At 36.5% G+C, this 144,179-nt stretch overlaps 9 protein-coding genes and 2 pseudogenes across 10 annotated transcripts; all 11 read left to right on the top strand.

Annotated features, from left to right (window-relative positions):
- Positions 1–7,634: 7,634 nt before the first annotated feature.
- On the top strand, positions 7,635–12,744 carry LOC142847185 (olfactory receptor 8C8-like). 2 transcript variants are annotated; one of them, XM_075967911.1, is made up of 2 exons: positions 7,635–7,670; positions 11,923–12,744. In XM_075967911.1, the coding sequence occupies exons 1-2, from the start codon at positions 7,635–7,637 to the stop codon at positions 12,742–12,744; spliced, it is 858 nt and encodes a 285-aa protein (XP_075824026.1). The 2 variants fall into 2 exon arrangements, with proteins under 2 accessions (XP_075824026.1, XP_075824027.1); XM_075967912.1 differs by lacking the exon at positions 7,635–7,670 and having other exon boundaries at positions 11,905–12,744.
- A 10,301-nt stretch (positions 12,745–23,045) lies between these two features.
- Positions 23,046–24,002, top strand: LOC142847184 (olfactory receptor 8C8-like). The gene has a single exon (XM_075967910.1). The coding sequence runs from the start codon at positions 23,052–23,054 to the stop codon at positions 24,000–24,002; it is 951 nt and encodes a 316-aa protein (XP_075824025.1). The 5' UTR covers positions 23,046–23,051.
- A 13,618-nt stretch (positions 24,003–37,620) lies between these two features.
- On the top strand, positions 37,621–38,550 carry LOC142847183 (olfactory receptor 8C8-like). The gene has a single exon (XM_075967909.1). It carries the CDS (start codon positions 37,624–37,626, stop codon positions 38,548–38,550), a length of 927 nt encoding a protein of 308 aa, XP_075824024.1. The 5' UTR covers positions 37,621–37,623.
- Positions 38,551–52,925: 14,375 nt separating this feature from the next.
- LOC142847182 (olfactory receptor 8C8-like) lies at positions 52,926–53,882 on the top strand. The gene has a single exon (XM_075967908.1). It carries the CDS (start codon positions 52,932–52,934, stop codon positions 53,880–53,882), a length of 951 nt encoding a protein of 316 aa, XP_075824023.1. The 5' UTR covers positions 52,926–52,931.
- Positions 53,883–68,510: 14,628 nt separating this feature from the next.
- Positions 68,511–69,445, top strand: LOC142847181 (olfactory receptor 8C8-like; annotated as a pseudogene).
- A 9,159-nt stretch (positions 69,446–78,604) lies between these two features.
- Positions 78,605–79,555, top strand: LOC142847180 (olfactory receptor 8C8-like). Its single transcript, XM_075967906.1, has one exon. The coding sequence runs from the start codon at positions 78,605–78,607 to the stop codon at positions 79,553–79,555; it is 951 nt and encodes a 316-aa protein (XP_075824021.1).
- Positions 79,556–87,861: 8,306 nt separating this feature from the next.
- On the top strand, positions 87,862–88,812 carry LOC142847179 (olfactory receptor 8B3). The gene has a single exon (XM_075967905.1). It carries the CDS (start codon positions 87,862–87,864, stop codon positions 88,810–88,812), a length of 951 nt encoding a protein of 316 aa, XP_075824020.1.
- Positions 88,813–101,804: 12,992 nt separating this feature from the next.
- Positions 101,805–102,755, top strand: LOC142847178 (olfactory receptor 8B8-like; annotated as a pseudogene).
- Positions 102,756–115,626: 12,871 nt separating this feature from the next.
- Positions 115,627–116,553, top strand: LOC142847177 (olfactory receptor 8B3-like). The gene has a single exon (XM_075967904.1). It carries the CDS (start codon positions 115,627–115,629, stop codon positions 116,551–116,553), a length of 927 nt encoding a protein of 308 aa, XP_075824019.1.
- Positions 116,554–123,211: 6,658 nt separating this feature from the next.
- On the top strand, positions 123,212–125,734 carry LOC142846206 (olfactory receptor 8B3-like). Its single transcript, XM_075966331.1, has 2 exons — positions 123,212–123,220; positions 124,796–125,734. The coding sequence occupies exon 2, from the start codon at positions 124,802–124,804 to the stop codon at positions 125,732–125,734; it is 933 nt and encodes a 310-aa protein (XP_075822446.1). The 5' UTR covers positions 123,212–123,220; positions 124,796–124,801.
- A 6,300-nt stretch (positions 125,735–132,034) lies between these two features.
- Positions 132,035–132,967, top strand: LOC142846205 (olfactory receptor 8B8-like). Its single transcript, XM_075966330.1, has one exon. The coding sequence runs from the start codon at positions 132,035–132,037 to the stop codon at positions 132,965–132,967; it is 933 nt and encodes a 310-aa protein (XP_075822445.1).
- The last annotated feature ends 11,212 nt before the right edge of the window (positions 132,968–144,179 follow it).

Below are 144,179 nucleotides of genomic sequence, written 5' to 3'. Positions count from 1 at the left end.
ATAGTAAAACCATTTTAAATTAAAATATTAATTACATTGCTTATTATATCTCAGGTGTCATAAATATATCAGGCAACATCTTCAGGCTTAACAGTCAAGGAAAATGTGAAATTTGAAACCTCATGATTATCCCCTTCTCAACAACCACTGATTGCTTGTAGCTCTTCATCTAGAAGTGAAGCCTTGTGTTTTAACATGTTGGCATGTTGAAAAGATGCTGTCATTACACTCATGTTTAGGAAATTGCCTCTGAGATTTTATGGGTGCAGTTTTCCAGTCATATCTAGAAGATATCATCTACCTACAGGTATCCCGATCTTCTAGCTCTTTCTCTCCAACCGCTCCACCATGACTGTCTCTGAGACATAGGTGTAGAGGTTGCATTGCAGATATACCAGTTGGGTTTGATATAATTTTCTCTGGTTTTGACCAGTTTCAGATCTTTGTAATAGTTACCATCTCCTGCAACAGAAATTTCTTTGATAAAGAATGAGAACTAAAGAAATAATACTTCTAATTGCAGAAGCTAGAGGGATTGATGATATCACACGAGAACACAATCTGCAAAATTAATTAATCAGGTTTCATAAGCACTCACAGAGACTAAAGTGACAAGCATGGAGCCTGCAGGTGTTTATGCTAATTCCTATGCATATATGTTATGGTTGTGTAACTTAGTGTGAGACCCTTAAGAATGCTATTTCTCCTTTAGCTTGCATAGCATTCTGTTACTATTATGGCTAGTACCTCTGGGACACACTAACACAGCTTAAGAGCAAAATTTAGAGCTACATTTGACTTTATTAAAAAAATAAGAAAGCAAATAAATGACTCAATGATGCAACTCAGGAATTTCATAAACTTAAACATATCAAACCAAAAACCAGCCTGTGGGAAAAGATTAAAAAAATGGACCAGCAATTAATAAAATAGGAACAAATGAGGCAATATGAAGAATCAATGTATCGAAGAGCTGGTTCATCAAGAAGATAAACCACATTGACAAATCGTTTGTCTGATTAATGAAATGAAAAAATCAGAAAACTCAAATTAACATAATCTCAAATGCATAGGGGAACATTATGGTGGACATAAAAGAAATTCAGATTATAAGAATAATTTCAAAAGTTATATTTCGTTAACATAGAAACCCTAAATAAAAATGGATAATTTCTATCTTCACCCAAATTACCAAGATTAAATCAATAAGAGCCAAACATATTAAGAGAACAGACACCTCACAAACACACACACACACACACATATACAAACACACACAGAGAGACAAATAGATACAAAAAAAACTTCATGTAATTGGAAAGGTTAATATTCAAGCAAAGACCATTAAGTAAAAACATTGCCCAATTTGAAACACAAGAAATCTACAAAAGCACTTAGTGAGTTTGTTTCATTTTGAACATATACTATTGGACATCGAGCCTACCCATGTAGTTTATATACCCAGGGAAACTCAATTAGAAGAAACTAATAAGTCTAAAATTATTAATTGAAATAAAAACTAAAAGAATACTTCTAAGCTTTCTTTATGAATCCAGTAACACTCTTACATTAAAACCAGTTAAAGATATAACAAAAAAGAACACTATATCCCTAACAAGCATAAAATCAAAATATCTCAATAATACACTTGCAAATCAAACACTGGCACATACTTCTCAGTGTGCATTTGTTTGTCATATTCCTCTAGTTTTTCCTAAAGTCCTGCTTGTGTTTCGGTGTCTCAGTCCGATACTGCCTTGGTATTACAATGACCTCAGGTTCTGTTCTTAGTGATTGTTACCAACTTCTATTTCAGACATTTTGGAGGACTATGACAACTGCAAGTGGCATTATGCATTTTGTAGGACATCCCTAAATTGAGATTTGTTGGCCTCATAATTAGAATGGGTATATGTGATTTTAAACTTTGAGTGTTTTTATTTCAGACATTATACTCATGATATCTATAAGATCAAAAGGAAATGCTTCACATTTAAATAGTCTGTCCTCAATTAAAATTTTCTTTTTTTCTTAAACATAAAATCCACTGAAAATAGTTCTTTTCTGGAATATTAGTTTGAGATGGGTTACATTAATTTATGCTGTGGAATATTTGTTTAATGATGCAAAGATGTGTTGTATTCTTCTATATTTTGTTAAACTCTGTAGAGCTTTGTTTCTTACCATGACTAAAACACCTGATTAGTAAAATAAAGAACTAAATGGCCAAGAGCAAGGGATTATAAAGGATAGTCAGGGGTGGCAAACAGAGAGAATACATATGAGGAAGATAAGAGAAGAGTAGAAAAGGAGAAGGAGACAGGGACCCCAGGGTCCATTCAAACAGCCAGGAATCCAGGTACAGAATAAGAACAATGAGGACTGCTGAGAAGTCAAGAACAAGGACACTAGGTTTTGATCCTACTGTCCTACTGTATGTACTGGCTTTGTAGGAGCCTAGGCAGTTTGGATGCTCACCTTACTAGACATGGAGGGAGGTGGGAGGTCCTTGGATTCCCACAAGACAGGGAACCCTGACTGCTCTTCGGGCTGATGAGGGAGGGGGACTTTATTGGAGGAGGGGGAGGGATATGGGAGGCGGTGGAAGGGAGGAGGCAGAAATCTTAAATAAATGAATTAATTAAAAAATAAAAAAAGAAAAGAAAAAAAGAATAAGAAGGACAGGTAGATAGCATAGAGAAAGGTAAAAGCCCAGAGGTAAAAAGAAGATAGGATAATTCAAGTTATGAAAAGCTCGCTAGAATGAAGCCAAGTTAAGAAAGAATAAGTCTCCATATGATTATTTGGGAACTGGCTTGCAAATAACCAAAGAGATAAAAAATAACTGTACTCTCTTTTAGATTTTGTCTCTTTCTTGTAAATATAAGTATGATCCCCCAATTTATTTTTGCCTAGTTATTATTTAAACTTTCTTATTTATTTGCATATTAGTTTAAACAACTAACGAATTAAATTTAAGTTCATTTTAAATAAGTTTTGACCTGCTATTAAACTGAAACTATTCACATCACACAGAGCATTTCAAGGAACAGAAATTGAAGGCTGGCTTCATGACTGATAATAGAAATGTATATACAATACAATGTTTGCAAAAGAGAGGCACAAAGATAGGATGAGACTGTATGAATATCCCTTTATGTACCTGATTTTACTTTAGCTGTGTTTTATAAATGTCAAATAATGTCCTTGAAATTTTAGAAAGGTATCTACTATAAGCCAGAATATTATTTTTAGGCATGTGTGTTCTATTCCAGTCTTATGTCTCTGAATGAACAAGAATGTGGATGACTGGGTATTTTAAAATCAATAACAGAGATCAAATTTATGCTATTAAAGTACACTCCAGTTTTTCATGAAAATGTTATTATATGATTAATATATGACTGTGTAGTACATTGCTTCAAATGTTGAACTATACTAATTTTCATAGATAGCTATAAATAAATATACTTATAACCTATTACAAATTTTAATTTATAGCAATATACTCAGTGATTAGTTCAAAAATTATTCAGCTTTTTTTGCACTTTTACAAGTATGAATATATGATTATCCATCCCACATAAAGTTCTCTCATGTTCTTTCCAATCAATCACCACCTTCATCAGTGTCCAGAAGTACATATTGACTTTGTTCCCATTAGCATAATCTTGACTATTTTTTAAAATCCTTTTAGTAAAATTGCATCTTACATAAGGTTTTATGTTTGATTTTGTTTACTCGTTTGAATTTTATTCATGGGAATAGGAAAGTAAATGCTATCTTATGTTGGTCGGGAAATGAATGAGATATTTAAGAGTAAGGTTTGGAAGAGATTCCACATAACTTCCAACCAAACTACTAAAGGGTGATAGGGAAGGGCACCAGATACTCATCAAATGAAAGATCTATCCAGACGATATGGCAATTATGGACATTTATATACCAAACACAAGGGCACCCAATTTCATAAAAGTAATGCTGCTACAGCTAAGTCACACATTGGTCCTTTCACAGAAATCATAGACAATATGATGTTCAATAGACAACCTCATCCCAACAAAAACTTCAATAGGGAATTACTGTCACTAAGCGAAATAAAAAAACAACCTCTAATTTCAAGGAAGTTAATGCAGGAACTTGAGCAGTAAGTCACATCATAAATAACGCATCGTAGCTTCCTTGTTTATTCTCATGTTGCTTTCTTCTTTATTTCACACTGATCAGGATATGTTGCCTATGGTATAGTTCTTTTCAGTATGACCTGGGTCTTCCTACATCAAATGAGAACCAAGGCAATCCATCATAGACAAGTCCACTGACCAACCTGACGTAGCATCTTCTTCTTAAGATTTTTCTCCTTTCATATCCCTAAGTTGTGTCAGTTGCAATTAAATCTAACCAACACAAAAGTGGATATGAACAAGATACATTATTTTGAGTGTGAAGTTTTGAAGACTAGAGACAATCGTGTTAAAAATATTTATACTGTATTTAAAAGGATTGAATGTAATTAACTTTCATAATTGTCATTGTGGTAGTTTTTGATTCATATCTTATATTTCACAGCTAAAATGTGAAAATTAGCATTGTATATGTTATGTTGATTATTAAAATGCCAAAATTTATCATAAATAATCCAGAAATGAAGGAGGATATCAATCTCCTATCTTGGGTACCATACATATTTAAAAACATAGATAACTAAAGCTTAATATTTTTTTCAATTTCAATTTCGTTTTCAATTCATTAATAAGACAGAAAACCTCTTGGAATTACTCCTTCCTGAATGTCAATTAAATATAAGTGAATCCAATAATTATAAAGCTCTATTACAGCTGAAGTTGTTAAGAATGTATGAAGACATATATTCAGAATATTAGCAATATCATCCAACCAATATGAATTTTAAGCCATCTGAGTGGTGAGCTATTGTAAACTGTGATGGTATCACTCTAATCAGAGTTTGAATTTGCTTTCTCCAAAGATGTAGAGTTGAATTTTAATTTTTCAAACCAGGACAATTAAATTACATTGGGAAAACATACTCATTAAAATATTAGAAAATACAAAATTTTCAGGAGTCAAGATTGCATTGTGAATCTCCATAGAGGAAATGTCATAGATTGTTAGAAATTTCAAACTATGGTGACTGAGCAAACTGATTAAGATTTCACCACATTTATAGAATGAGTGAACACATTTTCAAGTGCACATGTGAGGACGGATGTGCACATTTGTCTTTCTGCATCTATCGAAGTCACAGAATTGAATGTAGATTCATAATTACCAGAGGAATGGAGGAAGGTAGGCAGAACAGGGACAATGTAGAACATTGGGTAATATTCTAATTAGGATACACATTGCAGTTATATAGTCTATGATCATGATCATAATGTTCCACTTTGGGTAAAAAAAGATTATTTATAAGCCTATAAATTATTATAACTATGTAAGTTAATACATACATAAAGTCCCATGGTTTAGACACTATTCTACCTCAATAAAATATTTTCTGTTTATGTATTTCCTCTCTCTGCTCCTCCTAGTTCCTCCCTACCTCTCTTCCCATTTGAACCCACTCACTTTATAATGTATATCTGTGTAATGTATAGCATAAACATACACATTTTTTTCAATTGAAATTAATTGTAAGCTAAGCATAATTTTCATCCATTATAATTTTTATACTGATTATAAAGAAATTTATGCATTTAATTATTGAAATCTTGACCAAGAATAACCAAGTAGTAGCTGCTTCTATTACAATGCATTATGAAGCAAATTATGTTCAGAAATAAACATCAGAGTTTTAACAATGGATATGTTATTTTGAATATAATCTAGTACAAAAGAAAATAGTTTATCAAAGAGGAATGTATTTCAAATAATTGTACACAAAGAATATAACATTTATAAGTATTCAACTATAAGAAAGAATAAACATTACCAAGGATATAGTAATGGCTCATAAGCTTAGGAGACAAGGCTATAAAATGTTGCAGTTATGTCTCTTCAACTGCCTGTTTTCAGACGTATGTAACATTATACAAATGTTCTGGACCTAAAATTGTGTTTCTAAGTTATCACACAGTGTGACTTCATCAATCGTGATGTGTATATGTCTCATGAGCTGTGAGCATGGTTTTCATCTACTGGGAAACTGTGGTACTGTGAAGAAGTTAGTGTAAATCATTGAATCCCAATGCTTCTGACTTCTACAGTAATCCTGCTGTTGATGTTACTGGTTCTTCTTGGAACTTCTGTATTGAAACCATCTGGTCCTGGGATTTTTTTTTTGGTAGGGAGGGTATTGATGACAGCTTATAATTCCTTGCGACTTACAGGTCTATTTAAATTGTTCACCTGGTCTTGATTTAATTTTGGTATATGGTACTTATCTAAAAAATGACAATTTCTTTCACATTTTCCAATTTTGTGATATACAGCCTTTTGTATTAAGATCTAATGATTCTCTGAATTTCCTTTGTGTCTGTGGTTATGTCCTCCTTTTCATTTCTGATCCGGTTAATTTTCATGTTCTCTATCTGCCTTTTGATTACTTTGGATAGGGGTTTGCCAATGTTGTTTATTTTCTCCAGGAACAAACTTTTTGTTTCATTGATTCTTTGGATTGTTTTCTGGGTTTCTATTTTATTGATTTCAGCCCTCAGTTTGATTATTTCCAGTCTTCTACTCCTCCTGGGTGAATCTGCTTCTTTTTTTTCTAGAGCTTTCAGGTGTGCTGTTAAGTCTCTAATGTGTGCTTTCTCTGTTTTCTTTATGTGGGCACTTAGAGTGACCCCCAAAAAACTACCAAATAACTCCAACAGCTGACAAACACCTTTAGTAATGTGGCAGGATACAAGATTAACTCAAAAAATTCAGTTGCCCTCCAATACACAAAGAACAAAGAAGCTGAGAGGGAAATCAGAGAAACATCACCTTTCACGATAGCCACAAATAGCATAAAGCTTCTTGGGGTAACTCTGACCAAGGAAGTGAAAGATCTATTTGACAAGAACTTTAAGTCTTAGAATAAAGAAATTGAAAAGGATACTAGAAAATGGAAGGATCTCCCATGCTCTTGGATTGGGAAGATCAACATAGGAAAAATGGAAATTCTACCAAAAGCAATCTATAGATTCAATGCAATCACCATCAAGGTCCCATCAAAATTCTTCACAGACATTGAGAGAACAATAATCAACTTTATATGGAAAAACAAAAAACCCAGGATAGCCAAAACAATCCTATACAATAAAGGAACTTCCGGAGGCATTACCATACCTGACTTCAAACTCTATTATAGAGATACAGTAATGAAAACAGCTTGGTATTGGTACAAAAACAGAGATGTTGACCAATGGAATTGAATCAAAGACCCAGATATTAATCTACAAATCTATGAACACATGATTTTCAACAAAGAAGCTAAAATTATACAATGGAAGAAAGAAAGTATCTTTAACAAATGGTGCAGGCATAACTAGATGTCAACCTGTAGAAGAATGAAAATAGATCCTTATCTATCGCCATGCACAAAACTCAAGCCCAAATGGATTAAAGATATCAATATCAATCTGAACACAATGAACATGATAGAAGAGAAAGTGGGAAGTACTCTACAACATATGGGCACAGGAGACCACTTCCAACATATAACCCCAGTAGCACAGTCAATAAGAGCAACAATGAGTAAATGGGACTTCCTGAGACTGAGATTCTTCTGTAATGCAAAGGACACTGTCATTAAGACAAAAAGGCAACCTACTGAATGGTAGAATATCTTTACCAACTCTGCATCAGAAAAAGGTCTGATCTCCAAAATATATAAAGAACTCAAGAAACTCGACATTAAAACTCTAATTAACCCATTTAAAAAAATGGGGTACTGAACTGAACAGAGAATTCTCAACAGAAGAAGTTCAAATGGCCAAAAGACAATTAAGGTCATGCTCAACGTCCTTAGTGATCAGGGAAATGCAAACCAAGACAACTTTGAGATACCATCTTACACCTGTCAGAATGGCTAAAATCAGAAACACCAGTGATAGCCTTTGCTGGAGAGGCTGTGGAGGAAGGGGTACCCTCATCCATTGCTGGGGGGAATGCAAACTTGTGCAATCACTTTGGAAATCAGTGTGGCGATTTCTCAGGATATTCGGGGTCAACCTACCCCTGGACCCAGCAATACCACTCTTAGGAATATACCCAAAAGATGCCCTATCATACAACAAAAGGATTTGTTCAACTATCTTCACAGCAGCACTATTTGTAATAGCCAGAACCTGGAAACAACCTAGGTGTTCCTCAATAGAAAAATGGATAAAGAAGGTGTGGCACATATACACTTTAGAGTTTTACTCAGAGGTAAAATCAATGACATCTTGAATATTGCATGCAAATGGATGGAAATAGAAAACACTTCACTGAGTGAGATAACCCAGACCCAAAAAGATGAATATGGTATGTACTCACTCATAAGTGGATTCTAGCCATAAATAAAGGATATTGAGCTTATAATTTGTGATCCTAGAGAAGCTAAGTAAGAAGGTGAACCCAAAGAAAAACATATAGTTATCCTCCTGGAAATTGGAAGTAGACAAGATTGCCAGGCAAAAGTTGGGAGCACAGAGGTGGGGGTGGGGTGGGGGAAGGAGAGATGGGGAGAGAGAAGGGAGAACAGGAGGATTGGGAAGAGCTTGGGGGAATAGGATGGTTGAGATGGAGGAAGGGTGGATATGGGAGCAGGGAAGTAGATAATTAAGGAAGCCATTTTAGCATTGGCAAGAGACTTGACTCTAGAGGGGTTCCCAGGTTTCCAACGAGATGATCCCAGCTTGTTTCTTGGGCAGCAGAGGAGAGGGTACCTGAACTGGCCTTATCCCATAGCAACACTGATGAATATCTTGCATATCACCTTAGAAACTTCATCTGGTGATGGATGGAGATATAGTCAGAGACCCACATTGGAGCACTGGACTGAGCTTCCAAGGCCCAAGTTAAGAGCAGAAACAAGGAGACCATGAGCAAGGAAGTCAAGACTTTGAGGGGTGTGTCCACCCATGGCGACTGTGGGTCTGATCTAATGGAAGCTCACCAAGGCCAGCTGGACTGGGACTGAACAAGCATGTGATCAGACCGGACTCTCTGAATGTGGCTGACAATGAGGGCTGACTGAGAAGCCAAGGATAATGGTACTGGGTTTTGATTCTACTGCATGGACTGTCTTTGTGGGAGCCTAGTCTGTTTGGATGCTCACCTTCCTAGACCTGGATGGAGGGGGGACTTCCCACAAAGCATGGCACCTTGACTGCTGTTAGGACTGGAGAGGGAGGGGTAGTGGGGGGGTAGTGGGGGGAAATGGGAGTAGGGGAGGAGGTGGAAATTTTTAATAAAAAAATAAATAATAAAATTTTAAAAATGCTGGTTATGATGTATTAATAAAATTTGTCTTAAAATAATTTTGTTATTAGTCTCACGGTTTTTTTCTACAATGAATAAAATTTCAATGATCATTTTCATGTCAGTGTTTGTTTGGGATAGGAAAAAATAATGTGATTTCTGTTTGATTATTTCAGGGATGAACAGCCAGGAACAAACAAGGGTCCTCCTACTACAGAAAATTGGCTTTGAGATCACACTCCTATCTGAGGAGTTGATGGCTGCTGAAGAAGGAAGTATATTATCATTTGAGAAATGGCTAAGGATCGGTTACTAGTGCCCTAGTGAATAGCCACATACTGATGTCCTTACAAACCGGGCTAACTGTAATCAGAGTTTATTAATAACAATAAAAAAGATGATGTAGAGCTGAAAAAAAGATGAGGTGGATTCCTTAAGAATATTTAGAGGGAAGTAGTAGTGGATTGATATTATAATTTCATGTTGTATAAGTGATTGAAAATTTCAGGGGATAGGATATTATTTGACAAATGAATTTTAATATAAACAAGACAAAGAAAAGAAAGGAAATATTTTCACATAACTTATTTGGAATTACATATCATGATGCTTAAAATTACTATTAAATATTCAAAGACTATTTAAAAAGATACATACTTGAAAAATAAAACAAGAAGATATTAATAATCATCTATTAAATTGTTTAAAAATTAACTATGACCATACTGAATATTTCAAAGGAGAGAATACTAAAATTATTAGAAATTCTAATTCATTTTTGCAGGAAGTATAAGTGATACAATAATGGGTATAGAATTTGCTGGTTTCATTTTTGACTAATTTGAAAACATACAGAATATTGGTGACATTTCTTTCTTCACTCTTCCAGTGTTCTTTATTCAATGTAGTTACAATGTCTGAGTCTCTCTTTCTGATCTCCTTGTTATTCACAGAATATTTGACAACATCTAAAGATATGTTATTGGATACAGATGACACATGTGTTTGATGTAGAAGATAGACATAGAATATGAAGAGGCCATGTATTTCTTTTTCTACACAGGAGAATAACAATACACTAAAAATGTATTTCATTCAAATATGAACAGATTATAAACTTCATATATCTGAACAAGAATGTGAAAAAGGATCAAACAACTAACACTTCACAGGGGCTTTTATTCAGTCTAATGCAGTTTTCATATATTGTGTGCATCACTTTTATATCAAAGCCACATTGAGATACCTCTTAATTTTATTTAATACATTTTTACTTCTTTCTTCAGAATGAACCCCAACAGACTTCTATAAGCAAGAATGTTATCATTGGTCTACAACGTAAGCCATATTTTCCTGAATCTATTTTATCGGAATACAGAAGAATAAGTAGATCCAATTATATACAATCAATCACCAGGGAAGTCTATATTTTTATAGTCAGAGAGTGGAAAAGAATGAGGATAAACTTCAGCTATTTTGGGAGAGTGTTTCTCTCCTTTCAGTATCTTTGTTGAAATTTTGCATAATGTTAAACATTGGTCTAATGTGTATTTCTGTAATAAGAGATGCCCATAAGAAAGCTACCCATGTCAGGTTAGCAAGTCCCTAGACACTGTTCTTTAGAGTTATATAAAGCACAGAGGATAAGGACAAAGAGGAATGCTCACAATTCTGCCAAGGGGACTAAGTATTCCATGCTTGAGACCATAAATTATGTAGAATTTTGAATCTCAAAAGATCTAATGGTAGTTTTGTGGCATTGAATACAAGCACAAGGTCACTAATTAAGACTCTCAAGACACTGATACAGCAGGTAGAAAATCATAAAGAAGAGAATAATTTCATGTGTTCTTAATGAATTTATTTATTTGAGTGAGGCAAGCTTTGGTGTTTTACATAAGATAACATTTTATTTTGTGTACATGAAAACAAATTTGTCAAGAAATTCTCAAACAAAAATTTCCTATGTGACTCTTCTAGGAGTTCATAAACACACTTGTGCTGATGTCTGTATCTTTATTATTGGGTACTTGGCCCTCTCTTTACTGAAAGAAGGAAAGGTCTAAGAGCCCCAAAGAGAAGCAAGCTCCAGGTGAATGAAGGTAAGCACAAAATAATCTTTGTGTTGAGTGTGTATCTTAAATTGCAAAGGTATACAAATTATGAATACTGTATGAAAGTTCTATGTATTGATTTTTTGCAGTTTTAGTTGTTATTAAAGACTAAAGAAAGAAATGGAATTTGATTAGAAGTTGGAGATTTGGCTGTATGCTTTCCAGAAGGATACACTTACTCTGATATAATAAAGAAGAAATAGGTGCTTTTCAGAAATCAACATGAGTAGTTAGGGATATTTGTATGGCTTGTTATATGTTCCCTCAACCCAACCTTATAAACCAATAATTTCTGGTTATCCCTCTGAAGTCAATTATAATACTTGATAGTGTCATCTTCTTTTCTTGCAGATGCCACCCATGAAAGAAATGGCTACAGAAAATGACTCCTCAGTCTGAGTTTATTCTTATGGGGCTAACAAACCAACCTGAGCTCCAGTTGCCCCTGTTTTTCCTGTTCTTGGTGAACTATACAGCCATAGTGGTGGGTAATTTGAGTTTGATGAGTCTTATTTCACTGAATTCACATCTTCACACTCCCATGTACTTCTTCCTTTTCAATCTGTCATTCATTGATTTTTGTTATTCGTTTGTTTTTACTCCCAAGATGCTAGTGAGTTTTGTTTCAGAGAAAAATATCATCCCTTTCACTGGATGCATGACTCAGTTATTTTTCTTCTGCTCTTTTGCTCATTCTGAGAGCTACGTGCTGACAGTCATGGCCTATGATCATTATGTGGCCATCTGTAAGCCTTTATTGTACAAAGCTATCATGTTACCTAGAATCTGTTGTCTGCTGATGTTTGGTTCATATTTGGTAGGGTGTTCTAGTGCCATGGTCCTCACAGGCTTAATGCTTAGGCTCAGCTTTTATAATAACAACATCATTGATCACTACATGTGTGACATCTTCCCTGTCCTTCGGATATCCTTCAGTAACACCTATGTCAATGAGCTTGTAAGTACTGCTGTGGTGGGCACAGCTATAATTTTGTGTAGCCTCATTATTTTAGTGTCATATGCTATGATCCTTTTCAATATCATTAATATGTCATCAGGCAAGGGTTGGTCAAAAGCCTTGGGCACTTGTGGGTCTCACATCATAACTGTTAGCTTCTTTTATGGATCTGGGCTGCTTGCTTATGTCAAGCCATCATCTCTTGAGACTGTTGGCCAAGGAAAATTTTTCTCTGTATTTTACACTTTTTGGTGCCCATGTTAAATCCCCTTCTTTACAGTCTCAGAAACAAGGATGTCAAACTTGGATGGAAAACCTGGAAGAGACTCACAAGCTAATTTATCAATTGATATGTCCTTTAGTCTTATCCATTCCAGTTTGATTTGTCTTTCTCCTTTTTATTTTTTTTACAATATATATATATATATATATATATATATATATATATATATTCTATTATTTTCTTTTCATTGTCCTGCCATAGCACTGATAGAATTTATACTGCAATAGCATTTTTTCCTTCATGCAAACTGCTCTGTATGTACTATGTTGATATGAGATATCCTTATATTCAATGTGTTTTACATGATGGCATGTCCCTTGCATATATCAGATTAAGTGCCTCGTCTGATTTTTTACATTTTACATCATCTAAGAAAAGGAATCCTTAGTACTTTTTTGATAATGAAAATCTTTAAATTATGGGGAGAATATTTTACCTTTGCACAATTTGTTATTTCCTTTGTGTTACACTTTATTATTGTCTGTGGTGGGTAGGAGATATGTTAGTCATGTTCACTGAAAATTCATAGACGTGTGCATGCTGAGTATCTAAGCTCCCTCAGTGAAGTTTCTCGTCCAGCTTCCAATCAGCTTTAGTGTTTTCCTCCCGGCTTTGTATACTGTTGATGTGTTCTCAGGCAGTGCCTTGTGAAGACAATGAGCTTTGTGAACTTCCTGAGCATTATAGCATCTGTCTTCCCTCCAGGAAGGAGAATGTTGATTTTTAAGAAAATCTCTACATGATAGAGGATGTATCATGATTAAAGTTTAATGAATTACGAAATATAATTTTTTGAGAAACAGTTCTTTTCTTTTATTTTATGTGCATTGCTATTTTTCCTGCATGTATGACTGTGTGAGCATATCAGATCTCGGAGTTACAGACAATTGTAGGCTGCTAATGAGGGTGCTGGGAATTGAACCCAGGTTGTCTTTGCGAACAGGCAGTACTCTTAACTGCCAAATCATTATCCAGCACAGAAAGTATATATTTTATATTAATAATGATTTAAAAATTTCTAAAAGATTTAACTTAGTACTGTAAAAGTAGAAAATGGCACATTTAAAAAATTAAATTTATCTGTGAAAAATTAGTAGTGCTAAAGTGTGAAGCATTTCTATTTATTATAATAGTGATAATATTATTAGATGTTTTTAATTTCTTAAAGGTAACCTTAATGTCTAGGGTCTTTTCAGTTTTCATTGATTAATTTATTAAAATGTGTGATTAGGTGGAGAAAGTGAATGTGAGGCACAAGCACAGAACAAAAAGTGTGGTCTAAGTGTTCTATTGCAGTCATCATCATAACGTGAAACAGTTAAAACAGCAAGTCATCTCTGCAATAACTATAAAACTCTGAAAAAATAACTTACTTGTCTTAGGCTGATACAGCACTAGTCTATGGATAGGAGGATAAACAATTAGAAGACAACTTGATCACGTATTTATTTAGAGAAGCAGTGGTATTTTGTTGACCTTCAAGCTATGTCTTCCCTCAAAATAATCATTTGAAAAGGCATGTTGTACCAGATGTATGATATTCCTCATGAAGCATGCACCAAATCAAATCACAGTGTTTGATTAGTATGTTCAATGTCCTTGCCACCATTGCATCCATGGGAATATCCAGCCTGGAAGGAAATTATTGTAGAAGGCATGGTCCGTGCTTGAGTTAGGCTTTCAATGAATTTTCTAGCCAACATCATGCAAATCACACATTTTGAAACCATGAAAACTAGTCAGCTGAAAAGAAGTTTGTATCTCAGTACCAACTTGATTTCTCTGTGTCATGTATTTAAAAGTACAGTGTCTTCAGATTTAGTATCTGACCATCTAGTTATGGTAGGCCACCAAGAGTAACAATGGTACTAATCTATTTTTCTTTTGGAGCCTCTTGGATTTCTCTAGCCAACAACCATAGTAAACATTTTGTACCTGGCACTTGGATCCTTATTTAAAAGGCCATGACCTCTGGGAGCAACATAATACCCCATTTTGCTTTACTATGTTAACTTGATATATGGTTATATTTAAACTTGTTCTTTTTCCTTGTGTATTAGAAATTATTGTACATTTATACATAGTTTAATCAAGTTTTGAATTACATTTTATGTCATACCAATTAAACTTCTCTTTACTTATAAATTGAAATTGCATATTAATGTAATGAGGATATGGTGCAGACATAAACTAATCATTGGGAGCCTAGTCGTAATAGGTATATCTGTAACACAACTCTTGCACCAAAGAATCAAGGAACATCACAGAACCCTGACTTAAAAACTTTAAAGAGCAGGTACTGTGCATATTCTCATTCCAGAGCCAGCATCATCTTCTTATATAGTTCCAAACTAGTCCCTGATACCTGATGGTGAAGGGGCCAGGGTTGCATTTATCTCTGGCCAACTGGATATTTTTGCTATCACTGCACATTTATTGACCTCAACTACAAGTTCTACATGTTCCTGAATGACTCTACCCATGTCACGTTATACACATCATAGTCAAGTCTGATAATGGAAAACTTGTCTTTAACCAGAGGCTTGTAAGATCACACCAACATCAAATGGGGTGAACCTCATGCCAAATATGTTGTAGAACCTCATGTGTCTTCATTACCATGGAGAAAACCAGGCCCACTTGAAACCCAAAGGATCTTCATCTCTGATGTTTATGTTGAAGCATCTATGTTTTTGATGGTGTGAACAAGATTAATAAGCAGCCACTCAAGACAGTCAGCAATGCTTCCTGTACCACCTTCTACTAGAATCTCTGGACAAGGTCATCCATGAGAGCTTTGATATTGTAGAAGTAGTCATTACACAGTCTGTGCCATTACTGCCACTCAGAATACTGTGCATGGCCTCTCTGGGAAGTTGTAGCATGATGACTGTACAGCTCCCAGAACATCATCTCTGCTCCTACCTAGTGGTGTTGCCAAGGCTGTGACATGGTCGTCACAGTGCTGTACCAGAAGTTCAATACCATGACCTTCTGGTGTTCCTACCCCTATGCATCCCTCATGGATCTGGCATAGACAAAGCTGCCAAGTATGATGACATCAAAAGGTGATGAAATAGGCTTTAAATTGCCCACTCAAGGGCATCTTATACTACACTGAAGACCAGGTTTCCTTCTGCAACTTTAATAGTGATGCCCACTAATTTTTGTCTTTAAAGCAACCAGTTTGAAAAATTAATTTGTAGTATTTTCTTTAATATGACACACTGTCTCATAAGTACTACATATATCTGCATTTTTCTAATATATATATATATATATATGTATATATATATGAACAAAAATGAGGTTATCATCTTGATAATAAGAAAGGTTTGAAGAATATCTGGGAGGGAATGGAAAGAAGATAGGGAGTTTGAAATGTATATAATTCTATTTTCTTTCTTTTTATTTTTACTTTTCTTTTTATTTATTTTTTTCCACTTTTTTGGAATTATGTTCTTTTCTCATACAATATATTCTAATTACAATTTCTCCTTTCTATTTCTCCCAGTTCCTTCTAATATTCCCTAATAACTGGCTTTGTTTCTTTTCACTTTCTCATTAGGAAGAATAGGCTTCTAAGAGATAACATAAGAAATAAAATATGACAAGAAAAAGTCGCTGGGCTATGGTGGCGCACGCCTTTAATCCCAGCATTCAGGAGGCAGAGGCAGGCGGATCTCTGTGAGTTCGAGACCAGCCTGGTCTACAAGAGCTAGTTCCAGGACAGGCTCCAAAACCACAGAGAAACCCTGTCTTGAAAAACCAAAAAAAATATATATATATTAAATATTTTAGGGAATTGTTGTCTTACAAGTAAGAGGGCCTGATCTACATACAGCTGGCATATTGTTGGGCTATTGGCCATTCCCTGTGGGAGCATTTTCCATTGATAACGAGTATCGGGTTGCTCATGGTTAACCGATGGCAAAGTGAATGTGAATCGTTACCTATCATCCGGATGCAAAGGAATGGAAAAAAAGCAATCCTTGATGTCCAAGGCCATGACCGGCCAGCTACGTGGTAAGGCAGAGAGTAAGGGCAGTCCCCTCTGGACTGCACCCATAACCTGCATCTGAGCATTAACTGCACGCAAGTCATGCACTAATCTCCATTTTCCTGAGCTCTTCTTAATAACAAATATAGGGGTGTTCCATGGTGAAACAGAAGGCTTCACATGCCCAAGCCGTAATTGTTCTAAAACCAGGTTTTTTGCAGCTTCCAATTTTTCTTGAGAAAGGGGCCACTGAGGAACCCACACCGGCTTATTGGACCCCCAGGGTATGGGTACAAGACTGTCATTGGAAGCCAATTCTTCAGTGGCCCCTAGGAAAAACCCAGGCCCCTTCTGTCCTGTTTTTTCACAGACTCTATAGGCCTTTGACAACCCTGAAGATTCTTCCCCAGGCCCTTAGACGGAACAAAACCTTGTCTTTTCATCATACTTTTACTAGCCTCTGAATAATCATTAGTTAGCTTAAGTTTCAATTGATGTTGAATGTCACGGCCCCACAAATTAATGGGGACTTCAACCACAAAAGGTTGAACCGTGCCTTGTTGGTCCTCCATTTTCCAGACCAGCTCTTTGGCACTCATGTATGGCGTGCGAGTGTAGCCCAGCCCTTGTAAGGATTGAGATGACTGTTGCAATGGCCAGCACTTAGGCCAGACTTACAGCTGGATGATACTCCGGTCTGCCCCAGTATCCACCAATCCGGACAATATCTTTCCCTCTATCATTAAATCCAACATGGGCCTCTGATCCAGTTCCATACATAGACAGGCAAGGTCCACTCCAGTGGAGCCTAACCCCCTGTCATTTCTTTCCTTAATGTGCGCAGGAAAGGTCTCATGCTTAGATGGTAATATAAGCAGTTGGGCAACCCTGTCCCCTGGCGCAATAGAAATCACACCACAGGAAGAATGACACAGGACCTTAATCCCTCCAGTATATCGGAATCAATGACTCCTGGAAAGACAATCAAGCCTTTCATAGTGGATGAGGATCTCCCTAAGACTATCCCCACTGTTCCTTTTTCTAATGGGCCATTCATATCAGAATCAACCACCTGAATTCCCATCTCCTGGGTTAATACCAGTCCAGTGGAGGCACGGAGATCCAACCCTGCTGAGCCTGAGGTTGCTCAGTGGATACAGTCGGGGTGGGAGTGGTGGTCTGCTGCAGTGCCCCATAAATTTTCGGGCCCTGGGGACGGAGGCCCCTCATCCCATTTTTTGACTCCTGGCCACCGAGCTGTACAATGGGCTGCCCATTGATGTCCTTAACAGACCAGCATTCATTAGCCCAGTGTTTCCCTTTCTTACATCTTGGGCAAAGGCCAGGTTGCCTTACATTAGGAGTCTGAGCCTGAGAAGACAGCCCTTTCAGTGATGGGCATTGTTTCTTAAAATGCCCTTGTTGTCCACATTTGAAACATCCTCCTCCTTTTCCGGTCTTTGCAGCCTGAGTAGTAGATAAAACAGCAGCCACTAGGCCTGCATTGGTAAGGGGCCCTCCAATCTCTCGGCAGGCTTTCAGCCAGGCCTCAATTCCCTTATCTTTAACAGGAGTAATTCCCCCCTGACATTCCTTAGTACTCTGTTCAAAAACAATCTGCTGTACCAACGGCATCACCTGATCCACATCCCCAACAATCTTTCTAGCCATATCAAGCACTCTAGCCACAAAATCAGAGAAGGGTTCATTTGGCCCCTGAATAATCTTTGTTAGGTGGCCTTTGACTTCTCCTTTATTATTCAAAGACTTCTACGCCCTATAGCAGATATCATTAATATGTTGGCACACCTCCTGAAGATATCCTAGCTGGTTGGCAGCCCATTGCCCCTGTCCCAAAAGCATATCCGTTGTCCATTGGGGACGATTATTCTGGGCATTCACTCTAGCTTGGACATACTTAGGCAAGCCTTAGCAACCTCAAACCCATCTGTAGGAGTCATGGCTGTGGTGGCGATTCTACACAGCAAGGCTATGGTATAACTAGCTGTAACTCTGTAGGTTCGAACTGCTTCCACTAAATCCTTTAACTGTTTATAAGATACAGGCTCATAATATCTCTCATTAGTCTGTAGGTCCTCAAAAACTGGAAACGCGGACGCTAGACCCGCCCATGTATCTCTTTTAATAAAATGGCATCCCCCTCCCACTTGTGAATAGGATGGAGGCACAGGGGGTGGGTGTGGCTCTGGAGGCGCCAATGGGTCCACACATACCCCTGCTGACACATTATGTGCGGGGGCTGCCTCCACCCATATCTTTTCTCCTCATAGCCAGCAGCGGCTTCCTCCAGTTCTTCCTCCTCCTGAGGGTCTAACTCCTCCTCAGACAGATCCAGGCCCGCAAATTCCTCAAGCACCGGATAGAGGGGACCTCCCCTCTTTTCATTAGCCTCTCCTTTAGGGAGGACTGCATCAGGATTCTTTTCTTTTACCTTTTCCTTTTCTTTTGTTTTTCCCTTTTTCTTTTAGGCCTATCCAAGTCTTCTCCCTTTGAATCTGATTCTAAAAGACTGTCCTGGTGTTTAATTAGGGCTCTCCACCTCTTTCTCAGAATGTCCACATTGTTTCCCTCCTTGAGGCTGCGGCCGGGCTGATGGCAGCACAACCAGAAACAGCAGGCTAGGACAAACACCACAAATGCCAAGAACACAAGACCAAACACCCAAGGATCAACTCCCGCAAGCAGCATACTTGGAGAAACTGCAATCAGCATACTTGGAGAAACTTACCGAGGTCGCCACTCCGCGTGTTGAATTCTGAATCCTCTTCAGCCCCTTGCCTGGCACCAGCTGTGGCGAACTTCTCGACCAGGGAGGAAGAATGACCACCACACGAGGATTCTTCTCAGATCACGCTTTATTGGAGTGCCTCTTGGTTGAGGGGGAGCAGGAAGCAAGAGGGGCTGAGAGCACTAAAGCAGCTGCTTATATAGGGAGTAGGCACACGGGTCGCCCTGTGATTGGTTGCCACCATCAGCTGTCACCAGACTGCATCGGGATAGGCCCAAGGGCCCTTATCCACCATGCATGCGGGAAGCAGGGGACACGCAGCTCCCAAAGGCATAGCCATATATGGAGTTGCATATTTCCAACGGAACAGGATGTCAGCGCCATCTTGTAATGGCAATTCTGTCCGGCTCCCTGCAGGGACATACATGGTAACGGCTCAGAAGCTTAGAAGACAGAATGATAAGTATGCTGCAGTCATGATCTTTCAAATGCCAGTTTTCAGACACATGCTACATTATACAAATTCTCTGTACCTAAATTTGGGTTTCTAAATTATTACACAGTGTGATCTCTGTAATGGTGATGTGCATATGTCTCATGAGCTGTGGACACAATCTGCATCTACTGGGAAAGTGTGTTCTACTGTGGTTGGTGTAAATCATTGAATCCCAGTGCCTGTTACTTCCAACAGGATTCCTGCTGTTGATGTTTCTGGCTCCTCACTTTGGACTCTCTGATATTTACCCACATTTTTTAGATAACTTTGATTTATGATCTTAGTAATTAATCCGTTAGTGTAATGGACTCTACAAGAAATATTTTAAAGAAATATTACTGAACAAAATACTTTATATGCAACTATGCTAGAGTTAAAATATTCTGTTGTATACATGTGTACACATTTGCATTTGCATATGTGTGGGTACACTCATATGTGTGAGCACATGCATTTATAACCAGAGGTTGATATAGATTATTTTCCTCAGATTTCTCTCTACTTTTTTGTTTGATGAACTTAAAGTTCTCTATGACCCAAATCATTCTCAGTTAGATAATTAAAACAATTATCTGATTTCTAATGACATTGTAAGAACTGAGTTGTTAACGGGAAATATAAAGCACTTGTCTTTTATTTATAAAACATTAAAAGATTATTTCTTTAAAATTCATGAGATTTTGTGTACAGTCATAAAAAAGAATTTCTAAAGTAGCTTAAAACTGTTCATTCAAGGAACTATAATTATAAACGTAGTACTTTATTTTTATATATGCCTTTAGTTTTTTAGTATGATGGAACATCATTTTTTCTTTTAAAAGCTTTTCTTAAATTGTTTTAAATTGAAATGTTTCGTTCTTGACTGATTTGAAAACACACCGATCATTGTTGACACTTCATTCTTCCTCTTCCAGTGTTCTTTATTCAATGTAGCTGCCATGTCAGAGTCTCTCTGATCTTTACTCTTATTCACAGAACATTTGACATTGTCTAAAGAAATTTCATCGTGGTCCTGAGTTCTTTGCTCATGCGCTCTCTCCTTCTGCTTTTGATTTGGACCTTGGGGTTTCAGTCCTGTGCTCCAATGTGGGACTTTGTCTCTGTCTCCTTTCATTGCCTGATGAAGATTAATATCCAGGAGGATGACTATGATGACTGTATGTTTTTCTTTGGGTTCACCTTCGTATTTAGCTTCTCTAGGATCAGCAAGGGGTACAACCACACACTGAGACAATGGGGACGTTCTATCGGGAACTCACCAAGGCCGGCTGTACTGGGTCTGAAAAAGCATGAGATAAAACCAGACTCGCTGAATATAGCGGACAATGAGGACTGCTGAGAAGTCAAGAACAATGGCACTGGGTTTTGATCCTACTGCACTGCACGTACTGGCTTTGTGGGAGCCTAGGCTGTTTGAATGCTCACCTTACTAGACCTGGAAGGAGGTGGATGGTCCTTGGACTTCCCACAGGGCAGGGAACCCTGACTGCTCTTTGGGCTGATGAGGGATGAGGAGGGAAATGGGAGGCGGTGGTGGGGAGGAGACAGAAATCTTTAATAAATAAATAATAAGAAAAGAAATTTCATCGTGTATGTTGACATATGGGTGATAGAAAGAACAGGTAGATATAGAATACAAAAGGGCCTTGCATTCTGTTTGTTCTTTTCTACACAGGATAACAGCACTGAAAATTTATTTCCTTTAAATGTGACAAGTTTAGAAATTTAATTTTCTGAACAATAATGAGATAAAGAATATAGAAGTTAACACTTAACCAACTTTCCAAGAGTTCTAATACATCCCATGCATCATCTATATAACAAAACCACAGTGATATATCGCTTTAATTTTATTTAATATTTTTTATTTTTTTCAGAAGTAACCCCAACAGACTTTTATAAGAATATTGCCCCACAATTCAAGCCCTCTTTTCCTGAGTCAATTTTATAGGCATATAAAAGAATATGCAGAATAATTATATATAATCAAGTCTCTGGGAAGTTGAAAGTTTCATAGTTAGGTTATGGAAAAGAAAGAGTGTAAACTCTGGCTGGTTTGGGAGATGAATTCTCTCCTTTCAACATCTTCATGGAACTTTTTTTGCACAGTGTTAAACATTGGCCTAATGTGTATTATGCAGAAATAATTTCCCTTGAGAAAGCTATAAATGGCAGGTTAGCACATCCCTGGACTCTCCTCTTATAGACCTGTACAAAGCATACAGGAGAAGGACTAAGAGGCATGCTCAAACCTTTGCTAAGGGTATCAGCTACTCCTGGTGGGAGATCATAAATTGAATAACTTTGAATCTCAAAAGATTCAAAGTTAGTTCTGTGACACTGAATGTAAACACTAGTTTACTAATTAAGACTCTCAAGGCACAGATCCAGCAGGGCGGACATCATAAAGAAGAGGATAACTTTCCTTTATCCTAATGAATTTTCTCACTTGAATGAGGCAATGCTTTGAAGACATATATAAGATTGTATGTGTAAATAAATTTGTCAAGAAATTCTCAACCAGTAATTTCCTATGTGACTGTTGTAGGAGTTCATAAACACATTTATTCTGATGTCCATAACATTATTTATTTTGGGGTACTTGGCCCTGTAATTACAGAAGGAAGGAAAGCTTTGAGAGCTCCAAAAGCAAAGAGGGCTCCAGGTGAATGACGGTAAGCACAGAATCATATTTGTTTTGATTATGTTCCTTGAATTCCAAAGGTATATAAATATGAATACTGCATAAAAGTTTTTACATATTTCTCCTTTTCAGTTTTATTAGTTATTAAAGAATAAAGAAAGAGATAGAATTGCATTAAACATTGGGATGTTTATCTGTATGTTTTCTGGACAGATACATATATAGCGTATTATGTTAAAAAGGAAATAGGTACTCTTCAGAAATCAATTTGAGTAGTTGGGAAGCTTTGTGTGGTTTGTCATGTATTCCCTCAACCCAAGCTTATAAACCAATAATATTAGTTTATCCCTCTGCAGCCAAAGATGACTTGCTTGATAGTGTCATCTTCTATTCTTACAGATGCCACCCATGAAGCAAATGGCTACAGAAAATTACTCCTCAGTATCTGAATTTATTCTTATGGGACTAACAGATGAACCTGAACTCCAGTTGCCTCTGTTTTTCCTGTTCTTGGTGAACTATACAGCCATAGTGGTGGGTAATTTGAGCTTAATGAGTCTTATCTTCCTGAATTCACATCTTCACACTCCCATGTACTTTTTCCTTTTCAATCTATCCTTCATTGAGTTTTGTTATTCATGTGTTTTTACACCCAAAATGCTAGTTAGTTTTGTTTCAGAGAAGAATATCATCCCTTTTACAGGATGCATGACTCAGCTGTTTTTCTTCTGCTTTTTTGTCAACTCTGAAAGTTATGTGCTGACAGTCATGGCCTATGATCGTTATGTGGCCATCTGTAAGCCTTTACTGTACCAGGCTATCATGTTGCCAAGGATCTGTTGTCTGCTGATGTTTGGTTCATATTTGATAGGGTTTTTTACTGCCATGGTACTCACAGGCTTAATGATTAGGCTTAACTTTTGTAAAAACAACATCATTAATCATTACATGTGTGACATCTTCCCTGTCCTTCTTATTTCCTGCAGTAACACTTATGTTAATGAACTTGTGAGTACAGCTGTGGTGGGCACAGCTATCATTTTATGTTGCCTCATTATCTTTATGTCATATGCTATGATCCTTTTCAATATCATTCATATGTCATCAGGTAAGGGCTGGTCCAAGGCCTTGGGCACTTGTGGCTCTCACATCATAACTGTTAGTCTCTTCTATGGATCTGGGCTGCTTGCTTATGTCAAGCCATCATCTGCTGAGACTGTGGGCCAGGGAAAATTTTTCTCAGTATTTTATACATTTTTGGTGCCCATGCTGAATCCTCTCATTTACAGTCTCCGGAACAAAGATGTTCAAGTTGCTGTGAAGAAAACCTTCAAGAGAATCACAAGTTAATTAAATCCATGACACTTCCCATAGCCCTGTCCCCACTTTGTGTTTGTGTGTGTGTGTGTTACTTTGCCTGCCTTCCATTATTTTTCCTTCTCCTCTTATAACTATACCATCAACAATATTTCTACTATCCTACTTTTCTCTTCAACATGAATTGTAAAACTGTGTATGTTTGCTTTGAGGCTTGAAACCCTTAGAATCAAACTTGTGTTAATTACCTATAACTGACTAAGGCCCTGCTGTGCTACACAAACTCATCTATATATTTTTATTTTATTTATTTATTTATTTATTTATTTGGTTTTTTGAGACAGGGTTGCTCTGTTTTGTTCTGGAGTGAGTCTTTGATATAGCTCTTCTAGACCAAAATGGCCTCGAACTCACAGAGAACTGCCTGTCTCTGAATCCCTACTGCTGGGATTAAAGGCATTTGCAACCACAGCCTTTGCATTTTTTGTATATTATTTTTTTCTCTCATGTTTTCAAACCATTTTTGAACTGTTCCCCTGATTTAATATTCTGACTATCTACACATTTGTTTAAAAAAATAAAGATGACAAAAATTGTGGGTGTGGTAGAACTGCAAAAATATCAGGAAATTCTTCTGTCTTTTTGAGACTGCTTTTTATCTTAGTCTTATATTTTCAAACCTGTGATATGGAAGTGCATAATTTATTAGAGTGAGGTCTTATTTATTAGTTACTTGAGTATGAATTTGACCTACTTCTCCACCCAATGTGTCAGATTTTGTCATGAATTTAATTGAAATTGTTGGTTTTTTTTTTCTGAACCATGAATAATATCTATGATTCTTCTAAAAAACAAAACTACACATTTTCTTTGTTATAGAACAAAAACAAAGGGTCATTGTAATGTCTAGGTTATTTTCTCTATTGCCTTAAATGGTACTATGATGTGAAACAATAAAAATAAAAAAGGAGGCAACTTATTCCTTAAAAACAAAATCTGGTTGGCTTAATGTTTATGGATAAGGTTGATGCATGTTTTTGTTTGTGATCTCAACTCCAAAGAACAAAAATATTTCTGCTTCTAATTTCTGTCTTTCTGTGTCTCTCTATGCATCTATCGTATAGATGAAAAAAAAAACCGACTGTATGACTTGTGTACAACCATACAATGAATGAAGCAGAGTAAAATTTGAAGGCACTATATATCTATAAATAGATGTGTGACGGTGGGGAAATAATAGATATCTTAGTGGATAAAGGTACACGCAGTTCTTGAAGAAGACCTAAATTTGGTTTCCAGCACCCAAAAGGTAGCTCAGAACTGTCTGTAACTACCATTCAAGGGAACCCAATGTATTCTTTGGGCTTTCATGCACACCAGGCATGTACATAGTTCACATATATACATGCAAGCAAAAACATGTATACACATAAAAAAACTTGAAAGAAATCCATAGAAATGAAACTAAATTCTGAAAACACAGTGAACATCAGAAGAATTATTCCGAATGATTGTATAAGAATATGAACTAACACAGAGATTGGTGGTTGTTTTGACACTCACTATGCCTGTAACACTTTAATCTGTGGCCCTTACAGGAACATATACAGGTTTTCATTTCAAATACCTATAGATAATCTCTCTGTAATAGTCGTCTATATATTCATACAACCACCAATCTCATTGTTGTTCTTTACCATTTGTGATTGAATTTTCTGGTATGATGGAACTGAGGAATTTGTTTAAACCTTTCTGGTGAGGCATGTCACTTTCCCAAATGTTATATATGTACTTTAAGAAGTCTGTTACATGTTATATATTTAATAGGCCAAGAAATATTTATTTATATTTGTATTATATTTCACTTTTTCTTTTTATATTGTGTCTGCACTAAGGTGTTAAGGGCGGGTGCTTTTCAGTGGATGTTGTTACTTTTCCTAGGAAAACAATATTAAGGTCTATTTACTTCAGGTGGAGAACCAAAAGTGGACCAAAGAAATACTAGTCTGGTTTGGTGAAACATGAGCATTTGGGTGTTTTTTTTATGCATGCAGGAGTATGGGGTATTCACAGGCAGCTACCTCACTGAAGAAGCTGCAGATGCTGCCTCATTGAGACTCTGCTTCTAACTTGTAGTCAGCTTTCTACATTCTTTCTTGCAGAAACTGCTGAGTGCTAAAGATTCCTCTGGACACTGCCTTGTCGATAAGGAGTGTTTTGTGAGCTTCCAGAGTATTGCGAAGTTCTCTCAGGAGTGAATGCTTCAATATTGTGTAGATAGCTACAAAATATTGAATATATTTCCATTCATGGTACTGTTAATATTTAAACTGTTATTTTTATATTGTTATTTGAAAAGTTCCAAGAGGTTTTATTGCAAATATAAACTTTGACAAAAAATGTTAAAAACTATAATCAACCTAATTTAAAATAGTGGTACCAAAATATAGGCATTTATTTATTTTAATATTGATTAGATTCCTACAATGTTTAATTTCTCAAGTGTCAATTACTGTTCTTTCATTTTACTCATTACTGTACATGATTAAATGGAGCTGTGAAAATGACTTTAAAATTTTTTATAGGTCAACATTTATTAAAGACATAGAATAGAATGTATAAAACTCATATCTCTAAGACTTTGATACATGACCAGAAAGTGAATGAGAATTACAAACATAAAGTATAATCTGAGATGTATATTGAATCAGCATCATATCCTTGTGTAGAATAAGTCAGCAAATAACTTGACTCAGTTCTTTGGAGAAGACAGACTTATTTTGCATTTCTAATTAATTATATTATCCTTAGAAAATGAAATGATTTACAATTTAATGAAATATATTTAAAAATATTTATTCTTAAAGTATTGGCCAATAACTTTTTTTTTATTGAAAAAAAAATTTCCGCCTCCTCCCAGCCTCCCATTTCCCTTCCCTTCTCCCACTCCTCTCCCCCTTCCCCCACTCCTCTCCCCTTCCCGCTCCAGTCTGAAGAGCAGTCAGGGTTCCCTGCCCTGTGGAAAGTCCAAAGTCCTCCCCCCTCCATCCTGGTCTAGGAAGGTGAACATCCTCCAGACTGGCTAGGCTCCCAAAAGCCAGAACATGAAGTAGGATCAAAATCCAGTGCCATTGTCCTCGGCTTCTCAGCATCCCTCATTGTCTGCCATACTCAAAGAGTCTGGTTTTATCCCATGCTTTTTCAGTCACAGTCCAGCTGGCCTTGGTGAGCTCCCAATAGATCAGCCCCACTGTCTCCGTGGGTGGGTGTACCCCTTGTGGTCCTGACTTCTTTGCCCATGTTCTCCCTCCTTCTGCTCCTCATTGGGACATTGGGAGCTCAGTCCAGTGCTCCAGTGTGGGTCTCTGTCTCTATCTCCATCCATCGCCAGATGAAGGTTCTATGATGATATGCAAGATATTCGTCAGTATTGCTATAGGATAGGGTCATTTCAGGTTCCCTATCCTCAGCTGCCCCATGAAAATAGACCCATATCTATCACCATGCACAAAACTCAAGTCCAAATGGATCAAAGACCTCAATATCAATCTGAACACACTGAACCTGATAGAAGAGAAAGTGGGAAGTACCCTATAACATATGGGCACAGGCGATCGCTTCCTAGGTATAACCCCAGCAGCACAGACATTAAGGGCAACATTGAATAAATGGGACCTACTGAAACTGAGAAGCTTCTGTAAAGCAACGGACACTGTCACTAAGACAAAAAGGCAACCTACTGACTGGGAGAAGATCTTCACCAACCCCGCAACAGACAAAGGTCTGATCTCCAAAATATATAAAGAACTCAAGAAACTAGACTTTAAAATGCTAATTAACCCAATTAAAAAATGGGGCACTGATCTGAACAGAGAATTCTCAACAGAAGAAGTTCAAATGTCCAAAAGACACTTAAGGTCATGCTCAACCTCCTTAGCGATCAGGGAAATGCAAATCAAAACAACTTTGAGATATCATCTTACACCTGTCAGAATGGCTAAAATCAAAAACACCAATGATAGCCTTTGCTGGAGAGGTTGTGGCCAATAACTTTAAAGGATCAAAAGTATAATGCTAGCTAATGCAAGCTTATTTGATAATTATTGAAGGTTTAGTTGTGTTATATATGTATTTTAAAATTATTTATGTAAGCTGCATACATTACTTATATTATTCTGACATCATAGGTTCTTCAAATATATTACTATAATTAGGAAAGTTTATGGCATAAATTATATTAACCTATATAAGATTCATATTTAATCTCTTCCACACAAATGCATAATTACGTAGATTTGTGAAAATTTAGTATCATCAACATAAAGGCAATATCCATATGTTGAACTATCAAAGAAAATATAAAATTAAAGTCTTAGAAGCAATACTTTAATGGCCAGGAAAAGACCTGTTTGTATAACAGCTAGTTCATTCACTCTCTCTATGTTATGAAGATGTTTATGTTTATGCTTCATTCATCAATTTTTTTCAAATATTTCTCTCTACATTTCTCACCCTTTCTAGTTCATAAATGAGCATTAAAGAGAGCTTTGTAACAATAGCATGCACTTAGGTAAGAGATATTGGGCCACGACCAGTGAAATGTTACCTGGAACATTTGACATTTCATCATTTATGCTCTAGTAGATAATTACCTAGAAAGGAGTATCATGGAGTCAAGAGTCAGAATTTATCTTTGAAAGCTTGAAAATATACCCTACTTGCAAGTTCACAATTGAACTGTCCTTGTTTATTGATGTTATAGAAATCACAAAACATGTGGGTCTGTTACAAACAACTTTATCACTCACAATAGAGAGCGTGAACTTAAAGTTTGCATCTCTTTACTTCTCTAAAATCTCATAAAGCCAGTGTAAAAGGGAGTTGCAAAACTGTACACATGGATGGATGTATCATAGCCCTAACCACAGGAATATTCAATGTATGGAACTATTTTAGATCCACCCCAAATTTTCAAACTTTAGACAAATTTACCAAAAGAGTTAATTCTTTTTCTGAAAGGAAATTCTATCTCCATTTTCTTAATGTTATTTATTTCACATTCTTGAAAAGTTAACTCAGAACACAGTTATTAATTCTTCATCATGAGTTATGTACAATTGAATAATTACTTCCATATAATAACCAGATCAGATAAAATAAGGCAGGCTTCTAATTCAGAATTATTCTTTCTAAATAGCCATCACTCTCACACACATTGGAACACAGTCAGAGAATGGAGTAATGCAATAAGAATTCTGAGTCAATGTGAGAAAATTCCAAGAAAACAAGACAAGGATTATGACCACAATGTCTTCAAAGTGTTCTTGAAATGTGCTTTGTGCTTGCTCCAGGAATAGTGAATATGAGTGGGTTGATGTCAGTTGTTGTTATTCATATTCCTCTATGGAAATATTATGTTTTTGTCAAGTGTAGCTTGTCCTTGTTGAACATCTTAAAAATATTATTATTATTATTCTTAACCCTCAGAATATAAATTGTCTGATTTCTTAATAAAGTAGGCTATTGCATGAGACTTTTGTCTGTATCATTTTTAGACTCTGCTTGCTGAGGTTCACACTGCCAACAAGAACCATAAACTCACACACACAGTGACCTATGGTAGCACAAACATAATATATAAGAATAGTAAATTCCATGCCAGGCTGGATTATACAGAGATACCTTATCTCAGAAGCAAAAAAAAAAAAATGTGACCAGGAACAAATTAAGAAAAACAAAGCAGCAACAATAGAGAGAAAATATCAAGAACATTGCTAATAAACCTGAAAGGAAAAGTAGTTCATAACGGCAGCACTATAGAGGGAGGGGTATAAGAATCTTGAATTTTCAGACTACCTGGGCTACATGGTAAAATCATTTTTGAGATAATAAATAAATAAATAAGTTTCAATCAACTGTCTTAACACAAAGCATAATACAGTTATAATAAAGAAATAGGTATACATTTTCACTAGTAATTATGAATCTAATTTACTTGGTACATTATATAATCCAAGGAAAGTGAATGCCCAAGTAGTTGTGGAATTACTGTATCAGTGGTTGTCTCTTTCCTGGAATGTCAGTATTATAGCACACATAAACTATAGCTAAGTTAAACTTAATAAATTTTCTCATGCAAAAGCCTGTTTTGCTTTTTCTGGTACTATGAATAACAGCCAGCAAGGAGGCAGCCCTCAGCCCAGTCATCTTGATTTCTTGGTCATGTGTCAGAGTATGTTATGCAATTAGCAAAGGGATTCTAGTATCTTGCCCTGGTTGGTAGGCAAAAATAATGGCAATATCCTCTATTATTTGTGAGGCCTGTGTATATAACTCATATAGAGACATTTTATATTAGGAACTTGAACTCTTGTTTAAATGCTATGACTTTCGTGTACAGCATAACTCCATTTTGTTTTTTTTCTTTTCCTTTAAAATATGGATATATTCAACTTTATCAATTATCTTTGTTATGAATTAAATTTGTTTACTTTTATGCATTATGGTTTAAACAAATTAAGAATTAAAATTCATGTACTTTGAGGTAAAATTTGCCATATGTATAAGTTGAAATTACTCATTAAAACATTAAATTGTCAAGAACACAAGTGAAGATTCTGGCTTGGTCAGCTTGATTGGTAATGGAAGTGATAAATACAAATTGCTTGCAATATTTGACAGAGGTCAAGGGTCAGAAGTTTCCATAGTAAGAGATAATGTATTAAATATTATCTGATTCTATAAATCTGTTTTCTTTTTCTATTTTCACATCAATAAACAAATATAGAACATTGGGACCTGATTGTGCATGCCTTCAATCCCAGTACTTGGAGGATAGAGGCAGGAAAACCTCTGTGAACTTGAGGCAGGTCTACAGATCAAGGACCAGAGCAGGCAAGGCTATTTTCCAGATAAACTCTGCCTCAAAATAAAAGCAAACAAACAAACAACAAAAAATAAGAAATGTAACACAAAACACAAAGTAACAAAAAGTCATTTTAAAATGCAGTTCTGATGAGAAATTTAGATCTACAAAAAGTAAATAACACTAAAAACTCAGCTACAAAAAAATAAAACAGTAAGACATTAGCAAAATTCCAATTAGCCATGCCAGCAAAGAAAATATGGGGATGGAATATCAGCATTTGGAAAAATAGTAAACTGTATTGAAATTAAGAAATTACAAAAATAAAACAATTCTATATATTATATCTATCAGATGACTAATATGAAAAAAATAATCCTAATACAAAAATTTCATAAAATTTAAAAAGATGGCAATTGCCATCTGTAGTAGTATGAGCAGCGGGGCTGCGTCCCCGGCACCCGGCCGCCCACATGGCTAGCTTTACCCGAAATAATTACACGGAAACTGTATTCTTTTAAACACCGCTTGGCCCATTATATCTAGCCTTTTCTAGGATAACTCTCTCACCTGGACTAGCCCATTTCTTATATCCGTGTAGCTCACAAGCTGGCTTACCTGGAATGATCTTAACCTGCGTCTGCCTGGCATAGGAGAATCATGGCGACTCACTGACTCAGCTTCTTTCTCCCAGCCTTCTGTTCTGTTTTCTCCGCCCACCTATGTTTTAACCTATGAGGGCCAAGCAGCTTCTTTATTGCTCAACCAATGAAATCAACAGATTGATATATGACACTCCCACATCAGCCATCTGCTTTTAATGAGAATTTATAATGAGATACATTTTGGAAGACAATATGATGTTAACTGAAAAAATTATCTTTAGACAGTAGGATGTGACCATGTTTATCCTCTCCTGAAATTCTGTCCAGATTCTTCCCTGCAGGGGCCTGTGGAAGTGTGCAGCATATGTCAATTGAAAACTCAGGTATTGATCCACAAGAAGAATAATTTCCTGAGATAATCCTGCCTATCAATGTTTATAGGACCACTGACTGAAAAATGGTTGCCTGTTTATGTAATTTCTCTCATGAGCCATTTCATTTCTTCTCTAAGAACAGATTGGGGTATATTCCCCATGCCCTTATGTTTATCTCATATAAATAGTCTATCTATTGGGCATAAATACAGCAGTGACTGGTCAGGAAGATAATTTCTGCTTAATATGTATAATTTTGATGACTTGAAATAATACTAGGATATTTTCCATTACTCAGACTGACACAGGATTTTTAGTCACCTAGACAGCCTTTTACACAGACAGCTAACTTTAGATTACAGAATAAATTAAACAAGGCTGGTTACCCCTGGAGATGAATATCTGGCCCAAGAGACAAATACACAAGGAAAAATACCTAGGTGTTATTTGTTGTTGATTCAAGGTCAGGATAGCAGCAACTTTATTAGATATAACTTTCTCATTATTTGACCTTTTGCACATAGTCTTAATCTCAGAGACAAGGTTCAGGTAATTGTTTACTCTCTGGGAATCCTCACCAATTTAGTGCTAGTGCTTGGCCAAGCATTGCTCACTGGTCAGTCAATGTGAAATTTCTAATATAAGAAAAACTATGGCATTTACCTTGTGTTATGAGAATGTGTTGGTCTCTTGAAAATGCAACTTATAATTGTCCAGAGTTTTTCTGTGAGATGATGAGCAGAAACAGCAGTGTTAAGTAAATAGAGCCGTGGAGAGAGAGAGAAGTGTGTGAGATGAAAAAACACGAGAGAAGTGTGAGAAAGTTAATTAGTGAGAGTGAGTGAGTAAGTGGGTGAGTTAGTGGATGAATAATGTAGAAGAAAGATGTGTGTGAATGAGAGGGGGGAGAGAGAGAGAGAGCGCTGTGTGAAAGTGCTGTTGCTACATGAAGAAGCTATGCCTAGAAACTATAAAATGCTTTATGGTTAGAGAGCTATGTAAGAAATAAAGGTCTGAGTGAGTGGAGATTTATAACTGTGTGGAGGCAAGGAAGAAAGAGTCATTTAGAAAAGATGTAGGAGAAAAAAAGTGTCTAAAAGGAAGGTCTGTAGCCATGTGAAAAGAGATGTGACTAAAAACAGAAATATGTATATAGTGGTATACTATTTGTGTTTTAATAAATAAAACTTGCCTGAAGATCAGTGCAAAGCAGTCACACCAATCGGCCAGGAAGTGGTTGCACACACCTTTAATTCCAGCAGCCACACTAGTTAGTCATAGAGGCCAGATGGTGATGATGCATGCCTTGAAATCCAGCACTAGAAAGAGATTATTTAAGTTGAAGTAAAAGAGAAGGTTATCATCAGCAAAGCATGCACTTGTTCTTTCTTTTCTTCGATAATCACAGAAAGTGTGTGTTTTCTTATTTTGACTCTCAGATAGTAAAGTTTATCCCTCTCCAGCTCCATGGGTTTTCTTATATACCCTGGCTCTGTCTGAGGAATGCCCCCCAACTCAGCAATGCTTTCCATCTCCCATCCACTCAAGTTTATTTCCCCTTCTCCAAAAATTCCAAACCAAATCAAACAAAATCAAACACAAATACCCACACAAACAAACAGCACCACCAACAAAACAAATGTTCTTCCTATCTCACATCGTTTTTCTCCTAGATACAGGTCTTGCTTGAGTAGTTTGCAGATAAATGTTGGGACAGAAAACATGCATGTGACTCTAACATGCAATATGCAACTTTGCTAACAACATCAAGATGTTCCTCAAAATGTTGGTGGAAAAGCAAACTGTAGCACATTCCTGTAGTTTTTGTGGTCTTGTTGCTGATGCCTGTTATGTGATCCCTATTTCTTAGGAGACAGAGGGTAAAAGGACATGGATGCAGCAACACAGACTCCAAGAGACTCCAATAAAGAATCTCTTTATTGTGAAAAGGTGAGGGGTTTTATGGGGTTAGGGAAATTAGGCAGCCACAGGAATGTTTCTGGTTAGTCCTTTTGAAACTGGTGGTCATTGCTGGTGTGTTGTTATTGGTTAGGAGCATGTATCATTAGTTATCTTTCTTTTGGTCAGCTGAGAGTTGTCTTGGTCAGTTTGCTTACTCATTGTGAGTTTGCATGAGTTTGTCTGTGCTTGTGCCATTGCCCTGCCTTTCACCTTTTTATTTTATTCTTATTGAGACCTAGTTGTGTTATGGATTTTTATAACTCAGGGAACCCCCAGCATTTCGGACTGTGCCTGTCTTAGGTTGGTTGTTTAAAAAGGATATCCTTGGTAGGATCAGACAGGGTGCATATTTCAACAGCTTTGGTGACATGGGTTAAAAATTCAGGAAATGGTTCTGTAGCCTGCTGAAGCAGATTGCAGAAATAGCCTACACTCTCCTAAGGCTTACAAACTTTGAGGGCCTTGAAGGCTAGGTCAGACACTTGTTGGTAATAGGCATGCAAGCCAATCATGAATTGTGATACATGAGCAGTATATTGTCCATGGCCAGTCAGTATGTTGTTGGTGACATTAAGTCTAAATTGCAAATTTTATGGGCCTGGGTTTTTGCTGTATCATCATAGGCCAAGAGCCACTGGAGGAAAACTGAGGGAATCAAGATTGGCCTTTAACACAGTGTACTAAATGTAATGGGCTTGAAGCTGCATGGCCCATGGTTCTGTCTGAGAACCTGCTCAAAATAAGGGGAATCAGGGGTGGACTCATTAGCTGCATTTTTAATAAGGGTCAAATCTGCAAATGGAGTAGGCACTCAAGGTTGAGCAGCTGCATTGCGGCCCACTTTGACAGAAAAGAAAAGGATTGGTAAGGGGTAGCTGTTGGTGGGAGACAATTGCAAGTCACTCTGAGGGGGAGATTTAGGGAGCAGTGACATTGACATGGACCTAGTTCTAGCCTCCATAGGGGCAGAAGGCTGAATATCATCCCCAAAATAGAACGCAGTGGGATGAGATACCTTGGGGAACAAGGGGCGAGAAAGCTCATGTGGCAGCTCCATCACGTCACGTGTTGAGAATTCAGGATACGGCAGAGAGACCTCCAGTGAGAGGGAAGACATCTTTTGCACAAGGTTGCCCATGACGGGATATAGAGGACAGGGTCTAGTAGCCACTATCTGAGGAGTGTGTTCCAATCCCAGAAGGGAAAAGGGATTCAAATGCAGTCAAATGACCAAAGACTTTCCGTGAATTAAGAGACCAGCCACCACGCTGATTGGTCTTCTATTCTGAATGCTGTCTCATTAGCCCATTAATTATTATTTTCATGTGCTGTAGTGGGAGCTGTGGGGCTGCATTCCTGCCACCCAGGTCCCGGCCACCTGGCTAGCTTATGCCCCAAAATAATGACACACAAACTGTATTCATATAAACACTACTTGGTCCATTTCTATTAATGTGTGTAGCACCACGAGATGCGCTTACCAGGACGATTCTAGCCTACGTACATCCTGGGTTGGAGCTTCATCGCATCTGCCATGGAGAGGAGCAGCCTGGCATCTGAGCTCACTTCCTCTTCCTCCCAGCATTCTGTTCTGTTTACTTTACCCACCTATGTTCTAATCTAACAGGCCAAGAAGTTTCTTTATTAATTAACCTATGACCTTCCTCCATCAATGTGCAGAACTTTTTGGTTTTATGTAATTTCATTCATTAACTGAATTGTTTTCTGTGCTATTTGGAGTCTTATTCATAATATGATTGGCTGTGTCCAGATCTTGAAGCATTTTTCTCTAGTGATTTAAAAATTTCAGGTCTTATTTTAGGGACATTGGTACATTTTATATTAAATTGATTTTTTTTACAGAGTAAGAGATCGGAATCTAGTTCTATTTTCTATATGGTGGATATCCAGTTTTCCCAACAGCATTTTTTGCAGAGGCTGTCTTCATTACCATAAATTAGATCCATTTTGCTGAAACTTAGAGGGCCACTAATATGTATGCCAATCTGTCTTTTCCTTTTTAATGTTATTTAAATAAGATTTTTTCATTTATTTTACATTCCGCCCATTTTTCCTCCCTCCTTACTCATATACCCTTCTCTTTTCCCTCTATCCTACCATCCCCTCCTCCTCCATCTCCAGGAACAGGCAGAACTCCCATTGACTTGTACAAAGTTTGACACATCAAGATATTGTCCAGCATCAATAACAGGTTATACAAAACCAACAAAGAGCCAAGGAGAGTTCCTGTTCTTACCATTGGAAGGCCTTACTGAGAGACCAGACTACACAATTGTCACACACCTGCAGAGGGCGTAGGTCTGTCTTATATCAAGACTCTAACTGTAATTAGGTAGGTGTGTCTGTGGTTTCCTCCATCCTGAGCCCCATAGTTTATACAATCCTTCTTCTCCTTCTTCTTCAAAACCTCAGAGCTCAGTGCAGTGTTTGTCTGTGAATCTGTCCCTGTTTCCATCAGTTTCTGGATAGATTATTTCTATTGACAAATAGGGAAGTCACCAATCAGCTTACAGTAGATGACCAGTTCATGTACACTTTCCACTATTGTTAGAAGTCTTAGTTGGGGGTTATCCTTGTGTGTTCCTGGGGTTTTCTCTGATACCAGGTTTCTCCCTAACCCAGAAATGTCCCTTGGTCATGAAGTCTCTTTTGTTCTTTCCCCCTCCATCCTGCCTCTAACCCTCCAATCTATCATTTATGAACCATGTTTCACAGCTACATAGAAGAATATGGAGTTATAAATATAAATAATGATCAGTACAGTTATGTAATATTTGGGTAGCTTCATAATAAGAAAGCTCACAACATGGTTTTCATCTCAGATGGACTTAAAGTGTCTTCTCTATTCCTTAGAAAATTTCCTGTTGATTAGTAAAGCATTGCATATTTGTTAATGAAATCTCAATGGATTGTAGGAAACTCTTATTAATGACAAAGTATTACATCTTAGGTTTCCTTATAATAGATTAGTTCTTACACAGTGGAAAATTCTCAAATGACAATACGCAACTCTGCCCAGGGAACTAGGTACTCCTGGAGGGAAATTACAAATTGAGAAAATCTTTAAATCCCCAAAGATTCAAAATTACATTTATGGTTTCTATTGTAAATCAGCTCAGAAATTTCTACCATCATGGGACTCATGAAACACCAAAGGATACCATAAAAGTGAAAATAATTTTTTGTGCTGGTCCATTAAATAGACTGTAATTTAAGTGAGGTGCTACTTGAATCTTCACACATTTCATTTCTGTCATGTAGGTAAGAAAAAAAAAACTAGATAAACTCTCAAGTAAACATCATGCTATTTTCCCCAGTGTACTGGTTGTAGAAGTTCAGAATGGACCTGCTCTGATAATGAAGAGTGTTACTTCATTTATAACCAGAAACTCAGACTCTTTAGAAAACTGGGAAAGAAGGCCTCTGAGCTTCAACAGCAGTGAAGCATCCAGAATGAAGGTAAGTCCCGAATCATCCATGTGTTTATAATTTCCCTTGAAGTACAAAGCAATATTAATTATGAGATCCAGAGAAACTCACAGGATTACTCCTTTAATCCCAAATCATTAGTGGAGATTAAAGAACGGGGAAATGCTCAGCAACATTCCTATTAGAATTTTCTCAGGACAGAGTCACTCATTGTGGGTGGGGAGGGGTGAATTGAGAAAAAGAGGTAGTCAGGTTCTTTGGATGTCTCAGAAACGCTGAAGTAAGGAACAATGAGCTCCATCTCTCTCTCTCTCTGACGTCAAGATCCATGGTTTCTTGTTAAGGTCATCTGATTCTGACTGATGTTCCACCAGATGTCTCCTGCAAAGTTAATAGATATGGAGAATGACTCTTCAGTGACTGAATTTATTCTCATGGGATTAACAGACCAGCCTGTGCTCCAGCTGCCCCTGTTTCTCCTGTTCTTTGTGAACTACACAGCCACTGTGTTGGGAAACTTGAGTTTAATGAGTCTTATCTGTCTGAATTCTCATCTTCACACACCAATGTACTTTTTTATCTTCAATTTGTCCTTCATTGACTTCTGTTATTCATTTGTTTTTACCCCCAAAACACTGATGAGCTTTGTCTCAGAAATCAACACCATCTCCTTCAGAGGATGCATGACTCAACTTTTTTTCTTCTGCCTCTTTGTTAATTCAGAGTGCTTCGTGCTGACAGCCATGGCCTACGATAGGTATGTGGCCATCTGTAGGCCCCTGATGTACACAGTAGTCATGTCTCCCGGGGCTTGTTCCCTGCTAATGCTTGCTTCACACTTGCTGGGGCTCTCTAGTGCCATTGTGCACACAGGATGTATTATCAGACTCAGGTTTTGTGATTCAAAATTCATCAACCACTACATGTGTGATACATTCCCACTGCTGGAGCTCTCCTGTGGGAGCAGTCATGCCAGTGAGCTTGTGAGTTCTGTTTCCGTGGCTGTAGTTGTTGTTGTTTCTAGCATCATCATTGTGTCCTCCTATGCTTTAATTCTTGTTAATATTATTCATTTGTCATCATCTAAGGGTTGGTCCAAAGCCGTGAGCACATGTAGTTCTCACATAATAACTGTTGCCCTGTTCTACGGATTTGGTCTGCTTGCTCATATCAAACCATCATCTGCAGAGTCTGTGGTTCAGAGGAAATTTTTTTCAGTAGTTTACACGTTTGTTCTGCCTTTGCTGAACCCACTCATTTATAGCCTCAGGAACAAGGATGTCAAACTTGCTATGAAGAAAACATTGAAGAGAATTACAATCTAAGTGGACTGGTTAGGATGCTGATATCCTCCATGAACCCAATGTGGTCTTTCACTTAATTTTTCTTCCCTATCAACTTCCTTCTGTGATGCCCTTTCCTTCTCTTTATTTTTCTTTCTATAATAGTTTTAGAGTATAAAGAAATATTTCTAGTGTAGTATCTTTTCTTTATTCTCCATGAAATGTAGTTGCATTTTTTCATATCTTTGCATAGAATGGAGTTTTAATTGTATGGGCTTATTCATGGTCTCGAGACTTTTATTGTAAGAATATGGCTCCAACTTACTCCCATACCCGTATTAGACAGAATGTGATATATGATTATAAAATATTCATTTATATGTCACTGACTTTACTTCCTCAAATTCCTTTCATGTTTCCCCATTCCTGTCTCAAATGTTTCACTTCTATTTTAATTTAATATATATGCACATATAACAGCACATTTCCACGTATGCTTAGATTATTTACTGTTACTTATATTTATATACTTTTATAACAACAGTTCATTATCTCATAACCTATCAGAGTGCTCTTCCCTGGAGAAGACTGAGTTCTTCTTTTCCCAACATCTATTTATCACCTGTAGCACTTCTTCTGGGGATGGAGTCTTCTGAAGTTTCCCTTATCTACACTGGCATGTCAACTATTTCTACTGTTTTTGTTGTACAGGTCTTATTCTTGGAGCTGTACTTTTGAGATTGTATGGATACAATTTCCTGAGGTAAATAAAAGACACTATCTCACAGCAGACATCCTTGTTGTCTAGTTCTTATTATCTTTTTAAACCTCATCTTTGATATGCTCTCAGCCTGTGGTGTAGTAGTTATAGTGAATTATGTATTCATTGGGGATGGGCATCCCATGGCCAATTGTCCTCTTAATTTTGGTCAACTGTGGGTTTGTAATGGTCAACATCTGCTACAAAACAAAGTGTCTTTAATGATTATTGGAGTTATACTTATCTGTCGGTATAAGTATTTTTTTTATGCAGTGACTTGGGAAAGCCACAGTAGCAAGTTCTCCACAGTTTCTCCAACATTGTTAGTGGGCCAGGTTTACAGTAACAACAATCAATTCCCTTCTATTATGCAAGCTTTAAAATACTTAGACAACTATTGGTTGCCTCCAAGGCTGCTAAATGTCATCGTAGCACCTTGGGACATAGTCATTGTTCATAGGCTGTAAAGCTGGGTAGCACTATTGACTGCGTTTGTCCATGTCTGCTTGTGTCACAACATTAGATACTCTGAGAACTAGTCACCACAAATCTTCAGTGCCAGGCATGGGAACCTTCTGTTGAGCTGTTCTGCAAAGGAGTTGAGAAGACTCTCCCAAATAATTCATTCTATTCTGTGGGCCTTGATTGGCCCCCATAATTTGAAGGCAAGACTCTGTTGCTGAAGACACCATGCTCTTCAAACACTGGAGCTTGAAATGATATTTTATTATTTTAAACTAACACTACCAACTGTTTTTTTCTGATACATTTATCCATCCAAAGAATATTGGGCAGTTGATTGTTTTATGTATAAATTAATCCCCACTTTCTTTTTCTGGAAGAATTCTGAATATCTATTTCTTTTTTCAGGGTATTAATCACTGTATTTGCCTTAAAAAATGGATGACATAAATTGTGCACTATAACTTAGTCAGTACTTTGAGAATTTGTCAGAGAATTTTAAAGATATTTCTTAGTCTGAACTTTTAGATATGTGCCTTTAATGTTACTATATATTTTCTTGGATTAATGTTCAATTATTTACAGATATTTGAACCTATATAAGATTGCATTAGTGTCCATGGATTTCTTCAAACCCAACTGATACTGTTGTGGTGAACTGATAATTTATCCTGAAAATAAATAGAATTATCATTAGTTTTTTTTTTTATTTGTGGATTATGTCTGTGATTGTTTTTAAAAAATTCTGGTCAAATCTGCTTTTATCCTTATTATATGACAAGGATTCTCTTTCAACAAAAGGTCTATTACCAGAAATAAACCACAGCTTTTTCCATAATTTTGTGTTTGCTAATCAACATCAATATACATATATAAGCATATATGTAAATATATTATGATTTTGTTAAGCTATATGTATTTATAACTTAAATATGGCATTCAAAACTGCTTATTTTAATATGTAAGCTTTATATCTCCTAATTTTATCTTAGAAAAAAGTGACTGAGTTCTCTATATATTTTGGAGATCAGACCTTTGTCTGTTGTGGGGTTGGTGAAGATCTTCTCCCAGTCAGTAGGTTGCCTTTTTGTCTTGGTGACAGTGTCCTTTGCTTTACAGAAGCTTCTCAGTTTTAGTAGGTCCCATTTATTCAATGTTGCCCTTAATGTCTGAGCTGTTGGGGTTACACATAGGAAGCGATCTCCTGTGCCCATCTGATGTAGGGTACTTCCCACTTTCTCTTCTATCAGGTTCAATGTGTTCTGACTGAAGGGCAGCTGGACTGTGACTGAAAAAGCATGGGATAAAACTAGACTCTCTGAACATTGCGAACAATGAGAGCTGATGAGACGCCAAGGACAATGGCAAGGGGTTTTGATCCTACGTAATGTGCTGGCTTTGTGGGAGCCTAGCCAGTTTGGATGTTCACCTTCCTAGATATGGATGGAGGGGGGAGGACCTAGGACTTACCACAGGGCAGGGAACCCTGACTGCTCTTTGGACTGGAGAGGGAGGGGGAAAGGAGTGGGGGGAGGGGGAGAAGGGTGGGAGGAGGGGGAGAAGGGTGGGAGGAGGGGGAGAAGGGTGGGAGGAGGGGGAGGGAAATGGGAGGCTGGGAGGAGATGGAAACTTGTTTTTTTTCTCATTTTCTCAATAAAAAAAAGATTAAAAAAAAGAAAAAAGTGACTGAAATATCATAACACATGTAGCATTTTATAATAGGCTGTTTAATACACTTCTTTTTCTGTACTGTGTGTGAATAAGAAAATGGTTATAAGATGTGTTTAAGGATACAAAATTGATGGCAGTGGAGAATACAGATATTTCTATATTATATTACTATATTATATATTCTTATATTATATAGCCTATAAATATTAAAATTCCAGATATTTTAAATACTGTGAATTTTATGAAGTTATGAAAGTACAGAAAGAAAAGTATAATAGGATATGGAGAATTTCAAAGTTGTTTTATAATGAGTCCAAAAGTAGGCTTTTGATGAGCAAGGAAGCACGAACAAAGATGTCTCAAGAAACAAGACAATCTACAAGGCTTAGAGGCAATATTTTTTTAAAAAAATAATCATTTCCCCATGCAAGACTGGTTTCAAAGTGAATCCAGCAGGGTAAGCTGTACAGTACATTTCATTATTTTTTTTTTAGATTAGTGGTGCTTTTTCTGAGTTTTGTTAAGGACCTGTTTTCCAAGGCATACTGCTCTTTCTTTAACAAGTAGATGCTTTAAGAAGCCCATTAGACATTATACATTTATTTAGATCTAAAATTGATTTATTCATAATAAAACAATAGAAAACTATAATATACATTTTTCTTATAATTTACAGGTGACATTATCTCATGTTCATTATTATCTTGGTTTTATTGTTGTGGATATTGCATATGTAGTACTATATTTATTTCATTTTCCTCATCCATCTGCTGTATTCAACCAGAATCTTCTAAATATGACAGGGAAGCAGCACCATAAAATATCAAAAATAAAGTTGCCTAAACAAGACCTAAAAACTGTCAAAGAAGATCTTCTGAACAAAACACAGATAACACAGCCATTAAAAACCAACAATTAATCAATGGGACATCATGAAATTGAAAAGCTTCTGTAAAGAAAAGAACACAGTCAAGTCATTTAGACATTAGACATTTCTACATAATGGGAAAAGACTTTTACCAACTCCATGTCAGATAAGGACTACTGTCCAAAATATATAAAGAACTCAAGAAACTGGATTTCAAAAACTGAATAATTCAATTAAAATTAGAGTACAAATTTAAATAAAATTCCCCAGTGGAGGAAACTGTAATGGCTGAGAAACACTTTTTAAAAGGTTTAATATCCTTAGCCATCAGGAAAATGCAAATCAAAACTACTTTGAGATTCCATTTTATACCTTTCAGAATGGTTAAGCTCAGTATTATAAGTGACAACACATGCTGGTAAGAATGTGGAATAAGGGAAATGCTCCTTCAATGCTGGTGGGAGGTCAAACATGTAAAGTAACTGCAGAAACCGGTATGATGGTTCTTCACAAAGTTCACAAAAAACTATATGCATCAAGATCCGACTCTATCACCCAGTATCATATATACAAGGGATACTTCATCCTACAGGGATATTTGCCTAACCATGTTCATTGCAGCCTTATTCATAGTAGTCAGAAACTGCAGAATCTACATGTCTCTAAAGAGAAAAATGGATGAACAAAATATAGTACATTTACACAATGGAATATTACTTATAAAGAATGACACCATGAAATTTGCTGGCAAATGGTTATACCTATAAAAAAATAATCTCTACTGAGATTACCCTAGACCCAGAAAGACAAATATGGTATGCATTTTCCTTTTCTCTGGATTGTAGGTATGAAAGTAATTATAGCAAACCACAATTCATAGATCACAGAGGATAGGTATAGAGGAAATAAAGAGGTGCCATGTAGATCTCCTTGGGAGGGGGAAATAGTATGGGTTTATTAGGAGAATATTATCAGGAACTAGAGGATGAGGCTTAGGGGAAGGGAAGATGGGCTTGAGGGAGCAAATGTGAAGAAATACAGCTAGAACTGAGGGCCATTTGAGGAGTAGTATGAAATTCTAGTACAACAGAAAATTCATAAAATTAATGGAAACGATGGCAGTAAAGTCTCGAAAGAAAGAGAGAGATAGAATTCCAATTGGCCATCTCTTGGTAAGAAACAAAGCTTTCTGTAGTGGACCTGAATCACATCCAACTTCATTGCTGGCCAAAGAAGATCCATGTAAATCCTCAAACAACCAAAGCTGTTACCACCACAATAGGCTGCCCTCTACAAAGTGACAGCAAGACCACCAGTACAAATCACTGAATATGGGGAAGAATTTGCTCTCACATAAAACCTTCACCCATAGTTTCTAATGTGTTTGCTATGGAAAGGTACTCTGCTGACTACCAAAATATAAATCTAGACACCAACCCAGGAACAAAGCATTTCATTTACAATCGGTCCTGCTTGTAAAATATGCCAGGGCAATGGTAGCTCAAAGCTTGTAGGTGTAACCAATTAATGTTTGATTTGATTTAAGATCCACTTTATTAGTTGGAACCCATACCTAGTACTGCTTATTTGACCAAGAACTGGGAATTAGATATCTCAGAGTGAAAGACCCCTACTTAGCAGCATTAAGTTAGCAGCAGCAATAACGCTATTTTACAAGGCTTAAAGTTTGAGTAGTATAACTAAAAGCTAAGACAGGGGAGTTTAATTTAGAGATAAGGGCTGTGGTCAGCTTAGGGGCAGGGGCGCTGAGCAAGGCAAGATCTCTCTGGTCAACCATCTGGACTGCCAGCAGGGGACTTGGGGTCCAAAGGAAGAATGGCACCCTAGATAGGCCAGGGCAGCATGTATATCTGATTTCTTGGAAACCACGAAATTGTACTCAGTTTGAACCCGAGCCTTGTTTGAATTGCCCAATCAGAACCCTGTAACTATGCCTCTCGCTTCTGTTCCCACGCTTCTGCTTCCCTACCCTATAAAAAACCCACTGTTCCAACCTGAAGGTGCGCAAGTCCTCCGAAAGACTTGTTGCCCGCAGGTACCTGTGTTAACTCAATAAACCTCTTGCTGTTGCAGCCGTATGAGTGGCCTCGCTGTTCTTTGGGAGGGTCTCCTCAGACTGAAAGGCAGCCCACCTTGGGGGTCTTTCATTTTGGTGCGTTGGCCGGGAAGTGGAGACCCCTGCCCAGGGATCACCGACCCACCACATCGGGAGGTAAGCTGGCCAGCGATCGTTCTCTGTGAATATCTGTGCTTCTGTGTTTCTGTGTATGCGCATGCGACCGTATCTGTATCTGTATCTGTACTAGTTAGCTAGCTAGAATCAGTATCTGGCAGATTCGCGGAGAAGCTGACGAGCTTGTACTCCCGGCTGCAACTCTGGGAGACGTCCCAGAAGTGTCTGGGGCCAAATTTGTGGCCCGTCTGTATTCTGTGAATCCTACCAAAATAGGACTGTTCGGGGCACCCCCGCTGGCTGTCTGAAGGGTATGTGATTCTTCTGGGAGACGAGAGATCCGGACTCTCGCTGTCTCCATCTGAAATTTTGCTTTCGGCATCACGCCAAAACCGCGCCAGCGCATCTGTATTGTCTGTGTATTTTTGTGCTTAATATGTTCTTTGTTTTGTATATCTGTTTGTACTCGAGTCTAAATCTGGTACCATGGGGCAGTAAGTAACCATCTCTTTGACCCTAACTCTATGAAAATCCAAAAGGAACGCTGACAGCCTGCCCCTCCTTCACTTCCCTAGGCTGTGCTGCTGAACTGCCCTGCTTGCTGTTGCGAGGGGGGAGGGAGCAGGGCTGTTATCTCCTGCAGCACAGCCTGGAGCCAGGCCTAGGCGGGGCAACCAGCTCCAGCTCCGAGCAAACTTCCCAGCAGGATGCAGGGCGGGGCATGGCAGCAACCCTGGCCCGAGTCAGGGAAGGGGGCAGCTATGGCCCCCACATCTGCAGGTGAGTCCCCTTCCCGGCCCAGCAGCAGCCACCTTAGCTGTTACCAAGGGCGCCAATACAGAGACGCTTGAACTGAGTTGAGGCTTCCAGGTGGCCCACCAAACCTGACCTGAGGGAATGCCTCCTGGGGCCTCTGGAATCCCATTCAGAGAAAAGCTGTTAGATTGCTGTGAGTACTGAGGTGGGGTATGGGAAGCTTGTGCTATACAACTAGGAGCTCACTGTGGACGGAGCTGAGGCTGAAGCCAGGTCCTGGGAGGATCCCCAGTGGGGTTCCCTATGGAGAAGGCTTGTTTTTCCTGGAAAATAAGGTGCTAGAGACTAAATGACAGCCCTCATCTGCAAATGCCATGTAAAACCTTGTGCCAAAGATCTGTGGCCCTTGCTCAGGGGAAATAGCTGGTGCTAACGCCAGGGTCACGGAACTAAGGCCTCCTGTGGAGACACATGCCAGCCAGTTGGGTCCAAGCTGGTGCTAATTCCTCCCCACAGGACCCAGTAAGCCTGGGAACCTGCAGTAGGCTATTTCTCTGGGATTGGATACCCTATTAAAAAGCAAAAGGTCCCCTAAAGAACCTGGACCTTTCCGTTTTGGCAGTGGGGCAAGAGATTGCAAGTAAATATCCCTGTGGCTGTTGGTAAATGATGAATGTGGATTTAGGAGTGGCAGGTAATGGAGTAAGCTGACATTAAAAGGGCCTACCAGCTCTGATAACATCTGTCTTCTGGGGATACTCTATACCAGTCATCATGTGTTGCATCCAGGTAAAAGCCTCTGGTTTAAAAATTGGAAAAATTAAATTAAGTCACTTTAAAATAATATGCTTATAAAAAACTACAGATTGTTGGTTTTTATATTTCTTACTATGCAGTGTGTCCAGATGAAAATAAATTCAGGCCTGGCACAGGGCCAGGGCCATATGAACAGCCCAGCTGAGCTTCTAAGCCAGCCCATGTTTAGATCTAAATTTAACACTTGTCTGCTCACAATGCTTGTGATAAGGAGGGGACCCCGCCCACATGGCCACGTGGCAAAGATCTGCTAAAGCCTCTCACCCCACCACAATTGCAAGGGGGTGTTACTGAATGATGAAATAGAGATAAAATGGCCCTTTTGACTCTTTATAATGTTTATGGATATTTAAAAAAAACATGACAAAGATTCTCATTTATTATTAATATAAAAAGGTGCATTTTAGGTTGTTTTCAGATTCTGTCTATAATAATAAAAAGGATGTCGCTAAGTTTTTAAGGTAATATGTTATCTGATTCTGAAAATCCACCATGCTAATGTTCAAAGTAGCTGTAAGCATAAATTGTCAAATGATATTTTTAATCCTGGTCAGTTTTACAGGAATAAGATAAAATCTCAGAATTGTTTAATTTACATTTCCCTGATGATTAAGGATGTTATATTTAAGCAAATTTTAAATATCTTTCAGTCATTTCAAGTTCATTTTTTGAGAATTTACAGTTTTGGTCTGTGACGTAATTGTACTGAAATATTTATTTTTATGAGGATTAAGCTTCTAAATTCCTTATATGGTTTTAACATAATTGATAAAGACACCTTTCCTATTCTACAGGCTGATATTATGTTCTGTTAATTATATCCTTTGTTATACAAAAAGCTTCTCAGTTCTGGAGATTTCAATTACTGATTGTTTCCTTTAATGTCTACGCTACTGAGGCTATGTTCAAAATTCTATTTATATTGTTGCCCTTATGTTAAGGTCTTTAATTTGTTTGGATTTCAGTTTTGTGCATAGAGATAAATATGGATCTATTTTCATTCTTCTACATGATAATGTCTAATTAATTCTTAAAGGGAGAAACTGACAGTCAAAATGTTGGGCTCATGGCAAATCTCAGGGGGGGGCTGCAAGGCACCCCACTAATTCGGCCAAGATAAGAGAGGTTCTCCAGGGGCCAGTTAAAATCTATGTTCCTTTAATGATTAATAGAAGTTTACAAGCATTTTTACCCAACCTCTGAAGGTCAGCAGACAGCAGTAGTCATGGCCTACATAGGACAGGCAACATCAGATATAAAAAAGATACAGCAAATAGATGGGTTAAAAGATTATACTTAATAAAAATTTGGAAAAAAATGTTAAACAAGGGACAGAGAAAGAAAAAAAAGAGAGAGACAGGACTCAGACAGATAAGGAGCGAGCCTGGGCAACAGAAGATCAAAGACAAATGAAGAGGGACACTGGAACTGAGTAAAGAATATGAACTGGACACCTTACGAACTATAAATTTGGGAAAAAGACAAATAAATGACTCGTTCCTCCCTGGTCACTTCTGAATGTATGACCAACGCCTTTTGTTGACCAAACGAGGGACTTTTGCTTTTGATGCTGTTTTCAGTTCTGCAGGAGATACAGGCTGCTTGTCTACCTCTGCCTCTACCACGCCCTCCTCACCGGGATGACCACCTCTCCCTGCCGTCACCGCTGAAGAAATCCTCACCTCCTAGCAACTGCCTTGATGCTGTGCTTGCTCTAAAGCCTGCATGAGCCCTAACTGCTCACTTTACAGTCTTGCTCCCCTCACCCATGTCAGACCGCGATACAGCAGTCACAATGCTACCACAGATGCCCTCCTGTGACAGACTACTGCTCCTGTGCTGGGCTGACGTCGATGGACTATGGATCCTGCCAGCATCTGCATAAAGGACAGGTGAATGGCAAAATGGCAGACTAAGCTGTGCCAGGCAGAGCCGAAAATGAGGGCGAAGCTTGCCTGGGGCACAAGGCTGGCGGTCCAAGCTGAGCAGACACACAAGACTGAAGGTAAGCGGAAGGCGGGGGCAGCATTGGTGGACAGGAAGCAAATGATCTAGGCCAGTAGCCTCCCTTCAGAGATGGCGGCCCGACCAGAAAGCTGAACTTATGGCTTTGATACAAGCTCTACAGATGGCAGAGGGAACGTCTATACTAACAGCAGGTATGCTTTTACCCTCACCTGTATACACAAAGCAATATACATTTGCAGAAATTTTGAGCCTCCAGGAGGCCACACATTTGCCAAAGAAGATAGCCATCATACATTGACCAAGATTGAGACACCCAATATGATGGCTAAGAAGATCATAAAAAAAGATCATCCTAAGGTTGGGGATGCCCAAGATAATCATGTCCCATAATAGACCTGCCTTTGTTGCCCAGGTAAGTTAGGGTGTGGCCAAGATATTGGGGATCAATTGGAAATTAAGCTTACCAACCCCAAAGCTCAGGTCAGATAGATAAGATAAATAAAATTCTAAAAAACCAAATTGACATAATTGGCCCTGGAGACCAACAAAAATGACTGGACAGACCTCCCTCCCTCCTGTCCTGTTCTGGGTTCAAAACACCCCGGCATCGTCGCCACTAGTTCTGCTGCCTGGCTAGTTAGCTGCCGCTCATGTATTTGCTGAGAATGGCTGACCTTGATGATGGAATCCTGAGCTCAAGGCTTGCACAGGGCAGGCACATCTGCTATAAGATGGGCTTACATCACCTTTAAGGCTCTTCTTTCCTAAAGTCAGAAACTCACAGGGCTCTGCTCATTTTTTAATGTCTTTTAAAGCACAATATCACACAGCAGAAGCAAAAGGCAATTCTGTTCTCTTCCTCCTCTGCGTGTCTGGGACAGATTGACAGGAATTATTTTGTACTGTTTAAGACTTTTCCAGATCAGACCGTTTTGTGCAGATAACTGCAGAGATAAGCAAACACACCTAAAGCCTCCTTACCTCTTGACAGGTTTTGTTTTTCTAAAGCCTGGGTATTTATGTCCTCATTGGCTGTCCTCTGGCTTTAGGGCTTTTTGTTTTGTTTTAAACATTTGTCATCCTGTATTGCATTTTCTCTCATTGTTTGTTAAAGTTCTCACAATGGACACAACCCTGTACATTTGGATAAAGCTGATGCTACAGGATGCAATGGAAACCCGTAAATGCCATGTGGTGCCAGCTGGACCAAAACTGACCTCTCCGGCACATTCTCTGGAGTTGAGGATCAACACTCCCGGTGTCTACAGTAAAAGAGATTTGTCTTCGTAATATTGAACTTGTCTCTTATGAGAAGGCATGTGTTTCTTAGGGCTGAGTTAAGCTCTTTGTAGTCAATAGACTATTATTGCCACAGTGTTGGGTGCTATTCTCGGGTCTACAATGGTTCACAATGTCTACCATATAGTTACTTTCAAGCCTCATTCAGACAATTTTGCCAAGAGCTATTCTGCACACCCTAGAGGTGTTCTACTATCTTCTCAACAAAGATAGTTTAAAGGATGGTTTATAAACCGCCTGGTACAATTTATAAAAGACAGACTTTCAGCTATCCAAACCTTGATCCTCACTCATCAATATCATCAGCTTAAACAATATGATCCAGAACATGTTAAGAATGCCCGCTAGTTGAATAAATGATTTTATTCAAATTCACAAAAAGAAACGGGGGGATGAAAGACCCCTACTTAGCAGCATTAAGTTAGCAGCAGCAATAACGCTATTTTACAAGGCTTAAAGTTTGAGTAGTATAACTAAAAGCTAAGACAGGGGAGTTTAATTTAGAGATAAGGGCTGTGGTCAGCTTAGGGGCAGGGGCGCTGAGCAAGGCAAGATCTCTCTGGTCAACCATCTGGACTGCCAGCAGGGGACTTGGGGTCCAAAGGAAGAATGGCACCCTAGATAGGCCAGGGCAGCATGTATATCTGATTTCTTGGAAACCACGAAATTGTACTCAGTTTGAACCCGAGCCTTGTTTGAATTGCCCAATCAGAACCCTGTAACTATGCCTCTCGCTTCTGTTCCCACGCTTCTGCTTCCCTACCCTATAAAAAACCCACTGTTCCAACCTGAAGGTGCGCAAGTCCTCCGAAAGACTTGTTGCCCGCAGGTACCTGTGTTAACTCAATAAACCTCTTGCTGTTGCAGCCGTATGAGTGGCCTCGCTGTTCTTTGGGAGGGTCTCCTCAGACTGAAAGGCAGCCCACCTTGGGGGTCTTTCAAGAGTACTAGAGGTAAAGACGTTAAAAAAATAAAATTAAAATAAAGTAAAATTAAAAGTAAAACAAAATGAGAACGATATTCTACCATCAGAAAGGCTTCTTGCTACAACAGGTAGGAACAAAAAAGAGTCCAACAGTCAGTCATTACACAGAGAGTGAGACCTTGAGACAAACATTTCTAAGAGTGTAAAGGTGACATCTCCATCAAATTTCTTCACTTGGAGCTCAAGCAATTCTACAGAAGCAGCGCTAGAGTGTAAGAGCCAGAGTGGGTATTGGAAAGCAGAACAAGGTACACTAAATCTATTGAGCAAAGTACATAGGAACTCACAAAGACTGAAACAGCAAGCACAGGGCCAACAAAAGTCTGCACCAGGTCTTCTACATACATGTTCTAGGTGTCATTTAGCATTTCTTTGGAACTCCTGCATGTATGAAAAAATGGGTCTCTGATTCTCATGACTATATTTGAAGATCTTTTTCTCTTGTTGTTTTGCATTCTCCAATTTCAATGTGAGGTTTATCTTGTTATGTCTTCTTTTGTTATCTTTGGTTGTTATCTCTTAGAAGTCTGCTCTTTTCTAATGAGAGACAGAAAGGAAGTATATTTGGAAGGCAGGGCAGGTGAGGAGGAACTAGGAATGAGTTGAGGGAAGAGAAACTATAATCTGGAAATACATTTAAAAAGAAAAAAAAACTTATTCTATCATTATTAAACTAATAAGTGAATAAGTTCAGTGGGTAAGAACAGTTTCTGCGTAAGTGTGAGGTTCAGAGATTTAATCCAAAATACCAAAATTAAAAGATAGGATGTAATATTTATTAAAAAACAAGTTAGATAAAAAATTTATGTACTAATACATTTATAGCAAGGAAAAATATCATCTCTTGGGCGAAAATTAAAGTTTAGTAGATAATTTATTCTTTCAACAGCAAAAATAGAAAAGGATTAATTGATCAATTGACAGAAATATAGATAGCCCAGGAATCATTCAAATTATCTATACATAATGGGTTAGACTTTTCATTTTTAATGTTTACAGTTTTAAATTGACATTTTAAGTTTATCCAGGACAAAATGCTTGAAAATTTTTTTACAAAATTTAGTTTTATATATCATCTTAATCTCAAAAAAAAAATGCACCTAGTGGTGCACGATGCTTTGGTGCACAATTTTCTTATTCTTAGTAATACCCATGGAATGCCTTAAAATAGAAACAAAAATACTTTTTTGATAACTGTTGCTTGTGATCATGGAAGTAGATATTAGTAGGAAGGGGAAAGGGTCCAAGGACATATATTATTTTCTGTTCCACTCTGTAGACAGTACCGCAGGGTAATATCTACTTGAAATTTAAATAGTGCTGAAATTGAAGAAGTTAATTTATTTGAACAAGAATCTGGAATAAAGGGTAGCTAAGAGTTATCAGCCACTTTTCAGATAACCAATAGAGTTCTAATACCCTTTACAAATCATTTTATTGAATCACAAGTGAGATATCTCTTTTATTTAACATTATGACTGTATATTTTTGCAGGACTAAAATTGAAACACAGATTTGCATGTTCTAGGAAAGAATTCAACACTGATACAAAATCAAATAATTTTTTGAGTCTATTTTAAAATTATATGTGAACAAGTGTCAGAGAAATCTGCATTTCTGTAGTTACAAATTACAAAATATGGATTTAAACTTATATTGACCTAAAATCCTTCCTTATACTAAATTTTTCTACGGTGTTTCTCATTGGTCTAATGTTTATTACTCTAATCATAAGAAAGTTACAAATGGCAAGTGGCCATGTCCCTGGATACTTCTCTTTCGAGTTGTACAAAGTACAATGAGCATAATGAGAAAAGGGACCAATAAGAACTCTGCCCTGATAACCAGGTACTCCTGCTGGGAAATGATATTATCTCTGAACCCCCATCACTAGTTATGACACTGGATACAAACATAAGCTAAGCTATGTCTACCCTCAAGAGTTCATCCAATGTGGGAAGAAGTCCTGCAGCAAAGAGAACAATTTCCTGGCTTTCTAATGAATTTTCTAAATATCTTGTTTTTAAGATGCATATTCCTATTTAAGTCAAGGAATATGAGATTTGTAGAAAATATTGATTTTCTTTTTATATATTAAAATAAATTTCTGATAAACTTCTCAAATACAGATGATGTTAGTTCACCCATAGTACTCCTAGAGTAGAAGAGGCCTGTCTTATTGATGACTATAACCTAAATCATTATTGTTAACTGTAGCCCTCTCAAAACAGTTAATAGCAAGACATCATGAGTTCTGAGAGAAGATAGGGATGGAAAAAATCAAGGTGAGCAGTAAATAATTTTGCCTTGCCCAAATCCCTACAGATTACTTACATGTTACTGTTTTCTGTGGCAATTCCCTGTAATGTGTAGGAAAACAGAGGAAATAATGTTCAGAGACATTGGAGTACTATATGGATCTCCTGTGGATACATGCAAATAAAATGGGTGTGAGGAAAGAGGAAATGATGCTTTCTCATGAACAAAGAAAAACAGTTGTGTCATTTGTGTATCCTGCTGTGTTGTTTGTATGTCTTACTGTATGTTCACTAAACCCCAGGTTAGGAAGCAGTAACTCCAGTTCATCCTCTGGAATCAAAGATAGGTTATTGGTTAATGTCCTTTTCTACTCCTTTTATTCCAGATGCAACCTGTGAAGCAAATGGCCATAAAAAGTAACTCTTCGGTGACTGAGTTCATTCTTATGGGATTAACAGATCAACCAGGTCTCCAGTTGCCCCTGTTCATCTTCTTCTTGTTAAACTACATAGCCACTGTGGTGGGAAACCTGAGCTTAATGAATCTCATTTGTCTGAATTCACATCTTCACACTCCCATGTACTTTTTCATCTTCAATCTCTCCTGCATTGATTTCTGTTATTCATTTGTTTGTACTCCAAAACTGCTGATGAGTTTTGTTTCAGAGAAGAACACCATCTCTTTTAAAGGATGCATGAGTCAGCTGTTTTTCTTCTGTTTTTTTGTGAACTCTGAGTGTTATGTGTTGACAGCCATGGCTTATGATCGTTATGTGGCCATCTGCCAGCCCCTCCAGTATACAACTATCATGTCCCCTAAGATATGTTGTCTGCTGATGTTTGGCTCTTACATGATGGGTTTTGCTGGGGCCGTAGTTCACACAGGGTTTATGATCAGGCTCAGCTTTTGTGATTCTAACATCATCAACCACTACATGTGTGACATCTTTCCTCTCCTTCAGCTCTCCTGCAGTAGCACCTATGTCAATGAGCTTGTGAGTTCTGCTGTAGTTGGAACAATTATCATTTTATCTAGTATCATTATTTTAGTCTCATATGCTATGATCCTTTTCAATATCATTCATATGTCATCAGGTAAGGGCTGGTCCAAGGCCTTGGGCACCTGTGGGTCTCACATTATAACTGTTAGCCTCTTTTATGGATCTGGGCTGCTTGCTTATGTCAAGCCAGCATCTGCTGAGTCTGTGGGCCAGGGAAAAATTTTCTCAGTGTTTTATACTCTTATGATCCCCATGATGAATCCTCTCATTTACAGCCTCAGAAACAAAGATGTCAAAGATGCTGTGAAGAAAACTATGAATAGAATCACAAGCTGAGTAACAGTGATGGTTCCTTAACCTTATGCAATGCTTTACCATATCCTGTCTTCTTTGTCTTTCTCAATTCATTTCTTCTGCTTTCTTCTCTTCTCCCTAGAGTCTGGAGAAGATTTCTAGTGGAATTCCTCAACCTGTCATTATTAGATATAACTCTGGTGTCTATTATTTTTCCAATTTGAACTGTTTTTAGTTTTATTATGACTCCAAAATATTGGACATTGCCTATATCAGATCAAGATCCTGTTCCTCAATTTTTCCATTCCTAAAGATAACAATACATAGGGATTTTTGTTGTGTGACTCCTTTTGATGTAAATTCATGGACTGTGTTCTTTATGTCCTACCTTTTTCTGTTCTTATTTCTAATAAAATTTTGGATTTCTTTGCTTGCTTCCTAGATAACAGAGATTTTTATTAACTAAATTAAATGAGATAAGAGAGAACAAAAATATAAATACAGTGTAGTATCTATATTTTCAAGATTATTTGATGTCCTTCAGAAAAAATTTCTTATTTTAGACTTGTAGTCTTTCATCTATAATGAAATTCTAAACTGTAGTTTAATTACATGTGATTATTAGTTCTCCAAGGTTGTAATCAACCTAGTCTTTTTAATCAACCCCCACAATATACAGAAAATCTGATATTTGGTTTTGAATAGAACTAAAATTGTTACTATCTTCTGATATATTGGTTGGTCTGTGATGGTTTTAAAAATGACATAATCATGTTTCTGCTTACAGATTAAGAATAGGATCATTATTGCCTCTGTGGTATATAAACTTAATCATGTAGTTTTGCATAAAAAAATCTATTTTCTTCCTCTAAAATCAAAACCACAGTTGAGTTTAAGGTTTTACAAATTACATAAATCTATGCTTTTGTTTGAATAAATTCTCAGAGACAAAAATAATATGTATATTTATATTACAATTTTTACATGTATCTGTTATCTGAATAAGGAAATATTTAGGAATTTTTAAGGCCACACAGATTATGGATCAGACTAGATTCACACCCATTGTACATTTAATGAAGAAATGCAAGGGCTTCTAATTGTGAGAAAAAGAGGCAAACTCTCTAAAATGTTGCTTCATAGTGACATCAGATGTTGGGATTCTGTCAGAAAGTAGTCACAGCCTTGATGCCAAGTATAGAGAAATAATGCAAAAATTTCAGATCCAATTTGAAAAATATACACATTTCTACAGAAACCTATCATTAAAAAGGTGCAGGCATGGGATAAAAGTAACAAACATTTCCATCCTTTTCATGATTAGGTTTAGTTTTCTAGGTTGTAATGAGTAGGTTGAGTAAATTTTTCTGATGAGTCGTATTCCCTTAGTTAAATATATATTTAAGGAACCTGCTATATGTCACACATGTTTTGTAGAGAAAAATGACTTGCTAGAACACAGAAACAATGATTGATTGTAGTATATAGCATTCAGGACCTGAATCAGTTCAGAACACATGGTCCTCCTTGTATATGAAAAGATTTTTTCTTGGTTCACAAGAATAAACTTCCAGTTAGCAAACCACCTACAGACTTAAGAAATGATTAAGCACAAGTCAAACCTAGTGAAACAATGAGTTTGTTGTGGTTGGTTACAGGGTCTAACAAGAATATGAGACCCTTAGTTATAACTGGATCACTGATTAGCCCTAGCTATCATGGCAATGTCTCACTATGTCCCAGCAGTGATAAGCTGTAGCCATCATGCTCAATGACTCACTAAGGTCCCATCACTTATAAGCCCTAGTCATCATGATCAATAACTAACTAAAGTCCCATCATTGATAATCTCTCAGTTCTACACAGAGTCTGCTTTTCTTCAGGGACCATTTACTGGTAATGCATTCTTGAGGCAGAGCTTTGCGAATATTGTGAGCTAACTGAATTTTAGCAGCCTTACCCTTCCCATCAGCGGAGACTGATTCAGTTCCAAGGCAATAGCATAAAAACAGCGGTTATTTCTTGCTTGGAGTAAGACAGATTTTTAAACTGAGATTCTTTAATTTATGTAGATCAAAATACTTGAAAAGTTCTAAAATATTTGTTTGAATATATAGGCTGAGAAATCATTATACTAGTTAATCTTTCAATTAATATGAATAAAACTGTTGGTACTAGAGTTATGCAATTTTTATTTATTATAACATTTATATGATTATCAAATGTGTTTAACATTGACTTCTCATGGATAGGCTATGCTTTTCTGGTTTTTTTTTTTTTTGCTTCATTCTTTGTGGCATGTGAATAATAGGATTTGTCCAGATGGTTTGAAATCTACTCATATAGAAATATAATAGTAGACATACAATGTTTCTTAAGGACACAGGGTCAGTTGTGTAAAACAGACCTAAAATTTACTTAACTACAAAATAAATATAGTTCAAACATAAACATAAGTTCAAGAAACAAAGGATTGTTTGACTATTCTTTTCTAGTCAGTAGCTTAACCTGGTGGAGAACAAATCAGAATACAGCCTGGCTCAGTTTGTAATGAAAATTGAGTTTATGGTTTTATGTGTATATATATATTCTATCTACACGTGTGTGGTGTTTATGAGAATGTGTGTACATATGCATGTGGATGCCTGAGTCTTTCTCCATCACTCCCACTGATTCACTGAGCTATGATCCTTCATTGATTGCAAAGCTTATAAATATAACTAGTCTAGATAGCCAGCTTGCTCCAAGAATTCTTTGTCTCTATGTTCTGAGTGCTGCAATTACAGGCAGAACAAGGTACCTACTTATGGATATTGTTATATAGATATTCAAGTTGATCTCCTGTCTTCAATCTTAGATATCAAGTGCTTTATTAATTGAGTTATCACCTTAGAATAGTAGGCATACTTTAGAAACTTATTGCTTTCATAAGTTTGATGTAAAAAATTAAATAATTTAGCATTTAAAATAAAATCATATTATATATATATATATATATATATATATATATATATATATATATATATATATATATTTGGTTTTTCGAGACAGGGTTTCTCTGTGGTTTTGGAGCCTGTCCTGAAACTAGCTCTTGTAGACCAGGCTGGTCTCGAACTCACAGAGATCCGCCTGCCTCTGCCTCCCGAGTGCTGGGATTAAAGGCGTGCGCCACCACCGCCCGAATAGTGTTTATTACTAAAATTGATACATACTACATATTATTTTTAAGTGTTTTATTAACTATATATTTTTCTCCACTCCCCTTCCATCTCGTCTACTCCCCTCCTGCTCTCTCCTATCATCTCCATGCTCCAAATTTACTCAAGAGATTTTGTTTTATCCTATATCCCAACTGCATATTATTTTTTAAAAATTAACATAGTAAGTCAATTATTGATAAAATAATAAAATGCTTATTTGGCAATTGCTGACTGCTTGTGGTGTGAAAGAGTTACAAATTTGTATAAAGTCCACACATATTTCTTATCCATTCTTGTATTACTGTTTCTTCACACATATATCTGTAATTTCTACATATATACTTTGGAAAACTATTTTTAAAACCTGGCATTAATTTATCAAAATTATATTAAATCATTTTGGGACAAAAGCTTAATTATTTTGAAGAGCAAAAATAGGTACTGTCAACATGCACAACAATATCTCTGCATTAAACTGTCAAAGAAAACATGAAGTTAGAAATTTCAGAAGTTTAACATATTGGTGCTCATGAAATGGTGTCCGTTTAACCACCTGGTTCACTGTATCACTCAAATGAATTTAAATGTTTATAGATTCTTCACTTGATGTGATCACAGCTTTGATTCATCTGTGAAACATTTGGGGTACAGTGGTCAAATTCTTTTTTTGTCATGAATAGACATCAGCAGAGAATTTCAAAACTCTCACATGTATCTCAGTTGATCCCAGGCCAGTTGGATATGATGGTTTAGGTGGAATTTCAAGCTAATTATCCTGGCTGATGGCAGCCTAGAAAGGGATCTGAGGGGGTCAAAACTAAGTGAGTCTGACTTACAAGAAAAGCATAACTCTGTTGGGAAGAAGAATGAAATAACATAACACTCCTTGCTTCAGTATAAAAGTTGAAGCAGAGTCCTTCCATAGCATGACAGCTATCTCTCTCTCTCTCTCTCTCTCTCTCTCTCTCTCTCTCTCTCTCTCTCTCTCTCTCTACACACACACACACACACACACACACACACACACACACACACACACTGTGTGCATGTACATGTAGGTATCTATCCTGCTTCTCTGTTTATTGTTACTTTTAAATATATTAGGATAAACAACCTGGTATTTAATAACAAGTTAGGTACTTTATCTCTGGTGAAGTCTCATTCTTTCACTGCCAAGATTTGTCAGGGTGTGGGGCATTGTGAGATAGCTCCCTTCCACATTAGCATGTCTATTTATGTGGTGTTTTCTTTGTTCAGTTCTTGTTTAGGCATACATGTTGTTGGACTATATAGGTGTCTTATTTCTAGAAGACATAATCTTCCAACAGATTTCTTGGTTTTCTTACTGCCTGTTCTTTCCTGATGTTCCCTGAGCCTTAGGTGCAGGAGTTGTTTTGTAGATTTATGAATTGTTTTCTGTAATCAATGGTTGTCTGCTTTTTGATCACTTTCAGTTTTTTGTAATGGTCTTAATTTGTTGCAAAGAAAACCTTCCTTGATGAGTTATAAAAGCTATTACTATTTATGGGTACAAGGATAAGTGACTATTGTTTGTTTCACTTCCTTGGCATGGCAATTCAAATAGAACTTTGTGTCACTCTGAAAGCTAATCCTTAGAGGTAGGTTTTTATATCAAATCCTGATCTATCATTCCATGAATTGTGTCTATAGTGTATGGGGTCTTCAGCAATATTTAATCTCAACTTCTTGTTAGAAACAAAGGGCTACAGCAATATCCTATGTAGATTTTTGAGTCTATTGGATACACTTGACCAACAATTCAAAATGGGTTTTCGCATGCCTTATACTGGCATTTTTGTTAGATAGTCTCTGGCTCTTAAGGGGAGCATTGTCAGCACAAATGGGATATCATATATGTATGTGCATACATACACTTAGGCTTAAATGTATTATGTGTAAGATATTTTTAATTGGAGGTTCCCTATGCCTAAAAAGACATATATTCCAATTTTCCAAAATTATTTTTATATCAATTCCCTGATTATATAAAATTTGAATATAACTAATAATTTTTAACAAATGATGAATATGAGACATTTTGAGCTTTCTTGTGTTTAATAGATTAAAAGGCTAGAAAATGAGTATATTCCATTTCCATAATTTCCTTCTTTATTGGAAATATTATTTCATTAGCTATAAAGCAAAGGATAACAAGCCTATAGTCCAAAACCCCAGGGAAGCTAAGTAACAGGGAGAACCCTAAGAGAAACATATATAGATCCCCCTGGGAAGGGGAAATAGACAAGATCTCCTGAGAAAATTGAGAGAATGGGGGTAGAGGGCAGAAGGGGAGGGGAAACAGAAAAGGGGGGCAGGGAGCAGAACTTGAAGAAATAGGATGAGCAAGATGAGGGAAGGACAGAGCCAGAGAGCAAGGAAAGTGATATCTTCATGGAGGGAGCCATTATGGTGATATTAAGAAACCTGGCACTAGAGAAATTCCCAAAATAAATAAGGATGACTCCAGCTAAGATCCTATGCAATAGTGCAGAGGGTGCCTAAACTGACCTTGGTCTGTAGTTAGATTGTTGACTATCCTAAATGTTATCATAGAACCTTCATTGAGCAACTGATGGAAGGAGGTATAGAGGTCCTTAGTGGAGCATGAGATTGAGCTTCTAAAGGCCAGTCAAAGAGTGGGAGGAGTGAGAATACGAGCAAAGTGGTCAAGACTATGTTGGGGATACTCACTGAAACAACTTAAGTGAGCTAATAGGAGCTTACATTGGCTTTACCCCACTCCAGCCTTACAGGAAGGGAACCAGCATAGGACCAAACTAGGTCCTCTGAATGTGGATGACAGTTGTATTGCTGGGGAAGATTGTGGGACCACTGGCAGTGAGACCAGGGTTTATCTGCACTGCTTGTACTGGATATTTGGATCCTATTCTCTTTGGAGGGATACCTTGATCAGTCTAGGTATAGTGGGGAGGGTGTTGGTCCTGCCTGGAAGCAATGTGCTAGACTTCGTTGTCTCCCCATGGAAAGGCTTACCCTCTCTGAGAATTGAATGGGAGGTGGAATGGGTGAAAATAGAGGCAGTGAGGGGAGGGAAGGGAGTGGGAACTGGGATTGGTATGTATAATTAACTCAAGAACAATGGCAATGGGTTTCTGATCCTACTGCACGCACTGGCTTTGTGGGAGCCTAGGCAGTTTGGATGCTCAACTTACTAGACCTGGATGGAGGTGGGGGTTCCTTGGACTTCCCACAGGACAGGGAACCCTGATTGCTTTTCGGGCTGGGGGGAGACTTAATTGGGGAAGGGGGAGAGAAATGGGAGGCGGTGGCGGGGAAGAGACAGAAATCTTTAATAAATAAATAAATTAAAAAAAAGAAAAAAGAAAAAAAATAAATAAAAAATAAAAAAATATATAAAAAAGAAAGAAAATGTTTTGAATGTCACCACAGCCTCACTAGGGCAAGCATCCTACAAGTGTCTGTCTACTTGAGGCTGATTTGTAGAATGCAGGGCTATAGAATTTGTTCCAAAGAAAAATCACATACAGATATCTTGCTGCCCTAAAGAACTTACAGAAGAACCTTTCGTTGGAGATGGAAAAAATGATTTTTTTTGTTTGCTGATAACTCTTGTTGGCAAATAATAAAATTACACAATTTTTCATGAATGTCACAAAAATACAAACTAAAAAACCTCCTTAAAATATTTTCTCATACAATATATATTTATTACAGGATCCTCTACCTCTACTCCTCCAAGTTTCTTTCCACCTACCCTTCTGTCTGGATCCACTCCCTTTCTGTCTCCCATTAGAGAAGAACAGTTTTTTAAACAATTACAACAAAACATAAAAAAATAAAATATAATAAGAAAAAACAAAAACCGTCACATCAAATTTGGATACAACTAACAAATGGAAAAGAACCCAAGAGAAGACACAAGACTCAGAAACCTCCCTCTTTCCCACACTCAGGTTTCCCATAAAAATGCTAAGTTTGCAGTCACATAACATTGTACAGAGTAGCTGGTGCAGTCCTGTGAAGGTCATATGCTAGTTGCCTCAGTCTCTTCAGATTTGCTTGGCTTATTGAGAGGGCCTTGTTCTCCTGGTATCCTCCATCCCCTCTGGAATTTATACCTTTCTCTGCTTCCTCTTCCATTAGATTCCCTAAACTCTGAAAAGAGGCATTTGATGATGATATCCCATTTAGAATTGAGTGTTCCAATGTTTCTTCCTTTCTTTGTTTAATGACTGACTGTGGGCATATTTGTTCCTGTCTGCTGAAGGAAAGAGTCTCTCTGACAGTAAACATGTTTTCTCTGGTTTCTTCGTGCCATCTCTCTTCTATCTTTACATGCTTCTCAGCACAAGATGGGTAGTGAAGAAAGTTTACTTAAGTAACCCTCAAACATATTCTCCTGATGATGGCCCTTAATTGTTTACATTATTTTTCTGTCTTTTTATTTCATCTTTAAAATGTCACTGAGGTCTGAGAAACGGCTTAGTAGTTAATATCATTTGCCATAAAAGTTAACAATCTGAGTTTGATCCCTGTGACCTGACCTACTTGGTAGAAAAAGACATCTCACTTCTTTTTGTTTATTTAGAGAATACTTTATTAGTTTTTGTAATCAAACCCACATAAATAAGACCTGGCATATTTAATACAGTGCATTATCTCTGTACAAATGGAAAAAAGTTCAACATTTTTAGAACAATATGGCTGTTAATTCCTGTACAATACCAACTCAACATGGTAAATTTGAATACCTTTTTTCCAAAGTTAACAGCACAGCTGAAGTTTCCAAAAAATAATAGCAATATGCCAATAATAGCAGTATGTTATGCATTAATAGCAGCAACAGCTTTTTAAGGCTCTGAATTCATTTGAACAAAATTGTAGAGACATCCAGCACACTCCATTAAAAAATAGTAGAAAACAAAATCCCTGGAAACAATACAGTTCTGTTACTATTATGGTACCTGGGACCATTTTTCTTTTAAATTAACTTTTCAATCATCATCTGGAAAGTAAACATTCTGGACGACATCATTAAAAACAGCCCTGATAAAGCACAGTCACTACTATGTATCTTAAAGCTATTTTACTTTCACAGAGGTGTGATACAGTACTATCCTACATCTACAATACTAGAAGATACGATTTAAAAGGTGTTATTTGAGACTTGATTCAACTTCTCCAGCAGAGGGCCTAAATGATGGTATGACAAAGATCTGTAAAGAAATACACTCTTAGGATTTTCTTTCTTTAGTGGCACAGTTCTAATGATTCATTTTTTCCATGAACGTCATCTAGACGCCATTATTTAAAAAATGAATACCTCTAAAACAAAACTGTATAACCACTGGGTTCAAATGACCTAGTGGAGACAAGTCAGACCTCACCTTACCAACACTTTATCAAATCTGTTATATTTGAATAGTGAGACCATCAAAGTAAGAGATGCCAAGTAGTGCTTCAGAACTTCGGACCACAATCAAAACACAGCATCATCTTAAAGAGAAGCAGCAGCCAAAGGTTTCTCATTTAAATATACTGAAAGATGATAATATCAACATTTAATCATCTGTTCTGTCATCCAGGGGAAGAGGAGATTAGTTACTACTGTACTTTATTGAGTTCAACCAAATCACCATGTTACAAAACTAACATCTTCCATAATAAAAAATAAGGCTCCTCTATCCAGCCCCAGTTAGTATAATTTTACTCTCAAGCCTAGAAATTCAACAGATACCTCCAAAGAACAGAAGGGAGCAATAGAATCATGACTGATATATCAATGGGACCACCAAGTACCCAACTGAGCCACTCTGTGGTATCGTTTTCCTTCTATTTGTAGTGTTTCATTTAATCATAAAGCTGCCTAAGTCTAAACTGTGTGCACATACTTGTATATAAACTGACTGAAGATGTATATCAACCAAGCAAATGTTACATAGTATGTGCAAGCCTGTAAGCTTCATCTTAACTGGTGTAGCAGCTCTATCAGTGTAAAATGTTCTATGTCCCTTTTGCATCTTCAAGCTCTATACAGGATAATGTCACAGGACATTTTATACCCGTGGCTGCTGGCATTGCTTGACTACGTTTTCCCTGTCCACCCATCGCCAATGATCCACAATAATTCAATGTTTTCAATAGGCTTGGAGGCTGTGGTGGGTACAGGGGATGACTTTTCTTCTGCTTTTTCCTGACAGGCATCAGGAGGGTCAGTCAGGGAGGTTTACTTGTATCATTGCCTACCTTTTGGGTTTTGCCTCCTGTTTACTCCTTTGCTGTTCAGAGAAGAACCGTTGTGTGGACTGAGGAACCTCTGCTCTGTACTTTGCCAACACATAGGACCAAATGTCTTCTGGCTCAGTCTTCTTCCTGGAGCTCTCTTCTAGGCTGCAAATTGTGCAGGAAATGGTTGTGTCCTTTTCACTGTGGCGGGGACTGACTGGAACTGCTTCTGATCTGTGTGACTATGGGACTTCCCCTCCCCCCCAGCATTCTCCTCTCCTTGTATTGCTTCCCAATCTTTTTTCCAGAGTTCTCCTATTTATCCTCTCTTCCTCCCATCCCTGCCTATCCTTTTTCCTGTCTAGCTATTGACTGTTAAGATCTTTATTAGACCAATCATGTGTTTAGATAGGCAGAGTAACACACATTCATGGAGTTAAACGGATGCAACATAAAAGAATGCAACCCATCTTTGCATCACTAAATAATTGCAAAATAATTGTAACACAGCAGAAACAAATGTATCACATATTTAACTAATACTTCACAACAGGAAAGTTTTAAAAATATACAACAGCGTGAATGTTAAAATAGAAATACATATATACAATTCTTTAAATGATATAATACAGCAAACTATTGAATTTTAAAATAGAAATATATATACGTATACAATTTTAAAAATTGTATAATACAGCAAACTATTGAATTTTATTTCATTCTATTGTTTTCATTTAAACACTGCTTGGCCCATTAGCTCTAGTCTCTTACTGGCTAACTCATATCTTTCTTTAACCCATATCTAATAATCTGTGTAGCACCATAAAGTGGTGTCTTACCAGGAAGATTCTAGTGTACGTCCATCTTGGGCTGGAGCTTCATTGCGTCTGACCCAGAGAGGAGAGGCATAGTGATTGCCTCACTTCCTCCCAGCATTCTGTTCTGTTTACTCCACCCACCTAATTTTTTGCCCTATCAGGCCAAGCAGTTTTCTTTATTGATTAACCAATGAAACAACAGATTGACAATGACCTTCCCACATCATTTCCCCTTTTTCTGTTTAAACAAAAAGGAAAGGCTTTCACTTTAACATAGTAAAATTACATATAACAAAACAGTTATCAAGTAAGAATTACAGTTACAATATTTATATCTATTTTATCTTTTATCATAACAAAGGAAAACAACTATAACTATCTATTCTTCAACTCCATCAAAGACACCAGAAGGATATAATATTACCTAAGTAAATGAGAAGTAGAAATCTCAGAGACATCTCGCTGCCTGGACAGTCATCCAAAGTTCCTCTGTACCATTGGGGCATCCATCTTCAAATAGAAATATATATACAATTTTAAAAATTATATAATTGATGTGGGAGTGACTTCTTTCTATCTGTTGCTTTCATTGGTTAATTAAAAAAGAAAACTGCATGGCCTGATAGGGCAGAATTTAGATAGGAGGAGTAGACCGAACAGAATGCTGGGAAGAAGGGAAGTGAGTCAGATGCTATGGAGCCAGGGCCAGCTCAGACATGCTGAATCTTTCCTGATAAGCCACCACCTTGTGGTGCTATACACATTAATAGAAATGGGTTAATTAAGATGTGAGAATTAGCAAATAAGAGGCTGGAACTAATGGACCAGGCAGTGTTCAAAAGAACACACTTTGTGTGTTGTTATTTCAGGTGTAAAGCTAACCATGCGGGAGCTGGGCGGGAGGAAAAGTAGACCTGCCCACAGCTACTAGCTACATATAATACGGTAAACTATTGAATTTTATGCTTTAAAATAGTTACTTTTATATGTATTATACCTTAATAAATCTGTTTATTATAAAGATAAACTTCTTAACTATTTAGAAATTAGGAAATACCCCCTAAAATGAGGAGTCTGAAACAGTTGCTTGCTAGTATCCCAACAAAGGCTGATGGGTTCCAGGGTCTGAAACCAAGTTTCATCTGCCAGGTGTCCTCTCTGTGCTGGGCAGGCTTTACAGCAATATTTTACTTGCACTTTTTGAGATTAATGGATTTCAGCCTTTATCTCATTTTAAGAAAGAAAAAAATTCCCTTAATAGAGCTGGACAAGCTCATACCAGTTTTCTTCCTTTAGTCTCTTTTCAGTCACCTAAGTTTGTATATCCTAATAACTACTATGACATCCAGACATAGTTCAGATTCCTGGAGGCTCTGTGAGTCATATATATATATATATATATATATATATATATATATATATATATGTGTGTATGTGTATTTGCTCTTTAATTTTTTTATTTTACTGCTTAATATTAAAATATTAATTTTGAATCTGACAGAATCATACGTCTCATTTATCTGAGGTTTTTTTTTTATTGAGAAAAAGAAAAAAAAGTTTCTGCCTCCTCCCAGCCTCCCATTTCCCTCCCCCTCCTCCCACCCTTTTTCCCCTCTCCCCACTCCTCTCCCCCTCCCTCTCCAGTCCAAAGAGCAGTCAGGGTTCCCTGCCCTGTGGAAAGTCCAAGGTCCTCCCCCCTCCATCCATGTCTAGGAAGGTGAACATCCAAACTGGCTAGGCTCCCACAAAGCCAGATCATGAAGTAGGATCAAAACCCCATGCCATTGTCCTTGGCTTCTCATATGTGTAAACTATGTAATTGATAAATGTAACTAATTATAAGATGTTTTACCTGCTTTACACTTTGGAACAACTTTAGATATATATGAAATAGTTGGAGAGAGCACAAAGAATTTCTGCATGCTCTTCCTATGTCTACAAAGGACTAGAGTTAAATGCTTACGTCGAGTCATATTTACTTTGCCATTCTCTGCCCTTGTCTTTTCCTGAGCACTACCCTAACTGGATTCAGGTGCTATTAATGACAATAAAGAAGAGGATACAAAGATGGAAGGAAGATGAGTTAGAAATTTAAGTGGTTTGGAGGGAAGTAGTTATTTGGCCTTATCAATACTTTTATAAAAATTAACAGAACATATCAAGTTTAAAATATTATTTGACAAAGAATTTTGATATAAAACAAGACAAAGGAAAGAAAGGAAATAATTTCATATAAAATTTGGGTTTTGGACTTACCTTTCATGCTATTTATAAATTGCTATTAAATATTCAAAGAATGTTTTAAAAAGATAAGGACTTGAAAAATCAAAGAAGATATTAGTAAGCATCTATTAAATTAATTAAAATAAATAACAATGACAATGCTGAATATTTCAAAGGATAGAAAACTAAAAGTTTTCGAAATTCTCATTTGTCACAGAGAGGAGTCTAAAGAATAATTGGTAGAAAATTTGCTAGTTTTTTTTTTTACAGTATTAAACTGTGTTTTATTTCACTCTATCTGCTCCTCCATTTTCATTCTTGACTGATATGAAAGCAAATGGGTTATTGTTGACAAGTTTTTATTCACTCTCCCAGTGTTCTTCATTCAATGTAGTTACCTGTCAATTCTCTCTTTCTGATCTCCATGGTGATACACAGAACTTTTGACAGTGAAACTAAAGAAGTTTCATTGACTACCAGTGAAACATCTGAGTGATGGAGAGGAGATATAGACATGGAATACAAAGTGGCCATGCACGTTGTTATTCTTTTTTACACAGGGCAATAGCACCGCACTAAAAATGTATTTTATTCAAATGTGTCCATGTTGGAAACTTCATGTATCTGAACAAGACTGTGAAAAAGGACGAAACAACTAACACTCATCACTGGTACTTATTGTATCTATTACAGTTCTAGTACATCATGTGTGTCATCTGTTTATCAAAACCACAGGAGATACCTATTTAATTGTATTTAATTTTTTATTATTTATCTCAGAATATAACCCAACAGACTTTCATAAGGAAGAACACTACCATTTGTCCATAACTCAAGCCCTGTTGAACTGAGTCTATTTTATAGGCTTACATAAGAATATGCAGATATAATTATATAGAAGCAAGTCTCAGAGAAGCCTAGAACTTCATAGCGAGGGAGTGGAGAGGAGTGAGTATAAACTCAGCCTGATTTGGGAGACTGTTCCTCTCCTTTTAAAGCTTTTGTAGTACTTTTCTACACACTGTTAAACCATAGATCTAATGTGCATTATTGCAAAAAGAGATGACCAGAGGAAAGCTACAGATGGCAGTCAGCACATCCCTGGACACTCTTCTTGTAGAGTTGTACAAAGCACATGTACTGCCTTTGTGGGAGCCTAGTCTGTTTGGATGCTCACCTTCCTAGACCTGAATGGAGGGGCGAGGACCTTGGACTTCACACAGGGCAGGGAACCCTGACTGCTCTTTGGGCTGGAGAGGGAGGGGGAGGAGAAGTAGGGCGGATGGAGGAGGGAAATGGGAGGAGGTAGAAATTTTTAATAATAATAATATTATTAAAACAAAACAAAACAAAACAAAAAAAGAAAGAAGAAAGATAAAGAGGAATGCTCACAATTCTGTCAAAGCAATTAGGGGCCTCTAGTGGAAGATCATAAACTGAGGAGAACTTTGAATCTCAAAAGGTTCAATGTTAGTTCTCTGGCACAGAATGCAAACACAAATTCACTAATTAACACTCTCAAGGCACAAATCCAGCAGGGAGGAAATCATAAAGATGAGAATAACAATCCGTGATTTTAATGAATTTTCTCACTTGAGTGAGGTAATGCTTTGGAGACATACATAAGATTGCATTTTATTTTATGTGTGTGAAAACAAATTTGTGAAGAAGTTCTCAAGCAAAAATTTTCTGGTTACTGCTCTAGGAGTTCGTCTACACATTTTTGCTAATGTCTATAACTTTATTTATTATTGGGTACCTGGAGCTCTCAGTAAAGAAAGAAAACAAGGAAGGCTCTAAGACCTCCAAAAGGCAAGAGGGCTCCAGGTGAATGAAGGTAAACACAAAATCATATTTGTATTGATTATATACCTTGAATTGCAAAAGTATATAAGCTTGGAATACTGCATGAAAGTTCTTATGTATTGCTCTTTTACAGTTTTAGCTTTAACTAAAGACTAAGGAAAAACGAAAGAATTACATTAAAAATTAGAGTGTTTGCATGCTTTCTGGACAGACACATGCATTATGGGTATAATAAACATCAAATTGGATCTCTTCAGAAGTCAGTATGAATAGTTGAGGGTCTTGTTATGTTTTCCCTTAATCCAAGTTTATAAACCAATAATTTCAGTTTATCCCTCTGGAGTCAAATACTAAATACATGGTAGTGTCACATTCTGTTCTTACAGATGCCACCCATGAAGCAAATGGCTACAGAAAATGACTCCTCGGTGTCTGAGTTTATTCTTATGGGACTACCCGACCAACCCGAGCTCCAGTTGCCCCTGTTTTTCCTGTTCTTGGTGAATTATACAGCCATAGTGGTGGGTAATTTGAGCTTGATGAGTCTTATCTTCCTGAATTCACATCTTCACACCCCCATGTACTTTTTCCTTTTCAATCTGTCCTTTATTGATTTTTGTTATTCATTTGTTTTTACCCCCAAAATGCTAGTGAGTTTTATTTTGGAGAAGTTCCTTTTACAGGATGCATGACTCAGCTGTTTTTCTTCTGCTTTTTTGTCAACTCTGAAAGTTATGTGCTGACAGTCATGGCCTATGATCGTTATGTGGCCATCTGTAAGCCTTTACTGTACAAGGTTATCATGTTGCCAAGGATCTGTTGTCTGTTGATGTTCGGTTCATATTTGATAGGATTTTCTAGTGCCATGATACTCACAGGCTTAATGATTAAGCTTAACTTTTGTAAAAACAACATCATTAATCATTACATGTGTGACATCTTCCCTGTTCTTCGGATCTCCTGCAGTAACACTTATGTAAATGAACTTGTGAGTACTGCTGTGGTGGGTACAGCTATCATTTTGTGTAGCCTCATTATCTTAGTCTCATATGCTTTGATCCTTTTCAATATCATTCATATGTCATCAGGTAAGGGTTGGTCCAAAGCCTTAGGCACCTGTGGGTCTCACATCATAACTGTCAGTCTCTTCTATGGATCTGGGCTGCTTGCTTATGTCAAGCCATCATCTGCTGAGACTGTGGGCCAGGAAAAATTTTTCTCAGTGTTTTATACATTTTTGGTGCCCATGCTGAATCCTCTCATTTACAGTCTCCGGAACAAAGATGTCAAAGATGCTGTGAAAACAACCTGGAAGAGAATCACAAGTTAATTAAGCCAGTGGCAATTCTTATAGCTCTGTCCCCACTGTTTTTCTGTATGTTTTCCATTATGTATCTTCCATTCTTTTCCCTTGCATTCCTTTGTCTACGACATCAATATAATTTATTCTATCCATCTTTTGTTTTTCCTTCTCAACCTGAATTGTAAATCTTTGTGTGTCTGTTTTGGGTCTTAATCCACTTATATTCAAGCTGGTGTTTATTATCTATGGAAGACTAATACCCTGTTTGACTGTACAATCCCACCTATGCATTATTTGTAATAAATTTCTCACTTTGGAAACCATTTTTAGATGTATTTTTGATTTGACAGTATATCACCTATAGATGTACTTTTAAAATGTAAAGATGGCAAAAATTGTGGTTGTGGCAGCACTGCCAAAGTATCAAGAATTTTTCAGTGTCTTTTTTAGCATGTTTTTCATTTTGGCTTTAGGCTCTAAATCTGTGATGAAAGTACATAATTTAATGGAGTAAGGTTTTTTTATAGCTATTTAAGTATGCATTAGGCTTACATCTCTGCATGCTATGTCAAATCCATCAGTTCTTATATTAAAACATACATATTTGTTATGAATTTCACTGAAATTGTTGCTTTCCTTTCCCTGAATCTGCAACTATGTCTAGGACACCATTCTTAAGAACCTTTTGTTCTCTTGACTACAGAAGAAAGAACAAATGGTCATGGTAATGTTTAATCATTTTCCCCATTGCCTCAACTGGATGCTATGCTTTAGAAAATAAAAATAAAAATGAGGAGACAACTTACTCATTAAATACCCGCCTGGCCAGCACTCGGGAGGCAGAGACAGGCGGATCTCTGTGAGTTCAAGGCCAGCCTGGTCTACAAGAGCTAGTTCCAGTACAGGAACCAAAAGCTACGGAGAAACCCTTTCTCGAAAAAAAAAAAAAACAACAACAACAACAAAAAAAAAAACAAAACAAAACAAAATTAAAATAAAAAATAAAAACCTGCCTGGCTTAAGGCTTTAGAATATAGTCGATGCAAGCTGTTCTTTCTGATTTCAACTCCAAAGAGCAAATGAAACCTTTACTTCTCATTTCTGCCTCTCTGCACCTCTCAATACATCTTTTATGTAAATGAACAAATGACTGTATTACTTTGGTAAGGTCATACAATGAATGAAGCAGAGCATAATTTGCTAACAGTTATGTATCTTATGAAGAGATTTATGGGTGTTGGGATAGAGGGGATGTTTAAGCGGGTAAAGGCATGAGTAGTTCTTACAGAAGACCTAGATTTGGTTCTCAGCTCCCACAAGATAGCTCATAACTGTTTGTAACAACAGTTTGAGCTGGCCCAATGCCCTCTTTGGCCATTTGCAAGTTCACAATTGAGCCTGCCACTATTTATAGCTATTCACAGAATTCACAAAACACATGGATTCAGCTCAAACAACTTAATCATTCGCAAGAGAGAGCATGAACTTCTCTTTTCTTCTCTAAAACCTCAGAGAGTCAGTGTGAAGGAAACTGAAGGACGTTGCACAGTGCTGTATGTGTCATAGATGTTACCTAGGCACCCTCAGTGTATGGGATTATTTTAAATGCACCTCAAATTTTCAACCATCAGAAATTTCCTCATTTTCCCGCTAATTAACCAAACAAATCCATTCTTTGTCTGGGAGGGCACTATCTCCATTTTATCAAGACTATCACATTCTTGGAAAGTTATCTCAGAACAAAGTTGTTAAAGCTTCATCATGAGATATATAGAAATGAACAATTACTTTCCAATGATAACCAGACCACATAAAAATAATGTAGGCTTCTGATTCAGAATTTATTTTTGTTCAATACTCATCATTCATACTTCATTTTATTTCCTTGTAAGGTTACCTAAAATGTGGGCTAGGGTGGTAAAAATGCTTCATAATACAATAAAAACTAGTGCATTAAAGATTACCATTTTCATTCTTAAAATGACTCTGCCTCGACTGATGTTTTTGTATTCTACCTTATATAAATATAATATTTTGTTGCTAAAATACTTTTATTTAGTTTAAGTACTTCCCAATAGAGAATATTTTTTATACTTTTTATTCATTCATCTATGCAAAAATAAACATAACAATTCATAAACGCACACATACATGCACAAACACATTGGAACACAGTCTGAGAAGAGAGTAGTGCAATGGGAATTCTGAGTGCTTATGAGAAAACTCAAAAAAAAAAAAACCCCAAGGATCTTGTGACCACAATTTCTTCAGTAACACAGAATTTTCTTGTAATGTGCTTTTGTGCTTGTCCCAGGTATAGTGGATAGGAGTGAGTTTATTTCAGCTGCTGTTATTCATATGCCTCTATTGAAAAAAACATGGTTTTGTCATGTGTAGTTTTTCCTTGTTTTTGAACACCCTATTAACATGATTCTTTTTAACCTTCAATATAAATTGCCTGATGCTCTGTAAAAATAGTTGGCTATTAAATGTGAGTTTTGTCTGTCTAATTTTTAGGCTCCACTCTCTCAGGTTTGCATTGCCAGCTAGAATAGTAAATAAATACACACACACACACACACGTAACTATGGTGTCACATGCACATCATTTAAGAATTAAGTAAAGCAGGCAGAAGGATCACAATTTTAAGGTAAGCATGGCACACATAGTGAATTCCAGGCCTGCTGGATGATACAGATATATCTTATTTCAGAAGCAAAGCAATGTGAACAGCAACAAACAAACAAAAATCAAAGATAAAACAACAGAAAGAAAATGTGGGCAAGAACACTGCTAATAAAGCCGAAATGTAGAGTATGTTTGTAATCCCAGTACTACAAAGGGAGAGGTACAAAAATCTTGAATTTTCAGACTACCTGAGCTACAAAGTAAAATCATGTTTGAAACAGTAATAAAATAAATAAATAAATAAATAAAAAGCTTCAATCTGTTGCCTAAACACAACCATGATGCAGAGCTTAAGTACAGAAATAGGTACATATTTTGATTAGAAGTTAAGAATCTAGTTTAGTAGAGTATATTATGTAATCCAAGGAAACATCAGTCAAATAGAAGTGGAATTATTGTATCACTGGTTGTCTTTTTTATGGAAGCTCAGTATAACAGCACACATAATCTTTAGCTAAGATAAACTTAATAAATTTTCTTTTGCAAATGATTATTATGCATTTTCTGGTAGTATGAATAATAGCCAACAAGGAGGAACCTCCAGCTCAGTCAATTTAATTTCTTTATGATGTGTCCATGTTTGTTATGTAGTTAGTAGAGGGATTCTACTATCTAGCTCTGCTGGGCAACCAAGAACAATGGCAATATCTATATCTATATCTATATCTATATCTATATCTATATCTATATCTATATCTATCTATCTATCTATATATATATATATATATCTCATATAGAGGTATTTCACTCTGGGAACATGGATTCTTATTTAAATGCTATCACTTCTCTATACAGCATCATTACTCTTTTTGTCATGTTCTGTTCATTTAAAATATGGATATATTTTAACTTCATTTTTTTCTTGTTATGAATTAAATTTTCTTACTCCCTTGCATAATATCTTAAATTCAGAATTACATTTTATGTAATTTGAGATAAAATTAGCCATGTGTATAAATTGAAATTACTCATTAAAACATTGAGCTATAAAGAACACAAATGAAGTTTCAGGTTTGGTCATACTGACTGGTAATGAAAATGGTAAATACCAATTTCTTGCAATAATTGACATGGCTCAAGGGTCAAACATTTCTAAAGGAGGAGAGATAACATGTTAATTTTTACCTGATTTTATCTGTCTTCTTTTTCTTTTTCTGTGTCAATAAACAAATATAAAACAGTGGGACATGTGGTACATGCCTTCCATCCCAGTACCCTGGAGGGAGAGGCATGAGGATCTCTATGAGCTTGATGTCACCCTTGTCTACACAACAAGTTCCAGGACTAAGAGGAATCTTATCTCAGGAAAAAATAAAAACAAAACAAAACAACAAACAAAAACCCTTCCCCCAAGGAAAATAAAAAACAGCCTTGTCTACAAAACAGACAGCCTTGTCTACAAAACAAGTTCCAGGACAGGTAGGGCTGTTACATAGAGGAATCTTATCTCATAAAAAAATAAAAACAAAGCAAATAAAAAAATCAAAAACCTTTCCCCCAAGAAAAATAAAACACAGAATGACAGGGAATAATTTTAAAATGTGTATCGGAACAGAAATATCTATCTATATTAAATAAATAACATTAAAATAATTAAAGTAACATTAAAACCAAAATCACAAAAAAACAAAAGAGTAAGACATAGGCAAAATTTCAAATGTAATATATCAATATATTATATCTATTGGGATGACTAACATTAAAAAAATTCTGACACAAAAAGTTCTCTAACATTTTAAATGATCTAGCATAATGGGAATTTTTATTTGTTTTTAATGAGAATTTAAAATGGGAGACATTGTGGAAGACATTGTAATGATTTAATTTTTATCTTTCTTTATTTAAATTACTTTATAAATAATACCAATCAAAATTCCCACTTTTCCCTTCCTCCCACTTCCCCCCCTTACCCCCACACACCTTCCCCTCAACCCCCTCCAGTCCTAAAAGAGGACAAGGCACCATGCACTGTGGGAAGTACAAGGCCCTTCCCCCCACATTCAGGCTTAGGAAGATATGCATCCAAAGAGAATAGGATCCCAAAAAGCCAGTACATGCAGTAGAAACAAATCCCAGTGCCATTATCATTGGCCCCTCCATATGTGCCAACTGTCAACGATATTCAGAGGGTCAGGTTTGATCCCATGCTCATTCATTCCCAGTCCAGCTGGAGCTGGTGAGCTCCCATTATCTCAGGCACACTGTCTCAGTGGGTGAGCCAACCCTCGTGGTCCTGACTTCCTTGCTCATCTTCTTCCTCCTTCTGCTCTTCAACTAGACCTTGGGAGCTCAATCCAGTGCTCTGATGTGTGTCTCTGTCTCTGTCTCCCTCTGTGGCTGGACAAAGGTTCTATGTTAATATTCAAGATAGTCATCAGTCTGACTATGGGGCAAGGCCAGTTGAGGCACCCTCTGCTCCCCTACCCAGGATCCTACTGGGGACATCCCCGTGGACTCCTAGGAACCAGCCCATAGCCAAGCCTCTTGCCAACACCAAAATGGCTTCCTCAATTAAGATATCTCCTTTTTGCTCCCATATCTGTCCCTTCTCCATCTCAACCATCCTACTCTCCCAAGATCTCCCCAACCTTCCCCTTTTCCCCTCTCTCTCACCCTCACCCCTTCCCTCTTTCCTCCCTCCCGCTCAATGCTCCCAACTTTTGTCTTGTGATCTTGTTTGCTTCCAATTTCCAGGAGCTATCTGGAAAATGCAAATCAAAACAACTTTGAGATACCATCTTACATCTGTCAGAATGGCTAAAATAAAAAAAAAATCACCAATGATAGTTTATGCTGGAGAGGATGTGGAGTAAGGGGAACACCCATCCATTGCTGGTGAGAATACAAACTTGTGCAACCACTTTGGAAATCAGTGTGGCAGTCTCTCAGAAAATTGGGAGTCAACCTACCTCAAGATCCAGCAATACCAATCTTGGGAATATATATACCTAAAAGATGCCCAATCATACTACAAAAGCATTTTTTCAACCATGTTTGTAGCAGCATTATTTGTAATAACCAGAACCTGGAAACAACTGAGATGCCCCTCAACTGAAGAATGGATAAAGAAAGTGTGGCACATCTACACATTAGTGTACTACTCAGCTGTAAAAAAACAATGACATCTTGAATTTTCTGAGTGAAATAACCCAGACCCAAAAATATAAATATGGTATATAGTCACTCATTAGTGGATTCTAGCCATAAACAAAGGACATTGAGCCTATAGTTCATAATTCTAGAGAAGCTACCTAATAAGGTGAACCCAAAGAAAAATATATAGAGATCCTCCTGGAAATTGGAAGCAAACAAAATTAATTTTTTTAATTAAAAAACTTTTCTTTATACAGTATATTTTGACCATGTTTATATCCTCCTGAAATTCCTCCCAGATCCTTCCCACCTTATCATCTACCCGACTTTACTATTCTTTGTTCCCCAAAAATTCCAAACCAAATAATACCAAACCAAACCAAACCAAACATTAACACACAAAAAATAAAAAAAGAAAATAAAGAAGCAAGTTCTCTTTTTATCTCAGTTTATTTGCTCCTTGATACTGTCTTGACAGGTTTGAGAATAAGATAAAAAGAGAAAACTTGCTTGTGAATGTAGGTTTTCTCATATTTGCCAACAACACCAAGCTATTCCTCAAAAGGTGTGTATATAAACAAACTGTAGTACATTCCATAAAAGGCAACTGGAAGAAATTAGTTACTAGGCCTTGAGAAAATGTGGAGAAGGCTTAAGCACATATTACTCAGTGAAAACCCCTGTCTACACAGGCGAGTCCAGATAAGGACTACCAGTTGAGTCCAGGTAAACTACTATGTGGATTAGCTAAGCTTCTGGAGACATACAAAGATCAGTGATTGCTAGGAATTAAGAGGAGCAGAGGAAGAAATAGTAGAAACACAGTGAAGTTCTAGGGCCATGAAATCCTTCAAAATGATGGTGTGGTGCTGTATGCATGATGCTATGCCATTTTCAAACCTTGGAGAATCCTGTTGGCAAAGAGTGCTTCTTCTTCTCGAGGTTCTCTGTTAGCATGTATTGGCCCTGTAAACTAATTGTCTTAAATATGGTATTTTAATGGATGTAAATAAAGTACTTTCACCATCTTTACACCCTCACCACCCTCTCTTGAATCTGGCTTCTGCACAGAATGAAAAAAAAAATAGTATCTCTCTGAATCTAGCACTTCACTTGACTTGATCTGCATTTCCATGCTGTTTCCTTCATTTTTCAGAATTTAGATCCATCGTGCATCCATAATCTATTTTCTTTATCTGTTTTTCAGTCCTGTACTTCTGTACTGGTTCCCTAGCTCAGCTATGATGAAGAATTTAATGAACATAGTTTTTCTATTAGATGCCAGGAATGACATAAGGGAATTACATGGGGGCTCTATCTTAAGACTTCCTAGATGAATCTCCAGACTCATTTCCATAATGTCTGAACTACTTTGCATTTTTACCAATTCTGTGTAACAGTTATTTTATTTTAATATGCTATCCAGTTGTTATTCATTTTCTTATTGATAGACATTCCAAATGAAGTGAGATAGAATCCCAATGAAGTTTTTTTATTCTTTTTTCTTCCCCTGTCCAAAATTCATTGTGTTCTGGTATAAAAGTCAGAGAAATCCACCTGTTTCCAGGATTAGAGGCATGAGACTCCATGTATGGCTTCAATGTAGTTTTGATTTGCATTTTTCCTGATGGCTAAGGAGTGCAAATATTTTTTTCAAATATTTCTTAGCAATTTACAATTCTTTATTAAGGACTGGCTTTTCAATTTATTTGTTCATTTGTTATTTTGCTTGTTTACTGTCTGCAACATAGGGATCAAAATAAGGGTCTTGTGTTTTCTAGGCAAGCACCCTTTCAAGTTATTTCATTCCCAACTCACACGTCCATTTGCTGACAGACTTGTTATGTATATTTTAGGATTTTTATTCTTTACATATTTGAATATTTGTGTGCTATCAGATAAATAGCTGCCAACCATTTTCCTTTCATTCTGAATGCTGTGTCTTTAATCCATTAACTATTTTTCCTGTGCATTCTTGTTTTATGTAATTTCATTTATCCATTCTATTGTTTTCTGTACTATCAGAGTCTTATTAAGAATATTAGATTGACTGTGTTTACCTCTTGAAGCATTTTCACTAGTGATTTCAAAATGTCAGCTCTCATTCTAAGGGCTTTACTATCTTTTTGAATTCACTTTTGCAGAGGAAGAAATGGGGATCTAGTTTCACATTCTATATGTGGATATCCAGTTTTGCCATCAGCATTTCTTGAAAATGCTGTCTTCTTTATTATAAAAGGAGATCCATTTTGTTGAAACTTAGAGGACTACTGATGTGTACACGAATCTATCTTTTATGAGCCATATTTCATAGCTACACAGATGAATATAAAGATATAAATATAAATAAAGTTAGGAGAAGGTAAGTAACCTTTGGGTAGCTTCATAATAAGAAAGTTCACAACATGGATTTAAACTCAAAAGGACCTAAAGTGCCTTATCTGTTATTTAATCTATTTTTTACAAAATTTCCTTGTTGATTGCTAAAGAATTGTATATTTGTTAATAAAACTTGAAGGTATTATAGGAAACCCTCAGATATGGCAGAATATTATACCCTTGATTTTCCCCTAGTAGATTTGTTCATACACAGTGAAAATTCCCAAAGGAAAACACACAACTCTGCCCTCAGAACTAGGTACTCCTAGAGGGAAACTACAAATTGAGTAGACTTTAAGTCCCCAAAGATTCAACATTAGATTTATGAATTCTATTGTAAATAGACTGAGAAAATTCTATCATCCTGGGGTTTATGCAACCTGGGAGGAAATCATAAAGGTGAGAATAATTTTCTGTGCTGATCCATTCAGTAGACTGTAATTCAAATGTGGTGATGTTTACAACTTCTTATAACCTTTTTTTCTGTCATGTAAGTAATAAAAAATCTAGATAAATTCTCAAGTACAAATTATGTCATTTACCAAGTGTATGGTTTCATAATGTCTGGATCTGTTCTGATTCTGATGAGTGTTAAAAAATTTATCATCAGAAACTCAGACTCTTAAGGATATTGGGAAAAAAGGATCCTTGTGCTTCAACAGTAGTGAAGCATCCTGAACAGAGGTAAGCCCTGAATCATCCATGTTTTGATAATTTCCTTTGAACTACAAAGCAATAAATCATGGAATACAGAACAAGTCACTGGATTGCTTCCTTTAGTTCAAAACATTAGTGGAGGCTAAAGAATGGGGAAATGTTCAGCAACATCCTTATCAGCATTACCTCAGGACTGAGTCACTCATTGTGAGGAGGGGTTTGAGAAGAAGTGGTAGCCATGTTCTTTGGATGTTGCTTTGTCTTTAGATAATCCTGAGATCAGAAACGATGAACTCCAGCTGTCTCTCTGACATCATGATGCAAAGATCCTTGCTAAGGTCATCTGGTTCTGATTGATTTTCCTACAGATGTCTCATGTAAAACAAATGGATATGGAAAATGACTCTTCAGTGACTGAGTTCATTTTTATAGGATTAACAGATCAGCCAGAGCTCCAGCTGCCCCTGTTTCTCCTGTTCTTTGTGAACTACACAGTCACTGTATTGGGAAACTTGAGTTTAATGAGTCTCATCTGCCTGAATTCTCATCTTCACACACCAATGTACATTTTTATCCTCAACTTGTCCCTCATTGACTTCTGTTATTCTTCTGTTTTTACCCCCAAAACGCTGATAAACTTTGTCTCAGAAATCAACACCATATCCTTCAGAGGATGCATGGCTCAACTATTTTTCTTCTGCCTTTTTGTTAATTCAGAGTGCTTCGTGCTGACAGCCATGGCCTACGATAGGTATGTGGCCATCTGTAGGCCCCTGATGTACACAGTAGTCATGTCTCCCGGGGCCTGTTCTCTGCTAATGCTTGTTTCACACTTGCTGGGGCTCTCTAGTGCCATTGTGCACACAGGATGTATTATCAGACTCAGGTTTTGCAATTCAAATGTCATCAACCACTACATGTGTGATACATTCCCACTCCTGGAGCTTTCCTGTGGGAGCAGTCATACCAATGAGCTTGTGAGTTCTGTTTCTGTGGCTGTAGTTATTGTTGGCACTGGCATCATTATTATGTCCTCCTATGCTTTGATTCTTGTTAATATTATTCATTTGTCATCATCTAAGGGTTTGTCTAAAGCCATGAGCACATGTAGTTCTCACATAATAACTGTTGTCCTGTTCTATGGATTTGGTCTGCTTGCTCATATCATGCCATCATCTGCAGAGTCTGTAGTTCAGAGGAAATTTTTTTCAGTAGTTTACACATTTGTTCTGCCTTTACTAAACCCACTCATTTACAGCCTTAGGAACAGGGATGTCAAACTTGCTGTGAAGAGAACATTGAAGAGAATCACAGTCTAAGTGATGAACTCTCTGGGATGTTGACAACCTCCATGTCTCCAGTTTAGCTCTTTCTCTTCACATTTCATCCCTATCAACCTCCTTTTATATATACTTTTCCTTTTCTTTATTTTTATTTCTATAATAGTTTTAGAAAAGAAAAGGAATACTCTAATATATTTTCCTCTTTCAACATGAAATGTGGTTATATTTTTTTCATTTCTATGCACTGAATGGAGTTACAGTTGTGTAGGCTTATTCATGATCTGGAGATTTTTCTTGTGAGAATGTGAATGTATCGTATTCTTGTATACTGTATTAGATAGAGGCCCTGTGAGGATATCTTTTCATGTTTTCTATTATTTATATATTTAGATGTGATATTTCATTATTATATTTGCATCATTTTTAACTCTCTCTCCTTCTTCAAACTTGCCGTTTCCACTCCTATATCTCAAATTTATGACCTCTAGTGTAATTTAATATTTACATACATAGCAATATATATTTTATATATACTTCATTTATTTAGAGTTATTTATTTATATACTTTTAGGGCAACTGTTCAGGATCAGATAGTCTATCAGAAAGCTCATCCTTGGAGAACGTTGAGTTCTTTTCTCAGAATCTATTTATTGCCCATAGCTCTTCATCTAGGGGTGAGCCTTGTGAGGTTTTCCCTATCCACATTGTCATGTCAACTGTTCCTATCATTGTTATGCAGGTCTTGTTTAGGTTCTTTCTTGTTACTTATTTTACATTTCTGCCCCAGGTCCCTAAACTAATCTGGATTGGGTCTTTAGCACTTTAATATTGCTGTTTTTATTCTAATGTTTTATTTTTTAATACATATTTCATTTTGTGTATATGGGTGTTATTTTCTGTATATATGTCTGTTCACGTTATCTGTACCTACTGTCTATGGTGTTCAAAAGAGGTTGTCAGATATCCTGGAACTGAATTTACAGGCAACTGTGAGACTCCATGTGGGTACTAGAGATTGAATTTGGGTCTTCTTCAAAAGCACAAAGGTACTTTACTACTGAATCCATCTATTCCTTCCATCTTACTTTTTCAGACAGCGTCTCTCACTGGAGCTGAAGTTTACCTATTCAGTGGCCAAATGCTAACAAGAAGCAATCTGAAAGCAGATGAGTTTATCTCAGGATAAAAGGTCAAGAGGATTCAGTCTAGTAGAGAAGACATGATGGCAGAAGTGTGAGGTGGTTTGTCACAGTGCATCTTCAATCAGGAAACCGAGCCAGATATAAAACTTTAAAGCCTGCTCACATGAACTCAGTTCTTTTAACAAGTCTATATTTCCCAAACTTTCTACAACATTCCAAAACAGCATTGCTAGTTACAGTATCAAAGTGTTGAAAAACACAAACCTGTGATTGATATATCACACAACGCAGCAATAAGAATGATGTTGTCTTAATTATTTTGACTAGTGTGTTGGATATTTTCTCACCTAGGAGTATGTTATTTCTTTGGTTCTTTTCATTATCTATATTCTTTCATGAAGTATGTAATGTTCAAGTAAGACTAGTTGTATTAGGATTGCTGTGTCATTCCCTCCCAGTTTGCCAGAACGACTTAGTAGGTAGCTTCTCACCCCAGGTAGTTAGGCTTTATCGCATAATCTCCAGCACATTTCTGAAAATAGAAAGCTAATTTTAGAAGCAGAAATAGTAAGAAATAAGCCCATAATGAAAGTGTTCAGTAATAATTAAAACAATCATGCATTTATATTATTAATGTTATGGAATATAGAGAGTATGATGTATGCTAGGACATTAGTAAGGGCAGTGATGAACAGAACCTAGAAAGAGTAAGACAAAGAATTGCCATAAGAGCAATGGAGTAACACAGAGAAAGGAAAGATTAGTAGAAAGTGGAATTTGGATATCATTATGGTAAACGGAGTTTAAAGTTTATTAATTAGAAGATGAGGTATTTGGCTACACTAAGAGAGTAAAACTCCTACCTTTTACCCACTCTTAATTGAATTTCTTCACTTCAAAATTCATAGCTGTGAGCAGAAATAACATTCTGTCTACCCTGTCAAAGGCACCCTTCATATTTTGTTTTAATTAAACAGTATGCACCAGTTCTAAGTCAGCTGCTAGGCTCTGTCCACAAGGGAAAAAGACCAAGTAACATATAAATAAAGACCTATTATACTCATACCTTACTTAAAAATGTCAGAGGTTCTTGGACAAATGTACTGAAGATCGAAGAGTCCACAGATACCAGTCCAGACTGCTATATCCAGCAAAATTCTCAGTCACCATAGAACCAAAATAATATAGAGCTGGGCTGTGGTGGCACAGGATTTTAATCCCAGCACTCAGGAGGTAGAGGCAGGTGGATATCTGTGACTTCGAGGCCATCCTGGTCTACAGACTCCAAAACTATACAAAGAAACCCTTTCTCAAAAAAAAAACATAAATAAATAAGTAAATAAATAAATTCCACAATAAAGTCAAATTAAAAAAATATCACTCTACAAATGCAGCTTTACAGAAGTTATTAGAGGGAAAAGATAAACCTAAGGAGCTTAACTACAGCATTGACAATCCAGGGAATAAATAATCTTGTGCCATCAAAATCAAAAGAAGTACACATACACACACACACATACACAAACACCACTACCACCAACACCAACACCAACAAAATAGCAAAAATCAGTAATCATCAATTATTGACAACTTTTGAAATCAATGGACCCAATTCCCCCAAAAAGACACAGACTAAGAGAATGGATGTGATAACAGGGTCTATACTGTAGCATTCAAGAGATGTACCTCAGCATCAAGAACATATATCACCTCAGGCTAGAAGGTTAGTAAAAGATACTCCAAGAAAGAAAGTCTAAGAGCAGTCTGGTATAGCCATTTTGATACCTAACAAAATAGAATTTAAGCCAAGATTAATCAGTAGAGAAAGGAAAAGACACTATATTCTCATCAAAGGGAAAATTCCCACATGGGATATTACAATTTTTAACATCTCTGACCCCCAGACAAGGGCAGTCTAGTTTATAAAAGATACACTATTATAACTGTAGTTACTTATTGACCCTTACGCACTGAGAATGGGAGAGCTCAAAACCCCACTATCACCAGTAAATAGGTGGTTCGGATAAAAACGAAACAAAAAAATGCTGGAGATAGATGTCATTACCTAAAAGAGCCTATCAGATATTTACACTGTATTTCATCTAAACACAAAAGAATATGCCTTCTTCTCTGTATCTTATGGAACTTTTCTCCAAAATTGCCCATGTTCAAAAACAGCCAAATTTAAAAGTTATAATAAATTGAAATAAGTCCCTACATCCTATAAAACAACAACAGATTAAAACTGCATACAAAAAGAAAAGAAACCACAGAAAGTTTAGAAACTTATGGAAAATGAAAAACTCTCTGCTGAATAAAAAATGGGCGATAACAGATATAATTTCCAGAATACAGTGAAATGAAAGCACAGCATACTCAAACTTATGGAACACAGTAAAAGGGGATTTAGTAGAAAAGTTCATAGCACTAGCTGCCAATATATAAAAACTGAAGTGATCTCATAGTATCAACTTAATATGACACCTGAAAACTCTAGATCAAAAAGAATAAACAACATCCAAGAAAGTAGACAGTAAGAAATAATCAAACTGAGGGCAGATATCAGTAAAAAAGAAAAGTATAAATTATCAATGAAACAAAGAAAAAATCAACAAGATAGACAAACTCTTATCCAAACTAACTAAAAGATAGATAGAGAATATCCAAATTAATAAAATCAGAAAAAGGGGCATAAAACAGACATTGAAGAAATTCATAAAATCATAAGTAGGGCTGGAGAGATGGCTCAGCCGTTAAAGGCTAGGCTCACAACCATAAATATAAAATCATAAGTATATAAGTATAAAAACCTGTTGTTCAATACATTGGAAGATATAAAAGAAATGGATAATTTTCTTCATAGGTACCACTTACTAAAGTAAAATCAAGATCAGATAAACAGTTTAAATAAAGCTATAACCCCTAGTGAAATAGAGGCAGTCGTTAAAAGTGTCCCAAACAAAGAAAGTCAAGGGATAAGATGGTTTTACAGGACAGTTCTACCAGACTTAAACAGAAGAACTGAAAAAAAATTATAATCACATCAGATACAGTAAAATTCTCTGGTAAAAATCTCACACTCTTTCATGATAAAAAAAAACAAAGCTAAAGAAAACCTGGAATTTATTTGGGGGTAAAGGAATGTACTTAGAATACAGTTTATGGCAAACTCACAGCCAACATCAATAATACCACTAAAATCAGGAATAAGACAAGGTTGTTCACTCTCTCCATGTCTATTCAATACAGTAATTGAAGACTTAACTTGAACAATAAGACAAATGAAGAAACACAAGTAAATACAAATTGTAAAGAAAGAAGTCAAAGTATCCATATTTTCAAATAATATGATAATATACATAAAATTCTAAAAATTCCAATGGGAACTCCTACAGCTGACAAACATTTTCATAAAGGTAGCTGGACACAAAATTAGCTCACAAAACTCAATATCCCTTTTATATAAAGATGGCAAACTTACTGAGAAAGAAATCAGGCAAGCAATACCTTTCACAATAGTCTCAAAAAATATGAAATCTGTTAGATAAGTCTAACCAAGTAAGAAAAGTTGGGTATGATAAAAAAAAAATTGAAGTTGTTGAAGAAGACATAAGGAAATGGAATGATCTCCCATACTCATGAACTGGTAGTATTAACAGTAAAAATGGAAGTCTTAAAAAAAGGAAAGACAATCATCCTGTTTCCCCAAGTTTCCCCCATCCTCCCCTTCTCATTTTTCTCTCCCTATCTCCCCTTACCCCCATCCAGCCCCACCCCACACCCTAGATCCCAAATTTTTTTTCGGCAATTTTGTCTACTTCCCATAGCCAGGATAATTATGTGTTTTTCTTTGGGTACACCTTCTTATTTAGCTTCTTTAGGATCACCAATTATAGACTCCGTGACCTTTATTTATGGCTAGAATCCAATTATGAGTGAGTACATCCCATGTTCATCTTTTTGGGTCTGGGGGGAAGGTTGGATAGGGGAGCAGGGAAGCACAAATCTTAGTTAAGGGATCCACTTTAGGGTTGGTAAGAGACTTGAACCTAGAGTGGCTCCCAGGAGCCCAAGCCGAGGTCCCCAGTTAGTTCCTTGGGCAGCTGAGGATACGGAACCTGAAATGACCCTATCCTAGAGGAATACTGACGAATATCTTGCATATCACCGTAGAACCTTCATCTGGTGATGGATGGAGATAGAGACAGAGACCCACACTGAAGCACCGGACTGAGCTCCCAAGGCCCCAATGAGGAGCAGAAGGAGGGAGAACATGAGCAAGGAAGTCAGGACCACGAGGGGTGCACCCACCCACTGAGACAGTGGAACTGATCTATTGGGAGCTCACCAAGGCCAGCTGGACTGGGACTGAAAAAGCATGGGATAAAACAGGACTCTCTGAATATGGCGAACAATGAGGGCTGATGAGAAGCCAAGGACAATGGCATGGGGTTTTGATCCTACTTCATGTTCTGGCTTTGTGGGAGCCTAGCCAGTTTGGATGTTCTCCTTCCTAGACATGGAGGGAGGGGAGAGGACCTTGGACTTTCCACAGAGCAGGGAACCTTGACTGCTCTTTTTACTGGAGAGGGAGGGAGAGAGGAGTGGGAGTACGGGGAGAAGGGTGGGAGGAGGGGGAGGGAAATGGGAGGCTGGGAGGAGGCTTTTACCTCGTGCTTTACCACGTGATGCTTTTCTCTTTCCCATTGAATCTTTCCAATATGATTTCATGAAATACAATATACATGTGTCATAGTCTTTTCAGTCATCAAAAATTCTTTTTCCTTCTTAAAAATTCATAATGAAATGCAAACACCTACTACACTTATTGTATAAGGTAATTTTAAATTAAAAGTTTTACATTAAAGTACATTAAACACATTAATTTTTACCCAATATTTTTACCAAGTTTTTTCTTAAGTATACCTCCATGTATGTGTGAAAATGATGAAGTCATGTTTTCTTGATATGAGTGCTCATAAGTGTCAATTTATCTTGGGATTTAATTTTATTCTATTGTGTAAAAAGGTTACTCTAAACAATAAAAGACAAACTATCACGAAGTAAAGGTCCATTCCATTTTTATATATTTTTAAAGTAGAAAAGTCTAAAAATCAATTTCCATTTTTTTGAATGATATATGTGTAATTCAATACATTAAGCGAATTGCCCATCAATTGAAGCATGTAAAGAGTCATGATACATCTTAAACAATGTAGGTTTAATTACTTAAGTGATAAATAGTATTGTAACTATTTTATTTGTTTGAAAATGGATGAAACTGGAGATCATCATGCTAAACCAAATAAGCTAATTATATATAGTGTTATATGTATTATTTTATATGTGAGATCTATTCTGAGATACAAAATGGGTACTAGTAGAGTTGTAGAAGAGAAAAGGAATGGAAATATGTTAAATAAAGAGATTATTATGAGAAGAATATGTTCAAAGTTAATTAAAGGCAACCCTTAGTATAATTCATATATAATAAAATTACTAAAGTTGAGCATAACAAAATTTACTTCAACTATATACAAATTTTTTAACTAAAACTAATTTAGACAATAGTTTCATGCCACTGAAAATTTTAATGATATAAATTGTATGTTCATCTTTTTAAGTCTATACCCAGTGGACTAGACAATCCCTAGTGAAAAGTTTGTGCCTGCTGTGACATATTGGGATTTAAACATAGACTTTGTTTTTTTTTTTCTCTTCCTTGTTGATCTCCATAGAGTGTACCTTAAGGGATATCTGTTCCTGGATTTCTAATCAGGTCCAAAAGAATTAAAAGCAGGCCATGTTCTTGATTGATACAGTGGCTCTGGAGGGATGTCTGTGGCTTTTCTTTACTGCATTTGGGAAAATGACTAGCTAAAAGCATTATGCACATCTCACGGTGACATCTGTAACCTTCAGCTTGTGAGAACTGTGCTATGACACTTTTGTCATGCAGAACGTTATGACATTTGTCCACTTTTGATGCCAGTTCTACCTTCAGGATAGTGGTGGTGTGACACATATAGAGGTCTATCCGGAAACAAGAAAGAGTGAGTTCATTTTTTATTCATGTCTCCAATTCCTCTTGTGGATAGAAAGGAGAATGATTATTGCACTGAATGTCAATAACAACAAATCGGTAGGGCAGGATTCAAACTCTACTGTCTGCCTGCTTGTGTTTTTTCTCTTTGTTGTGTTGGCTTCCTCTTCAGTTTAATAGTAAGACATGCAGAAGAGGTCCAGGTACCACATGAAATACAAAGCTTCCTTAGTGTGTGTGGGGTATTTATTCTGTTTTAAACAAAATACTAATGTACTATATATATAAATAGTTTATGTATTATAAAAGTATAATGTGGGTATTAAAAACATCACTAATGAAACCCTCACCCATATTAGTTACTATTTTCTCTTGCATACTTTTACAGACTTTTGAAAGTAAACCTTTTTCCATCTTCTGTGAATCTAGGATAGAGTAGAAAAAATGTGAAGGGACATGGAAGAATATAATTAGTGAAAATATTAAGCTACTGTGGATAGTCTTCATATGCTATATCAATTGTTAACTTCATAGAGTATTATAATAAGTACCATGGAATCTTACAGACTGTAAGTAATTTCTTTTCATAAGGAGTATCTGTGTGAATGATGTCCTACAGAAAGTCTCTTGTTTATTATGGAAGAACTAGATTGTCTAATGGAACTAATGGATGGGAATTGATAAACCAGAAGAGGGCATGCATTTTGTATGATATATCACATCACCTAAGTTTATCAATGTTTAACGTTTATGAGGCATCATGCATAGTGTAGGCTTAATTACTTAAATAATAAACAGTATTGCAATTATATTGTTTGAATATGGATGAAACTGGAGATTGTCATGTTAGACAAAATAAGTTAATTATATAAGATAGGTGTTATATGCATGTGTGGTGTATGCAAGATAGGCATGCAGGTCAGACAATCTATGTCCATAGGCTGAGGCATGGGTAGAAGTATATTATTGTAATAACAAGATTATAAAGATAAAATAGGCAAGAGTAATTCAAATTTGCCATTATTTGAGAGTATGGTAATATATTCATATGACAAAGAAGAACTTTTGTCAATTTTTCCAAATTCTGATACTGTTGAAAACCTGGAAACAGAGCTGGTTTGTTCACTATTAAAATTTTCTTCACTCCTAGATTTTCAATGATAAGCATGCTGGCTGAAAATGGCTCCTTGGTGATTGAATTTGTTCTTGCTGGTTTGACAGATCGTCCAGAACTCCAACTGCCTCTCTTTTATGTGTTTCTTATAATCTACATTGTCACCGTGGTGGGAAACTTTGGCTTGATCACCCTGATTGGCCTCAATCCTCACCTGCACACTCCAATGTACTATTTCCTCTTTAACCTCTCCTTCATTGATCTCTGCTACTCTTCTGTCTTCAGTCCCAAAATGCTGATGAACTTTGTCTGTGAGAAGAATACCATCTCTTATGTAGGATGCATGACTCAGCTGTTTCTCTTTCTCTTTTTTGTCATCTCTGAATGCTACATGTTGACCTCAATGGCCTATGATCGCTATATGGCCATATGTAATCCATTGCTATATAAAGTCACTATGTCCCCTCAGGTCTGTTCTGTGATATCTTTCTCTGCTTATGGGATGGGGTTTGCTGGAGCCTCTGCCCACACAGGATGCATGCTGAGACTGACTTTCTGCAATGCCAATGTCATCAACCATTACTTGTGTGACATTCTGCCCCTCCTTCATCTTTCTTGCACCAGCACCTATGTCAATGAGGTCGTAGTTCTCATAGTTGTAGGTATTAACATCACAGTCCCCAGTCTTACCATTCTCATTTCCTACATTTTTATCCTGGCCAGCATTTTAAACATCAAATCCACGCAAGGAAGATCAAAAGCCTTCAGTACCTGTAGCTCTCACATCATGGCAATTTCTCTTTTCTTTGGATCAGCAGCATTCATGTATCTTAAATATTCTTCTGGATCTATGGAACAAGGAAAAATATCTTCAGTTTTCTACACTAATGTTGGGCCCATGCTCAATCCCCTGATTTACAGTTTTAGGAACAAGGACGTCAAGGTGGCATTAAGAAAATCAATGATTAGGTTTCAGAAGAGAAACATATTTTAATTAGAAACAATCTTTCTGTATGAATTTGGAAGATTAAATTTTGGGGGATTGTTTTTGTTTGTGAATGAGGATTTACCTATTATTATATGTGTAATTTTGTAGACTTGTTTTTGCAATATTTTATTTGGATAATTTCATTTTTGTTTCTGTAACTCTGACAAATCTAATAGGAACTCCAAATAATTGGTAACATTTTTATGACAAAATAATTACACAGGCATTTTTTATTGCTATTTCTTATTCTAGGCTATTGGCTATTTCTCACATATAAAGCACAACAAATTTTAGGTTACTAAACATTGAAACCTTTCATATCTAAAACTAAAAATGACAAACAATGGGTGCTTTCTCATTTTATAGTAGAAATATGGTTATGATAGTGTTGGGAATCTGGATAGGAGATGACAATAAGGTTTTTGATTTGTATGGTTTCAATCAAGAATATTGTATTTGAATTCATTGCTTCTCATTGAGACTCTGTTTAATCATTTTTATATTTTAAATTTATATAGCAATAGATTTTGCAGTTCATGCTAAAAAGACATTGCAGTTATGTCAGATGATGTGTATTTTCTTCATTTTAAATCACCACACAGTAGATATCTATGTAATTATCATTGTTATTCATAAGCAAAATATGTATAATTTTACTTTTCATTTACAAATAAAATCAGAAAAACTCATTATTTGCATACATAATTCCTAATTAATGTAGATTGCAAGAAAAATAAGAACATTGTCATGGACATTTAAGAACCAGGCTTGAATTTATATGTTTTACTTAAAGTCATATCTAATAAAAATAAAAATGACTTGTATTTTTGGGGATATTTTAAAATTTGGCTGTTTTTATACTTATTTAAAAATTTTAAGTGTGTTTGAAGACTAGAGGTCCACAAGTAGGTGTTACTATCATCTTCCCAAGTTGTTCAAAGCAAACTACATTCAATGTCAGGTAATCCAGACTAGATGGGACATGCACTTCTAAGGATTTTCTAGTTTGCACCTCCCACAGGTACACTGGGATTGTAGTTATGTGAACACTAAGTCCAGGTATGTATGGGTTCTGAAGATTCAGTCTAGGTCATTAGGCTCTGGTGGCAAACACTTCAGCATACTAAGCCACCTCCCTGTCCCCAAAATTGAATACTTTTATTAATATGCTATATGCTGAATATATCTTATTCTCTAATTTTTGCCATAAAAGTAATATGATCTTTAAAAGTTTATAAGACATAAGTAGACAGGTCAGAAAATTATTTAAAAATATGTAATAACAATTTTAATTGCAATTTCTTATTTATTGTTTTTACTGAGCTATACATTTTTCTTTGTTGCCCTCTTTTCCTCCCCTCTCTCTTTCTACCCTCACCTGTGGCCCCATGCTACCAATTTGCTCAGGAGGTCTTGTCTTTTTCCCAATTCTATTTAGGTCCATGTATGTCTCTCTTAGGGTCCTCTTTGTTGTCTAGGTTCTTTGGGGTTGTGGATTGTAGGTTGGTTTTCTTTTGCTTTATGTCTAAAAGCCATTTATGAGTGAGTACATATCATATTATATTTTTCTTTCTGGGTCTGGTTTACCTCACTCAATATGGTTCTCTCTAGATCTGTACATTTGCCTGCAAATTTCAAACTGTCATTATTTTTAATCACTGAGTAGTACTCCATTATGTAAATGTCCCTCATTTTCTTTATCCATTCTTCAGTTGATGGGCATCTAAGTTTGTTTCCTGGTTTGGGCTATTATAAAAAATGCTGCTATAAACATAATTGTGCACATGTCCTTGTGGTATGATTGAGCTACCTTTTGGGTATATATTCCAAATTGGCATTGCTGAGTCTTGTGGTAGAATTTTTTTTCTTAATTTTCTGAGAAATTACCATATTGATTTCCAAAGTGACTATAGAAGTTTGCACTCTCTTCAGCAATGCAGGAGGGTTCTCATTACCCCACATCCTCTCCAGCATAAACCTGTCATTAGTGTTTGGATCTTTACCATTCTGATAGGTGCAGAATGGAATCTCAGAGTTGTCTTAATTTGTATTTTTCTGATGGCTAAGGATGTTCAGCATTTCCTTAAGTGTCTTTTAGTCATTTGAGATTTGTCTGTTGAGAATTCTTTGTTTAGGTCTGTATCCTATTATTTTGGATTGAATTATTTTTTTTCATTTGATGTTAAGTTTCTTGAGATCTTTGTATATTTTGGAGATCAGTCCTCTATCAGATGTGTGGTTAGTGAAGATATTTTCTCACTCTATAGGCTGTCGTTTTGTCTTGTTCTTTTACTGGAGAGTCAAAAGCTTTTAAAATTAATTTTCAGCTAGCATACAAAATTTATTTCACTATAACACTATTATGTATATACATATGCATATATATATATCATGGTTCCTGCTTATATCCAGGATCATTCATTTACCCTCTACCATTCCCTTTTCCCCCTTCCTGTAAATATCTCCTTAAGTGTTCATATCACATATGTATATATTATGTGCATATATATGTATATATGCATATGTGAATATATGTATATACACAAGTTATAATTAATTATTTATTATTTATATGAAAGAAAATGTGACATTTTGTCATTATGCCCTCATCATGTTGTACACTATTTCTTTGTAAATTTATTAATCTCCTGTCATATTTTCTTCTCTAACTTCATGTTTTATTATATATTATATGTTAACCACTATTTGCTAATTAATCTACAAATAAATAATTTAATTAGTGTTTAATATTAAATAAATAATGCACATTTAAAACCTAGATTCTCTATTTAAATTCTGGCTTGGATAATTTAAAACAGTTATCTGCAATTCCATTCATTTTCCTTCAGATGACATAGGTTAATTTTTATTTTGTTTATTTTTAATTTTTTCAATGCTTATCATGTCTTTTCTTTTTTTATTAATTTTTTATTGAGCTTTACATTTTTCTCTGCTCCCTTCCCTGACTCTCCCCTCCACTTCCACCCTCTTCCAAGGTCCCCATGCTCCCAAATTACTCAGAAGATCTTATCATTTTCTACTTCCCATGTAGATTAGATTTATGTATGTCGCTCTTGGGTTACTCATTGTTGTCTAATTTCTTTGGGATTGTGATTTGTGGGCTAGTTTTCTTTGCTTTATGCTTAAAAATACTTATGAGTGAATTCATGTGATATTTGTCTTTCTGTGTCTGGATTACCTCACTCAAAATGATGTTTTCTAGCTCCATCCATTTTCCTGCAAAATTCAAGATATTGTTATTTTTTCTGCTGTATATTACTCCATTGTGTAAAACTGAATAAAACACAGTAACTTTTTAAAAAAATATTTAACCTTTCTTTTCTTTTTTTTTAAATTTATTTTTTGTTGAAAAAATTTCCTCCTCCTCCCCGCCTCCCATTTGTCTCCCCCTCCCCCCACTCCATTCCCCCTCCCTCTTGAGTCTGAAGAGTAGTCCAGATTCCCTGCCCTGTGGGAAGTTCAAGGTCCTCCCCCCTCCATCCAGGTCCAGAAAGGTGAGCATCCAAACAGGCTAGGCTCCCACAAAGCCAGTTCATGCAGTAGGATCAAAACCTAGTACCATTGTCCTTGGCTTCTTATCAGCCCTCATTGTCCGCCATTTCTCTGAAAACACAGTAACATATATGTCACATTTTACTTTTTTATAAGTTTGTATCTGAACAAACTTTATTTCGATTTTATTTTAGATTTTGAAGTTATCATACAAGATACTGTTTCATTATGACATTCTGATAAATATATAGAGTTGTATTTTGGTTTTCATCACTGCTTGTTACCATTTCTTGACAAGTCACCCAAACCCACTGCTTTAACTTCTCTCCTCAAAGATCCCTCTTTTACTTTGCTTTTAATAATCTAGATCCTCATATTCCTCTTTCTCTGCAGACTCACTGCTTTTTCTTTAATTATTTTCTTGGCATATAGTGATAAGATTCACATAGACATTTTATTCATGTAATAATTCTATCACTCTTATTTCCTGTGTCCTTCCTTTTCTCCCCCCAACTTTTCCCAGATAAGCTTCCTTCTTTCAAGCTGTACAAATATGTGTGTATATTATATGATCTAGAATCTAAAAGCAAGAAAAAACATTTTTTTCTAGATATTTTCCTGCTATGATAATTTCCAGTACATTTAATTCCTGTCAATAACACAATTTCTTTATGCTTTATGGTTAAATAAACTTATCTGTATATAATTTATGATACATATCATTAGATATGTGACCATCAACTATAATTATATTTATGTGTGTCATCATAAATTTTAGGTAAGACAAGAAATTTCTTGCTCAATTGGTCACCATCCTGCACACATCTGAGACACTCAAGTCTTTGAGGACCCAATAATAATAGGAAGTACCTCCAGACTTCGTCTTGATTCTAATTGCTTAACACATACACAAAAACAGAGAAAGTTTTTGAAGTAGCTTCTTCAAAACCTGACATCTGAAAATGTATGCGGCATGGTAGGACTCAATCGAGCTCTTACTTTCCTGTCCTGAGCAACTAGTAGACGTCTGCAGAGCTGTCCTCACTTAAGTAGATTCCTTTCTTTGCATAACCAGGCTCTCTCCTGGACACACTTAGCTTTTAAGTTTACCTTCCTACAGTTACCACTCCATAAAACTGTGTTGTCCTAATATTCTGACTTGGGTGTGTTTAGCAAGAGAACTGGGGTTTGGGGAAGCAAATACAGCATTGGTGTCTGTACAAATGAACTTTTCCTTATACTTTCAAAACGTACTAAATTTTAGTCACCTTGTTGGAGAGATGCCACTGTGGATGTCAATTAGTTTTCTAGAGCTTCATAGTTGTCTGTCTGTATAGCAGTGAAACACAAGGCAGAGAGCCAGCTTCATGACACACTTGACTCATCTTCATGAATATATCCCACAGCTCTGTCTGACTCTTGGGCAGCTGTCCAACTTCATGCTTCTTTGTGGCTTGGGTTCTCAGGTCCCAGGAGTGTGTCAGTTTTAATCAGTGGGATCCACCTGCAATTGTAGACGGGTATCTCTTTAAATCATGGATATTATCATCATGTAATTGTTACTGCCTGATAATCCTACTAGAGGAGTCAATATTTCATGATATCTTAAAACTGGATTCACTACTCGCAAGTTAGAGGCTTGTTGTATAGGTAGACTTTCCCATGTTTTTATTCTTAGGCCTCCTTGTTTATTTTTTGATGAGGTCTACTTCTCCAATATCTCCTAGAAAGGAGTCTATATTATCAGAGTAGTTCTGGAATGACTTACTTGTGTTTTGTTCTGTCAATTATATTTCTATAATATTTCAGGTGTTTTATTTTAACTATTGTTGTGATTACAGTTGTTCTTTCACTCTGGAATAGAGTATTTTTTTTTTCTTATCCTAGGCCTTCTTCTTCATACCATCACAGGGAGGAAACTTTTGAAGTGTTTTTTTTTAATTTAATTTTTTTCATTTTATATACCAGTTCCAGTTCCCACTTTCTCCCCTTATCCTGTTCCCCCCCACACACATGCTATCTCAAACCCATACACTCCTCAAGCATGGTAAGGCCTTTCTTGGGGAGTCAATTAAGTCTGGCAATACTAAGTTGAAGCAGGACCAAGCTGCCCCTACCCCCATATCAAGACTGAGCAAGGTATCTCCCACCTAAGGATAGGGGCTCCAAGACACTAGTTTATGTACTAAGGTAAGTTCTGTTCCCACTGCCACCCCCCCACTACAACCAAAATTCAAGTCACAAAACTGTTACCCACATTTAGATGGCTTAGTTTGGTACCATGCTACTGTGGGAACTCTCTCAGCCAATAGTCCTTAAGATATCAGCCCACTTTGGGCATGGACTTATATACTAAAATGCAGATGAAAAACATGCACAGGGCAGTTGGCTACTGAATTCATTTGGTTCCAGTTCCCAGCACATGCAGAGGACTATGGAGTGTTAGTCTTTCTGTGAATTTATCCTCAAAAAAAAAAAAACAAACAACTTTGTTATAATCCATTCTGGGCTATTGTGGACCTCCTTTGTATGACAACAAATTGGCATCTGCGTGGCAATAAACAAAGGATATTGTAGAAAAATGTCCTACTTGTTCTTCCCATAGTCAAACACTGCTACCCACAGGACCTCAAGAGTTCTCAAAGGAATGAGATCTGACATACAGATGTGTTCCACTTAGTAGAATTTGGAAAATTAAATATGTACATAACACCATTGACACCTATTCAGATTTTTAATGGGCAACTACTTTGAGCTTAGAAAAGGCTGATGTAGTTATTATACATTTACTAGAGGTTATTTCCATCATAGATAGACATGCACAAATAAAGACAGACAGTAGTCGAACATATGTCTCAAGAAAATGAAACAGGCTTTGGCTTATTATAGTAGAAAGTATATTATAGATACACCACACATTCCTATAGGTTAGGCAGTTAAAAGATCTAATAGAACTAGATAGATTAAACAAACAGAAAGGGATGAAAAATATACCCAGAAATAGATTGTATAATGCTTTATTAATTTTGTTGATTTGCATTGAAATTTCTCAATGAAAAAAGAATGGAACAATGGATGCAGAGAGACACTGGATAATTAAAAAAATCTTCTGAATTAAATAAGGCAGTGTATTTCAAGGATTGTTGACCTCAGAATGGAAAGCAAGAGATATTCTACATTGGGGAAGAGGTTTTGCTCTTGTTTCCACAGAAGAAGAAAATATATGGATACCATCAAAGTTAATAAAGATTCTGTTTGAAAAAGAAAAACCTCTTAATAAAAAGAAGTGACAATTAATTCACAGAGGTGATAATCCTACAGGTTATAAGAAAGCCTCAAAAGGGTTGGGGCAGGGTTCTAGTCTTGTCTTTGAAGGAAAATACCCATTCTCAAAAATTCAAGAGTACGTTGGACATCTAGATGCTCAAAGAAGAAAAGATAGCTATCTACAAAGAATTATTAAGCAATGAGAAGACTTATGATATCCATATCCTATACAAGGTAAGACCTTATTGACATACATATGATAGTAGTCTCCATTTATTAAAATTCAAACCTGATTTTGGAGTTGGACTATGGCTATTCTTCTTTAAATTTAAGCATGTAGTTAAAAGAAAACTTCAGAGTTTTTGTCACATATCAGGAGCCATATGGTACGGGAGAGAAGGAAGCTCAAATTTATTGACAACTATTACCAAGACTCTACTTTCAATTTTTTTTACTTCTCCCCATACCTATTTTTGTCTCTATTATACCTTCCCTTGAATATATGTCTACATGAATAATTCTTAAGTTTTCCACAATGAACAATAAGCTTTCCTGCAGTAATCTTTGAAGTTTCCATGAAGAAGATGCACCACCATGAGTTAAATTTTGGTTACAAACTGCTCAGGATGATTCCAACTTGACTAGCTGAGTTGGTGCACCTTCTTACAAATTTCTGCTCAGAACTTCAAATAACAACTTCAGAAAAACTACTGACTACACAGAAAATCTGCAATTATACCACACAGTAATCTTGAAATTTAACCACTATTTTAGTTTTTAATTGATCCGATAGGAATAGCATCACCCCATGACAGCTGGAAGTAATTCTAGAAAATGACATCCTTTCTCTCAACAAAGTTTGTCCTCTGGGTTAGGGATATTTATTGGGGTTGGTTATAGGGTATTGGGTAGAAATAAATTAAGCTCAGAGATTTCTCTTGAAAAAAGGTGAGAATAGATGGGATGGGATAATAGGTGGATTAGTATTAGCTTACTCACAGTGATAATAATAGTGAGTAATTGATGTGGGAGTGTCATATATCAATCTGTTGATTTCATTGGCTAAGCAATAAAGAAACTGCTAGGCCCATTGGATAGGCCCACCCTTAGGTAGGTGGAGTAAACAGAACAGAATGCCGGGAGGAAGAGGAAGTGAAGTCAGACTCCGCAGCTCTCCTCTCCGGAGCAGACACAGGAGAGACGCCATGCTACCTGCTCCAGGGAAGACGCACGCTATGAAGCTCCGACCCAGGATGGACTTAGGCTAGAATCTTCCCGGTAAGACGGGTGCTACACAGATGATAAGAAATGGGCTAGTCCAGGTGGGAGAGTTAGCCTAGAAGATGCTAGGTAGAAATGAGCCAAAGCAGTGTTTAAAAGAATACAGTGTCTGTGTAATTATTTCGGGGCATAAGCTAGCCGAAGCCGGCGGCTGGGGTGTTGGGGACGTAGCCCTGCCGCCACTCCATATTACTACAAGTAATAGCGAGATTACTTATGAGCTATTATTTATAGACAACTTACATTGGTATAGATTCTTGTATATTGATACAAAGTCAAATCATAATTGTCATATTGAATATGCTCCTTTTTCTGTTTATAACATTTGTGCACATATACAAAGTTATTTTGTCTATTATGTGCACACGTGTTTCTACCTCTGCTTAAGATATGTTGTATATCAATGAAATTTTAGGATATATTTGTCATGATGCACTAAAATTTTCTACCTCTGATTAAGATACTAATATATTGCTTACATTTTTTAAGTCACTGCCCTCATTTTCTGCACATTTGTTTAAAGATTGTTTAAATATTTAATATGAAGCCTTAGTCTTTAAGCCATATATGTATTAAGAATTACAGGTCAATAGTCATCCATGTTTGTCATACTTATAGATAGACTGGTCAGGTTCTTTAGATGGATAGAGATTGTATTCCACATAGAGAGGTAACCTTTCAACACTCCAAAGAGATTTAGAATATGACATTTAAAGGACTTAGGATTCTATTGACATGAAACACAATTGCTCCTGGCAGCACCAATCTATTCCCAAGAGAATGTTGGGCACTGAAGACACTCCACATGGAACTTGCTTTCTTCTTGGCAAAACTGGCCTTTGGCCAAAGAACTGACCATACCTCAACTGCTGACAAGATGCACAGTGTCCAAACTAGACAAGCAGGATACAAACAAAAAGACTGCCAAATCTTGCCAAGAGAGAATAAGATAGTTTTTCAAATTTTTCTGCCTTAAAAGTGGTTTGTTAGATATTCTAGGCATTAGCCAGAGTTGTTTGTCCCAACATTGCAAATGAGATTTTGGGTGATTAACAAGGTAGCCGGTTGTCTCTGTCTTTTCTTGCACCATTTGGAAGTTGCTTGATTGAACTTCCTGTTTTTTCAAGTAATAGTCTTTCCCTTCTCAGGTCTTTGATGTAGTTGAAGACAAGATAGTCATAGTTACTTTCCTCTCATGACTTAGCCAAGACAGTTTTAAGACTTAGACTCTATTGAAGGAGAGAGGGGGCCTACTTTTGGTCCTGGCCACCTGGCTCGTTTATACCCAAAATAACCACACAGAAATTGTATTAATTAAATCACTGAATTCCAGCACTTGGGAGGCAGAGACAGGTGGATTTCTGTGAGTTATAGGCCAGCCTGGTCTACAAGAGCTAGTTCCAGGACAGGCTCCAAAGCAACACAGAAACCCTATCTCAAAAAACAAAACCAAACAAACAAAAACACTTAAGGCCAAGCCCCATACCCAGTAGTATATAAAAAACTCAAAATTGACCTTAAACTTGTATAAATAAATCAAGATTTATACCAATGCAAATTATTTATATCTATATCAAGACTCCTTAGAATAGGATAAGTATTGAAACATTTAGCATATGTTTCTTTTTTGATGTAGGTCATGCAGGTTTTAATTCTAATCTTTATGTATGCTTTTACTTCTTCTTTTCCCTGGACAATAATTGACATTTGTTCTTATTGCATATAGTTTTGTATTAGGATTGGCAATTTCTTATTCAAACAAAAGGGGGAGGTGTTTTGGGCACTCTTTCAGCTAATATCCATTAAGACAGCAGTCACTTTGGGCATGGTCTTATGTACTATAAATGCAGATGAAAAGCATGCATGGGCCTCTTGACTGCTAGATTTGGTTCCAGTTCCCAGCACATGCAGAAGACTGTAGATAAATACTTTCTGTGACTTTATATCCAAATTAATAAACTTTTGTTATATTCCATTCTGGGCTATTGTAGAACTCTTTTGTAAGCCAAACACCATACAGGCTCCCCAATTGTGAGGCTAGAGTCTGTGAGCTCCCAGTACTTCTAGTCAGCTCTTCCTATGCTTTTACCAATCATAATCTTGAACCCTTTGCTCATATGATAAATCCTCCCTCTCTTCAGCTGAACTGCAGGAACTCAGCCCAATGCTTGACTGTGGTTCACTGCATCTGCTTTCATCATTTACTTGATGTAGGTTCTAAGAAAATAATTAGAATAGTCAATCAGATTATAGGGGTAGGCCATTTCAGACACTCCCTCCATTATTTCTAGGAGTCTTAGCTGGGGTAGTAATTGTGGATTCCTGGGAGTTTTCCTAGCACCTGGTTTCTCCCTGCCCCATAATAGCTCCCTCTATCAAGATATCTCTTTCATTGCTTTTCCTTTCTGTCTCACTACCAATCTTAAGCCCTCAGGTTCCCATCCCTCATTCACTCTCTTTTACTCTCCTCCATGTTTATCCAGTAGATTGTAATTATTTCCCTTTCCTGAGGCCCTCCAAGAGTATCCCTGTTAGGGTACTTTTTATACATAGGTTCTCTGGGGTTGTAGCCCTGTCATTTTTTGCTTTATGTCTAATATCCACTTATGAGTGATTATTTACTATGTTCACTTCTCTGGGTCTGGTTTAACTTACTCCTGGTGGTTTTCTTTAGTTCTATTTATTATTTGGCAAATTTCAAGATATCATTATTTTTAACTGCTAAGTAATATTCCATTGTGTAAATATACCACATTTTCTTTATCCATTCTTTGGTTGAGGGATATCTAAGTTAATTTTAGGTTCTGTATATTACAAATAATGCTTTTATGAACATAGTTTAAAAAATGTCATTATGGTATAATTGTACATCCTTTGGGTATATGCCAAAGTGTGGTATTACTGGATCTTAAGTATACGACTTCCCAATTTTCTGAGAAAATGCCATTCTGAATGCCAGAGTGGCTGTACAAGTTTGCATTCTCAGTGTTCCTCTGACCTCACAGCCTCTCCAGTGTAAGCTGTCATCAGTATTTTAAATCTTAGCCATTCTGACAGGAGATGTTGATGACTTTGCTTTTCTCTAGTATGCAAAGCACTTTTTTGCCACCACAACATTAGTCAGTAGGGGCTAAAGCTACTCTTTGTGCAACAACTCAATTTCCCTATGTTCAATGACAGAAGCAAGTGGTACCTTTAGAAATAGAGCCTTCCTGGCAGGTTGTGGAAGGTAACTGGTATGTTCTCATCTCTCCTCAAGACAGACCCAATTCTCCTCTCAAGCTTCAGGGATCTATGTGAAAGAGGCGGCAGAAAGTTTATAATAACCAGAGGTGGTGATGGCTCCAAGGAAAGAGTGCCTTCTGGACACAAGAGGACTGATGCTTCCAAGCTTACAGAGACAGATTACATACACGAGAAAAGGACTTGAACAAGTTTAAACTGGTCAAAATCCCAACACTGAGAAGGGGAAGTGGACATGAAGTCCAACACTGAATCAAGAAGCTCCTTTTTTAAGGAAAACAGAGAAAGAGTGGATATGGGGGAGAGGAAAGACAGGCAGAGGGGACTAAGAGGTCTAGAGGGAACAGAAGCTGTAGTCCGAATATATTGATAACAAAAATAAAAATGAAATGAAATTTAAAAAAAGGTTCCATAACTTCCCTAAACAGCACTACCAGATGGAATTAAGTGTTCTTGTACATGAGCATATTTGCACACACACACACACACACACACACACACACACACACACACACACACACACACACTGCTATAGCTTTCAGGTAGTGCCAGGTGATAGGATGACTTCTTTTGACATAGACTGTGTTTTATTTAATTTCCTATTCTCTGAGATATCCTGTTTGGCAAGAAATTCAAATGGATATACAATGGTATATTTCCACACAGGCAATATAACTGCAGTGAATAGGTATGTAATACAGGGCAGCTAATTCTCCATAGCTTTTCCCCAGAGAAAAATCTGGAGAAGCAAAGGTCTTTCCATTTTTAATCAGGTCCCTAGGATTTACACGGTCATAGAAACCTCTTGGGTCATAGTGACAGGTGGCTCTTTTAGCATCAGTAGACCTTATTTATCTCCCCAAGGTTAGAGAAGACCCTGTGGGCAAAGCCTCTCCATTAGTTATGATCTCCAGCTAAAGATTTCTCAGAACATTGGAGAGCAAACAGTGTGTCCTGAATCTCTCAGTCCAGTATTCATTCCAAACTAAAAGATTAGCTTTAGGATGGTCTGCATCATATGCCACTAAATTGGCCAGAGATGACCAGAACTATTAGAACACCCTATCACTGCTGTGAAAGGAAACTTAAGAAGGTCCACTCCTGAAGCTTCTATGCAAAAAGGTGATTTTTTTTCTTGTTTTTAAGAAATTCCCTCTAAGGAAGCCAAGTTGTCTTTGATATGCCTCATGTCCTCGTTCAAACAGCCATGGAGTGTGAGGAAGGAGCTAGACTACCAGGGTAGAAGGGAAGCAGAGTGACTAGAGCAGTCTGCTCCTTATCCTCAAAAAAATATATATTTAATACACAAATATAAATTTATTAACTTTTAATCCTTAAGAATATTAATATATGTTATTATTTGGTAATGTGTTTATATGTGTGGATACACACATTACATAGCTGCATGTGAAGGTCAGAAAACAATTTGCTGGAATGGGCTTTCTCCTTCCCAGTTATGGATCCTAGGGATAGAACTAAGATTATCAGGATTGGAGACAAGTGATTTACTATCTCCCTGACCCATTATTATACATTCCCTTAGTATTATAAGGAAGACATATCAAAATGGAAAAGGAAAGTGCCCAGAAGGGTGTATTTGAGAATAATTTTCATTCTAAATATTATTACAGTGGGTGTACTGGAAAAAGCTAGGGTATTATCTTAATGTTCCCATTTCTTACCTTTTCGTAGGGATGACCTGACAAGGAATGGCCTCCAGCAATGATTCCACCACAGTGAAGGAGTTTATCCTGCTGGGCTTAACACAGCAGCCAGAGCTCCAGCTGCCTCTCTTCTTCCTCTTTTTGGGAATCTATGTGGTTTCTATGGTGGGAAACCTGGGTTTGATTGTTCTGATTGTTTTGAACCCTCACCTGCACACCCCCATGTACTACTTTCTCTTCAACCTTTCCTTCATTGATTTCTGCTACTCCTCTGTCATAACCCCCAAAATGTTAGTGAGTTTTGTGAAGCAGAACATCATCTCCCATGCAGAATGCATGACTCAGCTGTTTTTCTTCGCCTTCTTTGTTATTGATGAATGCTGTATTTTGACAGCCATGGCCTATGACAGATATGTGGCCATCTGTAAACCACTGCTTTATAAGCTCACCATGTCCCATCAGGTTTGCTTCACAATGACAATGAGTGTTTACACAATGGGGTTTGTTGGTGCTATGGCCCATACAGTGTGCATGCTGAGACTCTCCTTCTGTGATGGCAACATCATCAATCACTACATGTGTGATATACCCCCTCTCCTGAAGCTCTCTTGCACAAGTACCTACATCAACGAGCTGGTGGTTTTCATTGTTGTGGGTGTCAATGTGATAGGACCTAGTTTGATCATCTTCACTTCTTATACTTTGATCATTTCCAACATTTCCCATATCCATTCCACAGAGAGCAGGTCCAAGGCTTTTAGTACCTGTAGTTCTCACATAATAGCTGTTTCTATTTTCTTTGGAGCCTCAGCATTCATGTATCTTAAGCCTTCTCCTGTTGGGTCTCTGGGTGAAGATAAAGTGTCCACTGTTTTCTATACCATTGTTGGCCCAATGCTGAACCCTTTCATCTACAGTTTGAGGAACAAGGATGTCCATGTTGCACTGAGTAAGACTTTGAAGAAAAGCATGCTCATATAGATAGAAACTATTTTTATAGATACAGTTGAAAGGAAATCCCAATTATTTAATAATATACAAAATTAATTGTGTAAATCAGTTCACAGACCAAGACGTGTGAAGCAGAAGTCCTTTAGACTTTCTAAAATAGTAAAATGAGGATTTTAGTTTTTGATTTTTGAGCCTACTTTCAGTTTTTCTAATTTTTACTTTCTTTCTGTCTCATTATATAATTTAGGGCTTTCTTGAACGCATGATTCTTTATTCTCAGCCTCCTGAGTGCTACAATTATAAATGGACATATACAACTGTATATGGTTTGCATAGATTTAAGTAGAAGTTCTGAGTTAATAAATTGAGAAATGACAAGGTTGTGCATTTTTTTCTAAACTGGAAACATCTAGGATTCTGTAGAGCTGTGATGGACATGCACTAATTCAGAGGTCTTAGAGTTAGTCTTTCTTAACTTAGAAATCCTCCATTCACTGTTAAACAAGCTTCTGTTGGGAGAGATTTCTTTCTTTCTCTAAGAGAAGAGGAATAGCGTGAATGTCCCAGTCAATCTGATTTTCTACCCACTTTCAGTTCAAGGGAATTTGGCAAAGTAAAGTCAAATGTCCTTATTTTAATTCTTAAGGACAGGATAATAAATAGCAGTTCAGTATACAAAATGAAAGGAACCTAACTCTGGGTGCATATCTCTGATTTCAGGAACACGGTGGATATGCTGGTAGGCTGTGTGTTCACTGACAAAATGTCCAGCTACTCATTCTAGCAATGCTCTGAAGAAAAGTTTGTTCTTTTAAAAAATTAATTTTATAATACTGATTAATTAGCAGGTAAATATTTCAATTGTATTATTTGTGTTTCATAGGCGTATATAGCAAAAATAATTCAGATTGCATTTGAGTCAGTCTTTCTGAAATCAAGGGTATAGAGAGCCCTGTTATTTCTTCAGAATCAATGGTCAGGATGGGCTTGACTAAGGAGTGGTTTTGAGCTGACAAGTCATTGAGCACAATGTGACAGCCATAGAGAGGATATTTCCAGCAAAAGTTGTAGTTGGCACAAAATCTGACAGGCAATGAAAACTTTGATGCATGTAAAAGCAAAAAAGACATGGATTCAGCCACATAATATGTGAAGACAAAAATTTAGAGATATGTATGATCTATGGAAAAATAACTTAGAAGTAAAGCTGATATGTTAAGAATCTGTAAGGGAAACGATGAGTGCTGCTCAAAGAAAATAACATTTCCTATGATATTAATTACACAAAGGACTATTTTATTTTATATTACATTATTTTTACTGTTTTGAAGTCCTATCTATGTTAATTTTGTACACACTCCCCAGACACATTAAGCATTTCACTGCTAATTTGTGGTGAAGTTTGTTACATTGTCATTACTCAAGCATTCTCATAGATATTGAAGTTGTCATTGAAACTGAATCATAAAAATTGATGATAACATAAATTATTAATAATTTCTTTTCCATTGAATATTCCTTGTGCAACTTGTGCATATATATATATATATATATATATATATATTCTTTATTAGATATGAACTAGGTTTACAGTTGAAATAACTTATATTAAAGAAAATATAATGTTAGTTGAACAAAAGCAATACCCATGGTCATGTCCAAGGGGGTGGGAATGGGGGAAAAAACGATGAGGTTTCAAACCTATACAAAGAACTATAGACAACTGAGACAATCTGGGAGACGGAGAGGTGGTCTTCCCCAGGAAAGAAAATACCAATTGGTTGTCCAGTGTCAAATTGTGAACCCTGAATATATAAACACAAATATCATTATACAGACAGAGAAGGTTATATTTAGGAGTATATATGCATATTCATATATATGCAAGCAATAACAAGTAGTCAATAAAAAGGACAGGATTTGAAAGAGATGGAGGAGGTTTGTTTGGAAGGGTATGGAGGTAGAAAACAGAAGATAAAAAAATCTGTAATATTCTTAGACTATAATTTATTTAAATTGCAGTATAATCCTATGCCTATATTCTTTATTATTTTAAACAGAAAAATATTCTTTATGAAACCAAACTTCTCCTTTGAAACCTGTTAAAAACACAATCTTTTTAGCAGTTTTCTATGTAAAACACGTCTATTGGGCTGGAAGGCTGGGTCAGTCTCTGTAAGGGAACACAGCATTCTTTTCATGCAGTTCAAAACTGGCAAGCACGCAGTGGTGGTGCATGAGTATAATCATAGCACTTGGGAGCAGAGGTAGGTAGATCTCGGTGAGTTCAAAGCCAACATTGTGTACAGAGTGAGTTCCAAGATAGCTAGGGCCACGTAGAGAAACCCTATCTTGGAAAAAGCTACTGCAGCTGTAACTCCTGGAGATCTAATGGCCTCTTCTGTCCTCTGCTGGCACAGCTCTCATGTGCACAAACTCACATTCATACACACACACATATAAATATAATTAACATATAACAATAATTAATGAAAAATGAGTCCATGAATGTGAAAGAGGGCAAGGATGTGTAAACGGGAGGGTTTGAGGAAGAAAAGGAAAGGGAGAAATAATCTAATTGAATCATAATCTCAAAAAAAATTAAAAATTCTATATAAAGCTGATTTTGTTTAAAAATTAAAAAATTAAAATTCTTAAAATATAAATAAATATAACTATGGCTGGCTGGTATCCATGAGAGGCAGCCCGAGTCTGAAGAGAAACAGTAGAGGTGGAGTCGATGGAGTGGGGGTGGGAAAGAATTATGAAAGAGAAGTAAGGGGAAACTTTGTTGGGATGTAAAAACAAAAATTAAGCAACAAAAATAAAAATACATAGGACACACACCAAATGTTTCAGGAAAGTATGGCTTTCATTTTAATGTTTGGTTTCACTCATTATATCTAATCCTCAGCAATGTGAGTCAGCAATTTGTATATTGATATCAATTCATGATGTAGAAATATAAACATTATTATAATATGTTTTAATGTGGAAACCTAGCTGCTTATATTGTTATTTAAAAGCATATGAACAAAATGCTTAGCTCTATACTTCAACCACGTATTTAAGAGTTGATATCCTAGTCTTTTAAAGAACAATTTGGAAGACCTAGGTTCCTGACGACTCATTCTTGGCCTCTGGCTATATTCTGAATTCAGAGTGTAGGGAGTCCCTTGTCCACAGAGAACTATGGGAAAGTAGAGATGGTCATTGCAGTGTTTTCTGTTCACTATAAAGTCAACCTAAAGGTTAAGTTGCAGTAAGAAGAGTTGGTCTGAACTAAAATGAGGGTCACACTCAGTTAAGAACTTCCAGAGATAGGGAGTCGGTATTGGAACTCATTATATTTATGGATATCTTAGAAATAAATGTTAGGGTGATCTAGGTGGCAGTTGCAGTGTGCTCTAGATCCCCATGGTCCAGGCATTTTTTTGTAATGTTATGCTTGTGATACTTTAACTCTTTCATTAATGTATACAAGATATGATAAAATCTCAGTATTTAACATCTCTTTTTTCCCTAAATACATGTAGACAGAAGATTCTTCCCTGACTGATCCCATAGCCATTCAGTCCAAAAGAAACACACAGACTCTTATATTAATTGCAAACTGTTTGGCCTATTAGCTCAGGCTTATTAATAACTAGCTCTTACAATTTAAATTAACACATAACTGTTTTCTGTGCTTAGCCACGTGGCTTGATAGCTTTTCTCAGTGCAGCATTTTTTTCTTGCTTCCTCTGTCTTTGGGTGATGACTGCAGACTAAGCCTTTCCTCTTCTGAGAATTTCCTAGTCTGGTTGCCGCACCTATACTCCCTGTCTAGCTACTGGCCAATCAGCATCCTATTAAACCAATATGAATAATGAATCTTTACAGGGTACAAGAGCTTTATACCACTGCAAATACACATGATTTCGTTTCACTGAGAACTTTTAATGTCTTCCTTCCAAGTAATTTTTTTATTAAAATAAAGATTTGTGCATCTGTATAGGTTGCATTTTGGTCATTCTGTATGTGTACATAATATGCAGTAATCAAATCAAATGAAAAATTTCTATATTTTCGAACATTGATCATATTTGTGTGCTGGTAATTTCATATTATAGTAATCTTGAAATCCATTATTGAAATGGTGATTGTTCCATTCCATAGACTGAGGCTTCAGTTTATTTTCTGGTATATATTTTTTTTTTGTATGTGTTAAATACTGGAGGGTTCTCTAACAGCCGCAAGCATTGCAAACATGGTATCAGTAGGTCTTCTTCTCCTTTCTTTCCTCTTCCTTGCTAAACTTATATTATATTCCTAAAACTAGACACCAAAGTCTTCTCTCTTATTTATTCCTTATTCCTTACAAAAACACCAAAGTCCAAGAATAAACATCCATTCTCTGACTGCATTGGCTAACATTTCCAATCAGGATTTGCCGACTCATCCTGACACAGGCTTCCCTGTTTTCTTCTTTAAAACACCTGCTGCTGTTTTTGCCCAAACCGGAGGCAGTTCCCAGTCCCCACTCCTCTTTTACTCAACGGAAATAAATTTCTGTTGAGAATTTGGTGTCTGAGTCTGTTCTGGGCCGACTCCACGGCTCCCTTCCAGTACCATAACTAAAAACAACTTGGGAAGGAAACAGAGTATTTAACCTTAGGCTGCGTGTAGTTCATCACTGAGGGAAGCCAAGGCAGAAACTGAAGCAGAGTCCGTGGAGGAGTGCTGGCTATTGACCTGATCCCATGCTCGGGTTACTTTCTTTCCAGTCAAGTCCCTCTGCCCAGGTATGGCACAGCCCTCAGTAGGTGTGATTGTATTACCTCGATTATCAATCAAAAATATCCCAAAGGCATACACACAGTGTAGCCTAATAAAGGAAAATCTTCAGCTGAGATTCTTTCTTGACATTTATGTCTAGATCTGTGTCAGGTTGAAAAGATGTAACTAGAATACTTTAAATTAAGATGATTCATTCATTGTGGTAGTTACTTTTCTCACTGCTGTGAAAAGATGTCTTGCAAAAGCATTTAAGAAGGGGTTTCTTTTGATTCATAGTTTAATGACACAAAGCATAATGGTAGAAAGAGAATAGTGGCAGGATCAGGAAATAAATATCTGCTATTTAAAGTTGGAAACATGGAGAGATGAATGTTGTTGCCAAGGTCACTGTCATTTTATTTCTGTCTGAGGTCTAGTACTTAGAAAGGTCTGACCACTTTCATGATTAGTCTGCCCATGGCACTTAAGCCAATCTACAAACTCCCACACAAGATGTGCAGACATGCCATGGATAGATTATTCTATATTTTGTTATCATCATTAATCATAATAAGTTCACCTGTGGTTAATTTAATGTGATGCCTCTTGAAAATTTACATTTACTTTTCAGCACCCATCTTGTTGGTGACTAAACTTCTTTTACATGTCCAATGGCACAGGCACATGTTACAATATAATTCTCTGTCTTTCTTAAGCTGTTCTCTCTCTCTCTCTCTCTCTCTCTCTCTCTCTCTCTCTCTCTCTCTCTCTCTCCTTCCTTTTATAAAATTTAATAAGAAAAGTAATTGATAGACTGATTTGATCCACTTTGATATTTTCTCCACAAAGCAAACCAGTAAACATTTCTTTTTTACTTTAGCCTTTCTCAAGTCCTTACGAGACAGGCAGAACAAATCCACACTCTTTTTCAGAGTATAATGCAAATGCATTCCACTCCAGCTCTTCATATTATTCCACTCAGAGATTAGAATGGCCCTTAGTTTCTGCATTCAAGGCCCCTTCTAACCCAAAAATTGAAAGTCTTGTGTGTCTCTCTACAAAGCAATTCTATGTGTTTATTAGGCATAGAGTCAGATTCATCACACCAAATAAAGAATCCTGGTTTCAGTGTTCAGCATTAGTTAATTTATTGTTGTTATAACAAAAGATACTACTAACATGAAGAAAGAAAGAATTATTTTGTTTCACAGTTGGAGCATTCAGTCTACCATGGCCAGAAAGGCATGACAGATGGTGCTTGGAATAAGTTGGTCGTCATGTTCACATACAGGGAACATACAAAGTATGATTATCTTGCTTCTCCTTTTTATTCAATCTGTGAATGGTGACACTCATATTTACAGTGTGTCTACCCCTCAGCTAACCTGATCTAGATAATTTCACATTGACATATCAGAGATCTGTTCTCAAGGTGATCCTAGATCCTGATGGCAATCTCATTGCCCTGGCAAATCTGGGTAAAACAAACAGATGTTTGTGTGCACATCTGTGCATGTGTAAACTGTAAACATGTTTCTTTACTAGAAATTTCTGTCTGCTTTCAGAATAATAAGTTTGATGTTGAAAATGTGTATGGCCCTTCAGTATCTAATTATTCTACAAGAGTTGTAGAACATACTTTTCTCAGAGGAATCTTGTGGTTGTTGTTCCTTTAGTGGTGCTGGGAATTGAAACCAATCCTTGGAATAATGGACATATGACGCAAATATTGTGCTGTTGAACTCCATCCCTAAACAAATTATTTATTTTAAACACATTTTACAACTTAAATAGCATTCCTATATTATACTCAGGAACATTTGGTCCTGAAGTGAGAAAATATTGTTGAAGAGATTTGGCTGTAAACACAAAATGAGGCTTTAATCTGTTCTGTCTTTTTAAATCTGCCTGTTTATTTGCATAATTTCAGGAGGGAAGGCTGGAAAATAAGATCAAAACTGACATAATAAAAATTTAGATGTCAGAAATATAGAAACTTCTTGGCAAGGCTAATGAGTTATAGATAATGTGAAGAAAAAAAATCCATGCTTTGTAATGACACAGATGCTGAGGATTTTGGGATGTGAATGCCTAGTTCAACATTTATCATTAAGACCTTGATCTTTTATTCTTTTAAAATATTAGTTTATCTTTTTTAGTTTTTTAACTTTTTTAAAGAAAACAAAGTATTTTTTTCATTATACATACCAATTCAAGTTCCCACTCCTTCTCCTCCTCCCATTACCTCCACATACCCCCATCTCACTGCCATCCACTCTTCAGAGAATGTAAGGCACATTGCTTCTAGCAAACAGAGCCCATCAGAGAAGATGTTGCTACTCAAAAGCCATGCTTAACTCTGTTCTTGTGTATCTATAATTCTTTTTAAGCTCTCAAGTTTTGCATGGGTGTAACTGGCCCATATTGGCATATTGGCATGCCAATCTGTAGTTGGAGGGTGCTCATTTTTTTCCACATTGGATGCCATTCTATAGTTGGAGGCTGCCCATTTGTTTCCCAATTGCCCCAGACCCAAAATAATCACACAGAAACTGTATTGATTACAAATCTGCTTGGCCAATAGCTTAGGCAAATTTCTAGCTAGCTCCTGTTTTCCCTTTTAAACACTGCCTGGCCCATTATATCTAGCCTCTTCTTGGCTAACTCTCATATCTTGATTAACCCATTTCTAATAATCTGTGTAGCACCACAAGGTGGTGGCTTACCGGGAAAGATTTAGCATATCTGATCTGACAGCTGGCTCCATGGAGTGTGACCTAGAGAGGAGAAGCATGGCGATTACCTCACTTCTCTCTTCGTCCCAGCATTCTGTTCTGTCTACTCTACCCACCTAAGGGCTGGCCTATCAAATGGTCAAGGCAGTTTCTTTGTTAACCAATGAAATAAACACAAAACAGAAGACCCTCCCACATCAGGGGTACATGCCACAGTGGGTGTGTGAGGGAAGGCAGTAAGGGGGTACATGCAACAGTGGATGGATGCATGTGTCTGTGGACCCTAGAGATGTTACATGTCATCTTCATGTGCTTTTTCAAACCTGATTTAAGAGAGAGTCTCTCACTGAACCTGGAAATCATTGAAGTCCCAGTGACCTTCCTGTCCCTTCCTCTTTTTTAAAATTTATTTATTTATTAAAGATTTCTGCCTCCTTCCTGCCACCGCCTCCTATTTCCCTCCCCCTCCCCCAATCAACTCCCCCTCCCTCATCAGCCCGAAGAGCAGTCAGGGCTCCCTGCCCTGTGGGAAGTCCAAGGATCTCCCACCTCCTTCCAGGTCTAGTAAGGTAGGCTAACTCTTATATCTTAAATTAACCCATTTTTATTAATCTGTGTATCACCACATGGTTGTGGCCTATTGGTAAGGTTCTGTCTGGTGTCTTTCTCCTGTTGTGGCTTCATGGCATATCCTTGACTCTGCCTTCTTTTCTCTTCTATCTCTGCTTAGAATTCTCATCTTGTTCTATTCTGCACTGTCATAGGCACAAAGCAGATTTTTATTAACCAATGGAGAAATCCCACATCATATATTTGTATATGCATATGTGTATGTATGTATGTCTTTATATATGTGTCTACAAATGTGTATGCATTTATGTATGTTTATGTGTATTACAAGGAACCACTCGTTCATTCCAGCCATCCAGAACCAGTATCATACAGGTATATACATCAACAGCAGAACCAGAAGACGATGTCATCAACAGTTTCTAAATAGATCTCCAGAAGGTGGCCAACAGGGCACATAACAATGACATACTAATTGTTGTGGGTGACTTAGGAGAAGCACACCAGGGAAGACAAGCCAGAAGATCAACTGTAAGCTACTGATAGACACAGCTGTACAGAGAGAGTATAAGAGAGCTTCTGAAAAAAGCTAAGGGGAATCATTGAACAACCCTTTACAAATATAGAAAGTGAATAGAAGAAAATCAAAAGAGCTATACAAGAGGCTCCCAAGGAGATGCTTCATTCTGAAAAAGGACAACACAAGTAAGAATGACTTAATGCAGAGACAATCCACCTGTCAGAAGAAACTAGGCGAAAACAAACAAAAAGGCAATCCGTAGCAGAAAAACACCACAACTGTCTGTGCCAGGAGCTCAAAAGAAAAGTGAAAAGGGATAGAGAATTGTATAAACAAGATATGTGCAAAGATGTCCAAAGTGTTAGACTCCATATAAAATACATCTTGTGTATAAAGCTATCAGACTGATAATTATCAGATATGTTCACCAGATTCAGGTGATTAAAGATGGGCAGGGTCATTTATTAACAGAACCAGTGGAAGTAAAGCAAAGATGGAGACAATACATTAATGCCCTATACAATGACCCTAATGCTGCTAATGTAGACTACAATGAGAAACCCTTTGGCAGCCACTCAAACACCAGAGATGATGAGGAAATATTAAATATTGGCAGGAGCAAGATAGAGGAAGGTATAAAGAGAGCAAAATGCAGGAGGACCCAAGAATGGATGACACCCCAGTGAAGGAGTTGTGGGCAGCTATAATAGACTCAGAGGCTGAGGCTTTTCTCAGACTCTTTAGAGAGATAGGGGAACACGGCATGATTCCCTTGGGATGGAAGCACTCACTCATAATTCTCATACATAAGAAGAAGGACAAGCTGAACTTCTCAAATTACAGGGGCAGTACTTGTGCCATGACAGCAAGATCTTTTCCTCCCTTATACTGCAAAGAATCAAGGGCAAAGCAGAGGAAATCCTAACAGAGGCCCAGTGCAAACTGAGAGCTATCAGGAGCACAATTGATCAGATCTTCACTTAGAGGCAACTGGCAGAAAAATATAAAGAATTTGGAAAAGACTTAGATGTCTGTTACATTGACTTCAGAAAGGCACCTGATAGCATTTAGAAGAAAGTACTTTGGGACACAATGAGGAGTTCTATAGGTACTCAGAAAATCATAAGAATACCAGAAAATGTCTATAAAGATAGCTTTCCATCAGTCAAAGTCTATGGAGAATTTAGTAATCAGTTTAAGATAATTGTCGGAGTGTTACAGGGATGTGTCTTCTCACCATTACTCTTCAATATATTCCTAAAATTAAAAATAACAGCCCTGGAGGATGTGGAGATAGGTACTCAAATAGATGGTGTGGGAATCAATAACTCAACAAATGAGCTGCAGTCCAATGGTAAATAGAGAGGAGAAAGTAAGTGAAAATCTTGGCTTGAAAGTAAACGTTGAGAAGATTGCGATACAACACATGAGAAGAACACAACAAAAAGTTCAACATTGCAATAAAGAATCAAAACCTCAATTAAACAGTCAACTTTGTCTATCTGGTTGTAAACCTCAGTTTAAAAGAGGGAACTATTTCAGAGGCTGAGAGGCAGATAGGGAGAGTAAGGGCTGCATTCCAGGCACTAGGAACGTTTGGGTAAGCAAGAGACAAAATGGCAACAACAGAATTGCAATATATTCGACACTTGTCTTGAGCTGCCTGAATTACAGTTCCTAAACCTGCACAATGAAATACTGCTCAGAACAGCAATTGAATGTGTTTGACATGGTAAGACATAAGAGGATTCTAGGCAGAATGCATAAAGTCATTTTTAAGGAATCAGTCTATATGCCACTCTGTGGATGAGGAAAATGGAGAGAGCCAGGTGATGTGGGAGTGTCATATATCAATCTGTTGATTTCATTGGCTAAGCAATAAAGAAACTGCTAGGCCCATTGGATAGGCCCACCCTTAGGTGGGTGGAGTAAACAGAACAGAATGCCGGGAGGAAGAGGAAGTGAGGTCAGACTCGACAGCTCTCCTCTCCGGAGCAGACACCTCAGAGAGACGCCATGCTACCTGCTCCAGGGAAGACGCACGCTATGAAGCTCAGACCCAGGATGGACATAGGCTAGAATCTTCCCGGTAAGCGCACCTAGGGGCGCTACACAGATGATTAGAAATGGGCTAAATTAATATGTGAGAATTAGCCTAGAAGAGGCTAGATAGGAATGGGCCAAAGCAGTGTTTAAAAGAATACAGTTTCCGTGTAATTATTTCGGGGCATAAGCTAGCCGAGCCGGGCAGGCGGCTGGGGTGTTTGGGGACGCAACCCCGCCGCCGCTCCCTACTACTACAGCCAGGCATAGAGGAAGATGTTTGCAAACTCAGCATGTTGATGGATGAGGTGGGAGAATTGTGAGTTCAGTGCTGGCTTCCACTAAATAAAAAGTTTTAGGTCAGCCTCAACTACAGAGTGTGATGGTATCTCAGATATTGGTGTATTGTGCAACAAAAGTTTTATTCAGTTATAAAGGAGAATAAAATGTCATTTGTAAGAAAATGAATAGGATAAATGTTAGACATTTTAAGTGAAATAATGTCCTCTCACAAATACAAGTGTCAAATCTTTCTGATCACATAGAAAGAGGGTGCATGAAAAGGGGAACGTGAGGTATGCAGATGTGAAAATGGAGAGGGAGGTAAAAAAGTACAATGGAGGAAGTGAGTGAAATGAAATTATATGTATATGTGAAAATGTCATACAAAGCCCACTATTTTGTATATTATTTATTTTTGTTATTAAAATAACTTAATAAAAATTTTGTGGCTATAAAATATTTTGGGTTTATGATCTAATATTCTATAGTGTTCAAGGTAATAATATTTACAAAATATTATTAATTACTACTTTATGCACTAAAAGTATTAGAGTAGATAATAATTAGTGAATATGAATACTAATGACTAGTCTAGGTAGATATTTATGGACGATTTTAGAGACTCCATATTTGTGTACCCTGGGGATTGTTTAATCCCTGGTGAGAAGTTTATATCTGTAATCTTGAAACTGTGCATGAACAAAAACATCATTATTTCGTGTCTTCCGATTTGATCATCTTACAGATGACAAAGGGGACACGCGTGTCTAGATTTTTAATGAGGTCTGAAAGATTAAAAAACTGAAAGAAAATTCAGTGTGCTCTAGGATGTGGTGGCTCTGAGGTCTGGTATGTTGCTTTCCTTCATATCCTCTGGGTAGATTCATAACTACAGATTTGAGCTACACTGTGATAGTGATTCCTGGAACAAACATCTCATTTGTGAGGAATTCCCATATTTAAAAAAAAAAGAAGAAGATTCTCTAGCTCTGTCAGTTTAGCTCTCACACTTCCAAAGCCTTTCTTTATCCATAGAAAACACTCATGCAGAGTTGAGACTCATGAAGAATCAGCACCGAATTGTTTTAGAAGAGAGAGGGTAAATTCCTCTGTTCTCAGTTTATCTGAGTTTCACATGCAGCTTAAAAATAAGAGCTATTATTTCAATAAGAAGAAATTGCAGGGGGATAACACTCTGCTGTCAAATTGTATCTCATCTGAATCTCACTTTATCCTTTCTCTGGTAGGCTAAATGCCAAATTTAGCAGCTTCAGGTGACACATCTACAATGTAGGAACAACCAGGAAGAGTGCCTCTTTTATAAAACGTTGATGTGTGCGAAACATACAGAAAGATTACACAAGAACACACTTTCAATATTTTATTTCCAATGTATTTGCAAATACTCAGCACTGACATGTGTGTCCAACTTTCTTTCTCTATTATATCTTTGGAAGCATGTTTATAACTGTATTAATTCTCCAATTAGGCTACAGTGGAAGGGAATGTGTAGCAACAGAACATGTGGTTACATGTGAATCTAAGGGAGCACAGATAACTCCCATGACTATTACCAATGACTAACTCCTTATATACTTGTGGCAAGACATCTGAAAGCTCAATAGACCAGTACACATTCTTTCTTATACATCAATGTTGTCTTCCTGGTCACCACTGGAGAAGTGAGGTTTTTAGAAAGTCATTTAATCAGGAATGGGAACTGGGAAATGAAAGGACTTTAAAGATAACTTCATTAAGTTTTCCAGCAGGCTTTATTTGGTCATTGTGTCTTCCATCTACCAATAATGAGAAAAATAACTTATGTAGATAAAAATGATACTGATCCAAAAAGTGGTGGGGTGAGACAGTACATGTGGATACTGCAAAACAAAAGAATTTAAACTATCCCCGTAATTTTGGATGAATTAAAGCTGAGAAAGAGATCACAAGAAAGTCTTCCAATGAAATTTTTTTCTGTCTCTCCAGATTTTCAATGATAAGCATGATGGCTGGAAAAAATGGCTCCTTGGTGACTGAGTTTGTTCTTGCTGGTTTGACAGATCGTCCAGAACTCCAGCTGCCCCTTTTTTTTCTGTTTCTAATGATTTATATTGTCACTGTGGTGGGAAACTTTGGCTTGGTCACCCTGATTGGCCTCAATCCTCATCTGCACACTCCAATGTACTATTTCCTCTTTAACCTCTCCTTCATTGATCTCTGCTACTCTTCTGTCTTCAGTCCCAAAATGCTGATGAACTTTGTCTGTGAGAAGAATACCATCTCTTATGTAGGATGTATGACTCAGCTGTTTCTCTTTCTCTTTTTTGTCATCTCTGAATGCTACATGTTGACCTCAATGGCCTATGATCGCTATTTAGCCATATGTAATCCACTGCTGTACAAGGTCACCATGTCCCCTCAGGTATGTTATATGCTATCTTTTGCTTCCTATGGGATGGCATTTGTTGGAGCCTCTGCCCACACAGGATGCATGCTGAGACTGACTTTCTGCAATGCCAATGTCATCAACCATTACTTGTGTGACATTCTGCCCCTCCTTCAACTTTCTTGCACCAGCACCTATGTCAATGAGGTCGTAGTTCTCATAGTTGTAGGTATTAACATCACAGTTCCGAGTCTTACCATTCTCATTTCCTACATTTTTATCCTGGCCAGCATTTTAAACATCAAATCCACACAAGGAAGATCAAAAGCCTTCAGTACCTGTAGCTCTCACATCATGGCAATTTCTTTATTTTTTGGTTCAGGAGCATTTATGTACCTTAATCATTCTGATTCTATGGAGCAGGGAAAAGTTTCTTCTGTTTTCTACACTAATGTGGTTCCCATGCTCAACCCTCTGATCTACAGTTTGAGGAATAAGGATGTCAAAATAGCATTAAAGAAAGTTTTGATTTAGTTCTTAGCAGATTCATATCCTAACTCCAAATAAAATAAAATAATTAAAATTTAAATTTAAAGATTCTTAAAATGATACTGTATTTTATGAAGATATTTTGTTTGTACCAAAGTGGTTTTTAACATATATTTCTATGGCATTTCAAATTATTATTGATATTCTTGCAGCTTGCTATCACAATAATCGTATTTAGCACAGAGGCTATACCATATTATTATGTTATTATTTCAATAATTTCCCATCTCTTTTTTTTAGGATTTAAGTATATGTGAGATAAGGAAGTACCCATAGAAATAATTTATCTTATTTGGATAGTACAGCAAGCATTTACTAACATTAGTAATAATAAAATATAATAAATATTTTAACTTTGATGAAATTGTTAAATAACCTTATGACACACCTTTGAGTAGCATGGCTGGCTGTAAATCTTTATCCAAGGCTCCTTCACATAAACTCTAGTGCTCCCTTTGTTATATCTCACATGCATCAGAGTACACACACACACATAGTCTTACTCAAACATAATAGCTCATTTTTTGCTCTGTATTAAGGCTGAACAATTTCTTCCCAGAGAGATCCCATTGTAATAGGAAATGCTTCTTTGAAGATTCCCTATGGTCCTTCCAATAATCCTATGATCCTTTTAGAACTGTGCTTAGTCTAAATCTCCACCTAATCCTTCTACATCTCTTTTAAATGTCTGGTTTTTCTCTTTTGATCTGAGGTTTTCCCTACTGATTGAGCCCCACAATTATTGTAGTAATGACTTGCAGCTTTGATCATTTTTTGGATTCTAATTCTAAGTAGAATTTAATGTTACAGTTATATGAAAAGTTTATTAACTTGGTGTAATATGATAGTATTGTAAAAGTACACAAACTCATAAGATGGAATAGAAGGGTTAGAGATTTTCATGTAGGTATTTTATACATTTACAACAAATCATCATTTTTATTTCATTGGACAAAGAAGATATTTAAAATAATTTCTTCTGAAATCAGAAATATCCATGAAGAAATCCATGTACAAAAGTCCATTCCTCAAAATGGTCCAAAAGCATACACATAAACTTTAAATTCTAAATCTTTAAAAATATGTTTGGGCAAGCTAAGTTTCTTCATTTAGAAAACATTAAACCTAGAAGAAAAAAAACAATAAACTTAATTTAAGTGAGTACTTTGTATCAATAAAATATCTTAGGTCCATCAGACTGGAATAATATTTGTAAGATAGGTACCGAATTAAGATATACACAGGTTATATAATTAACAGAGTAATATATCAACCATTAAAGAGCATTTAATACCATTTAATAAGTGGACAAATGTCTTAAAATACATGCTATGTAGGACATGCAAATAGTCAGTGGACATATACAAATGTGGTATTCTGGGTGACTAGGAGATATTATCCAGTTATGTGCCCACTGGTGAGCCCATCGGTGTGGTTCTCACCAATGAATTCCTTAGTCAATAGTTTGAAGAACAATGATGTTATAGTTGCCCTGAGAAAATTCTGACCAGGAGGAAGATTTGACTGTAAATATATGTTGGGTGTCTGTTGTTTTGGGTTCAGAGAAAGTTTGTATTCAATTACAATACTTCAGCAGTGTAGTTTTTTCTATTTATTGTTCTTAATATTTATAGTATTTTTGAATTTTCAATTTTTTCAAGTAATAGAAGTAGTATCATTATTAGGGACATTTAAAATATTAAACATAGTATATTGAAACAGATATTGACCCTGCTATGAAATCTAACCTTACATCTTTTGTATCACAATAGAGGAAATATGAATTTGTAAAACTTCTTTATGATCCTTCTGAAGTATGTCATCTTTTCTTGACCATTTATACAATACTATATGCCTGTATAATACCATACCTAAGAATAATTATAAAAAAAACTTAATTGCTTTCCTACTATAAATATAAATTTACATTTATTTTTCTAGTAATGAAAATAATTCCTGCAATTGTCAATAAAAACAACACTAGTATGGCATTTTTTGTTGCCTGTATGGTTTCCATTTTGTTTTCCAGGTGACTTTGCAGCATTGATCAGAACTTATGTTCCTCCTTTCTGCACAGCTTCTATTGTAGCCACCATATTTCTTTCCATTTAATAGTCACAGATGTGAAGACTTCTTTTTAAACAATATTTTATTTTTAGATTGTAATATTATTTCATCATTTCCATTTCCATTTTTTCCATTAAAATATAGCATGTGCTGTTCTTTGCTTTCTTCTAAATTCATGGCCCTTTCCCCATTGTTTTTAAATGCATTTATTTCTATGTATGTATAGATTAATTCCTATGTACATAATACAACATGCTTAATTTGTGTAATTTTGCTTGTATGTATGTTTGCCTTGTTGCAAATAATAGAAATGAGTTAATTTAAGATGTAAGAATTAGTTAACAGGAAGCCTGAGCTAATAAACCAGAGTATGTTGCTGATATTAAGCCTCAGAATATCTATTATATAAGTGGCTGCAGGAAGTAGTGAGCATGATCCAGTGGGAGGAGAAAAACCGGTTCAGGGGGATCAGTAGAATGGAGAATATGTGCAGCTACAGATTATGTTGTATTGGGTGACCAATTGTTGTGTCATTGAGTGGGGAAGATATTTTCTCTCATCATTAGCTAACCTTAGTTGCCTATTTATAATGTATTTAGGGATTAAGCTGGTTTAGAAAAGTAGTAGCTGCAGATTCCCCTCTTTGATCTGTGACTTCACTATCCTGGGGTAGGTGGCTAAGTTTCCTTTAGCAGACATCATTTCTGTCCTGAGATGTTGTTTACCACAAAGGTATACATACCATTATTGTACTTTTAAGATTTTTTTCTTTTACACATAGATTTCCTGGCAAGTACTTTTGCAGAGTCATTGGTCTGGGCTGATGCTCTCCTATATTTTGAGTCTGGGCCCTCACTGGAACTACTCCCCTTAGTTATCCTGTTGTTGCCCTCTGTTGTGGAAATCATTCAACTTTCGATCTACATGATTGGTCCATTCGTGTGTTCTAGCAGATCATAGATGGGTAGATGTTGGAGCAGGCCAACTCATAATCCTCTTTTGTCTGGGCAGTTGCTGGGTTGGTGAGCCCGCCAGCACTCTCAGTCTTCACCACCAGGATGAACACTCCAGCATTGCCCTGACTGCTTCATTCCTTGCAGCATAGCAAAGGGTGGGGGCAGTTTTCTCGCTTTCATTCCTTCAGAGTTAGCTATTCCCCCACCTACACTTTCAGCGTCAGCTCTACTGTGTTGCCCAGGGGAGGTGCAGGTATTACTCTCCTGAGTGCTGTAGCTGTTCAGGGGCAGGGACAGACACTCTGCTATTATGAGCTCAGGGCCAGCTCTCCCAGTGCCACAGGTGTCAAGTGGAGGGAGGCATCTCTTCCTAACCCATGCCAACTTATCAAAGATGATGGGTGGGGCCAGATCTCCCATTCTTACATTCTCAGAGTAGGTTCAACTGCACTCTCATCAAAAGGGTCAGCACTACTGGGCAGCCAAGGCAAGATACAGGGCACACTTTCCTGAGTGATATAGTCAGTAAGCAGCAGGGTCATCTTCCTTGCCTACCACAAGTCGTTGGGACAAGGGAAGGAAGACCTCTTTCTCTTCTCCTCACCACTGCATGGCAGATGAGTGGTTGTGGCTCACTATCTCACTTTCACACCATCAAGGCAAGCTCAGCCATGCCTCTGCCAACAGGGCCAACTCTATTGTGCTGTCCAGTTGAGATGCAGGGTCCACTTTCCTGAGTGCTGATGATGCTAAGTGGGAGAGTCACCTTTCTCTTCCATTGTAGGTAATGAGGGGTAAGGATTAAGGGGACATCTCTCCTCTGCCCGTATCACTGTATGACAGATGAGTAGTAGGAACAACACTCCCTTAATCACAGCTTCAGGGCTGTCTCTACCACACCTACCAACAGGGCCAGTTCTATTTTGCAAACCAGGTGAGGTGCATGGCCTGCTCTACTGAGTTCTGCTGCTGGTGAGGGACAGGAGAAGCTCTCATTCCTTTATGACCTCAGGGTCAGCTCTCCCACCTGCCTCAGGCATAGAGGCACTGGGGGGCATCTCTTGTCCCCACTCCGATAGCACCATATGGCAGATGAGGATTGTGACCAGATCTTTTGTACTCATGATCTTGGGGTTAGCTTACCTGTCCCCTGCCCTGTCAACAGGGTCAGCTATGCTATGCTGCCCAGATGAGGTACAGGACCCATTTTCCTGAGTGTTGCAGCTAGTTAAAGGGAGTGTCAGTACCCTGACCAATTGGACACAGTAGGACCAAGGAGATAGGGCTTCTTTCCCTCATCCCATTACCACACGGCAGATGAGAGAGGCAGTATGAGCTATGCCCTCTCATACCTTAAGGGCTGGCTCACCATGTCCCTATCTACAGAATCAACTCTACTCTGCTGCCCAGCTGAGGTCCAGAAACATATCCTCAAATTGCTACAACTGATGATGGGTTGGGTCAGGGACCCTACCTGCTGCAGGTAGCTAGAGATAAAGAGAAGAGCCCATGTTTCCATCCATCACCCATGACACCACATGGCAGATGAGGGGGCATGGTCTGGTCTCCTATTCTCACATTCTCAGGGCCAGCTTACCAATGATTCCATGAACAGTGTCAACTCTATTGTGTTTACTAGATGAGGTGTGGTATAGGACTCTCTCTTCTGACTGCTCCAGCAGGTGAGTGGCAGGCCCAGTTCTCCCTAGTGCTGCAGCCAGTAAGGGGTGGGGCACATTTTCTATAGCCCTGTCCTCTAGGTCTTCATACTATCAGGAGCCAAGAACACCAACACAGACTCTGGCTGCATCAGTACCATGAACCCACACATGGACATTAGCAGCAGCCCATGCCCAGACATCACCATGGTCCTGAGTAACAATAAAACCACCCATCTCAACCCTCTTCTCACCACTTTCACTTCTTCAGATATGCCTCCTTCTACAGAAAATGAACCATTCATTCTCTCTCTCTCTCTCTCTCTCTCTCTCTCTCTCTCTCTCTCTCTCTCTCTCCCTCTCATCCACAACACAACATACGTTTGTTTTCCATAATAGCGCCCATTCCCCTGTGGTGATGGGTCAGACTCTGTTTTCAACTTGGAGACTGAGGTGGTTTGCCCAGAGCCTGTGAATATACCTCTTTGTCCCACTCATGCCATCATGGCCTACTCTTAGAATTATTAAGCCATATATGTTTATTTTATTTTAATTTTGAGGTTATATCAATTCCTTCTTCCCTCTTTTCTCTCATAATCAACCAAATCCCTCACCTCTTTCCTTTATAAAAATTCATATCTGTGTAGTTGTGTGTCTATAAACATTTTGGGAAGGTTACTGGTAGAATTCAGAATATCCCATAACATCTCCTGAATCTGGAGTTAAAATCAACTGTGAGTCACTTGAATTGGCTGCTAGGCACCAAACCTTGGTCCTCCATAAGTGCTATTAGCCACTGTGGTGCCTATCCACCCTCTACTTTAGCTCTTTTTTATTCAACACAGTGTAAGTATTTCTTTTCATTGTTATTTTTTTATTAAGCTATACATTATTCTCTGTCCCCTTCCTTCCTTTCCCCTCTTCTTCTACCTTCTCCTATGACCCCCATGCTTTCAATTTCCTCTTGAGATCTTGTCTTTTTTCTTTCTTATGCAGATCCATTTATGTATTTCTTAGGGTCCTCTTTGTTCTCTGGGGTTACGAATTTTAGGCTGGTTTTACTTTACTTTAAATATAGAAGCCACTTATGAGTGAGTACATATTATATTTGTCTTTCTGCATCGATGTTACCTCACTCAATATATTTTTTCCTAGATCCAACCATTTGTCTGCAAATTTCAAGTTGTTATTGATGGGGCCACTAGGCAAGGAAAATACACAAAACCCACCAAACTAGAAAGTATGAAGTATAATGATATTTGTTTTCAGAGAATGTGGTATTATAGAGAAAATCCTAATGATTCAACAAAATATATGTAATTAGAAAGGAAATTTCATAAAATATCAGTCAACACTAAAAAATTAATTTTCATGTACTAACAAGGAACAGCTTCAGAAATAAAATTAATAAAATAAGTCTAGATAACAGAATATTAAAAATAATAAAATAATGGAGCCAGAGAGATCATTTTAAGTAAAATGTTTGGTTCTCAAAAATGAAGGTTTGAGAAGGTACATTAAGGATAGATAGCTCCATCCCATGGTTCGGTACTTGAAGGGAATAAGGACTTCCAACTGTGGAATTCTCATCTGTGTTTCTTGGATGTGGATTCTTTTTGACGTGAGCTGCTGTTATAGCTTCCCTACCATGATAGGATATACCCTCAGACAATGAACCCATATAAACCATTTTTCAGTCTGCTTCTGTCAGGCATTTATCACAGCAACAAGAAAATAACTAGTACTGCATCTAAAGGTGAAAGGTTTTTCTACAGAATGGCAGTATGAAAAATGAAAAAATAAGACTCATTGACTGACCAGAATAATCAAATAGAAATTTCTAGCATATGTTTTATAAGTAACACTTCCTCAAGATACATACGTCATTAAAAGAAGCACTGCTTGTGTTTCATGTGACAGCTCCGAAGGTTACATGCTATAACACTCTACATGTACCAGATACAGAACTTGGTAAGCAAAGAGTACAGTGTGGACAATTCTCATTTAAATTCAGAAACAAATCTAAGTCACAGATTCCCTACAGAGTCTTAGATGATTGGGGACATGATAGTTTGTCTTTTTACATCCACTGAGGAGTGAAGAGAAAATACAAGACTAATTTTGAATCCCTTAAGATCTAAAGACAGATTATCATCTACAGTGTAAAATAATCCCCAAGTTCCTTATTCTAAATAAATGCTAATCTCTGGGGAAGAGGCAGGCACATTGCCATTCTGCTTATAAGCAAAAGTAGTCTGCAGGGAAGCTTACATGAAATCTTCAGAGCCTTCTCTACTGGAAGTGTGATGATATTACAGATCATTTTTTCCTTCTTTTAGTAAAGACTTGAAGTAATAATCTCAAATAATTTCTTTAAAATTCATAGATCATTAAAATATATTTAAGGCATTAAGTCATAACTATGTCTTGCTGGAATGATAAGATATGAACCTGAAATTTTCTACAAGATAAACAGGGATAAATAGGAACCCAAAAGCTCTTTAAGGTTTGTACTGGGACTTCTAGCAAAGGGAATGGGTGTATTTCTGACTCCTTTGCCTGATCTTTGGTCTTTTTTTCCTCCTCTTGGGTTATCTTGTCCAGCCTCATTATGATGACTTTTGCCTTGAATCATTGTATCCTATTTTGTTGTGTTTGGTTTCTGTCTCTTGGAGGCTTGTTCTTCTCTGAAGAGAAACAGAAGCGTACTGGACCAGAAGGAGAGGGAGGTATTGGAGATCTTGAAAGAGTGGAGGGGGGGTGTATTGTATTAGTGTATTTTGGATGTATTGTAAGAGAAAAGAATGAGAGAGAGAGAGAGAGAGAGAGAGAGAGAGAGAGAGAGAGAGAGAGAGAGAGAGAGAGAGAGAGAGAGAATGGATTCTAGGCATAGTAATAGGTTTCCTAATATAGAATGGTCTTTGGAAATGCTGTTTCTTCCCTATCCTATACAACTTGAGGCTAAATGAAAGCAGCAGAAGAAAGCATTTGAGAATCAGAGAGTGGTAAGAGGCATTATTGGCAATTGGAATTGCAACGTCTCTGTTAGGGTTCTTCTGAATGGGCAGAACTCAAATCTTCAGGATTTATGACTCTCTGACATGGAGTAGCAGATACATCAATCTTGTTCTTATAGTTTTACTTTAGACACATGCTTATAATTCATGCCATAGAAGAGTACAAGTGTAGAGTCTGTAGCAGCAGAAGCCAGCTCTGACTTACCAAGACTTATACTTCAGACATCATTGATGTGAAGAAAGCTCTAATAAAGAACAAATTATGTAGTTTGAGTCATTTTTATTCCTTTTTATTTTTCTTCTTCATTTTTGATTGCATGTTCTTATCGAAAAATAATATTGAAATTTGATACTGCTGGCCTTAAGACTGTAAAATAATTTGCTTTTGATTTTAATAGTTGATTCTGCATATATATTTGGGTTGAGAGAAAACATTCCCAGAATATAAATCACAGGTGCTGAGGATCCTTGTCTAGTGTGGATCATTGTTTAATGTAACTCTTTTTGTTAAGTCTACAGATTGCCCTAGAAAAAGATGGATGCCGTAAATACCTCTTTGGTGACTGAATTCATTCTGGTAGGATTAACAGACCAGCCTGATCTCCAAATGCCACTTTTCTTTGTCTTTCTAGCCATGTATATGGTCACTGCATTGGGAAATTTGGGTTTGATGATTCTAGTTTTGCTGAATTCACATCTTCACACACCTATGTATTTTTTTCTCTTTAACTTGTCCTTTATAGACTTTTGTTATTCTTCTGTGTTAACTCCAAAAATGTTGATGAACTTCGTACTAAGGAGAAATGCCATTTCCTATATGCAATGTATGACTCAGCTCTATTTCTTTTGTTTTTTTGTTGTTTCTGAATGCTATGTGCTGACTTCAATGGCCTATGATCGCTATGTGGCTATTTGTAATCCACTTTTGTATAATGTTGTCATGTCCCCTCAAGTCTGTTTAAATCTAATGCTTGGTTCATATTTGATGGCATTTTCTGATGCTGTAGCTCACACTGTATGCATGCTGAGATTGACCTTCTGTAATGCAAACACCATCAACCACTATTTCTGTGACATCCTCCCATTGCTCCAGCTTTCCTGTACTAGCACCTATGTTAATCAACTTGTAGCTTATGTCGTAGTCATCATCAACATCATTGTTCCCACTCCTACCATAATTATCTCCTATGGTTTCATCCTTTCAAGTATCATCCGCATCAGTTCCTCTGAGGGCAGGTCCAAAGCCTTCAGCACCTGCAGTTCCCATATCCTTGCTGTTTCTCTATTTTTTGGTTCTGGAGCATTTATGTATTTCAAACCCTCCTCTGCTGGATCTGTGGATGGAGCAAAAATCTCTTCTGTTTTCTATACCAATGTAGTTCCTATGATGAATCCCTTAATCTACAGTTTGAGAAATAAAAATGTTAAAGTTGCCCTAAGAAAAACCTTGACAAGGTGGAAGGTTTGACTGGGTTTAATGTCTTCATGGCTGCACTTTTGAGTACAGGCACAGTTTATATTTAGCGAGCACATTTGTTTGGCAGCTCTGTATCTCATGTGTTTTTCTAAGAAAATGTTCTTAATTTATTTTTTTGATTTATTGAAACAAAAGAAAATATTACCAGACAGAGAAATGTATAAGATTCAGCATAATGTAATAAAATGTGTATGTATGTGTATATAATGATAAAACAAAACTTCTGTCTGCTTTTCATCATATTATGAGACTGAAAATAATGAAAGTATACCACAGAAGGAAATTATTTCCTGGTCTTAAGCAATGAAAAGATACTTCTCCATTTTTTTTTTTTTTGATAAAACACGGGCCAAAAGCAGCTTGGAGTAAAGGAATGGTTTCTCTGGCATGCAGCTTACAGTCTATCAGTTATGGAAGTGAAGGAAAGAACACGGAAGTGGAGCTGAAGCAGACAAAATGGAGGAATTCTCAGTGGCTTGTTTTCAGAGGTTTGCTTTGCTTATACATGCCCAGTAGCATTACTTCCTACAATGGGCTGGACCATCTGACATAAATCATGTACCAAGAAATTGCCTCTCAATTCACATTCACAGCAAATCTAGAGGAAACAGTCCCTCAGCTGAGGTTTTGTCTTCCCAGGTGACTTAGTTTGTGTCAAGTTGGCAAAAGCTAATCAACAAATTTGAATTAGATAATCATAGCCTATACTCACTCAAGCATTACTAAATCAGAGATTCTTAAACTTTTTTCTTTTACAATGCTATTTTAAGGAAGAACGTTTTACATAACTTTTTACATAGACATATTGATATATTATACATATAACAAGAAGAAGAACTACAATATAGTACTTATAATAATTTAAATAACTTTACTTTAATATATTTGTTGTTTCTAGTGTTTTTTGAGTTAAGAAAGAGATGCAGAAAGAAAGACATGTGTGTGTGTAAGTGTAGGTGTGTTACAAAGTATAAAAAAAGATCTGAGGAAAGCTTGGATGTCAGTATTCATTTTCCATCCTGTTTTGGGGATAGGGTTTCTTGTTGCTCAAAGATAGTTTTCCCCTGTTAGTAATACATTCACTTATAAATTTTTACCTCTTTTCTCAGTTTCAGAACATTGATATGGCAGCTTTCAGCTAGCACACCAAGCTTTGTGTGGATTCTGAGGATCTGGAATTGGGTTTCCACACTTGAGCTACAAGGGCTTTACTTAGTGAGCCATTTTCTCGGCCCCTGAAGCAGTTTTATGAATAGCATGTCAAACTTCTCAGCTCTAAAAGGAAAAAATTCACATATTAGTAAGAAAGGTGTGTTTATTTTAATTCATATATGAATTATACCTTGAGTGAATGATGAATAGTCCATGACTAGGCCATCTTCCATACTTCAGAGTTTATAAATATTTAACTATATAATAGTCACCACTTTTTTTTTTTTGTAAATCGAACTATTTTGTCAAAGTTTATTTAGGGCAGCTTCAGAAGTTGTTCAAACTTCCACCCAAAACCGAAGCCAACGTTTATTTAAGTTATTTAACATAACCTTGTATGTGGAAGGTGTGCTCATAGGTTTTCATTTCCTATGAAAAAAATTAGGGAATGTTGATGCAGATTTCACTGAATTGTAGATTGCTTTTACTATTATGGCCATTTTCACAATATTAAAACTACCAATCCATGAGCATTGGAAGTCTTTCCATCATGTGGTAGTTTCATTTGTTTTTCAGTGTCTTAAATTTCTCATCATCCTGGTATCCTGTGCATACAGATAGATGTTAAGAGCATATTTTATGCTGGTATTGTTGATTCTAGATATGAAAAATGACCAACAGACACATAAGACTTTACATAAAGGTGCAAAATTAGATATTTGTCATAGCTTTTAAGGAGGCTGACGTATCTTACAAGTTGGCACTTAAAGGAGATATTTTGCTTACCAATGGATGATGTACAGAAGATAATAGATGTTCTAAATTACAAGTCAAAGACACAAAAGAGGAAACTTCATGAATGATGGGAAAAGGCAACCCTAATGATTTGAAAAATGCTTTTTCATTATTTGACTAAAAAACCCATATGAATGTTCTTAATAAAAATGAGTAGAAATAACTATTTTAATTAGCATTATTCTTAAGTGCTACACAGGTCATATAGGATGAAAAACTGTGAAAATAGAAATTTTCTGTTGTAACCTTATCCAGTTGTATGACAGATTCTATTTATGCCAATTTGTCAATGTGTATGAGGTGCTAATGAAAGCTGATTCTTTTGAAACTTTTAGAGTGAACAAGCCTTTGTACATCTATACATAGAACACCTGAATATATCTATTATAAGCAAACAAAGAAAATTAAAGAAAACAATGCCTTAATATCACATTCACCCTTTAAGTTAATGCAGAAGACAATGAAAGCAAGGAAGTTCTTATAACATTTTTCAGCTATAGTAGGGCAGACACATTCTCACTGAGAACGGTGAAAGGTGTTGACTGAGTATTCTAAGGAGACCACCAACTTCATCTTTCCTACGTGGGGCAGTAAGAAACCTACCAATATTAATGGAGCCCCATAGGTGAATACATTGGCTTAGCTTTATTTGAAAGGCTGAGTATTTTGATACTTGTGGGAAAAAAATCAGTATTGACTCTAATGCTCAGCAGACATTAATAAATGGGCAAAAAAATTTTATGTCTGTTCATCTGTTTGTTTATTTGTGTATCTGGCTATCAATCCACTTTTCTGTCTATTTATCTATACTGAAGAAACTGTCTGAGTTGCCCCCCAAAATAATTTTAGCCCCCAAAATTCATAGCTTCTGTGATTTCATATGGGTTACTTAAAGTTTTAAGATAGTGGTATCTTGACTGGTCAGCATAATTTTCTTTTTCTTCTATACATAAAAATAAGTTTGAGAGATTCATATAGCTACCGAGTTTCTCAAGTTTTAAAAATAAACTAATTAATTGTCAAAGGGAACAATTCAATTTAAGTTGAAGTTACTAATTTTTCTTTAAGGAATACCTATAAAGCTTCAACCCTATAAGAATCTCATGCTGGATTTCAAGTGAATACAAGAGTCATCTTTGGGGGTTAGTGGTGCACCATCTATAACAGCAGTTACTGGGGTGCAGTTATGGTAGGAGCGATACTTTTTAAGGTAGATTTTTTTAAAAAAAATTTAGACAGGATTTCTATGTAGATTTGGTACCTTCCTAGGAACTAACTTTTGTAGAGCAGACTGGCCTTGAATTAACAGAATCCACTTGAGGATTAAAGGAGTACATCACCATGGCCTGGCCTAACATGATAATTTTAAAGTAGTGATACAATTTTCTGGGAATATCTAAATAAATTACAAACTGTTAAGCTTTTATTTAAAGTATTTTATCCAAATGTTTATGCCAATAGGGACACATTAGATACTCTTTAGAATGAATGGTTTCCAACATGCGTTGTACCCTCTCAACTTTGATCCAATATTGGTTGGATGAACTGAAACCAATCTGTCCAGAAAATATCCAGGATGCAAGCTTTATACAAAAATGAATGAGAACATGAAAAGGATATAGTAAAGAAGCCTAGAATGATTCATAATAAGCAAATGATCTGCCAATTTGTTCCATCCTTGTGTATAGTTTACCTCCCAGCAGAAAGGTCAATGTTAAGTGAAAATTTTATTGATTCTGCAGAGACAGAAGACAATGCTCTTCAGCTTACAAACACTTGTATATACTGATTAATTAATTAATATTTTTTTAACTGTGTGAGTTACATAAATTTCAAATAAGTCTTGTTTGTATTTGTTTCTGCGTGTATACTGTCTGTATATAGGTTTTGTAAATCTTTACTTTTTCAAATGTTAAAAGGCCTATTTTTGAATACTAAGATATTTCACATTGAATACAAAATGCTTAAAGCTATTATATGTAAATTTTACATACAAATCTGTAAATATATAACATCAAGTAGAAAGTATTAATCTTTAAAGTTGGCACTATATAGTAATATGTGACATAAGAAGATTTTCATATAAAACCTGAGACTCTGTGACCATACTTCATCCAGACCTGTTCACCAGACTGTTTTTCATCTCTGCATGCTAGCGTCTATTATGTCTTTTAATATTTTATATACTGTATGTATATAAAATATTAAAAATGGAGGAGGGATAACATGATATTTATCTTTCTAAGTCTCGATTTATTTATATCTATTTAATTTCTATTTATAGTATAAAATTTAGAATATCATAAAATTAACAACACGATAAAATGCAAATTATTATTAATAATATATTAATGTCAATATACAAAATATGTTATATAATATATTTATATTATATAATTATTTAAATATTATTAACATAATAAGTCAAGGTAAATTAAAGAGAAAGATCATTAATTTGAGAGTGAGATAAAGTATGAGCATGGGAGTGCTTGAAGGAAGAAAAGGTGCTTGATTCAATTATATTTTATTTTTGTAAACATTTAAGACTCTTTATTTATAGATTTTAATATTTTTATTTTTGAAAATTAAAATAAATTGCATATTTCCCATTCCTGTTTCCATCCCTTCCCTTGAAGAACTTCTTGCTCTCTGTACAATTCATGGCCCTATATCTTTATTCATTATTACATATATCCATATATTTTCTTAAGTATGTAAATACAACATCTTAGTCCATATATTGATATTTGTTTTTATATGAGTTCAAAGCTGATCACTTATATTGATATTGGATAACCAATTAAAATAGGTTTCTCTGTGAAAAAATCAATTTGTTCGACTCCCAGCATTCTATAGAATTGTTTTCAGTTCTATAGGGTTGAAGCCCCATGAAATATTTCCTCCTATGTTAGTATGTCATCTGGCATTATTTTTTTCAGACATGTATTTATAAAAATAGGATTTGCAATCTTTCTGACAATTTAGCACTGGAAATGACTTGCTATAACACCATACAACTTTCAGATACAGAATTTAGTCCAGACAGGACCTGTGGATAATACTCACTTAACTACAAAAGCAAGAGATGAAGAAACCCAAACTCAGATTTCCCTTCAGATTACAAGACAATTGGGAAGGCAAGAGTCTATCTTTCTATCAATGCCGGGGGATACATGTTCTCTAGAGTGAATGGAAAGGATGAGTGTAATTGTGAGTCCCTCAGGAAATTAGGATCATGATCCAGAGTGGATTCACTTTCCTCAGTGCCTCCTTTTGTTTAAATGTTCTCCTGTTGGGACATTCTTTGCTCTGCTTATAAACACATACATCCTGAGGTTAAAGGGCAATTTCTCTGTTTCCAGAAAAGACTCAAAACATTAATCATAAATAATGTTCTGCAATTCAGAAAATGGTACAGAAAAATTTAATCTTATGTATATCGTCCTCAAATTGAAATATCAGAAACCTCTGAATCTGAAATATTTATCCTGATAAACAAGGATAAATGGAAAAATAAGCATCCTCTAATGTTTGGATTGAAAACTGTGAATTTCTGAATTCCAGGTATACTAACACCTTCTTTTTCTTTCTTTTTAAATGAAAGTTTGTCTATTATTGTATTGATACAAAAAAATTTTCACATAGTATAGTCTGATTACAGTTTCCTCTCTTTCAACTCCTCTTATGTCCTCCTAGCCTCTCTTCTCATCCAAAAATCCATTCCCTTTCTGTTTCTTGAAATATGATAGTCTTTAGCAACTGCTTTCCTGTCCTGTTCAAAATGACATCTAAATGAAACAGTCAGAAGATGGATTAGAGTGAGGTGTTGGTGGCCACTGGAGTTGCAGCATATTTGTTAGGAGTTTCTTGCATGGTCAAGAGTCAAGTCTTCTGGAGTCATGACTCTGACACTGGTGCAGGAAACATTCTTTCAGACCTCTCTTTTTCTTTTAGGTTTAAATTAGGCACATGATTTTCATTCAGACCACAGCAAAAGTGAATCTGAAGCAGCTGTAAAAACTTGTATTTTCTATGCATCTACTTCCAATTTTGTTATATGGGAGCCTGTATTAAAAAAAAAAAACAGGAAATAGGAGAATATTGAATCCTCGTGTATTCTCCTTTCCCTTGTGATTCATTTTAAAAATTGTAAAATTTCAATATCAATTTCTTTCTTAGTTAAGATAATTTGTTTGTGACTGTGACAATTGATTCTATATGCATAGTGGAGCTTGAAAAATTATTTCCAGCATATATATCATAAATGGGAAGAACCGATGCCTAGTGTGAATATTTCACTTATACAGCTCTACTTTCTGTGTCCACAGATTCCTTTAGAGAAAAATGGACACAGTAAATGTCTCAGTGGTGACTGAATTCATTCTGGTAGGATTTTCAGACCAGCCTGATATCCAAATGCCCTTGTTCTTTCTGTTTCTAGCAATGTATCTTATCACTGCATTGGGAAATTTGTGTTTGATAATTCTGACTGTGCTGAACTCTCACCTCCCCACTCCTATGTACTTTTTTCTCTTTAACTTGTCCTTTATAGACCTCTGCTATTGTTCTGTGTTCACTCCCAAAATGCTGATGAACTTTGTATTAAGGAAAAATTTAATTTCTTACAATGAATGTATGACTCAAGTCTATTTCTTTTGTTTTTTTGTTATTTCTGAGTGCTATGTGTTGACTTCAATGGCCTATGATCGCTACATGGCCATCTGTAATCCATTGTTGTATAATATTGTCATGTCTCCTACATTATGTTTGAACCTTATGCTTGGTTCATATTTTATTGCATTTTCTGATGCTGTAGCTCACACTGTGTGCATGCTGAGACTGACCTTCTGTAATGACAACACCATTAACCACTATTTCTGTGATATTCCTCCTTTACTCCAGCTTGCCTGCACAAGCACATACGTCAATGAACTTGTCATTATTGTTGTTGGGAGCATCAACATAATTGTTCCTACTTCAACTATCTTTATCTCTTATGGGTTCATCCTTTCCAGCATCTTCCACATCAGTTCCTCTGAGGGCAGGTCCAAAGCCTTCAGCACCTGCAGCTCCCACATTCTTGTTGTTTCTCTGTTCTATGTTTCAGGTGCACTTGTGTATTTCAAACCCTCCTCAGCTGGGTCTTTGAATGAAGGAAAAATCTCTTCTGTCTTTTATACCATTGTGGTCCCCATGTTGAATCCCTTAATCTACAGCTTAAGGAACAAAGATATTAAAGTTGCCTTTAGGAAAACCCTGAGCAGCAGAAAGTTTTAAATGGACAGGGTTGTCTTTTTGCCTCTTATTTTTTTACACAGAAATATTTCCAATTGATGTGTAGTATTATATTGGTAGACATCGTTTTCTTTCATAGAAAATGTTTCTCTTCTCATTTTATTTTTTTCCAGTTTAAGAACAGGCAGAATCTCTTGGTATAATCTTGAAGCTATATCTGATTCTTTCTTCATTAAATGAAGTCTGAGTCTTATAGATTTGATTTTAGTATTTCTAGAGTTGGACATCTTCTTTTAAGTCATTTATACCATTTTCATGCTCTGTTTTATTTAAAAAATAATATTATTGAAACAATTTAGACTTTCCCCATTCATTAAAAGTTTACCTTTTTCTCCTCTAGCAATCTAAATCATGTCTTCAAATAGACAAGTGAAACAACACTAGCAAGGTGGTTTCCACTGTGTGCGGGCTTCTAATTTTGAATACATGTTTAATTAATTAATTAAATTTAAGTAATGTATAATTCAAACATCTGATTCTTTTTTCTTTACATTTTTCCATTTGAAAACAACATATTCCTTTCAATTGCCAGTGCAATAGGTATGATTTATTGGTTATTGATAGCTTATTGCAAACTATAGAGTATCCTAATTGTCCCAGATTTCAACCAACCTATTAATTCACATGTTCCTTTGAATGTTTTATTACTATTTTGTAAATATGAGCATAATATGAAACTAGATTATGGTTGTCTGTTGTGGACCCCTGTGTCTAGAGTTTCTTCAGTGGTCACTTTATTTTGAATTGTTCCTTTGGTTAGAAAAAGCCAGGATTTTTGCAGTAATGAGTTTAGTTCATCTACAAAATTAAAATTATATAATTTGAATGTTTCAAGTATCTAGTAACTCAATAAATAAAGTCCAGGGAAAGAAAGTATGCCAGCAAAAGTCATTAAACCAGGAGCCACAAATAGGGACTGTAAATAAATAGTTTTCCCCTGCAATTGGCTCACTGAGGGATTCTGGTAATCATAGTGTCATTAGAATCTTAACTTTCTTCTGTTGAGCATTGCAAATATTTCCCTTGCTTTATTAATCTCACATTATCTTTCTCACCAACAATGACTGTACATTAGTATTGCTTGGAGTAATGAAGATTACTTTATTGGTCAGTGAAGGCAGGCTACGTTTTCTGAGTCCAAGTAGAATGAGGACAGCTAAGTCAAAAAATAAAGAGAGTGGCCATTGAGACTCTACTTCAGACAGTGCAGGGCAGACAATGGAGGCCTCTGAGGCTTCTTTTAGTTTTTCTGGAACTTGATATTCTAGGGGCTATGAGAGTGGCTCCAGCTCAGCCCCAGGGTGCCGAAAGCAAAATGCTTCTCAGGAGTGAAGGTGGTGTAAAAGATTTCTACATTAACTTTACACATGCTAATGCTCTTTTCAAGTGCTCTTTTTTTGTTCTTTTTCTATGCTGATAATAGTGCCCTACATCTAGCTTTTATATACTTCTTCTAAAATCTATTCTCTTATAGGAGCCTTGAAACAAAGAGGAGCTAAGTCACTCACCATGGCAACACATAGGTCCAAGACCATAGTAACAAAACCTCAACAAGACAAGGGGGTGCACAATTTCCAATGACATCTTTGAGACACAGACCCATTGTTAGTAGATTTGCACGTGAAGAAGAATTGGCATGCTTTTCTTAGTAACCTTGGTTGGACTTTTGTGACTCTTAGCTTTCATTTTTTTCTTTTTCTATTGTATTTATGAAGCTATATATTTTTTTCTCTGCTCCCCTCCCTTCCTCCCCCTTCCTTGTCCTTCCTCCCCCTTCCCCTTTTACCATGTTCCTTTATCCCCATGCTCCCAGTTTACTCAAAAGATCTTTCCTTTCTCTATTTCCCATGTATATTAGATCCATATGTGTCTCTCTTAGGGTTCTCTTTGTTTTTTAGGTTCTCTGGAGTTGTGAATTGTAGGCTGGTTTTCTTTTCTTTATGTCTAAGCCGCTTGTGAATGAGTAAATATTATACATGTCTTTATGGGTCTGGGTCACCTCACTTAATATGATGTTTTCTAGATCCATACATTTGCCCGCAAATTTCAAGATGTTATTATTTTTTTCCACTGTGTAGTACTCTATGGTGTATAGCTTTCTTTTCCCAAAAAATCTTTAGTTTAGTTGAACTTATTCTGAGGTAAAAATGAGCTAATTATGTGTAGTTAGGAAGGCAGGCTTGTAGGTGTCTGTAGTCCTTATGGAACAATATATCTAACTATGAAGAATGTTCTAGTATATATTCTATATATCAAAACTACATGGCTAAATGAAGAAGTCATATATTTGACCATCCACAGATATGGGTGCTCATATGAATGAGATTCAATCACAAGATTACATGTGTGAAAATGCATCGTATCAGGGAGATATAATAGCTGTTATTATACAAGTGAAATTACAGAAAATAAAAACAGTTTTCAGAATAAGCTGCAATTGCATTGTGGCATGTAGTAGCTCATGATAAACACAATTAACAATCTGGAAATTGTGAGGATTGAAACATCTCTGGAGAGGTTAAACAACTTAAGTTAATTGACAATTAAGAAAAGTTTAACCCAAAGGCAGTTAGAGATAAGTAAATTATTCCATCATTGTTGACTTTCATATGGGTTTCCCATAGAGGATTTCTCTGCAAAATGAACAAAATATCTACCAAATGGACTGTAATAGCAAAATAAAAGTATTAAGCACAAAAAGATTATTTCCAAATAAATACCGAAGAGCTGCCTTTTTCCCTTTGTGAAACAACATGAGTGGATAAAGTGTTTATAGTCAAGAGTCTTTTTAAAACAATCACCTGAAACGGGGCTGTGGTGTCACACACCTTTAATTCTAGCACTTGAGAGGCAGAGATGGGCAAATCTCTATGCATTCAAGGCCATGCTGGTTAGTTCCAGGACAGCAAGGACTGTTTAACAGAGAAACCTGTCTCAAGGAAAAAAAAGAAGAAACAAACAAACAAAAACCAAAAAATGAAAAAAGAAAACACATCATGAAACATGAAAAATTGTAGTTACTCTGGCAAGATTTTTCATTTTGATAGAGTAGATAGAGGCTATCCTCCACAGTGTTTAGGAACAGAAAAATTCCATGCATCCTGTTATCCTGTTTTTGTTTTCTCAAAATATAAATTAGCGAGGGGATGTTATATATTAATGTAACATCAATCATGAACAGAAGTAAAGCATATTCACTATGGAGGGCAACCACTTTTTAGACAGTACAGGACACAACCAGACACAAAGTTATTGGCATAGGGAGGACAAGTTGGACAGGGAAGAGAGATGTACTGCATCTCAATCTGGCAAAGAGCAAGCAACAAGCAAAAACTAAAGTTTTTCACTTATTTATTTATTTTTTTAATTTTTTTCTTCAATGGTTGTTTTTTAAGGAGAAAAAATGGAAATGTGTGTTAGGGCGAGTTGGGATATCCTAGTTGGCTAGGTTAGCCAAATCATGAATTTATATTATTAGACCTTGATGTTTTGTCTCAGGAATAATTCAGTTGAATAGAATTGTGGAGGGTAATAAAGATCCTTTTGTATTAGTAGTGCTTTAAAGAGAGTGTATTTTCATTCAAATTTATAGAACTTCATTTTATCCTCTTCTACTATCTCAATAAAGTCTTTCAATTATTTGTTAGAAGTATTATTATAATTGGTGCATGCTAGGTTCAAACCCAGGGATTCACTTGAGTTATTAAAAACTCTACTACTTACTATATTCCCAGAAAATTAATATGCACACTTCATTTGCTAACAATAAAAATCTAATGAGAAATTTAATAGTTCTATGCACCAAAATAAGAATAAAATATTGAAGAAAGTATTTTTCATAATAAAAGACCTCGACAAATGTACACTGAAAACTGTCTAACATTGTTAAAAGAAGTGAAGGCCTTAATTCACAATAATATACTTTGCTCATAATTTAGATATGTCATGGTTGATATAATGCTTCCGCAGTCATGCAAGCACATGCTCTTGCCATCTGCGTGCCTACACACACGCATGTGCACCCACACAACAGAAATAAGCACATATCATACCACAAAATGTAACTAATGAGGAATTAACCACAGAGCTGAAAAATTTGTAAGAGAAAACAAAAAAACCCTGCTTTAAGAAATGAGTGAGATAACCACACAGAAAGCACAACTTTTCATAAGTGGTCAGAAAACTTACTAGTGTTGTCAATACTTTTTCAAAGCTGTCAGTAGAATCAGTGCTATACCTATCACATCCCAATGACATTTTAATATTAACATTCATATGTATCAAGAGACTATGAATATGCAAAGCAAACATGAGAAAAATATAGATTAATCCCACATCCAAATTCCAAAACTTATTAAAAGCCTATGATGATCCAAACATTGTGATATGGAGATATGAGTGTTGGAACACTGTCTAAGAATAAAGTCATTCGAGGAGAATTCTGAGTGCTTCTAGAAATACTCCAAGAAAACAAGACAAGAATCTTATGACTTCATTTTCTTCAAAAATACAGAACTATTTTTGGAATATGCTCTTGTGCCCTCCCAGGTGTAGAAGATATCTGTGAGTTTATCTCATATTATTCATTACAACTGGCTATTGTTATTGGTTTATATTCCTCCATGGAAAAATATATTTCTGTCACATGTAGTTTGTACATGTGATTACAGTTTACTCAAGCAACTCTTTTTAACCTTTAATGTATAAATTATCTGATATTTTGACTACCGTTGTCTATTGCATGAGACTATAACCCTCATTTATAGGTCCTATTCCACTAGTTCTTACTGCCTCAAGAGTGGTTAAAAAAAGAGATGGAATAGAAAACCCAGAAACAAGTTCTGAAATAAAGGTTTAAGGAACATTTGAAGAAGTTTCCAAGAACATATGTCAGGTGGGATGGGGACTCTTTTCAAGTAGAGATAACTGAAAGTAGACATGCAAGTAAATTATATTGGACCCACAATAGACACTGCACATCACTTATTCCAAGTGGGTCAAATACCCAGAATCAAGATTTTTTTCAAAAGAAGTGTTTATGGAAAAAACATTGCCAAAAACGCAGTCTCACAAGTGTTGATGACTTCTATACAGTAACATGAAAGCACAGGCAGCCATAGAAAAATAGAGGAGATTCACCATGAGTACACTTCTCTCATGTAGGTAAAACTGTCCACTTATGAGAGTATATACCATTGACTTAAGCAGATCTATAATGCTCGGGGAGTCAACCTCCTTGTCACACTGTCCAAGAGTTTCTAGATTAAGTTAAGAGAGGTGGAAAGATATAGTCTGGCTCTAGCTGCACTATTATATGGACTGGCTTCAGACTGATTGAGAAGGATAAAATAAGTCGAGCAGTGACAAACCTTTCTCTTTACTGACTGTGTCCAGTGTGGCCACCTGGCCATCACTTCTGCCACCTCAATTCCCCATCATGATACTCTTTACCCTTGTCTGTGAGCCATATAATCCCCCTTTCCTTTAAGTTGTTGTTACCATATATTTTGTCTCAGTAATGAGAAAGGTAATTGCTGAATCACTGAGCAGAATATTTTACAACCATAGACTATACAGATAACTCTTCTTAGTCCATAATGACAACCTGCTAATGAAAAGGGCCATGCATTGTCTATACATGTCCACAGAAAAACATGCAGTTTTCAATGAGCTCATTACCAGTTCTCACTATCATAAGTCAATAGAAACATTTAAACCAAAACTATTATCAGATGCTAATCCTGCAGATCTTTGTAAGACAAAACAAAAGAAAACAGACAAGTGTTGGAGAAGATTCAATTATTTAAAATCTCAACACAATGTTTTTAAGAATTTGTATGTGGTACTGCTGCTGGAAAGTAGAGGAGAGCTGCTCAAAAGTTAAATATCCAAGCTGGTGAGGTAACTTGAAGATAGATATGATTGTTTCAGTTTGTAAATGTATGTTAAATTCTCAAAGAACAAAAATTGTTATCAAGAGAATGTTAACATTCCCTATCTAAACCGATCTCCTGAAATATTTGTGAAAGTTATGATCTCTGGTTGAAACTATTCATAATTTTTGGTACTTTTCATTTGTTTTGGATGAGTCCATGATCATAAATGATTTACTTCCATTATTTCAGTCACTATACATACGTGCTCAGTAATATTTTGTGTTCAATGCCGAAATGAACATTAGCTATCTACAGAAAATAGAATTGTCTAGTTCCTGGAATGAATTTTTGTTGTTGTTTTGTTTTTTAGAGGTAGGGTTTCTCTGTGTAGCCTCAGCTGTCTTGTAATTTGCTCTGTAGACCAGGCTGGTGTCTAACTCAAAGACGTGTCTGCCTCTGTTTTCAGAGTGCAGAGATTTAATCCTTGTGCCACCACTGGACCTAGCAGAATGTTTCAACTGAACTGTGATACTGAACATAATAGTAAATGTCCTTACTATTATATACTAGGCTAATTGATCTTGAAAAATATATATAAATTAATGATAAATAAAAGGCTTTCAAATAATGAGAATACAATAAATGTAAAATATTTTGAAAAACAGAAGGAAATAGATCTGAATATGTTTCTCATATTGCAACAAAAATTTCACACAGTGAGTTATGTAAACATAAACATTGAAATTTAAGACTTATTGAAGACAATAAAAGAGAAATATTTATGATTTAGGAATAGACAAAATAAAGTATGACATTAAAAGTAAAGCCTATAGGAGATAAATATATAAATTGCATTTAATAAAATAAAAATATTTTTCTTCTAAAATATAGTATTGAGATAATGAAATTATAAGCCTCATTACTGACTGGACTTCTCAGATCGAAGTGTCCAGTGGGTTTTAGAAGTAACAACCTTGGCAAAGAATTTGATTCTCAATAAAGGAACATCTGGAGGCATTACCATCCCTGATTTCAAACTCTATTACAGAGCTACAATATTGAAATCAGCTTCTTATTGGCATATAAACAGAGAAGTCAACCAATGGAATCGAAGACGCGGATTTTAACCCACAAACCTATGAACATTTCATTTTCGATAAAGGAGCTAAAAGTATACAATGGAAGAAAAAGAGCATCTTCAACAAATGGTGCTGGCAGAGAATTCTCAACAGGAGAAGTTCAAGTGGCTAAAAGACACGTAAGGTCATGCTTAACCTCCTTAGCGATCAGGGCAGTGCAAATCAAAACAACTTTGAGATATCATCTTACACCTGTCAGAATGGCTAAAACCAAAAACAGCAATGATAGCCTTTTCTGGAGAGGATGTGGAGTAAGGGGTGCATTCATCCATTGCTGATGGGGATTCAAACATGTGCAACCACTTTGGAAATCAATGTGGCGGTTTCTCAGGAAATTTGAAATCAACCTACCCCAGTACCCAGCAATACCACTCTTGGGAATATACCCAAGAGATGCCCTATCATACTACAAAAGTATTTGTTCAATTATGTTCATAGCAGCATTATTTGTAATAGCCAGAACCTGGAAACAACCTAGATGCCCTTCAATGGAAGAATGGATGAAGAAAGTGTGGAATATATACATATTAGTGTACTACTCAGCGGTTAAAAAAATGATATCTTGAATTTTGCATGCAAATGGATGGAAATAGAAAACACAATCCTGAGTGAGGTAACTCAGACCCAAAAAGATGAACATGGGATGTACTCACTCATAATTGGTTCCTAGCCATAAATAAAGGACATCGAGCCTATAATTCGTGATCCTAAAGAAGATAAATAAGAAGGTGAACCCAAAGAAAAACATATACTTACCCTCCTGGATATTGGAAGTAGACAAGATTCCTGGGCAAAAATTGGGAACTGGGGGTGGGGTGGGATGGGGAAAAGGGGAGATGGGGAGAGAAAAGTGAGAATGGGAGGATGGGGGAGAGTTTGGGGGAATGGGATGTTTGGGATAAAGGAAGGGTGGATATGGGAGCAGGGAAGTATATATATATTAAATTCTTTTAAAATACTTGTTTTTAGCATTCTGTAGGTTACAAGACTTGAACTCATTTACTAAAATCCTTGAATTTTTTCAGAGAAAGTAATTAGGAGGCTTGGAGTATATTCAACTAGAAGTTCATGATTAAAGTGAGTGGAGAGGCAAGGAACCCTACAACATATTCCTCTATAGAGATCTAAATAATTGGGTAAATTGAAGGTTATATTTCCATCTCTGCAAGAGGGAATTTGTATAAAATTTTAAAGAGAAATTTGTATAAAATTTTAAGTCTTTTAGAAACCAAAGGCATATTATAATCCAAGTTGCAAATGTAACTTAAAATCTGTATGAGAATTGTACATGAAAGCCAATAAATTCAGAATTTGCCTTTAGGCCCTCTTTGAGTTTAACTTTGCTATTCAATAACTTGCAGCTTATCCTACCAAGAAAAAATAAAATCCCTAAACTATTTCTAGAAACTTTCATGATCAAGGTACAGCTAGAAGATAAGGATATTTTTTAAGGTTGAATTTTTGGTGAACAAATTAAAACAATGTCTTTTAGAAGAAATAGAGAATTAGAAAGCACAAAATATCCATAGCAGATTTAAAAGGATATCTTGAGTTACAATTTGTCGTTTTGCCATTTCTAGCCTTTAACTCAGTATTTAGTTGTTTTTGCCTTGTAAGAGATGTGTTGTCTATTTCAGGTACCGGACATTTCTAAATACACGAAATTTAATTTACCATTTACACTGGCCTATTATTTGTTCCTGTATTAATATTGTTGGTTTTAACTTGGAAATACTTGTTACAAAAAAAGAAAATAAATTACTGTTTTTGAGTGGATTTTTACTTATTTACTTACTTTTTTACTTACTGTTATTCTAAAAATTGATTTTCTGATTTCATCTTTCATTACTAGTCCTTGGTCATAATATCAGTGGTCCAAATGTTTAGCAGAATTGACTGGGGTCTCTTCCTCCTCCTTTGCTCTTTTGTGCATTGATGTATACCAGGTTAGTTCCAGACATTGTTGATACTATTCTAGGGCCAATTTTACACCTTTTGCACTTTTCTAGGCCATTTCTTTGGCAGGGTGGAGAAAATGAATTCTCACTTAAGTTCTTGATCTATAATGCAAACTCCAGAAAATTATTACAACAAAATCAGGTGGATAAGACACAAATGGATGAAGTTTCTATCAGGAAGGATTACATAGCCATTGGCTGATGAGGGCTACTGCCTATTCCAGTTATTCAGGAAGCTGAGATAAAATGATGGTAAAGTTGAGGCCTATCTGGTCTATTGATCAGTACCAGTCTAACCAGGGCAACTTAGAAAAAAAAATGTCTGAAAGTCAAATTTGAAATAGAGGATAGAGGGATGGAGAGATGAGGCAAGCTAGTCTAAACTCAGTGGTAATGTACTTATCTAACATGTGAATTTTTCAGTCTGATCATTAGTAAGACACATAAAAAGCATTAATTGAAAGGATCATGTATATAGTAAATACCCTGTTTATAACAACACATACCCATTACAAGTTATTTGTTTTATACAAATGTGCTTCAGTGCATTCTTTATTCAAACATATTAATGCTGAGTTTCTAATAAAATGTTATAAAACTTTAATTAGATTGTCACTTATGTGAACAATAATGTTGTCAGGAAGAATCTCAAGTATAAAAGATTTGCATTACTGGAAATAATCTAGCAGAATCAAATCAAAAGTAATAATGGAACATATAGTTATATATTCTCTGCAGATCTGTATACCAGGTCCAAACATTGAATTTATATCTAATTTTCAGTCTGAAATTTTTATTTTCTCAGATAAACTGCTTTTTCTCAATAAATCCTTTCCTTAATGAACTTTTTCAAATACTTATTTATTTTTAAAGCTTTAGTTTCTGTGTGTGTGTGTGTGTGTGTGTGTGTGTGTGTTTGTGTGTGTTCACTGGTATGCATGCACGTCTAAGTGTGAAGGTACACAGGAGTCTAGAAGAGGACTCTGGATTTCATAGAGCAGGAATAACAGATGATTTTGCGCTACTTGTGATGGGAGTTCAGAGCCAAATTGATGTCCTATATGTGAGTAGGAAGAGCCCTTACTTACTTATACATCTTCCCATTCCCTAAAGTATGTGCTGTTATTATCACTGTTATTGTTTTAGACTGCTGGATACAGAACTTGGAGATTCACACGCACTAAGAAAATACTACACTTTAGAGGACCATTGCTGGCACTTGAGTTTTCATTTTTGAATGTGTTGTTTTTTATTTCCAGAGGAGAAATAAGGCTGGCATTTCTCAGGTCCAGATAGTTATTTATTCAATGAGTCATGAGCTGTGCTAGGAAATAAACATAACATTTTTTTAGTGTGGATAAGTGTAAATGTCATGTGTGTAGCTCAGATAATATTCAGAGGACTTCCACTGTTTCTTTAAGATCTCAATTAAGAAAGCTGAAACCAGGCATCTGGCACTGGCACTAAGATCTGACTTTGGAGTCATGAAAGCAACCTACATCTTTCCTGTCAGCCATTGCCTCTGTGGCCACCCTTGCTTGCCCCTAAGCTCAGGCTTTGGACAGACCCCAGCAAAGCAATCCCAGCAACCTCTCGGGCTTTGTCTTCCTCAGCAGCCATTTATTTCACTGTAGGGTTATGTTTAACATATAGAGGACTGCTCTATTTCCATAGTTGTCATAAAGTATAATTACAGAATCCAAATGAGGTGTTTCAGTTCCAGTTGAAGTTCCTAGATTACTCTGTGCTTAGTAACTTTGGTTGAGCCATATAATACTGTGTTAGAGTATTTTGTAGCTCATCACCCTGGATAAGCATTGGTCTAGAGAACTAGATACACATAAGTCAGAAGGTACAGCCTCCATATGCATGCATATATATTTAAATGTGTATGTATATGTACCTGTGTATGCACTTACACACAAAGTATATAACCACAAACTCCTATAAAACAAGTACATAGACTAAATACATATGTAGACACATGAATAATTGAGAAAGTAAAATGTGCTGTAAAAAAATAGGTAATTCTAAAAATAAAAATCTTAATAGAATGAGGGTATTGTGTAAAATAAGAAGCGAGGAGTCTATGATAAACATTTCATTGATAACCCTTTTGAAATTTTTATTCAATAGAGCATTAAAAGTTCTAGAAAAGAGTCATTGGGCATGAAAAACCAACAACTGCTATTGTGCTATTAAAATAGATATCTTGTAGGAT

The sequence above is a fragment of the Microtus pennsylvanicus genome, chromosome 3, assembly GCF_037038515.1.
Source record: "Microtus pennsylvanicus isolate mMicPen1 chromosome 3, mMicPen1.hap1, whole genome shotgun sequence".
In the NCBI taxonomy this organism is placed as follows: domain Eukaryota; kingdom Metazoa; phylum Chordata; class Mammalia; order Rodentia; family Cricetidae; genus Microtus; species Microtus pennsylvanicus.
This window is presented reverse-complemented; position numbering and strand designations above follow the sequence as displayed.

Bases quoted from the DNA above. Each gene is read 5' to 3' on its own strand.
- LOC142847185 (XM_075967911.1), top strand. From the start codon at position 7,635: ATGGGCACAGGAGACCACTTCCAACATATAACCCCA. The intron at 7,671-11,922 runs GTAGCACAGTCA...CCTCAGTCTGAG, and splicing joins ACTTCCAACATATAACCCCA to TTTATTCTTATGGGGCTAAC.
- LOC142847184 (XM_075967910.1), top strand. From the start codon at position 23,052: ATGCCACCCATGAAGCAAATGGCTACAGAAAATTACTCCTCAGTATCT.
- LOC142847183 (XM_075967909.1), top strand. From the start codon at position 37,624: ATGGAGAATGACTCTTCAGTGACTGAATTTATTCTCATGGGATTAACA.
- LOC142847182 (XM_075967908.1), top strand. From the start codon at position 52,932: ATGCAACCTGTGAAGCAAATGGCCATAAAAAGTAACTCTTCGGTGACT.
- LOC142847180 (XM_075967906.1), top strand. From the start codon at position 78,605: ATGTCTCATGTAAAACAAATGGATATGGAAAATGACTCTTCAGTGACT.
- LOC142847179 (XM_075967905.1), top strand. From the start codon at position 87,862: ATGATAAGCATGCTGGCTGAAAATGGCTCCTTGGTGATTGAATTTGTT.
- LOC142847177 (XM_075967904.1), top strand. From the start codon at position 115,627: ATGATAAGCATGATGGCTGGAAAAAATGGCTCCTTGGTGACTGAGTTT.
- LOC142846206 (XM_075966331.1), top strand. From the start codon at position 124,802: ATGGATGCCGTAAATACCTCTTTGGTGACTGAATTCATTCTGGTAGGA.
- LOC142846205 (XM_075966330.1), top strand. From the start codon at position 132,035: ATGGACACAGTAAATGTCTCAGTGGTGACTGAATTCATTCTGGTAGGA.